Below are 139641 nucleotides of genomic sequence, written 5' to 3'. Positions count from 1 at the left end.
TAAACGTCACACAGACATAAGTGTGCAATGAAACGATGGAGCCCCTAAGAAAGATGGCCTCTACTCTCCTTACTACCTAGTAACAACCCGATGTACCTGGACCTGATTGTGAACGAATAACTTAGATGAAGTAGTCAACCTAATGCAGACAAAAATAGCATTAACGCGTTTAGCAGGAAGCAACTATGTCAAGACTGGCACTACATTTATCATCGGGCTAGCGATGGAACAACGACCAATTCTATTAAAACTATAGTTGGCAGTACATTTATGTGGTTTTACTGTATTTATAAAGCATACAAGAACGTGACAATATAGTTGCTGGCAGACGAGTCCGCTTGTTATTATGATATTAAATCATGTGTAAATGTTGTGAGGTTTACATGTTTACCCCTACTCTCTGTCTACTAGCTAGGTGGCTCGAGCAATGATCTTTGACGATAAACTTTTTATGACAAAGTCGAGGAAGGACATCATAGAATCATCTGACAAGTGAACCCTGTGAATAATTTTAAAAAGAAATAATGCTAAAGAGTGTGCTAATATGATTATGTACTACTAGTATCTTATTAACTTACCAGGAAATTACATGCACAAACCCTTAACCAAACAAAGATTATCATGCCTTTTCACCCTTTTTATAACTCACACAAAAAGATAAGTGACTGAATGACATGAGGAAAATGTCTCGAACACAAAAGGTTACTAAGTGACATGATAAAAATGGCTCAAACACAAGGTGGGAGAAAAAAGACAATTTACTATACAATCCAAATTCCAAAAATCACAAAAAAAAACATTCTTTACTAGTACTCCTTTTCATAGCGAGGGGCAAAGTGGGAACAAGTCAAAACACCCACAGATTCCTCCCCCGCTCGCCTCTCCCCCCCGCGTTTCCCTCCTCCCCCCGTATTTCTCCCCTGCTTCCGCTCTCTCCTTCTCCTCACCTCGCCGCTCGCTGCTAAACCCCCCAGCGCGAGCGAGCCAGCCAAGAATTCCTCCTTCCACGCGGACCGATCCACCCATCCATCCATCCAGTCTCTCCCCCCACAAACCCTAGTCCGACCAGGGGGGGGCAGGAGAGCGCGGTGTGTGCTTGTGCGAACATGGCGGTGGCGAAGTGGGAGCGCGCCAAGCGCGCGCTTGCCACCAGGCTCTGCGTCCGCGCGCCGAGGGTGCGGGCGGCGGCGGCGGAGGCGGAGGGGGAGGGGGAGGAGGGGGAAGGGAGGGGGAGGTCGGTGGCCGCCTCGCCGCCCGCGCATGTGGCCTCCTCGCGGCGGCTGTCGAGGTCCGGGAGCAGGAGCTCCACGGTGAGATCGATCGCCTTGCCCAGTTTATCCAGCTCTCCCCACTCTCGTGTGATCCTCTCGATGATTTTGATAGGTATTTATCGGTTTTTATTTTTTTAAAAAAAATCTCGTGAGAAGTAAAACTGCTCTTGTTTAAAACCGAGATGAGTAATGTTGAAATCTGATAGTGGTTCTAGGACACACATGAAGAAAGTTGATACGATATTTTATTCGAATGATTCATGATATGATTTTGATAGGGATTTATCGGTTTTTATTTTTTTAATCTCGTGAGAAGTAAAACTGCTCTTGTTTAAAACCAAGATGAGTTATGTTTGAAATCTGATAGTAGTTCTAGGACACGCCTGAAGAAAGTTGATACGATATTTTTGTTCGAATGATTCATGATCAAGAGGGCTGCATCCGTTTAGATTAGCATAACTTTGTAGGGTTTAGGTAAGGTAAACACGGCACTTTAATCAGTGTTCGCTAGTTTTTTTTGTTCCCCGCACGTAAGCGGGGATTTTAATCATATCTGCAATTTGGAATCATTGTGAAACTTAGTCAGATTTCTTTTTGTAAAGGGATATCCATCTTATGCTGATATATGCCTTTTGTCACAAAAAGAAAAACTGCAGTGACCCTGAAAGCCAAACTTTTGCCTGATCTTTTTTTAAAAAAGAATAGTGCTACGTCCTATCTGGTTTTTCGGGTTAATCTTCGCGTGAAAACAATGGTTTTTGGGTGGGGAGATTTTTTTTAGAGAGTTGGTTTATTTACATGAGGAACTATGATGGTGAATTGTAGTGGTGAAGGAGAAGGATGACTTCCAAAGTAGTAGAGATGATGCCGAATACAATTGTTGTTCTGCATTATTTTGCTCCCTTTGCCATCTTTCACCGAAATCAACAGATCCTTTGTTTCATTATGATACCCAAGCTTGTGCTACTTGTGTTTCATCTGAGACAGGGTTTTTGTTGGGGTACCTGATTTCGTTGATCGTCTTGTAGATCGACACCATATCATGCCAACGATGTTAAACTGTGCCAAAAACCTGGAGAAAACGTCGTTGCTACTTAACATCGTACTACCATGCAATACCTTTCTGCTTTGATTGGTACATTGCCATCTAAAAGAATTAGTTGTTTTTACTTCTAGGGAATTCTGCTTGCCCGGTTGCTTGCATGGACCTTTTCTCTGTATTTTTTTGGTCTTTGGGTTGATTCTTGCATTTGAATTTCTTGCGCGTGTTTAATACTTTTATGTTTGTTTTTTTTTATTTTTTTATCCATTGAAATTATCATGAATGTAGCGCGTTGTGTGCTAGTAAGCAACCGGAGAAGTATGCAATAGTTTCTTAATTATTTAGGACTAGAAAAGGACGAAAATTTTGATTGCTTGTTCTGTTGTATAATTATGTGTGCAATTCCGAGGAAGGGCAGGACACCTCTCTTGTTCACCAACTCTCTCCTCATCTTTTGAAGCCTACTGTTTTCTTTCCCTTTCCAGCCCATGTTTGTCCTTTGATCAGTTGGGTGATGCCATGTAGGAGATAAGGCTTACAGAAACCTTTTTTTTTTTAGGAAATTCAGCTCTTGACATCACTCTGATGAGCAAAACACTGGATCGTTTTAACAAAAAAATATTCCCAAGTAGTAGTATGTGATGAGGTAGCCTGTTATATTTATCATATAACATGTTGTCCTAATATTCCAATGGAGCTTCTAAAATATACTTGAAATAAAATGACATTTGGTCAACATAGTTTACTGGATAAGATTTACCTCAGCAATTGGCAATTAAATCAATCCACTTCATGATTTCACATGCACGAATGTCATCTCTAATTATGTGCCTTATCATGCTATAGTTAAAATTGATCTGCAAAGCATCTTCGTTGGTTTGACTTAGATATCAACATTGATCTCAAGACAGGGAGAGGATCAGAGGGGGAGACCAGCATCCTTTTCTGGTTATCAATAATTTGTCAAGTGATCCTCTGCTGCAAACAGCATGTATTTGAGAATATGTGGATGCTTCTTGAAAGATTGGCCCATATGGTATAATTCAGAGTATATGTGCTCTGCCCCATATACTGTGTGCTTCATACTTTTCCAGAAAGGGGTGAGCTGAATAATGAAAGGATAGACACACAGATAGCTGACATCAATGTCATCGATTGATGTGCTTTTGTAATGTTTTACTAGCTGCATCTAATTCGATTTCGTGTCTTCTATCAGCATCTGGATAATATCAGGGTCCGGCTGCATGAGTTGACTATTTTGCTTGATGTTTAATTAATAATAATAGTAGTTTACGACTTACAGTCTGCCTTGTATACTTGGATTGCATGACTTGGACTGGACATTAGCCTCTTGTGCTGATGCTGATGACAGTTGACATTGTTGATACTACTATAGTTTTCTCTAAGACTCACTAGGAGCATACAATTTGGCTATTATTTAGGCTCCCTTCCCTCTTTTCAGTCATTGCTAATATCTGATGCTCTTGAAAACAACTCATTCTTTCATTTTGTAATGTGAAATAAGTACAGTTCATTCTAGGGAACAAAGCTTTACATGTTAGCATGAATCTGGATCATATTTTTTATTTAACTTCAATTGGTGTTTTTTTTTCAAAGAAACTCCACTCTGCCGATTGCTATATCGATCTGCAGTTACTAACTATCTTCTGTTGCTTTTCTTGGTTACTTTTTCAGAAGATATGTGCCATTTGCCTCGGAGGAATGTGTTCAGGCAATGGCCAAGCCTTGTTCACCGCGGAATGCTCCCACAAGTTCCACTTCCACTGCATCTCCTCCAGCGTTCGCCACGGCAACACCGTCTGCCCGATTTGCCGCGCCGTGTGGAAGGAGCTGCCGTTCCAGGGCCCTCTCCCTGCAGCAGCAGCAGCAGCAGCAGATGCTAGTCTTCTTGGAACAGCTCGAGTGAACCCTCACCCACTGGATGACAGGCATCAGCATCAGCGAATGGCCGTTGTCCGCAGGCTGTCTCGCGGAGACAGCGTGACCCGGCAATGGCAGCTCCCGATCTTTCGTACGCTGGATGGCGGCATTTTCGATGACGATGAACAGTTGGATCTTCATCCTGCTGAAGATGTGGTTGGAACTCAGGATGTTGATTCGATCGTCGCTGATGAAATGGCGCCTGCTTCTGTTGGGATCACGACGTACGCTGCGTTCCCGGCGATGGAGGAGTCTGTGATGGTTGAGGAGTTTGCGGTGTTGATCCACCTGAAGGCTCCGTCTTCTCCGGCGACGGTGACCTCCCGCGCGCCCATCGACCTCGTCACCGTGCTCGACGTGAGCTGGAGCATGGCCGGGACGAAGCTGGCGCTGCTGAAGCGCGCCATGAGCTTCGTGATCCAGGCGCTCGGCCCCGGCGACCGGCTGTCCGTCGTCACGTTCTCGTCGTCGGCGAGGAGGCTGTTCCCGCTGAGGAAGATGACGGAGTCCGGGCGGCAGCGCGCGTTGCAGAGGGTGAGCTCGCTCGTCGCCGACGGCGGCACCAACATCGCCGACGCGCTGAGGAAGGCGGCGAGGGTGATGGAGGACAGGAGGGAGAGGAACCCCGTGTGCAGCATCGTCCTCCTCTCCGACGGCCGGGACACCTACACCGTCCCGGTGCCGCGCGGCGGCGGCCGCGGCGGCGACCAGCCGGACTACGCCGTGCTCGTCCCGAGCTCGCTCCTTCCCGGTGGCGGGTCGGCGCGCCACGTGCAGGTCCACGCCTTCGGCTTCGGCGCCGACCACGACTCGCCGGCGATGCACTCCATCGCTGAGATGTCCGGCGGCACGTTCTCGTTCATCGACGCGGCGGGCTCGATCCAGGACGCGTTCGCCCAGTGCATCGGCGGCCTGCTCAGCGTGGTGGCGCAGGAGCTGCGGCTGAGCGTCGAGTGCGGCGACGACGGCGTGCTGCTGACCTCCGTCAGGTCGGGCGGCTACGCGAGCCACGTGGACGGCGACGGCCGCGGCGGCTTCGTCGACGTCGGCGACCTCTACGCCGACGAGGAGAAGGACTTCCTCGTCACCGTGCGCGTCCCGGCGGCGCGCGGGGTGTCCGCCTTGATCACGCCGAGCTGCACCTACCGGAGCACGGCCACCATGGAGACCGTCCGCGTCGGGGGCGACACGGTGACCGTCCCTCGCACGTTGGACGCCCCCGTGGGCTACGACGGCATGTCGCCGGAGGTCGAGCGGGAGCTGCACCGCGTCCAGGCCACGGAGGACATGGCCGCCGCGCGCGCCGCCGCGGAGCGGGGCGACTTCGAGCTGGCCGCCGCCATCCTCGACGAGCGCCGCGGCGTGCTCGAGTCTCGGGCGGACGACGACCCGCAGTCCGTGGCGCTGGCGGCGGAGCTGAGGGAGATGCAGGACAGGGTGGAGACGCGGCAGCGGTACGAGGAGTCCGGCCGCGCCTACATGCTCGCCGGCCTGAGCTCCCACTCGTGGCAGCGCGCCACGGCGCGCGGCGACTCGACGGAGCTCACCAGCGTCATCCATACCTACCAGACGCCCTTCATGGTCGACATGCTGCAGCGCTCGCAGACGCTCCAGCCGGAGGTCGTCGTGGCGATGAGCCGCTCGGCGCCGCTACCGGCGCCGTCCCTGTCGCCGCCGCCGCCGCCGCCGTCGCAGCTGCGGCGCCGCTCGGTGAGGCCGGCCATGTCGTTCCCCGGGCGGCGTTCGTGATGTTCGCGCGCGCCATGGCAACGCCGAATGCAGTAGCTAATAATAACTTGTGAAGCAGAAGCTAGCTTAGCTAGTACTAGGTGGGAGAGAACCATATGGAAGCCATTGTTTCGTTCGTTTCATGTATCTTTCTCCTTCGTTGCAGTGAGGTTTTTTTCAGTTTACCGACCGTTGGGTCAGTCTTATACCGAGGGTCACATGACATCAGGACATGGTTTGGTTGGTGCAGAGGATGGTTGTCAAATGGTGATCAAACTTTTGTTAGGAAGTTTTTCTTAGGGCTATGATATCCTTCTAACATTGGCATGGACGCGTGGTTATTGCTTACCACATGATCATTAAGGTGCTGTACGTTCTAAAATAAAAGAACGTGATAGCATATGATCAGAAAAATATATCGATTATAAGGAAAAAAAAGATACAATCATATATCTAATCTAATGGAAGTAAGTTATAGTGTAAATAAAGAAATAATCTAGCTAGACAAATCAAAGCGAGATGAGCTCGGAGAGAGATTCTAATCACTTTTGAGTGTATGTCCACGCTAATTTATAAAAAAATACATTTTTTAAAAGAATTATAAGATAAATCCTAACCCTAAATTAATATGTATTTTTTGAGGAAAATATATATTAATATGTATTTTTTTAGTATTTCTATAGTCGTAGTGATGGTTCTGCCACCACCGCCACCACTTTCATGTGGGTCCATGATGTCAATGTTCACTCTATGAATCAAATACAATAATATAGATACACTAAAATACAATATGGATAATTTATATCAATTGTTACTCTCTACGATCAATTGAGTAGCTCAACGTACAGGAGGAATCTACCCATCGGACGTCCAATGCCCCAAAAAATATCGGACGGTCAAATGTTGCAGTTAACCAACAAGTGAAACATTAAGTTATATATGGTGAAACAAAAAATTAGCAACTGAAACATTTAAATATTTTATGAAACATGGTGAAGATACACGTTAAAACATGTCGCTGTCACATATGAAACAACAAGTATTAACGGATTGAAACATACGTTATTCTTTTATCAAAATATAATCAAGCCATATCTTGTTAAAATGAATACAACGATGGGATCGGATTGTAGATTGGATAATTAGTTTAGGAGAAAAAGTATTTTGAAACTTGTTAAAATGCATGCATGCATGTATGGATGAGGTGGAGAGAGAGTAGTGCAGTTAGTTTTGGAAATTTTGTGAAACATGTTGAATACACACATTGAAACATATCGCTATTACATATGAAACAAAGAATGTTAACAGATTGAAACATATAATTATTTTTTATTATAATATAATCATGTGACATTTTGTTGTGAAGATTTCATTACAACGAATACAATGGTGTGATCGAATTGTAGATTGGATAAGTAATTTAGGAGAAAAATCGTTTTGAATATTATGAAATGTATGCATGCAAGCATGGAGTGGAGAGAGAAGAGAGAGAGTAGCAACAGGTATGCAGTAGCAAGTCACTGGCAAAGGTGGCATGCATCGCATGTGCTGATGTGCGGTCACAAGTGTCAGAGCAAGGCAGTCAAGAGCTGTCCGATTTTTATGTTTGGATCGGACGACCGATTAGAAGCATACCAAATATGAATATATGATATGATGATTAGAGGTTGGGATTTTTTTTTATTTTTGGGCTTTATTGTAAATCCCATTGGAATGCATGGGTATTTAGGGCCTGTTCACTTTGATGCCATTTTTAACCTTACCAAATTTTGGTAAAGTTGCCAAAAAATGGCTACATTTAATTTGTTGCCAAATTTTGATAACTATATAAGAAATCCTACCAAAATTTTGGCAATGCCAAAATTTGGTAAGGTTTTTTTTGGCATCAAAGTGAACAGGCCCTTAGCTAGTCACTTAAGAATGATACAATGTAATTTTGAGTAAAAAACTTTCAAATGTAAGTATAGAATAACTAAAGTGTAATTATATTGTAACTATACTATGGGCCTATTTGGGGAGCTTAAAATTTTAAGAAGCAGCTAGTTGATAACCAATTTTTGAGAATTTGGAAAAATTGAGTTTCCCAGCTTTTGGCTTCTAGTTCATTTTCTAGCTACAACTACAGCTTCTCAGAATCTGGACCAAAAGCTAAACTGTTAGGGGAGCTTCTGATTCTAGGAGAAGCTGCAACGGCTAGAAGCTCCCCCAAACATGCCCAATAGTTGCACTATAACTACGATATAACTTATATTCGACTATGGTTTGATTGGCTAGCACCGGGATCTTACGCTTATATGTGTAAAAATTTCTTTGTAGCAATTTTTTTCTTCATGCATAAATCTTGAGATGATTCGATGGCCACAAATCTGGAAGTTTTGGGAGAAAAAAACTTGCAAAAGTTTCTAGCAATTCCATTCTTTAACCAAAAAAACAACCATTTGAATTCATAGTCAAATTTATTTTGTATAATTTGTTGAATTCGAATTTAAAATTAGATTATGGAGTGATATATAATACTAACCCATCTTATTAATTATTTTAAATTTATTAGAACTATTTAATTGACTCTGCATGCCAGGTGTTGGGCCTCATCGTCAGCCGCTTAGTATCACACGGCCAGGCCCGCCTCCGCGCATCGCGTGAGGCCCACTTCTCGAGCTGCTCGATCACGATTTTTTTCATTTTTAATTTTTTTAATATTTACAGAAATAGACCATGCCGCCCAAGTGAAGAGCAACAAGGTGACGTGGCAGTGCGGCACACGGCGCCGTGTGCGTATTTTGCATTGAGGTCCCTTGTCGAAATGCAATTTTCATCGCATGCAAAATTCGTATGCCCGCTCAGCGGCCGTTAGTGGCTGCAGGGTTTACTTATGTAAATATTTTTATCGGAATAATATTTTTATAAATATTAAAAAAATAAAAAATTTTAAAAAAATCCCCGATCGCCGCCTCTGCGGGTCGGATTCGAGCCCGTCTCTCTCCGGGTCGCTCCCCATCCCCACTCCCACGTCTCCCACCCACTCACCGTTTCCACCCGAATCATTCCGTCCCAAGTTCCACCGTCCCCTCGGCTTATCCCCCCTCCTCCCCGGCCTCCCTCCGCCAAGGCCGCCGGAGGCAGCTGCAGGGAAGGACGCCGTCGCCGGACACATGCGGGGTAAGCCGCAGCCCTCCTGAACCTCACCTCCACCGTGGTCGCTTCGCTCGTCCGGTCCTCCTCTCCGCCAGGCGCGCCCGGGGGGTGGGGCGTACATCGCCGTTGATGCCTTCCCCGAGCAGCGGGGTTGGTTCGCGTGCGTTGGCGGGTGCGTGCTCGGTAGCTACGGGAACGAGAGAGGCGGGTGGGGGGGATTGGATTAGATTGCGGGATCGCCCTTGTTGCTCAGACGTATAGAGTCGCCTCACCTCTGCGCGGTAGCTGTTCGGTGAAATGCCCTAGAGTGGTGGGGTTGAGCCGGGCGCCCCAAGCGGGCGAATTTGGCTTCATGCCAAGTCTGAGGCTGTCTCGCAGCAATCTGTTGCTGCTGGTTGCGGACGGTTCAGCTCACCTTGGTAGCATGGGCTGGAGGGTTATTGTGCGTCATGCCAGTATTTTGCCTTTGCCATCTTGTAGAATTCAGTCTAGTGCTGATGACATGGCCTCATCATTTAGTTCGTAACCTTAATTAGTATAAACCGAGTGAACTTATGTGACCAGTTGAGGACAGCCAAAGGAGCAATTTTAAACACAATCTCAGCTTGAAACAAAGTTCCAATTTTACAACAAAATAGCAAGCCCGCGTATATGGAAATATGAAGCATTTAATTGTTCCAATTGTTTCATGATCACCCTAAACATTGCTTAATATGTATGTATACTGATTGCCTGTGAACAGTACTCATTTTCCATCAAAGCTTGAAAACCTTGCTTTTAATTCTGATTTCTTACTAATTTAGTTATAAGAACATGTTATAAAATCTGTTTAAACCTATAAATAATTGGAAATATGATAATCCATTCTTAAACACATTACTGGACTCACCTTTTATGTTAAAGCAGCATAATTACTTACATGGCTACCATATGAGCTACTTAACATCAATTTTCTTCTATGGGTACATCTCATTATCAATGTCATGTTGGCCTGAATATTTTGGCATTTTGTCAGGTTGGGCTTCCCAGATAGCTTGTCTCTTGCTGCACTAAGCTCTTCCAATTTTTAAAAATGGCAGCTCCCAAGCCCATTGCTCGGCTTATTTCCCATGTCATTCTTGATTTAGATGGTACCCTCTTAAACACAGGTGATTAAAATGTTGTAAATTTGCTTGCATTTGTCATTAACCTTTGCTTGGTTCAGTTATCTCAAATTCATATTTTCTTATCTTGTTTTAACCATTTGGCAGACTGTGTTGTAAGTCAAGTGCTGAAACCATTTCTAGTCAAAAATGGGAAAAAGTGGGACAGCAAGAAAGCTCATAAATTAGTTGGAAAGACACCTTATGAGGCAGCAGCTGTTGTTTTAGAAGATTATGGACTCCCTTACTCAACAGAAGAATTTCTCTCAATGCTTACTCCAATGTTCAATGAGCAGTACTGTTGCTGAAACTTCTTAACACTCATATAACTTGCATTTTGTAAATTGCATACTGCCGTGCTACCTCAATGGAGAATCTTTGTACATTTCTCTTTGGATATTTTAAATTACTGACATGTGTCCTTTATAGACCACTTCTCAACAGTATCCCCCAAAATGTTGCCTCGAGAAATCTTAAATCATCTCTTCCTTTGGTGCACCTAAATCACCTATGTTTGCATCTGCACATAATATGCATCGACACGCCATGCTCTGATGAATTTGGTGCCAAATGATTCATGGAAATAATAGTAATATAAAATGTCACCAGTAGGTTGGCCTTACACATTCCTCTATAGTTTATTAGCATGGATTCCAATTTTTCTACCTTACTCTATGAACAAGCATCTAGTTGTTATGGAACCATGTCAAAATGTCAATGCCAAGTAGGAAGTATGTCTGTTTTTTTGTATAGCATTTGTTTGAAATAATGAAATGCAAGTTTCACTTTGTAAGTCACTGTGTAAGAAACTACGTATGCTGTCACTAAATAGCCGGATTTCTTATAATATCTGGTTTGTTAAGCTCCTTCGATTCAAGTTGAACATGAAACTGAACTTCCGTATGGTGCAGAGAAGTACTTTATATAAATGGAGAAGAATTGTTCAATGTGTAACATAGTAAAGCCCTTTATGCAGATTTTATTTTAAACTGAAGTTTTGGAAAGATTGTATTGTTCAAAAGATAAAATTTTCATGTTGTAATGTGCAAAGAAGATTGTATAGAAAAAGGGAAAAAATATCGTGTTCTCATAATGAATTTCATATTGCAGATGGTGCAACATAAAAGCTCTTCCTGGAGCTAATCGGTTGATAAAACATTTGAAGAGTAATGGAGTACCAGCTGCTTTGGCTTCCAACTCACCAAGATCAAACATTGACGCAAAAATTTCCTGCCATCAAGGTAACCTTCTCATACTTTAGGGTAAAATTTTTTCCTGAATTTGCATGCTATTTTCTTTGATTTTGTGGACAGATATATCATATATTAATTACTGTATTCTCACCATGTTTAGGATGGAAAGAGTCGTTCTCCGCAATTGTTGGTGGGGATGAAGTAGAGAAGGGGAAGCCATCCCCAGATATGTAAGGCTGTGTGCTATGTAGCATTTTCGTTACTGGTACTTTATGGATCTTTTGAACTCATCTCATATCATTTCCTTTGCTTTGATCTGCTTTTGTTCCGACATTCCTTAAAACTGCTGGGGTGTTGATATTCAAGATTTTTGGAAGCTGCAAAACGAATGAATACAAATCCTCCAAATTGCTTAGTAATCGAGGACTCCTTGTAAGTTTTTTTCCTGTTATGTATGGTTCTCCTGTGTGCAAATTTGCACTGCATGATTAGCTGTGTACATTTTATCTTGATCTACACTTAAACATAACTGTGCATATTCTACTTTTCTCTTCACAACTTTACCTTTAATACTGTAAGTTATTGATTGTGCTAGACCAGGTGTTGCAGCTGGAAAAGCTGCAGGAATGCATGTCATAGCTGTACCTTCAGTCCCCAAAAGGACTGCTGAATTCAGTTCTGCTGACGAGGTGATCAATTCCCTCCTTGACGTAAAGCCTGAAAAATGGGGATTGCCACCATTTAGTGATTGTATGCTCTAACTCTTGGGACTACTTCTGTTAGAAAATTCTGGGCATCTTTAACTTATCTACTGACATATTTCTTATGCAGGGATCGATGATACCTTACCAATAGAACCATGGTTTATTGGTGGACCTGTGATTAAAGGATTTGGCCGTGGTTCTAAAGTACTAGGAATTCCAACAGGTATGGTGGAGCATATAACTAGAGAGTAATTTATGAGCTCTACGGCTTTTGTGGTTTTACATTCTATGAATTGCAAGAATGATTTTTCTCATATGGTGTGTTACTCTCTTTATTTGCTGGACCATGTCAAAGTACTCAGCCGATTCATTTTTTCAATGCTAGCATGCCGAATTTCCATTGTGAGCACTGATAGCTATATATTTTCCTTGCAGCCAACTTACCTGCAGAAAACTTCTCCGACGTACTATCAGAGCATACATCAGGGGTATACTTTGGCTGGGCTGGACTTTCAACGCGAGGTATATTTAAGATGGTCATGAGCATTGGCTGGAACCCTTATTTTGATAACACGGAGAAGACTATTGTGAGTGTTTCTCAATACATCCCCTTTCATGTTTAGTACTTAAGTATATTAGTTTATTCTAAAAGACATTGGTCACAGGAACCATGGTTGCTTCATGATTTTGGTGAAGACTTTTACGGAGAGGAGCTGCGCCTTGTTATTGTTGGTTACATACGACCCGAGGTAATTTAGGACCAGACTATTTATACTGCAGAAGCCATCCCACTATATGTTGATGCATGTTCCTGACTTGTCACGTTGTTATGAAAATGCCTAGGCCAACTTTCCTTCACTTGAGAGCTTGATAGAGAGGATTCACGAGGATGCAAGGATATCAGATAAGGCCCTGAATTTACCATTATACGCCAAGTATAAAGACTCGCCGTACCTAAGAAATTCCTTGAAGGAGGACAATTCTGCTAACGGGAACCAGTCAGTGATAGATTCCAAGTGATTCAACGTTGTGAAGTGAAAGACATGAAGAATTCTCTTTCGCAGCGTTGTTGATGCAGAAAGAGCACTACTGTTCTTGTGCTTGTACTGCTGCATTATGTTCCATGAATACTTGGAACATGCTCTTGACTACAATGAGAATACCAGTAAGGGTCTATGTTCGTCAGAAAGTTGAGTTAGAAGCAGCCAACTACTATCTTCTCAAATGGTCACCTACTCCTAGAATGGAATGCACAAGATGTCTGAAAATTTGCACGTGTGTTGTGGCTCTGACCATGTGAAGCTTAGGCTGTCTATCTAACGTTCTGAATTAACTTTTCTAATATGCATTGAGATTGGTATTTCATTACAGTGTGTATAAAGATATACTATAAAGTACTACTCTATTCCAGAAAAATGCAAATCCTAGCTACGAACCTGGACACGCATATGTTTAGGCTCATAGCTAGAATTGGATTCTTTTTGGGATGGATGGATTCTTTTTGGGATGGAGGGGTAGAAATTTGTTCTTTTTGGGATGGAGGGGTAGAAAGCAAATAAAGCTCGGTTATTGTTGGTTACCAGCTACGAGAACAATTTCACAACCTTCACAAGGAACTCGAGGAAACACGATATTGCTCATTGTCAGTTGCGAGGGCACACGGCAAACGGCAAAGCTTCTCCCACGGCAACACACAAATCAGGCCAAAGCCTCTTTGTCGGTAGTAGTCGCGTTTTGCCACCCGGAAGCAGCAACTTGGCGATCGAGAGCTTCGATCGCTTGCTCCTCGATCCGTTGCCTTTTGTGCTTTTTGTGGCCTCTTCTCATCTTTTGCTCGCCGTGAACGCCGAGACGAAGCTAAAGCCGCCCCGGTGATGACGCCGACGCCCGTCGTGACGCGCGCGCTGCCGTCTCCGCCATGGGAAGAGCCCGCGTGCGGCGACGAGCGATCGACCGCGAGCGAAGCGCGCACACGCACACGAAACCCTCTTCAAGTACACGCGACACCGCTCGTCTTCGTCAATCGAACAGTTCGATCAAGCTGTGTTAATTAGCAGCCATGGCGTTGGAGCATCTCGGGAGGAGGAACGTGGCGGGGCCGCTGCTGCTGCTGAACCTCCTCATGTACGTCTTCTTGCTGGGGTTCGCCGGGTGGGCGCTCAACAGCTCCATCAAGAACGCCGGCGCCGACGTCGGCGTCGGCTGGGGGGAGCAGCCGTGGTCGCCGTACTACCGCCAGAGCGCGTGGCTCGCCTCGAGGTTCCACCTCGCGACGTTCGCGGCGCTGGCGGGGGCGCTGGGCGTCGCGGCGAAGGCGTCCGCGGCGTACCACGGCGGCCGCTCGGGCGCGTCGTGGCGGCCGCAGGGGCTCGCCGCCGCGGCGTCGCTCGGCACCGCCGCGTGGGCGGCCACCGCGCTGGCGTTCGGGGTGGCGTGCAGGGAGATCCACGACGCCGCCGCGGCGGGGCCCGCCGGCGCCGCGCGCGGGTGGCGGATGCGCGCGCTGGAGGGGCTCACCGTGACGCTGGCGTTCACGCAGCTCCTCTACGTGCTGCTGCTGCACGCCGCCGTCGCCGGCGAGCGCTGCGGCCTCGCCTGCGCCGCCGACGCATGATCATCTCGATCGAGCTCTCTGGATCAATTTCATTAATTTCCAAATAATAATAACCGGGCGTGTTTGTGTTATGTCACCGGGAAATGTGTTTTGCTGATGTGTACGCGTTGGGGTTCTCGCGACGTCGATTGTAGTATTGCAAATTTGCTGCTTTTTAATAATGGAATAAATATCCCCACCGCTGCACTTTAAGGATGCACAAATAATCCTGATTACTATACTCCCTTAATTACGAAACTTTGTTTGCAGTTTCAATTAGGTAAGTTTTAATTGGCATCTACATGTAACAAAACATGCATAATAATAATATATTACGAAAACCAACCCCATTTCCAATCAAAACTAATAAAAGAAATAGATGCTATTTGTTTGGTTTTAAAAGTTAGGAAAAAATAACCAATTTTATATTTAGGATTGAAAATATACTTGGGGGACCCTAGCCCGCGTGGAACCGTATCCTCTAACATTACACACTAAGAGCATCTCCAACAGCCTCTCCATCCCACTCTCCAAGCTAAATTTTAGCTATTCAGCCAAAAAACGTGCTCAACAGCCTCTCCAACCGGATGGCTAAGCCGGATTGGCTGGCCAAAACCCTCTCTCTACTAGCTAAATTTGGCCATTCTATTTGGCTGGCCAATGGTGGGTCCTACACAGCCAAACTCCTCCATGGCTCCATCCCCACACGAGGCAACCAGGGAGAGGCACGGGAGGAGCATGGAAACGAGGACGAGCATGGCGACCGCCGGCCTTCGCTCGCCGCCGCACCAAGCCAGTCGCCGGCGCCGGCCACCGCGTGGCGCCGCCAGCCGCCTCCGCTTGCCGGCCTCCGCGCGGCGGCGCCGCCCGCCTCCTCCGCTCGATGCGGCCGCCGGCCTGCGCGCGGCGCCGCCGCCTGCTGCCTCCGCTCGTCGCGGTCCTCGGCCTCCGCGCGGCACCGCCGCCCGCCGCCCCGCGCGGCGCCGCTCGCCGCCTCGGCTCGCCACGGCCGCCGGCCTCTGCGTGGCGCCGCCGCTCGCCGCCTCCGCTCGCTACGGCTGCCGGTCTCCGCACGGTGCCGCCGCGGCTCGCTGTTCTCCGCCGAAGAGAATGCAGTAGTCCAGCTAGAGGGAGGAAGAAGTAGTACTAGAGAATGGGTTGGAACAGGAGAAAAAATAGTAATAGAGATTGACATATGGGTCTCATTTGTAATACAGTTGTAATAGAGAGGGTAGATGGAGAGGCTGTTGAAGTGAACAACTAGTTTGACTAGCCAAATCAGATGGAGAGTTGGCTATGTGGGTGTTTGGAGAGTTCGATTTGGAGAGACTGTTGGAGATGCTCTAATGTCACGGTGTGACATTCCTTTGATCCACACTATCCATTCTAAATACGGTCATAGATTATTTGGCATGCAATTAATCAAACTAATTAGTAGATTATGTAGTTAAACAAATTCCAGTAGACCAAATATATTATCAAGGAGGCAAATATCGCTAAATGCTACAGGAATCGTCAAGTGACTAGCACATGACGATAATTAGGTTTAACTTACCTATTAGACGCAATGATTAGCATATGAACCTGTTAAGGAATGAATCTCGTGCATCAATTTTCTTTGTGTTGCCACATCTTCCATAAGAAAAAGACAATTCTCTTAATCTACAAGTTGGTGGGCTCATGTTAATGAACATGAAGGGACTACTTTAGTGCTAAAAAAATTCCCTACTCATTAAGTATGGTAATATTTAACTACATAATCTTAATTAATTTGATTACTTGTATGCCAATTAATCTATAGCCATTGATTTAGTTTGGATGGTCTGGATTCAAGAATGTCACACCGTGACATTAGTGTGTAATGTCAGAGGATACGGTTCCAGCACGCACATACGCGCTAGCAATTTAACTGGCGCGCGCGTCAGCTGGGCCCCCTCCTGGCGCCCTTTTTTTCACGCGTTTCATTTTTTTCGTCCGATTTTGGCGTGGTGTTTTTCTTCAAAAACTTTCTCCTTTTTTTATACATAGGTCATTGATTCGACATTGGATAAAAAAGGGCAGGTGCCGCTTCTTTCCGATTTTTTTTCAATCTTTCACACAACTCTTTACAAATATACAATTGAAAGTTTTTAATTTTGACTTAAAAGATTTCAAATCTTGACTTGAAAGGATTCAAATTTTATGTTAGAAAGTTTCAAATTTGAGTTAAAAGTTTTCAAATTTTGAGTTAAAAGTTTTTGAATTTGAGTTGAAAGTTTTCAAATTTGACTTGAAAGTTTTCCAATCTGGGTTGAAAGTTTTCAAATCTGAACTAAAAGTTTTAAATTTGAGTTGAAAGTTTTTCAAATTTGAGATGAAAAGTATATGTTGAAAAAAAAATAAAAATTAAATTGAATGTTTTCAAATATGAGTTGAAAGTTTTAAATTTAGGATATGATATCTTAAATTTTGGGTAGAGTTTTTCAAAATTTTATTTGAAAGATCTAACTTATATTTGAAAAGTTAAAAAGAAGCAACGCTGAATACGGTATAATTATTCGAAAAGAAACAAAAAGATCTGAACTAATCACAATAATCCCCTAATCGCCGTACTAATCGTTCTAATCACCGTTGTCAGGGTTATGGATACCACATACCTAATAATAGTTGACTAAATCTCGGCAGGACCCACCACATACCATGTCTTATACAGAAACTGACCTCGGATATGGAGGGAGTTTTGGATAAGGAAAGACAACCAGAGTTATACATGGAAACGACAAGGACTACTCAGATTGTATCCATATTAGTTTCCCCTAGTTCTACTTGGACAAGGGGACACCTATGGGTATAAATACAAGACACCCTAAGAGGAGAGGGGACACAGAATAATAGATCAAGACACAAGATCAACATACAAGCCAACATACGCCAAGTCGACAACAATTAGATAGGCTACCCCAAATATTATACTAGCGTGATTATGGTGAATAAGAGTAATGAACGGCTTCGGCCAACAGGAGTAGGGTTATTACCTGACAATTCAGGGGCCCGAACCTGTATAAAAATCCTCGTCCCTATCTCTTTTACTACAATCTCGCATATATCGGAATCACGACATCAAACGTCGATAACCGTACTAATCGTTTTTTGTTTCTGATTTTATCCTATAGCACCGTGCGCTCCTACGCTTCACGAGTGACAAGTGTCCGTGCGCTGGTAAGATATCATGCGCGTACGCGCGAATTAGTACTTCTCGAATATACTTTGAGCAAAATCCAATAGCCATAAAGGAACCTATACTTACAATCTTGTACATTTACTATTTAGCCGTAATAGTTAGGTGAGTTCATTATCTTATTTAATATAATTATTATCTACTTTTACAAACTACGATACAACAACTACTATAAACTAAATTTATATTGGGATAAATTGATAGAGATAGAATGAAGACGGAGGACATTTTGGTTTGATGTCAAAATGTGCCCTACCAGATGTCAGGGTTATAGATACTACATACCTAATAGTAGTTGACTAAATCTCGGCAGGACCCACCACATACCATGTCTTATATGGAAACTGACCTCGGATATAGAGGGAGTTTTGGATAAGGAAAGACAACCAGAGTTATACATGGAAACAATAAAGACTACTCAGATTGTATCCATATTGGTTTCCCCTAGTTCTATTTGGACAAGGGGACACCTATGAGTATAAATACAAGACACCCTAGGAGGAGAGGGGACACAGAATAATAGATCAAGACACAAGATCAACATACAAGCCAACATACGCCAAGACAAGCCGCCGGATATCGACATCAGAGATATGCCTGGATCGACCCTATCCGGTACCTACAGAGGCCGGCCGTAGGGATCTAGCGATATCTCTGATCTCGCCGGGCACGAACTCGAGGAGGAAGACTATCCTGTTGTCGACTACGAGTCAGAACTTCAGACCGCCATGTCAACAACAGTTAGAGAGGCTACCCCAAATATTGTACTGGTGTGATTATGGTGAATAAGAGCAATATCGGCTTTGGCCAACAGGATATAGGGTTAATACTTGATAATTCAGGGGCCCGAACCTGTATAAAAATCCATGTCTCCGTCTCTTTTATCTCAATCTCGTGTATATCCTAGTACCCACGATCTCCATACTATGCAAATACCGGAATCGCGACATCAAACGTCGACACCTGATTGTTGAAATTTTGAATAATAATTTGGCTAGTGTTTGATTTACTACCAAAATGTGCCAATGCCCAATATAATATAATAAGTTGCTAAGGGCCTATTCAGATTGTATAAAAAATAAACGTTACCAAATTATTTTGGTAATACCAAAATTTTGGCAAGTTAGCAATATTGCCAAAATTAATATTACCAAAATTTTGGCAAGATTTCTTATGTATCTACCAAATTTGACAACAAATTAAACATAGACATTTTTTGGCAATTTTACCAAAAAATGGTATGGTTGAAAATGGCATCAATCTGAACAACCCCTAAAATATTTGGCGCTATTAAAATTTGGGTTTAGTATTGTTAATATTTTGGCATTGTAACAAACCAAAACCGAGATGAAGTAGTAATAATGGGCCTCTTTGATTTAAAGGAATGCCAAAGGATTTTCGGAGGAATGGGATTCCAAAGGATTTTTTCCTTCAAGCCTCTTTGATTTATAGGAAAGGCAAGTATAAATTCCATAGGATTGCATTTTTATGAGTGGATTTCAAAGGAAACTAAAAAGAGGTCAGACCTCTTGGAAATGAAGTGGTGTAAATTTCTTTGTTTTCCCTATGCCTCTGTTAAAGGATCTTCTTACATTTTGCTCTATTTTCTCTTCCATAGAATTTGAAAATCCTACCACTTAAAATCCTATGTTTTTCCTATTTATGCGTTTTTCCAATCATGTGAATAACCAATCTTATAATACGAATTCCATGCAAAAAATCCAAAGAAGAATTGTGCCACGTGGCAACACCGGTTTCGCGGAACGGCTCGTTCCTGCTTGCGCGCGTGCAGCGTGAAACGCTCGTGTGCGTGCGTGCAACAGTTGTCAAGAAGGTTGTCTAGAAGTTTCTATCGATGGAGCAATTAGAGCAAGTTTAATAGTATACCCCACTACTGGCTTCAATTCATCTATAACCAATCTAATAGCTCATTCATACAATAGTTACATACTACACTATTAATATCTGGTCCCACCCGTCATACACACACCGTGTCTTGGAGTCCGTGCTGCAGCTGGCTACAAATCTGTAGCCCGCTGCCCTTCTCTCTCCTCATTTATCTTCTTAAAATATGTTTGCAGCTGGCTTATAGCCTGCTATTTTACCTGCTCTTAGGTCCATGGGGGCACTGTAGGCTATGTGATTTCCCGTGTAGTCGCGTTGCCGCCGTACGGCTGGCAAAGCTCAGGCAGCTATTGCTTCCTCCTACCACCGGATATTGAGGATTAAAGAAGTAATAATACATACTTTGGTTAGGGACTAAAAGAGGATTAACAGGATGTAATCAAATCACCCACTAAAATTCCTAAGTTGCAAACATCCATCCTTTTATTTTGTATCCGTATTCATGTGATTTATATTATTTCTTTCATGTGTTTTCCTCTACCGAAATCATAGGACGTTTTCTCTTTGGGGCAATTTCATTCTTTCTTCTACTTTGATGTTTAATATTGATGTTTCCCAGTATTTTAGGGTTTTGTTTTTGCCCATGGTTTTTTAAATAAAGATAAATTTTGCCCCTACTTTTGATGGATAGATTAACGATGTTAAATCTTCAGCGAGAAGGCATTCAATACTCTTACTCATGTTGCAAACTTCCCCTGTTTTTATTCATGATTGAGAATTTGCACCACATTTAGCACATGAACCTTGCAATTTTGATATACTTTTACCAATATAATAATTTTGATAGAAATATCAACAAAAAAATTGCTTAAAAATTTGACATCTTGAAAAAAAAAACAAATAGACAAGTCAAGCAAATCTATTGCCTACATGTGCCAAGCTGTCATTGTTGCCTCCTCCTCTCACGAACCGCCGCCGTTGTCGCCTCCTCCTCACGTCGAGCTGCTACCATCACCTCCCCGCGCTAAGCCACTGTTGTCGCCTCCTCCTCTCATCGAGCCACCGCCACCGCCGTTGACCCGTTGTCCTCCTCCCTGTCGCCTCCTCGACACATCGAGCAGCTGCGCCTTCTCCCTGCGCTGAACTACAGCAGCCGCCATTGTCCTCCTCCCTACCACGTCCTCTTGCGCAATGCCTAGCCCCCTCCTGCACGCTGCAACTGGGTTGGGTGGCCTGCATCTGGCCGAGTCATCCCGTTGCCTGGCCGGCCCACGAACACTGCTGCCACTGTTTCACAACGGAGATTCGGGTTCGGGAAGGGAATAGTCGATGCCAAGTGCCCAAGCCTGAAGGTACACCAAGCATTACTCGGATATTTTCTAGGGGTAAAAGGGTCAATCAATAATTTAAAATATCGTTATCTCTTTCTTTCTCTAATTCTTTACTGCATTAAGTCCGATCCCACTCATTTCCGTAAAAAAAAAGGTAAACGCCTCATCCGTTTTAAAAAAAATTGGGCAAAAAACAACAACCCTAAAATATAGGGTAAAATCAGTATTGGATATTAAAGTAGGGGTACAAACAAAATTGCCCCTTTCTCTTTTCTCCCTCAGTCAAATACAACCTATATATGTCTTGTAAGGGCTACTTTGGAAGGAAGATCGAGGGATGAATAGGAAAAACATACAATTCTAACAAAAAATCAAGCGCAAAACAAAGAATTATAAAACACATAAAAAATATATGAAATCATCATTTGATTGGACCGTACGAAAAATGCAAGAATTGGATGATAGAGATAAACTCATAAAAGACTTTGCATGATATTGGACCTCATGTAAAAATACTCCAAAACTTATATGAATTTGGGCATTCCTTATAAATTTGATAAGATTCAATAGTTTTCAATAATCCTTTGGTTCAAATAATCATATAAAAAATATTATTCTATACAGAATAAAAGTTTATATATTCTTCTTTTAAGTAAAGGGGCCCTAGTTAGTTACTCCACTAAACTTGAATGAGCTGGGTTCACTTTACCATACGTGGCTGCCACGCAGTTTTTCTAGTGGGCCCTAAGTTAACGCGACGAACCGACTCGACCAGTTTCTCCGAAAGGCACCACGCCTCTCCCCGCCCGTGCTGGAACACGCACCGACCCGCTCGGAAAAAAAGAAAAGAAAAGAAAAACAGAGCGCGCGTCTCGCGCACAGCACACAGGACGTCGGCGCGGCGGCGGCGAGCGGCGAGCGGCCGATGGCGGACGGCGGGGAGATGGACGAGGAGGCCATGCGGGCCTTCTTCCCGATGTCCTTCGGCAAGGCGCCCACGCGCGCCGGCGCCGGCGCCTCCGCGCACGCCTCCACCCTCCGCAAGCCGCCCCAAAACCCTAGCGCCAAGCCCTCCACCTCCTCCGCTGCCGCCGCCGCCGCCGCGGGCGACGACGACGACGACGACGACGGGCCCATGGTCGGGCCCCCTCGGCCCCCGCCCCAGCCCGCTGGCGGCGGCGAGGGGGAGGACGACGAGGAGGGCGGCGGGGTGATGATTGGGCCACCTCGGCCGCCGCCGCGGTCGTCCTCTCGCGGTGAGGGGGAGGACGCGGATGGCGGCATGATTGGGCCGCCTCGGCCGCCACGGCCGCCACCGGTGAAGGATGATGACGAGGAGGACGAGGATGACGACGACGACGACGACGACGATGGGGATGACAGCGACGACGAGATGGAGGATGACGGCGAGCGTTACAATCGGATTCCTCTCAGCAACGAAGTTGTTCTGCGGGGGCACACCAAGGTAGCCATAAGCAACTCGCCGATATTATCTGTTTGTCCTTGCTAAAGTTTGTGTGCTCAAATTTCTGGATATTTATTGTGCCATTTACATTTGTATCATTTTGTGAATAATTTAGCTCAGCTAAGTTGGTTTCATTAGCAGTTATTTAGCTGAATTAGACAAACCAGAATTCCTACACATTTTGTTGTCTGTAGTATTGTTGTAGGCTAGGTTCCAGAGAAGATATATTTATGATTGAGTATTACTGGTGACTTATTTGGCCTAATTGAGCGACTTGGCAAGTCCAAAGAAAGAGAATTGTTGGTGATCTTAGCTAGATGAAGGGCATGGTAAATTTTAGTTTTGAAAAGGAATAAATCAAATGGTGCTTTCTTGTGATGGCCCTCAAAGGTTTGGTCTCCTGGTGGTGCCATCAAGGGATTTCTGCAACTTTGCGTGCTTAGTTGTTTACTTGGTTTTGTTGATTGCTTAATCTAGTTGAGGTACACAAGTGAGGGATAGGTTAATTCCAGAACCATTTTTTTTGTCTTTGTTATGAGATTACTAGATACACATATTGTATTTACTGGTTAACAATTAAATGATTTTCTTTGCAGGTTGTCTCAGCCCTCGCTGTTGACCATACAGGATCCCGAGTGCTCTCTGGAAGCTATGACTACACTGTACGTATGTATGACTTCCAAGGTATGAACTCAAAGCTGCAATCATTCAGGCAGTTAGAACCCTTTGAGGGGCACCAAGTTCGCAGCTTAAGTTGGAGCCCAACATCGGATCGGTTCTTATGTGTTACTGGTTCAGCTCAGGCCAAGGTAATCTGCCTTTATAGTCTTCTGTAAGTTCCCAAAAGTGCACTCCCTATGACTTGAAAATTGTATTGATGTTTGGAATTATGCTTGTAATCAGATATATGATCGGGACGGGCTCACACTAGGTGAGTTTATTAAGGGTGACATGTATATCCGAGATCTGAAGAATACAAAAGGGCACATTTCTGGGCTTACCGGTGGTGAATGGAATCCCAAGTCAAAAGAAACCATACTGACGTCATCAGAAGATGGATCTATTCGTCTGTGGGATGTATCAGACTTTAAAAGTCAAAAGCAGGTACAGAAAATTTTGAGTATATCAGAATCCTTAAATGCACTGTTATCTGTTCTCTTTGGAACTAATAGTTGCTTGAAGTTCAATCATTTACTGTTTTGCATGATTTAATCTTTCATTGTTTGCTAAAGTGGAATACTCAAATTCATCCTTTTTTTTCAATAGGTCATAAAACCTAAGCTTGCAAGACCAATGCGAATTCCAGTTACCTCATGTGCCTGGGATCATGAAGGCAAGCGAATTGTTGGTGGGATAGGCGATGGTTCAATTCAGGTATATTTTTTTTGCATAATAATATCAAACTTACCCTATCACTTTTTATGCCCCTATCAGATGCTTTCATTAAAATGCTTTATGATATGAATGATATCTCTTTTGCAGCTCTGGACTGTCAAGACTGGATGGGGAAGCAGGCCAGATATACATGTTGAGAAAACACATACGGAGGATATTACAGGGGTCAAGTTCTCCACAGATGGACAAATACTCCTGTCAAGAAGTATGGATAGTACTCTGAAGGTAATTTTTCTGGCCTGTTGGGTGTTATGTTTTGACAGTATTTTGCATATTACCTGCTTGAACATGATCGTTAGTCATGATTAATGCTGAAGCTGCGATGTGTTCAATTTTCTGTTTTTTGCTAGTACTCTTTTCTTTATTTATAATTTTTGAATGAGCTGTATAATTCAATGCAGATATGGGATTTGAGGAAAATGAAAACTCCTTTGAAAGTTTTTGAAGATTTACCAAATCACTATGCTGAGACAAATGTGGCTTTCAGCCCCGATGAGCAACTTATTTTCACAGGAACTTCTATTGAGAAAGACGGTGAAAATGGAGGCCTACTTTGCTTCTTTGATAGAAGGAAACTTGAGCTTGTATCAAGGGTGGGGATTTCACCACATTATAGTGTGATAAGGTGTCTATGGCATCCAAGGATTAATCAAGTAATTTCTAAATACTGAATGGATCACAACTCCTGAATAACATTTTTAGGACATTATATTAAACTCCTATGTTTTTTTATTCAGGTATTCGCAACAGTTGGGGATAAGAAGGAAGGTGGTACTCATATCTTATATGATCCTTCTATTAGTCAGAGAGGAGCACTTGTATGTGTTGGACGAGCACCTAGGAAAAAATCTGTTGACGATTTTGAGGTGCAACCTGTAATACATAATCCACATGCACTGCCACTATTTAGAGATCAACCAAGTCGGAAACGCCAAAGAGAGAAGATACTGAAAGACCCGCTCAAATCACATAAACCTGAAGCTCCAGTCAATGGTCCTGGCTTTGGTGGAAGAGTCGGTACTACAAAAGGCAGCTTGTTGACACAGTACCTCTTGAAGGTAATATACAGATTAATTGCTCCTTAATCTATTATGAATAATGTGTGACAAACTTTTGGTTAGTTCCATACTTAGAAACAAAGTACACCTGTTTCTGATTGACGCTGCATTGATGCGTATTTTTTTGCCTTCTTTATTACAGGAGGGTGGTTTGATTAAGGAGACATGGATGGACGAGGATCCAAGAGAGGCAATTTTGAAGTATGCAGATGCTGCAGAGAAAGATCCAAAGTTCATTGCACCAGCATATTCCCAAACTCAGCCGAAACCTGTATTTGCAGAGTCGGATTCTGAAGGCGAAGAGAAAAAATAATGTATGCATCTAATCTACTTATTTCGTAAACTAATCTATCATGACTGGTATTTTGTTTTTCTGACGAGAGTCACTCTAGTGCAGTGACAATATTTAGTTACATGCATGATGAGCCTGGTAACACAATTTGTTGACAAAGGTACTCCATTGTTTCATTTCATTGTTGGATGTTATATTCTCTTATGTTTAGTCTGAATAGTTCGGCTTGTTTGGGAGAGACCTGCTTATCATTTTTCTGGGGTCATTTTTCATGTCTCGTTTCATTTTCTTCAGATAACATTGGAGACAATCTGTTTAGAAAACTATTGTGAAAGAGTTGTGGCCCATGTAGCAGTCCGGCACGATGTGGCTTTGATGTATACCATTTCCACCAACACGTTCTCCATCCATCAGGCTTCCAGTCCTGTTTGTGCGCAGCAGCTCACAATAATACGACCGGTGTACAATTATGTCGTTGGCTGGCTACTGATGTGGACATTATTTGTACCTACTGACAGTAGTAACTCCAGCTTATTTTGTATCTTGATCAGTATACAATCTCGCGTTCTTCCATCATATATTTTCCATGGTGAAGCTGTAGCCTGTTTGCAGACATAAATGCATTTACCGTAGGGCAAAGTTGTCATACTGATTTGGATGTTATTCGCAGAATCTACGCAGATTATTCTTCGATCAATTTGATAGGGCCCGGCCAATTCAGGTCATAGGCAAAACGCTTATTAATATGACCCAAAGATTTGACTCAAGCCCCTTACAATAATCTTACAATAACCACCCTATCAGTTATTATCCATATCCATAACTACAATCGTCTTGCTTTCAACCGAATTTAGAGTTGTCTACTAAATTTTAACACCTTCAGCGAATTTCTGTGCACGGCTCTGACGCGAGCGGCCAAAACAGACAGATACTCTAAACAAACTGCCTTTGCTTCCATCGCCAACTAACTTAACCATTTGACTAAATGACAAACTACCTTTGCTTCCATCGCCAACTAACAAATGGACAAAACCGAATTTCCGATGCCTTGAGGAGAAATCACTTGGCAAATGCAGATGGTAGAAACAAGGGTCAAAGTACCTGATTTTATCCTTTCTTTGCCTCAGTAGCCAATTCTCCTGCCAATCAAATCAAGGTGTGAGCCAAAGATAAATTGCTGAATCACAAATCAAGGTCTAAATCTATAAAAAATAGCTAGTTTGATAAAAATATATTCAAGTTGACCTTTGAAGTTTGAACTAGTAGTCATTATTAATCAAGGCGCTAGGCGCTACTGGGGGCAGCGGATAGCTAGAATGTCTGAAAAATACAATTACATTGAAAAGAATAATGAGATGGATGCTTGGCCAAGAAGCTGAGAACACGCCACCCATGGTATTGGATGCTGGTTTCTTGTATATATGATAAACACCAAAACCTTCTCTGATGGAGCCTTTGACCTTGGATACATAGAATTCAAGTATAAAAGCACTGGTCCTGGATAGCTCAAGAGGGTGGATAGCTCAAGAGGGAGCTCAGTTCTTCACAAGTAAGCTGAAATCGTCAGCAGAGCAATTGCTAAATAATCGAAGACCGAATGTAAGTCGACTGTTTCTGATTCCCTTGAACTCTATATGATGTTTCGATGAAATAAGACTGTCCTCTCCTAGGGAAAGGGTTATGTTCCTTTCTTCTCAAATTTGAGTGCATTTTTTTCTGCAAATATTACATATATAGTGTAGATTCTTCAATTAATGAAAGGATAAATCATACAGTCAGAATAAAACATTCCATTAGCAATAGGAGTAAAGTCTTTTAGGTTTTGACATTGAAGATGGTTTTTCCTTTGTTGAACAAAGCGTGGCTATCTTTCATTATATTGATGTAAACAAAACTTTCTGCACATCATGAAGAACTGAGGACCAAATTTAGAACAGAAGGAAAACAGAGATAGCGAGTAACTCATCAATTAGTAGCATACACTTAGGCATATCTTGAATGTGTTTGATTGTTTCAGATGTCATAATTTGATGTAATATGGATTACTAATGTAGTTCAGTCCTTGTGGGGTAAGTATGGGATATTCAGAATAGTTCTGGCTCCCAGATTCTCCTCTGGAGCAGCCATAACCACCAAACACGCCAGCTCTGTTAAAACAAAAATACAGAACCTGATACTGTTTGTTCTGAATACTTGTACACATAATTTAACTGAAAAAAAAAATCAGTGGCTGACAATACTAAATTCTATCAGAAAGTGACTGTCAAGATTTTTTCAAGGCGTACATCAAAATGGGAAAATTGGTGGCAGCAATAGGTAAATTGCTCTGCTGTGTACAAGTTGACCAGTCAACAGTAGGCATCAAGGAAAGATTTGGGAAATATGAGGAGGTGCTTGATCCTGGATGTCACTGCGTGCCATGGATTATTGGAAGCCGTGTTGCTGGTGAGCTTACACTAAGGCTTAGGCAGCTAGATGTACGTTGTGAGACAAAGACAAAGGTATAACATATCACTTCTCACAAGTTAAAAATTATCCATTTATCCTCTCCATGCACCACATTTCTTTTAGATTCATGTTGTCTTTTACTACTGCTTCTGGACTTAATTTTACTTATGCATCCTCTCATAGGACAATGTTTTTGTTACGGTTGTTGCATCCATTCAATATCGAGCAATGGAGGACAAAGCAAGCGATGCATACTACAAGCTGAGCAACCCAAAATCCCAAATCCAATCTTATGTCTTTGATGGTAAGGACAACTCCTTACAATATAGTCATTTCTGGATATCTCAGATGACAATATCAAGGACCCATACCAAACTTGAATTTGTCAATGCTAAAGACCCTCTCTATTAGGTTATTGATAACTATAAATATATACATATATATTATATTTACTTCCATTCTGAAGTAATAGCGTGAATACAGATTATATTGAATTTTACTTGTTTTCCTTTTTCTTCAGTTATCAGGGCAAGTATTCCCAAACTAGAATTGGACGATGCTTTTCTGCAAAAGAATGAAATAGCAAGAGCTGTGGAGGAGGAGCTTGAGAAGGCAATGCTTGCTTATGGTTATGAGATTGTGCAAACACTGATTGTTGACATAGAACCAGATGAGAAAGTTAAGAGGGCGATGAACGAAATTAATGCTGGTAGGTAGTGTTCACCTACACCTTGAAATTTGTTTTGACCTAGAAACTGACACAATCAAGAATGAAGACAAGAAAAGTTCATACCTAGTATAGCATAATACAATCAAGTGCAATGAATATCACTATAGCAGTTGGTCATCCATTTCCAATTGCAACTGTGGTATTAAAAGGAGTAATAATCAATCACTATAGCAGTTTGATTTATAGTGTTAACCATTTCCTTCTTTTATTTTGTTCAGCTGCAAGGCTACGTGTTGCAGCAAATGAGAAGGCAGAGGCAGAGAAGATCATTCAGATCAAGAGGGCCGAGGGAGAGGCTGAAGCCAAGTATCTGTCTGGGCTTGGTATTGCAAGGCAGCGGCAGGCTATAGTTGATGGGCTAAGAGACAGTGTACTTGGCTTCTCTGGCAATGTTCCTGGGACTTCAGCTAAGGATGTGATGGATTTAGTCCTGCTGACGCAGTACTTTGACACTATGAAAGAGATCGGTTCAACATCCAAATCTTCAGCAATTTTCCTCCCTCATGGCCCTGGTGCTGTTGCAGATATTGCCAGTCAGATCCGTGATGGATGTCTTCAGGCTCATCAAACAAAGTGAAAAATCCAAGGAAGCAGTAACTTGGATTGGTGAGGGCCTTTCCACTGGTTTGTATGTGCTTGAGGATATTGTGTGAGGTTGTAAAAATAGTATCAAGCTTGTAGAATAGTTTGTGCTTAATGTAGATCAGGTATTCTCTGGGATAGGTTCCAATCCATACGGAATGAAGAATGTGTGCTTTACATGAATCTAGTTGATGGTTGTGGTGTGCTTACATACAGTATGCTGCATGTGTGCTGTGAGAAAAATAATGTTGTCAGCCTGTATATCCTCAATATATAGCCTTGATTGCGGAATTTGGTCATCACTGTCAGATATAACATGTTTCGGATTTTATCAGGTAGGAAAACATGCACTACTAAGCAAACTGGGAAACAGAAATGAAGTAAAAAAACCAATTACGAGACTAAACATAAACAATAGAGCTGAATAATCATATCAAAGGGAATAACACGAGACTAGCATTTCTAGAAAAAAAAAGAATATATATTGGTTAAGCAATGGAGATTAGCTATTCAATTTGGCCAGTCCAATACTCTTCAACTGCGCCAGATACAAAGACTGATAGAACCAACGGCAAACCATGACACCTCATGTTTTTGCCATCTCACAACAAAATTTCATGAACTTACTCACTGTTTGCATTGCAGGAACGAAATCACAATTCCAGTGGTAAGCTTCATCCCAATTTTCAACTACATTGCAGCACAAACTATCTACCACTGCATAGTTAGGTCAGTGAACACTAGATCGTCTTCCTGAACTGGACCAACGACCATGATTAAAACTACTATAAATTAGCAATGCGGATTAAAATCTGGTGATGAGTGTACCTATTATTGTAGCTGCGAAGAGGGGATGCATCAGTAGGGGTGTTCCTCCTTGGGGTACCCTTCCTCCGGCCAGTAGCTCAGCCACGAGAACATGGGCCCCTTCGCCATGGCTAGCTCCAGGATGTCGGCGCCGGCGACCCCGGGGTCCACGTCCCTCCCGATCAACCTCACCGCATCGGCGAGCCTGTCCACCCCGCTCCCTCCTCCTCCTCCTCCCGCCCCGGCCGCCGGAATCGGCGCCCCTCCCTTCCTCCTCCCCCTCCCGCCTCGCCCCCCCGCCGCCGCCCTGCTCGCGCGTCGGCTGCTCAACGGAGAAGGCGCGTGGAGCATCGTGGGAGGGAGCACCCGGGCTTCCGCCGCCGCCGACGAGGAGGCCGGCGGCCGCGGTGGCGGTGGCGCTTCCGCCATGGCTTGCAACGGAAGGAGGCTTGCAGTTTCGCGCTTTATTTTTTTCTAAGTAAACTTCAGAGAAAACTGTAACTATAGGCTGTGTTTGGATAATGGGAAATGGAGGGTGGGATTGGAATTGGAAAATGAATGAAGGGTTAGGATTAAATGAAAGAGGGAGAATGAATGGTTAGGATTTAAAGATGTCTTTTTGTGGGTGGGAAATCATTTCTATTTCCCATTAGCCAAACATTGCCATAATGACGCTGCAACATTAGTGATCGTGTGTTTGCAACCCCTTTTTCCCAACCCAATCTTCCTCGTTTTCCACGCGCACGCTTTTCAAACTGCTAAAGGGTGTGTTTTTTTAAAAAGTTTCTATACGAAAGTTGCTTAAAAAAATCAAATTAATCCATTTTTTTAAAAAACAAATACTTAATTAATCACGTGCTAATGGACCGCTCCGTTTTCCGTGTTTACTGTGCAAGTTGGGAAACTAGAGTAGCGAACACACCCCTACTCCCCCATCCTATAATATAAAAGATTTTAGGTGGATATAATACATCCTAATACAATGAATTTGAACAGATGATAGATCTACTCAAAATCCTTTATATTATGGGACAGATGGAGTATTTCAGTTTGCTACAACAATAGCATGAAAATTATCATAAAAATGTAATTTTTATGTGATATACTACTACATATCACGTAAAAGTTGTAGTTTTATGATAATTTCAGCAAAATGAAATGGATTAATGTTGGTTTTCTTAAATTTATTTTTTCCTTTTTTTTCTTTTAGAGAAATTGGCAGGCAGCCTGAACATGGGCCGAAATCCAGGCCCACAATATCTATGGACCGGCCCACCTAGCAATACTTGGGCCCGCCCCCGAGCCGTCCACGTGTACAAACCTCGGAAGCGCCAAATGGGCACAACTACACCGGTGGGGCCCATGCTGGCTTGGACAAGTCCAACCCGCAACTCCTTCGCCTTTTCCCCTTTCCACGTCAGCGACGCGCATCCATCCTCTTCCGAGAATGCAGTTCCTTCTCGTCTCGTCTACGGCGACTTGTCCACTCCACTCTCTCCTCCCCTTCAGCGGATCAGCTCGCCACGTCACCGTCACCGCCTCGCCTCGCTTGCTTGTCGTGGTGCAGCATCCAACCTAGTAGTAGTGGTAGTAGGCTAGGCTATATCCGCCTCGGCCACCGCCGGGTTCGCCTCCAGTGCTCGCCGCCTCCGCCGCCGCCGGTGTCCATGGCCGTGGCCCTTGCCGGCGCGAGATCCCCAGGAGCGGGCGCGATCCTCAGCCTCCGCCGCCTCGACCCCGCCGCCGCGGCGCCCGTACGTCTGGGCGGAAGCGGAACCCCAGGCAGCCGGCGCCGCCGCGGCATCGCCATGGCGGCAGCTGCCTCCGCCCCGCCCGCGCCCGCCGATGCCCTCCCCAAGGTAACGCACGCACCGCCGCGCGCCCCACGCCGCCACCGGCAGGCCGTGTATATCTGTGATCGAGTTAGTAGTACGATCGAGGTTGGTGCATTTCTAGCGATTGCTTTTGCTCGATCTCTCCCCGTAGAGCGTGTGGCGGTGGTGCGGTTTGCCTAGAACTGCAAGGGGTTTCTGTTTGGAGGTTGGATTGGATGCATTCTCTGCTGCTGTATGGGGACGCTGGTGTGGGGGCGCCGCTGTGTAGGTTGACATGTTTTGGCTGGTGCTCTGAAGTCTCAGACTCTGAATTAGCGCAACCTCGCATGCATTGTTGCTACTGATTTGTTACTAATATATTTACTATAATATTATTGTTATGTCTTGTACCTTAATCCTTAAGTCAACATCATGGGAAAGTGTTGATTAGAGGCCCTCGGTCCTGGAGTTATTGAAAGAAAGAGATTTTTGAGCCACTATTCTAGAATTTAGGACAGACCATTATACAGCTTTTTTTTTCTTTAATAAGGTTTGTTTAATTAGAATGTGCTTGTTCTTTTGATGTTGTTACAGATGGAGGATCCTTGTAGTGTGCTAAAAATCTGAACTGTCCTTGTCAGCTACATTGTTAGTATTGTTCTGCAGGCATGGTTTGTTCATATTAATGTTTTACATGATGTTTAAAATGGATATTAGGCCTGGCATGCAAAATTTTGATGGTAATTATGTTAAATCGAATGCCAATGATCAACCATTTCTTTTTCCCATATGTAGTAGTATTAGATATTATATGCTTGGATTATACTTTGCCGTGTTCTTCTTTCTTTTCTGTATGATTACTGAATGTTCACAGTTCCAATTTCCAAGGGAATGAGGTGGGCTAATGTCTTAAATTTTATTCCGTTTCAGGGTGCTGATTCATTTTTCCGGACAGTTATCTCAAACATGGAGAAAGTATATCTGAGCAGAAATCCAACTGCCAAAACCATCCTGGAACTTGTTCGTTCTTATGATGGGGACCACATTTGCTATGATCATTTTGCTTTCAGAACATTTGGAGTGAGTATTAGATTTACATTCAGCTTAAATTGTTGATGCATCATGTGTTATTACTTAAGATGAAACTGTGCAGTGTTGATCTGCAAAAACATGTGATATTTTATCTTTGATAAATGCAGGTTGATGGTTATGGTATAAAATCACTTGCTGAATTTTTTACTGACTTTGGTTATGTCCCTCGTGAAGAACTAAGGTTTCCAGCAAAAAAGTTAAGAGCACTATGGTTTTCTCCTCCCACCAATGATGGATACACTGGAACTGGTGTTTATGGGCCTTTGCCAAGGATATTCATTTCAGAACTACTTGTGGATGAGTTGAGTCCTCAGAGCCAGGTACCACTATAAACTATTGTGCATGAGTGCATCTGGGATTGTCATTGAACTTTATGTTGTTTCTGTCAGACTATAAGTCTTGTGGCTTCAATACAGATTTCTATAGTGCAAATACTATAGCCACATAATCTAGTTTGGAAACCAGGTCTTAAATTTGAACAGTCCATGCATCAGATAGAGTATATGGATGCTGGATTTCTGGTCTCTGATATTGGTTGCCACTAGAGTCGCTTATTTCCACCTTTGCTCATTCGAAGATATCTTCTGTTCTCAAACCCATTTATGTGGTTGTTTTTCTGCGCAGGACATCATTCAAAAATACATTAGAACTTCTGGTAAAGGAAATAAACATGCAACTCTTGCAAGTACATCAGGGGAGCTGACATGGGAGAAGCCCATTTATTCTGATTTCCAAGTTTTATCTAGGTACTTGTTATAGTACCTTGAGTTTTTTTTACTGAACTTTACACCGTTTAACAAATAACCTTTTATCAATCCAGTAATACTTTAAATTGCCTTCTTGTGCTCATCCTGAGTGGCATCCCTGAGTATGCTATTTGCAGTTCTGTACTCCTGTTTCTTTGTTCAAATAACATTTGCTTTTTCTTTTCTTTTGGACACCAGGGAAAGTGAATATGCTGCATGGACTCTTGTTAATGGCTATGCACTAAATCATACCACAATTTCCACTCATCGCTTGATATCAGATATTAGAAGTATCAATAAGTTCAACAAATTTGTGGAGGACAATGGGTTCAAGTTAAATTCAGAAGGAGGGATTTTGAAAGGTCTGTTCCTAAGTTCTGATCACTCAGATTGTATTCAATAAGTAGTGGCTCCCTCTATATGCATAGTATAACGCTCTCAATGAATTACCTCCTCTTATACCCAGCTGGTTCTACTGGAAAAATCCAATTACATTTTATTAGGAGAACTACACCTAATTGCACATTTTACAGACTTTGCTTTTAGAAACTATGTAGCTTGTTGATAGTAATCAGGATGATTAATTGTTACCTTTGGTTCAAAATTTCCTTTTATGTACATAATATCAAGCATTTTTGTTTTCCTTGCTGTTATTCCACATTTGCAGAGAAGTTATTTTGCATACTTGTTTTTCTCATTTCTTCTACCTTTTAACAGTGAGTCCTGATGGTCTCCTCCAGCAAAGCTCAACTGTAGCTGATTCAGCGTTGTTTACTTTTGCTGATGGAATCACTGAATCCATTCCACGTTCCTATATTGAATTTGCTGAACGCCTGGTACTCCCACAGTTCAAAGATTTGCCAAATGATGAGGTGTGCATATTTTATTCTTACTGTATTTATTTTGCTTAGCATGAGTGTGGTTTCGATAAACTTATCAGTTTATCTTCCTGAACCCTAAATTCCTGATCGACTAACCAAGCAACCATACTTGTTTAATAACTACTGAAGGTCAATGAACACCACAGGCGCGATGGTTTTGAGGTAGGGAATGCGGACAAAATATTTGAGAGCACATCAAATGATCAGCTTACACGGAGATCTGCATAAACGTTGAAGGCTCAACTATTCTGGAAGCGAGTCATGCCTCTTGGAAGCGTATTGAAGGAGTGTTCTCTGTGATAACTGTATCTACCTGGGTAAATTAAAACATTAGAATGAATAAACTGTTCGATGTATATCGCTCTCTTGAATAAAGAAATTACTAGTTATCTCTACAGTTCTGTTCTGTGTTGTCATCATGTCATGGGTATCTTTTGGAGCATCAGCCTTGGTTTCATGTCCTAGAATAAACATATCATGCTAGCCAATTCCAGTTCTAATGACGACATCCTACCACAAAATTGTTTACTTCCGTGGACATCCTGAACAGCAGCAGTTCAAGGCAGCCTTTTGCTACTTGGAAGTTCAGGACAGATGCGTAAGATGGTGATGGGATTCAACTTGTTCTCATTTAAGGTTAGAAGAAATGTCAAATTTACATGTGAAACTTTTAAGACTCAACTTTTAAATACCTTTTCTAGCTTAGAACTTAATTAAGATCATGATATATTGCTATGCAATTTACAGGTGTTTTCCTCAAATGCTTGTCTTTGACAGAAGGATAATTATCTGGCAGCATCAGATTTGTGACCTACTGGGAAGTATCAACGTCGCGGAGCTTCAGCCAAGGTATGATAACCTACTTCAGAATTCTAAAGAATCTCTGCATGATATTAATTAAAAGAGGTTGGTTTCCACTGAAAATAATTTCCGACCTGTTGCGCATATGCGTGCTATAAATATATTTATATGATTAGCTACATATAGGAATACAATCAGCATCTAACATTAAATTAACTATCTGTGCCGACTCTCTTGATGCAACTACAATTGTACCAGAAGGAGAAAAAAAGGATAAATAAACAGATAGAGGCACCAAAAGACTCATATCTTGACCCTTGATGCAAATGAAAGGGTCTGAGAGAACCAAAACCAAAAGTAGCTGCCTCAACACCTCCCGTTGCATTTATCCATATGTCCTTGAAAACATTAAAAGCCCCATATATCCTTGAAAACACTTCTTTGTTCCAATTCAACAAAGTTGTGTCCGCGTGCAGAGATGTACCACGATTCCAGCACTGTCTGAACCTGAATGTGAAGAAAAGAACAATATACATAAAGAAAATCCGGAAGAGACCCTACTTAAGCCTAAATGAGACAACTTTGGCTAGGATTATATCGTACCATTTGCTGTTTCGCCACTATAATAAACTTTAGTTCCTCTAATTCAGATCGGTGTCGTTGAAGTTTTCTAGCTTACCGGGTCAGGGCTTTTGCCCCAATCTGTTTTCGACAGCATACTGTCGTTGTAAGCTCTTTAATTGTAATGTACCCTTCCTTTCTTAATGAAATTGGTCGATCGAACCTTTCGGCCGACCCGGCAAAAAAAAAAAAAATTCAGATCGGTGGTCCATCAGCTTTTCTAATCTTCACACGGGTGATCTGTCAGGTTGAGGACTCTGCGTTAGAAATATAACCGTCATTGTACTGAATTGATATTCTTTCTAGGGTTGCAGAATATTTTGCATCGATGGTCGGTTAGGTTACTGGGTAATACTATATTTTTAAGAGGAGAATTCGCTGTTACGATAGACTAACAACATGTCTTACGTACTAACCCATCTACTGGAAAAGGCTGGTCGGCTGAAGTTTATCTGCTCTACATTTTAGGAGTAAATTTCAGAAAAAGCACAACTATTATGTTAAAATTGTCACTTTGCTTTAACTTTAGCTGGGAATTTCATAGAACTACAACAATAGCAAATGATTTTATTAGAAAACTACAGATAGGCCGGGTCCACCCTTCAGACACTGTTGCAAATTGGTTCGACATGTCAAACACACGCATAGGATAAAAGTTGTAGTTCTCTGGTAAACTAATTCTTTGTGAAATTTCTTTAGAGAAACTCTTGCATTATTTCGTATGAGCATCCTGTATTCCTGTCACAATCCATTCATGAACTTTTACCGCAACTTACACATCGGCAGTTCGGCACTCATGACTAGTTCGGTAGTTCCCAATACATATAATGGCCACAGCCCACAGGTATGAGGCAGCCAGCCACTGTCCAAATCCAACAGTGGTCTCATATCCACTATTGATTTATGAGATCTAAACGTGACATGTACATCTGCAAACCAAGCTTTTCATCATGCATGTATAGGTGTCAAGCAAACGATTTTGCTGACCTCTGTGCGCATAACACGGTTGCAAGCTGAGGTTTGTCGCATCTACCTAACCAACTATACATAACAATTTGATCATTGTCTCCCTTACGCTTTAGCGAGACTTCCACGTTACTGCTCTAATGTACGGTTCATGGTTTCGTAGAAAGTGTTAGCTTTGCTAGGTAGTACCACGGTTGATCAGTCGATGAACTTGGCAATCTAGATTCTATTCTTTCTTAGCTCAGTCGATGGACCACCGATTTTGAAGCAAATTATTGAGCAGATTGTTACCATCGGATTATGTACTTGATTATTAGGATAAATTAAATATTTTGATAAATGAAATTAAAAAATAACTTAAAACAAGTGGTTCAAGCAATGATGTAAAAGAATTTTTTTTTTTGAGAGAATGTATCGGAGAGTGGAACAAATAATAATCTGAAAGAACTCACTCTTATCAGCTTATAAATTTATACTCACTCCGCCCTAAAAATAGAGCAACCTTGTACTGCATTAGATATCTGTCCAAATTCATACTACTATATAGTGTAATTCAGTATTGGTTGCTATATTTTAGGACAGAGGGTCTCTGGTGGGGATTGGCTAGTATCATAGTTGATTGGTAGTATTATGGGTATTATTCACACTGAATTTTTATAGTATTTAGAAACAAATGAAAGTCTTGAAACCATTGTTTCCGAGATAGAAAAAACACACGAACTCAAGACATAAGAAGAAGAAGAAGAAAACAATATGGTGCCATAAATATAGCTACTCCCAAACATAATGTAAGACCTCATAACACAAATTCCTCAAGAATAGCTAATTTCATGATAATTTCAAAGGAATTTATAGGGATCAATTATTTTCTTCCAAAAAGTTTCATAGGAATTTTTTTTTCCCATATGATTCAAATCCTTTAGAATTCTTGTACTCTTTCCCACAGATGGCCAAAGTTCAAAATTTTCTTTTTGTTAATACCGCGTGTGGTGGGAATAAGTGTTATCCACCCATGCCCGCTGTAGGCGACTCTAGCTTTTTGGACCTTTTGGTTTTGTATAGAAATACAGAATCGTGTTGGCCCACTGATTCCACAATGCCATCACTATCTGCACGCAGTAGGCTAAAAAGGAATTAAAAGGCAGGAGAGAAGAGAGGGTCCCTGCTTTTGCTGTGTGTTATCTATTGCTCTGGTGAACACGTATGAAACGCCTAGATTCTCATCTCCCTCTTTAACCTCCTCTACTACTACTACTAGTGTAGTCCCACGGTTTGTCTAACGAAAAAGATCAGCGTGTTGGATAAGAGAAGATTATGCCATTGCTTTAGAATCGCAGCGTGTTGTTCCTAAGTGGCTACTATCTTTACGGTAAAAATTCATACTCCTCTCTGTTTCATACTGTAAGATGTTTTAGTTTCGTTCTAAGTCAAACTTCTCTAGCTTTGATTAAATTTATAGAAAAATATACCTAATATTAAATTAATTGATCTGCGTTTTGAAGACACCCTCTACCCGAAGATGGCGAGAGAGCGAGAGCCTGGGAAGCTCGTCAACCTGAGCGCCAGCGGGGCAACCGTCACCGGCGCCCACAGCCCTGCGCCTCTGGTCACTCTGACCAGGGCGGCCACCGCACAACCGCGCTCACCTCCCCCAGTCACGCCTTCGCCCCAAGCAAGTCAGGCCTCGCCACTGCTATCCGAGCCCCTTGACTGGGGAACGGATGCCAAGGAGGAGGACGACGACGACGCCATTGCTCCGGAGCTACACAACGGTCAGCGGAGACATTCAATCCGCAGACCGCCAAAGCACGCAAAGCAGCTTCTCCATCTCCGGCGTCCAAGGCTTTCCATCAGGAAATCAATGCTCGAAGCCAGGAAGAGGAGCTCGACATTACTGCAGAGAGAGGAGAGGGACTGTCACACCGTGAAGTTCTCCTCCTAAGCCTAAAATTGAATTTATAAATCACCCTAAGAAAATGCCGGTGCAAATCAAGAGAAAACCTTAATAAATTAATGCAAATAATAATCGGAATTGGCATGTGGAATTTTTCTTGAGTTCTACATGTCGAAATACGCTAACAAGATTTTTAGTGGAATTTTCAGAGCTCTCGAAATAATTTTAACCAATTAAAATTGAGCACATGCAATTTTAAATCCCAGGGAAAATCTTTTCCTCCTTTTCTTTTTCTTTTCCCTCCTTTTCCTCTTCTTGGGCCGTCGGCCCAGTCCACCCCGCTGCCGCGCGCGCCCTCCTCCTTGTGGGCCAGCCCAAGCCGCCCCTCCCTCTCTCCCCGGGACGTCGACAGGTGGGCCCCACCTGTCGGGGTCGTCCCCTTCCTCCGGCCGCCCGCCCCACGTCGCCACCACCGCCGAAACCGCCGCCGCGCCAACATCCCCGCCTCCTCCGGGCCACGTCGGCCACACCCGCGCATGCGCCGCGCCTCCCGCACCCACTCCTCCTCTCTCCCGCTCGCGCCTACGCCCGAGATGGCCGGGATTCGAATTCCGAATCCTGCCTCTCTCTCCACCTCCACCTCCCCGCGTTGGCCGGCGGAATCCCGCCCCTACCGGCCACGTCCGGGATTCCCCTCCCCTATTTAAGCTCCACCGCCACTCCCTCTCTCTTTTTCCCCATCTCGCCGAACTCCCTCGTGCTCCCCATCGCTCCCGCGCCGTGCTTCCACCCGCCGCCGCTGCTTCCGCTACTCCGGCCGCCGCTAGCCGCCGCTAGGCTCGCCGCCGCACCACGCCGTCGCCGCCGCTGGGTTCGCGTGGCCAAGGGTTTTATGATATTTGTAAGACGTGGATCTGAATGTCAATATTGTCGTTTGTGTACCCCGGCCAGTCCTGGACGGGGATTTTAATGCACATTCTGCTTGGAACTCTATTCGGAAATTTCTGGGCGTGACAAGTTGGTATCAGAGCCAGGTTGACCGTAGGACAAGCCAAATGGAAAAACCTAAGAGCCCTCTGAATCCTTTTCATTGCATATGTTTTTTGCAATTGGATTTGTTCCGGGAAAATTGGGATCTGTTCTTGTGGTTCAAGGGAAAAATCTTGGTCGCTCGTTTAAGTGAGATTTGTCAAAACAAGTCAGTCTAGGGTTTTAGTAAAATTATTTGAGATTTATTCGTCAGTCAGTTTGATGGGTGAAATGCATTAGGTCCTAGCTCAGGAATATGGGTTGCAAGGCATTTATGCTTTTATTGTTATTATTAGTATGTATCTAATTTCCTCATTTATTTTATCGTTATGTAAGTCTGTCTTATTTATTCGCTCTCATGCAAAATGATCTATGCATAAAATTCCGCTCTTATTCGTTCCTCTTATTTGAGTCCTTTATTGCTTTATTTAAATTTGGGTTTGAGCATGCATTGATCCAACTCCTTTGTCTTCTCAAGATGGCCGACCACCCACCCAACCACCGCGGAGAAGGCATGGATGACTTTGTGGCAGAATTGGCACGCATGACGCTGGTGGTGGGCTACCCCAACGCGCCAGAGTACACGACTGTTCCACTGCTCAGTGGCGAGCTTCCTCACCGTGTCTGCCTGGAGGTCCATGGCTACGTGGGTACCTGCCTAGCTAATATGGTGGTTGAGGCATCCGGAGGCACAGCAGATCACGCCTGTCAGGAGGCAGCATACCTGATGATGGCTAGACTACGGGAGCGCCACAACTACATCTTCCACGACACGGCGTACCGATTTCACCCTCGTCGAGCCAGCGGTGATGATGTCAGTACTTTCCGTCCGACAGCCGGTGAGAACGACACCACCTTTGGTCACATGTGTGCTGTGATGAGGGGAATGGACAGGATGCACTCGGATCTGCACAAGGCGTCCAAGGCCTTGAACGATGGGAAGCTAGTGAGGATCATAGCTTTGAAGGATGAGATAGCATGCCTGAAGAAGGAGAATGCTCAGTTGAAGGGTCTCCCAGCGCCAGGACGAGTCCGGATCCGTACCACGCCCCGCAAGACGACGACTGCACCCGTGCGCATTCAGCTTGCACCCAGGAACCCACCTCCGCACGCAATTCCCGCAGCTCCAGCTCTAGCCCCAGCTCCAGTTCCAATGCCAGCTCCCGCGTCCGCTCTCTCCTTCGCTCCAGCGTCAGCCGCCAGGGGTCTAGCCAGTGGCAACGAAGGTCGGTTGTCTGCTACTCCCAGTGGCAGCCGCGACCACAGCAGCAGCAGTTCCAGTGGCACAGAGCCGGGCAGTGGCGAGACGTATCTGCCAGACTCCAGGAGTCACTCAGAGGGACCTGGAGACGAGCAGGAGGACGTCTTCGACTCCACCGACTGCAGGAGCCGTTCCGAGCATTAGGCTCGCTTTCCATTAGTTTATCGACTGTCTAGCATTTGCATGTTAGTTTGTGTGTTTAGGTCTGCTCGCTTGTGGGTCAGTTGACGGTCGATATCATGTGCCTATGATATGGCTGTCTTAATAAGGATTTTTGCTTGCTTTTTAAGTGTTTTAATTCAGATCAGAACAATTGCAGTTTAAATTCCTATATAATAAAGCTTAGTTCCTAAGCATCTGTTTTTCTTCTTTTTCCCCGTCTGCTCTTCCTCAAGATGGTCTACGCCAGGAATGGTAGCCGCACAACCGGCGAGGGCAGCAACGGCGAAGAACGCACTGACGGGGTGCATCCCAACCGCGATTCCGGCAATGGTCCGCCACCACTCCCCGAGAATCCGACCCTTGCCCAAGTAATGGCTCATCAGACGCAGATGATGACAGCCATGATGCAGCAGATGCAGCAGCAGCACCAGCAGATGTACCAGAGGATGCAGCAGCAGGCCGAGCAGCAGCAGCAGCAGTTTGGTCCCCCTCCCCCTCAGTCCAAACTGCTGGAGTTTCTACGTGTCAGACCACCCACCTTCTCCAGCACCACCAACCCTATGGAGGCAAATGACTGGCTCCATGCCATAGAGAAGAAGCTAAATCTCCTGCAGTGCAATGATCAGGAGAAGGTCGCCTTCGCCACACACCAGCTCCAAGGCCTCGCATCAGCTTGGTGGGACAATCACATGGCCACACGCCCGCCAGGCACTGAAGTCACTTGGGCAGAGTTCTACCGCAGCTTCAGGGAGGCGCAGGTGCCAGATGGGGTCGTGGCACAAAAGAAGAGGGAATTCCGAGCACTCCACCAGGGCAACAGGACAGTGACGGAGTATCTCCATGAGTTCAATCGCCTCGCACGATATGCACCGGAGGATGTCCGTACTGACGCCGAGAAGCAGGAGAAATTCCTAGCAGGTCTGGATGATGAGCTAACCAACCAGTTGATATCTGGAGATTACGCCGACTTTGAGAGGTTGGTTGACAAGGCAATCCGTCAGGAGGATCAGCGCAACAAAATGGAAAGGAAGAGGAAGGCGGCGCAGTTCCGGTCCAACCAAGGGAGCCACCAGCGACCGCACTTCACTCCCGGACAGCAGGGTGGACCTACCACCCTAATCGTCCGCCAGCACCGCCCTTTCAGTGCCAGCAACTTCCATCAGGGCGCCAGTGGCAGCCAGAACCACCATGGCGGTCAGCCCAACCGCAGTGCAGCTCCACGCCCACCAATGGCACCAGCACAGTCAGCTCCGTCGGTGCAAGCCAAGAAGGAGACTGGGACAAAGCCAGGGTCCGGCTTCAACTGTGGCGAGCTTGGCCACTTCGCTGACAAATGCCCGAAGCCTAGGCGTGCCGGGCCAAGGTTTGTCCAGGCCCGTGTCAACCACGCGTCCGCAGAGGAGGCGCAAGCAGCACCAGAGGTCGTACTGGGTACGTTCCCTGTCAACTCAGTTCCTGCTACAGTACTTTTTGATTCTGGTGCAACGCATTCTTTCATTTCAAAGAAATTTGTGGGGATGTATGGGTTAAGAAAAAAAGAGCTTAGTACACCAATGAAGGTTCATACCCCGGGAAATAGTTCAACCTCGGTCAGTTATAGCCCTTCAGTGCTAATAGAAATTCAAAGATCACCATTTCCAGCCAACCTCATCCTTCTCGAATCCAGGGATCTAGACATCATTCTTGGGATGGATTGGCTGACCAAGTTTAAGGGCGTCATTGATTGTGCGAATCACACAGTCACCTTGACCAATGAGAAGGGAGAAACCGTGGTGTACAAGTCACCAGTCTCACCGAAGCAAGGAATCTCCTTAAATCAGATTAAGGTGGAAAACCCTGTGACCACCGGGGAGAAGAGTTCGCGGAAATTGGAAGATATCCCCATAGTCTGCGAGTACCCAGAAGTGTTCCTCGAAGACCTCACTACCATGCCACCCAAGAGAGAAATTGAATTCCGGATTGATTTGGCACCAGGAACTGCCCCTATTTACAAGAGTCCGTACAGAATGGCGGCCAACGAGCTAGCAGAGGTCAAGAAACAAGTTGATGAGCAGCTGCAGAAAGGGTACATTCGACCAAGTACTTCACCTTGGGGTGCTCCGGTCATTTTTGTGGAGAAGAAGGACAAGACGAAGAGAATGTGTGTCGACTATCACGCACTCAATGAGGTCACAATCAAGAACAAATATCCTTTACCGCGGATCGATGATTTGTTTGATTAGCTGAAAGGAGCTAAAGTGTTTTCTAAGATAGACCTGCAATCAGGCTACCACCAGTTGAGAATTCGGGAAGAGGATATTCCAAAGATGGCCTTCACCACTCGGTACGGGCTATATGAGTGCACGGTTATGTCTTTCGGACTTACCAACGCACCCGCGTTCTTCATGAATCTGATGAACAAAGTGTTCATGGAATTTCTCGACAAGTTTATTGTGGTGTTCATCGACGACATACTTATCTATTCAAAGTCCGAAGAAGAACATGAGCAACATCTCCGTCTGGTACTCGAGAAGTTGAAGGAGCACCAGTTATACGCCAAGTTCAGCAAGTGTGATTTCTGGTTGTCGGAAGTTAAATTTCTGGGTCACGTTATTACATCTCAGGGCGTGGCAGTTGATCCATTGAACGTGGAGTCAGTTACCAAATGGACCCCACCTAAGACCGTGTCGCAAATTCGGAGTTTTCTTGGACTTGCGGGTTATTACCGCCAATTCATTGAAAACTTCTCCAGGATTTTGATTCTGCCTAACCAGATGAAAGACTTCCAAGTCTATTGCGATGCATCCCACCACGGACTTGGATGTGTCCTAATGCAAGAGGGCAGAGTGGTTGCGTATGCCTCGCGGCAGTTGCGTCCACACGAAGGGAATTATCCAACTCATGACCTGGAACTGGCAGCAGTGGTTCATGCTTTGAAGATCTGGAGGCACTATCTGATTGGCAACTGCTGCGAAGTATATACGGACCACAAGAGTCTGAAATACATCTTCACCCAACCGGACCTAAATCTCCGGCAACGAAGATGGTTGGAACTAATCAAAGACTATGACATGAGTATTCATTACCACCCAGGTAAAGCCAATGTGGTAGCCGATGCGCTAAGCAGGAAAAGCTACTGCAATGCCCTATGCATCGAGGGCATGTGTGGAGAATTGCAGCAGGAGCTTGAGCGTCTCAACGTGGGAATTGTTGAACACGGATTCGTAGCCGCTCTAGAAGCACGCCCCACGCTCGTGGATCAAGTCAGAACCGCTCAAGTAAATGATCCTGAAATAGCAGAGCTGAAAAAGAACATGAGAGTCGGAAAAGCCCGGGATTTCCACGAAGATGAACACGGCACAATCTGGTTGGGAGAAAGATTGTGTGTACCTGACGACAAGGAACTAAAGGATCTGATACTCACCGAGGCTCATCAGACTCAGTACTCCATTCATCCAGGCAGCACCAAAATGTATCAAGACCTCAAAGAAAAGTTTTGGTGGGTCAGCATGAGAAGGGAAATAGCTGAATTCGTCGCACTCTGCGACGTTTGCCAACGAGTGAAGGCAGAGCACCAAAGGCCAGCAGGTTTACTCCATCCTCTTCAAATCCCGGAATGGAAATGGGAGGAGATTGGAATGGACTTTATAACAGGACTGCCCCGGACATCATCGGGTCACGATTCAATCTGGGTAGTCGTGGATCGACTCATTAAGGTTGCTCACTTCATACCAGTACATATCACGTATACGGGCAAAAGGTTGGCAGAGCTCTACCTCTCGAGAATCATGTGTCTACATGGAGTACCCAAAAAGATAGTATCTGATCGAGGGAGCCAATTCACTTCAAAGTTCTAGCAGAAATTGCAAGAGGAATTGGGAACCCGGTTGAATTTCAGCACAGCCTACCATCCGCAGACCGATGGTCAGACCGAGCGAGTCAATCAAATATTGGAGGATATGTTAAGGGCCTGCGCACTTGATTTTGGTGGAGCTTGGGACAAAAGCTTGCCGTATGCGGAGTTCTCTTACAACAACAGTTACCAGGCTAGTCTTCAAATGGCACCGTTCGAAGCATTATACGGCCGGAAGTGTCGCACCCCTCTCTTCTGGGATCAGACAGGCGAGCGTCAACTGTTTGGAACAGAGGTGCTAAGGGAAGCAGAAGAGAAAGTCAGAACCATCAGGGAAAGGTTGAGAATTGCCCAGTCTCGACAGAAGAGCTACGCGGATAACCGCCGAAGGGAGCTCACTTTTGAGGCAGGGGATTACGTGTATCTTCGTGTTACTCCGCTCCGGGGAGTGCACCGTTTTCAAACCAAAGGCAAGTTGGCACCACGTTTCGTGGGACCCTACAAAATCTTGGAACGAAGGGGAGAAGTTGCTTATCAGCTAGAACTTCCATCCAATATGATCGGCATCCATGACGTGTTCCACGTGTCCCAACTAAAGAAGTGCTTAAGAGTACCCGAAGAACAAGCCAATTCGGAGCACATCGATATCCAAGAAGATCTGACGTATGTGGAGAGGCCAGTCCGTATCCTTGAGACCAGCGAAAGGAGGACTAGAAACAAGGTCACCAGGTTTTGCCGGGTTCAGTGGAGCCACCATTCTGAGGAGGAAGCAACCTGAGAAAGGGAAGATGAGTTGAAAGCCGCCTATCCGCACCTCTTCGCCAGCTCCTCCGAATCTCGGGGCCGAGATTCCGTTTAAGGGGGGTAGGTTTGTCACACCCTGAAGTTCTCCTCCTAAGCCTAAAATTGAATTTATAAATCACCCTAAGAAAATGCCGGTGCAAATCAAGAGAAAACCTTAATAAATTAATGCAAATAATAATCGGAATTGGCATGTGGAATTTTTCTTGAGTTCTACATGTCGAGCTAACATGATTTTTAGTGGAATTTTCAGAGCTCTCGAAATAATTTTAACCAATTAAAATTGAGCACATGCAATTTTAAATCCCAGGGAAAATCTTTTCCTCCTTTTCTTTTTCTTTTCCCTCCTTTTCCTCTTCTTCGGCCGTCGGCCCAGTCCATCCCGCCGCCACGCGCGCCCTCCTCCTTGTGGGCCGGCCCAAGCCGCCCCTCCCTCTCTCCCCGGGACGCCGACAGGTGGGCCCCACCTGTCGGGGTCGTTCCCTTCCTCTGGCCGCCCGCCCCACGTCGCCACCACCGCCGAAACCGCCGCCGCGCCAACGTCCCCGCCTTCTCCCGGCCACGTCGGCCACACCCGCGCATGCGCCGTGCCTCCCGCACCCACTCCTCCTCTCTCCCACTCACGCCCGCGCCCGAGATGGCCGGGATTCGAATTCCGAATCCCGCCTCTCTCTCCACCTCCACCTCCCCGCGTTGGCCGGCGGAATTCCGCCCCTACCGGCCACATCCGGGATTCCCCTCCCCTATTTAAGCTCCACCGCCACTCCCTCTCTCTTTTTCCCCATCTCGCCGAACTCCCTCGTGCTCCCCATCGCTCCCGCGCCGTGCTTCCACCCGCCGCCGCCGCTTCCGCTACTCCGGCCGCCGCTAGCTGCCGCTAGGCTCGCCGCCGCACCACGCCGTCGCCGCCGCCGGGTTCGCGTGGCCAAGGGTTACCCAGTCCGCCCCTCCTCCATCGAGGTCCGTTGCCGGAACCCGCATCCTCTCGCACTCTGGTGAGCACCACTTCTACCGCCGCCTTCGGCCATGGTTTCTGCTCGCCGTGGTCCACCCCTCTCCCTCTAATCTCTCTCTTTGCTTCTCTTAGGGCATCTCGGAGCTCGTCCGCCCGCCGCCGTTGTCCTCCCGTGGCTCGCCGTCGCCGTTCGCCGTCGTCCTCCTCCACGCCGGCCACTCTCGGTGAGGCATTCCCCCTCCTCTATTCCCCTCCCTCTCCCTCCTAGCCGCGCCGGGTCGAGCCGCCGCCCCGGTCGTGCGCCGCCGCCTCCGCCGCTGGTTGCCGTCGCCGGCAACATGTGCAAGCGCGCGCCGTCGCCATCGCCGTGGCCGGTCGGCCGGCCTTGAGCCGAGCCGAGCCGGGTCGCCGCCGCCCGTCCGATCGGCCCCGGGGGGGATCTGGGCCGTCGGTCTGGTGGACCGGCAGCCTTAAGCCGCTGACCCGGGGGCCCCACTTGCCGGCGCCCCTCTCTCCCCTTGAGCCGCTGACATGCGGGCCCCGCCTGTCGGCGCCACCCCCCCTTTTGATGACGTCAGCCCTGAGACATATTGCGCAATAAATGATTTAAAGACTTTTTGTTATAGTAATAAACACAGTGAATCTTCTAAAATTTATAACTAATTCATCCGTGCTCCGTTTAAGCCCATTCAAGTCTCAGTAAATCAAGAAAAATGTGTAGAATCCATTAAAAATGGTTTTGTTCTCTATTTCAGTAGTCTTATAGCCTGTTTGCATTGTTTGCTTTGTATGTCGCTTAGATTCCGGTTCTTCCGACGCTCCGGTGTACTTCGGGATAGTCGCCGAGGTTCCTCCAGCTGCAGAGCAAGGCAAGTCATGCCTGTCACTTGAACATGTTGATCCTATATTGCAAATGCTCTATTGTTTTTCTTCAAATACTGCATTGTTTTATAATGTTATTATGAGATGTTTACCTATTGTTACAGCCATGCTATTTTGATACCATGCTCTTTTATTAGCTTGGGTTATAACATGAATAGACTTTGGACTAGGAATTGCTTAGCCATGCTTAGTTCAACTAGCACACATTGGGGAAAAATCCTATTAATGTTTAGACTGTAGGTTCTAATGGTAATGTTGGATTAGTGACACCGCTTCGGTGTTGGTTAATTAAAATAAATCACATGGTGGGCTGTGGGTGCATGGTTTTGTTGGTCTCACCTATGGCAGTTAAGGACCGGTTCGCGGGATGCCCTGGAAGAACTTATCGTACTTACCACAAGCTAGCGTGGGCAACGGCTGGGCTTGTAGTGTAGCTTTTCTCTAGCCGACGCATCCAGGCAAGGGTGGGCGTGATGGAGTTTGGATGGGCCCTGCGACGGCCTATGCGGCTTCCGGATTCACCTAGGCACGAGAGGGGACTGCCCGCTGCCTTGCGAGGAGTGGGGGTGAAACCTGAGGTGTGGTGTGCTTGGTTAGAGGGGGTTATGCGAAGGGTCCTATCACGGCCTCTTTCCGGTATGTCGTGGTGGCATGTCGGCGTACGGAAACGTGTCGTGGGGCTGTGTCTTGTGGGTACAGTTGTACACCTCTGATCAGAGTAAAACTATTCGAATAGCCGTGCCCGCGGTTATGGGCGGTCAACCAGATTCACCGTGATTAGTCTCACCCTAGTTTAGTCTAATTAAATTGGATAGTATAGGTGGATGGTTGGGCCTGTCGCAACGTGGTATAGCGTTGGACAGTGGATGAATAATATGATTAATTATTACAACTATTTAATTCTTTCAACTTCTGTTTATAAATGCTCGCTTTATGCAAATGAACCACTCTAGCTCTCCTTTGATAATTCCTTGCATCATACCCCTATTCCGGTATGACTTGCTGAGTACAGTGGGTAGCACTCAGTCTTGCTCTATTTTCCCCAACCCCAGAGTACGAGTATGTGTCAGATGGTGGTTTCTTCGAGGAGTAGGCTTCGTCCGTGCTGTCGAGGATGCCTGTGGAGTGGTGTTCCCGCTGCAGATCAAGTCAAGGCTTAGCTCCTGTTATCTTTCGTTTTTCCGCTGCATTTATGTAAGACTTTTATGATATTTGTAAGACGTGGATCTGAATGTCAACATTATCGTTTATGTACCCCGGCCGGTCCTGGACGGGGATTTTAATGCACATTCTACTTGGAATTCTATTCGGGAATTTCTGGGCGTGACAGGGACGGAGCGCCATTACGCCCCCTCCCGAAAAGGCACAAGAGGAAGATGCAGAGAAGAAAGCTAGAGGAAAAGCAACATTAAAGTCGATAATCGTAGCCCCGGCGAGAGCTACAAGCAAGTTTCAAATCGAGGCAGAAGAACAAGATCTTTCATCAAAATGGCAAGTGGTAAAACCAAAGTTTTGGTGGCGGAAGCGCCAAAATCCTTCTTCGTCAACCTCTCAGGCCGTCTTCAATCGCCCAGCTACCTCCTTCAATCCACTAAATCTCAGAGAAAAATTCAAGGAGATCTTGCACGGCAAGTGCTTCCGCTGCCTCGCTTCAGATCACTAGGCAGCAGCTTGCAGGGATCCCATCCGCTGCTATACTTGTAGACGCAGTGGACACATCTCCTTCCGCTGCCCAAACAAATCAAAGCAACCCATTCACTCCCGCCTCACCTTCCCCAAGCAAGCCCCCTCCATTCAATCCCGACTCATCTTCCCACCGCTTCCCAGCAAGAACCAACAGCAACCAACAACGACCCGCCCTGGTTCGGTTTTCCATCGTTTGCACAAGCCAACGGTGACCATGGATCACATACCTGGTCTGCCGAATCAACGGCCGGTGGTCGGCTATGCAACGGTGCCGATGACGGAGCTCATGCAGCACGAGCTGGAGCGCCTTCGCTTTCATGGCGCACTCATCTCGGCCGAGGTCGAGGGATAGGAGACGTCCCCTAGGGAGGTGGCGCGTGCACTGACCCAGCAGGTTGGGATCCCCATCTCGGACCTGCGAGTCACGCGCCATCACCCGGAAGATTTCTTCGTCTTCTTCGATTTCCCAGAGGGGCAGGCCGCGTTAGCGCGGAGAGGCTTCATCACTCTGGATGGAGGAAGGTTCACCATCATGCCATGGAGCGCCGACAGGCATGTGCACCACCCGAACTGGTGGTTTCGCGTGCGGCTCTGCCTGGAGGGATTGCCGCAGTACGCATGGAACAGGGCGGGATTGGAGGGCGTCATGGGTCCCATCTGCCTCTTCGATCGCATCGAGCATGAGTCAGTTCAGCGGCAGAACACGGCCATCTTCTCATGCTGGATGTGGATGCGGAATCTTGACCTCCTGCCACGAACAGTGCTCTCCACCTTCTTCCCGCCGGAAGCTGGGCGTGTCACCTCCGGCATCACACCGCCGCTTCCGGACGAGATCGCGCCGCCGCCGAGGGGGAGGCTGCCGCATGTCATAGTCCATCTGGACGAGATGGAGGACTGGACTCCAGGACCGCACCGTCCGCCCCGCTCGCCTTCTTCCGGCGTGAGCGGACTTCCCTCCTCGGACTTGTCTGATTCGGGAGGCCCGATACCCACGGTGCGCACCTTCCAGTGGTACCTGGGCTGCGCCGACGGAACCCAGCCTCCTCGGCTACGGGCGGCAGCGAGGCGGGGATGCAGGGCACCACCGCAGAGAAGAGAAGACCCGGAGGATGAGGATGACGACGGGCGGCGGCGCCAAGCTGAGGATATTCCACCACGCCGCCGATCGCTGCGCGATGTCATCATTGGAAGGGGCCGGTCGGTTGAGTCGCGGGTGGCGGAAGGGGCGCGGCACCGGAGCCGCACGCCGCATCCTTCCGGCCGCCAGCGAGCGCACGGCGATGGGCGCCAAGGCCGTTCACGGACCAGGAACAGCTCCCGATGCTCCTGCCGCTGCAGATCCCGTCGCACGCGCTCCCCAAGCTCCTAGACTCCTCGCGGTCAGGACGGCACAGGCGATGCAGGCGGCGCGACGACCAAGGTGGTCGCTGTTAGTGGCCAGGCTGATGGCGACCAACAGCCAGTCGACGCTCTCGTGAGTCTTCCTGACCCTCTGATCCAGATCCTATGCTCCTCACCCCTGCTCCCCTTCTCAGACGACCAAGGGGACCACTACCCGATGCTGCTGCTCCTGGCAGAGATCGCTCCCAAGTCTTCACGGGAGGCGGAGAACGAGACGAAGAGGACGGGTGGGGAAGAACCGATACTGGGAGAGGATAAGGTGGCGTCGGCAGCTGAGTTGGGCCAGGAGAAGATGGGCCATCTCGTCCCAGATGCGCAGCAGGCCCCCAAGATGGACCTCCTCGCTCAGTCCACTGGAGATGACGAGGCCCAAGCTTCCATGGGAGACCAGCCCACCCTGGTGCAGCAGGCCGACTGCGAGGAGCAACACCAGGCCACAGTCCAGACTCAGCCCATCCACAGAGGAGAAGGTGAACGTGAAAAGGTCGTCTTAGCTCCTCTGTTCTCGCAGCTGCAGCCGCCGATCATCCTGCAGGCGCCGCTCGAGCTGGCGCCGCCCGGTGCGGCCAAGACGAAGGGATGTGGACACAAGGTGGTGCAGATGCCGTCGCGGCGGAGCGGCCGTAAGGCGCGCTTCTCGTCGGTGCCGGTGTCCAAGCACGTAGAAGTGCGCCTCATGGAGGAGACGGGGCTGCTCACCCCGGGTGAACCGGTCGGGGATGCGGCGGTGGAGGCTTATGCAAAGTCCTTCGACACACCGCTTCCGTCGCATGTCATCGCCGGTCTGCGGGCGCTCACACGCCTGGATGGAGTGCACGACATGCCGGTGCCAGGAGAGGAAGGAACCACCGCAACGGCGGTGGTCTGAGGCGCGCGCTGCCGCGCCCTGAGAGAAGTCATCAGCAATCATGATTGTCCGCATCAGTATTAGAGCTGCAGAAATGGTCTTCCATCATCATCTGCATGTATCTTTTACATTTCTCTGCGGCCTTAAGCCGCTGCTCGCTGTATGGTCGATGCGACTAGCGCTCCCATGCAGCAACGGCCGTAAGCCGGAGCTCCTTAGTCGGTTGATGCGAATAGCGCTCCCAGTAGACACGTGAAAAGGTCGTCTTATCTCCTCTGTTCTCGCAGCTGCAGCCGCCGATCATCCTGCAGGCGCCGCTCGAGCTGGCGCCGCCTGGTGCGACCAAGACGAAGGGGTGCGGACGCAAGGTGGTGCAGATGCCGTCGCGGCGGAGCGGCCGCAAGGCGCGCTTCTCGTCGGTGCCGGTGTCCAAGCACGTAGAAGTGCGCCTCATGGAGGAGATGGGGCTGCTCACCCCGGGTGAACCGGTCGGGGATGCGGCGGTGGAGGCTTATGCAAAGTCCTTCGACACACCGCTTCCGTCGCATGTCATCGCCGGTCTGCGGGCGCTCACACGCCTGGATGGAGTGCACGACATGTCGGTGCTAGGAGAGGAAGGAACCACCGCAACGGCGGTGGTCTGAGGCGCGCGCTGCCGCGCCCTGAGAGAAGTCGTCAGCAGTCATGATTGTCCGCATCAGTATTAGAGCTTCTACATGGTTAGTAGCAGAGTAGACAGGCTAGAAGATAGTGAAATTGCTTCTACATGGTCATGTTTGGTTTGTAGTTGTAGGTCATGGAAGAAAATAAGTAGCCCTCTATCTGCTTATGAACTAATTCATTTGGAAAACACTATGGGATCGATCCTTTTGGAAAAAATTGTGTGTTATACTTCGCTCAAATGTTACAACATATGAGAATTCTCAATTGGAATGTTCGCGGACTAAATAACCCAGCACGAAGAGAGGCAGTCCTCGAAGCAGCCGAGCTGGCCAAAGCAGGCATCCTGTGCTTGCAAGAAACAAAATTAAGTAGTATAAACCAATGGATCGGCAAAGAGATTGGGGGAAACAGGTTGTCGAACTTCAATTTCCTTCCTGCCAATGGAACTCGTGGAGGAATTGCCATCTTCTGGGATGACACAATTGTTAACATGGCGAATTTCTCCCAAGGAACACACCATCTTTCGGCGATGGCAACGACCATAACTGATAACCTCAGCTTCATCATCACAGTAGTTTATGGACCCTCAGAAGACTGTGACAAGGAAAATTTCCTCGCCGAATTAGTCGCAGCCAAGCCACCAACAGACACGCCATGGTTGGTCATGGGGGACTTCAACATCATATACGAGGCTAGGGATAAGAATAACCAGAATTTGAACAGGCGTCTAATGGGGCGCTTCAGGTCAACCTTAAATACTTTGGAGCTAAAAGACATTAGATTGCAAAACAGGCAGTTCACTTGGAGTAATGAGCAGGGAAACCCGATTCTAAGCAAATTAGATAGCATTCTGAGCAATAGTGAGGGAGATATTCTTTTCTCTGGGCATTCCTTGCTAGCACTATCCACATCCTGCTCAGACCACTGCCAGTTGCTGCTAGCACCAATGCAAGAACCAAAGAGGAAACCGAGGTTCCGATTTGAAAATTTCTGGATTAGAGTGGAAGGTTTCCTAGGCGTCGTAACCCAGGCTTGGAACGAGCCTATCCAGGAAGGTCACCCCACTTGGCGGCTAAGTCAAAAGCTCAGGAACACCGAAGCAGCCTTGAGGAAATGGAGCAAGCAAAAGTTTGGGCAATCAAAATTACAATTCGCTATGGTACAAGAACTGATATATAGGCTGGATGTAGCCCTGGAAACAAGAACTCTGATAGCAGAGGAACACCAATTCAGGAAAGACCTCAAGATAAGAATTCTAGGGCTAGCAGCGGTGGAAAAGGCGAGGAAGAAGCAAGCATCTAGGGTAAAATGGATGGCTAAAAGAAGGTGATGCTAACACAAGGTTCTTCCACATAAAGATGAATGCTCGAAGGAGAAAAAATTTCATTCATTGCTTGCAGCAAGATGGAAATACCCTGCACACACATGAGGACAAAGCAGCTCACCTTCATGCCCACTTCAACTCAATCTTAGGGACAAGACGAGAGCGTGGCTGCACATTAAATTGGGAAGCATTAAGACTGAGTACAATACAAGATGATAGCATGGATGAGCCATTCACAGAGGATGAAATCTGGGAAGCAATTAAAAACTCTCCAAAGGAAAAAGCGCCGGGCCCAGATGATTTCACTGGAGCTTTCTACAAGAGCTGCTGGCACATAATAAAAAAGGAAATTGTGGACGTTTTTGCAAGCTTTCACAACCTCACAGGGGGGAACTTTGGAAGCATCAACAGGGCCATGATAACACTGCTGCCGAAGAAAGACTCACCACGCTCGATGAATGACTTCAGACCCATTAGTCTGATCCACTCCGTGGCGAAGCTTATATCCAAAACTTTGGCAATGAGACTGGCAGCACAGCTTGGTGATTTGGTCTCACATGCCCAAAGTGCTTTCATCAAGAAGAGATGCATACAAGATAACTTCCTCTATGTGCGCAACATGGTCCGGTCCTTGCACATGCAACGGAAACCATCCCTCTTCTTCAAGTTGGACATAACAAAGGCATTTGATTCGGTATCTTGGGAATACCTTGTCGAAATGCTGCAGTGCAGAGGCTTTAGTCAGCGCTGGAGAAATTAGATTGTGCTTCTCCTATCGACTGCATCATCCAGAATTTTACTCAATGGGATAGCGGGAGAACCAACTACACACAGGCGAGGCCTCCGGCAGGGTGATCCCCTCTCGCCCTACCTCTTCATCCTAGCAATTGACCCGATTCAACGACTACTCAATAAGGCCACGCAAGAGGGGCTTCTATCTCCGTTATCAAACCAAGCAGCGCGGTTCAGAATATCCTTATATGCTGATGATGCAGCGATCTTTATAAACTCAATCAGGAATGATGTCAACAACTTGATTAGCGTTCTTCGGCGAGGCCACAGGCCTTCAAGTGAATCTGCACAAGAGCTCGGTCGTGCCCATCAAATGCGCAGAGCAGAACCTGTTCGAGGTGTTGGAAAATTTCAATGGACAGCGGGGCAATTTTCCCATAACATATTTGGGATTGCCGCTCACCCCAGGCCGCATCAAGAGAATACACTTGCAACCGGTGATGGACAAGTTGCAATCAAGGTTAGCGGGATGGAAAGGGAAGTTAATCCAGCAATCAGGGCGGAAGACACTAGTCACGTCTGTTCTCAGCTCCATACCAACCTACTTCCTTACCGCCTTAAAGCCGCCTAAACAGTTCCTCACAGACATGGACAAGATTAGGAAGAAATTCCTCTGGGCCGGCGATCAAGAGATTAGCGGGGGGAAGTGCAAAGTGAATTGGAAAAAAGTATGCTCCCCAATAAAGATGGGAGGACTAGGCATGTTGGACCTTGATAAATTCGCGAGAGCTTTGAGACTCCGTTGGCTATGGTTTGAGTGGGAGTGCCCTAACAAACCTTGGGTTGGGACAACACCCCCCTGCGATGAGTTAGATGAGCAAATCTTCGCGGCCGCAACAAAGGTAACAATCGGTAATGGGCGGAAGGCAAAATTTTGGACATCCAACTGGATTGGCCACCAGCCACTGAAATACCTAGCGCCAGCGCTGTTCAACCACTCTAAAGGAAAGCAACGCTTGGTTCAGGATGCGTTAACCAATGACAAATGGATTGAGGATATTAGGCATGAGCTGTCCATGCCACTGATCCGAGAATTCTTCGCAGTGTTCCGCCTTATCTGGGATAATGAGACAAACCTAGAGGAAGAAGTTGAAGACACCATCATCTGGAGATGGACAAATACCGGTAAATACACAGCAAAATCGGCTTATTTAGCCCAATTCGCCGGTAGAGAAGACTCAAGGGCCGCCACCTTGATTTGGAAGACATGGGCGCCATCCAAATGCAAAAACTTTGCATGGCTTGTCCTGCAAAATAGGATATGGACATCCGACCACTTGCAACTCCGACAATGGCCCAATAACTACTTTTGCCAACTCTGCTACAGGAACTTGGAGACGGCGCAACATTTATTCAAGGATTGTCCATTCACGCGAGAAATTTGGGACAAAATAATGGCTAGGATGAACCACAACCAACCCTTCCCGGTGCACAATCCGGACGAGAGCCTAGTTGACTGGTGGGAATCAAGAACAAAGCAACAAAGCAAATGTCAAAGTAAGGGGATGCAGTCACTACACATGCTCTTGAGTTGGGAAATCTGGTGCGAGAGGAACAGGCGAGTTTTCAAAGATAAAGAATTTCAAATCCCTCAACTAACGGCAAGAATAATGGACGAAATACATACATGGTCAGCATGTGGGGCAAAAAATCTTGCGAGAATAGCGCCTTAACCTCTCATCCTTTGTTGTAATTTTCCTTTTTTATGCTCTCCTCCCCCCGTCTTTCCCCTTGTCACCATTGGTGGCATTTGTACAGTGCTTATCTTCTGAAATATAAAACCAGCTAAGCTGGCTAAGGTTTCAAAAAATATTAAATTAATTTCATTAAGGTTCATCATAAAATATGTCTTGATAGTGTAATTATTTGTTATTGTAGATGTTAATTATTTTTCTATAAATCTAGTGAAAGTTAGAACATTTTAATTTAGGACAAAATTAAAACGTGTCACAATATGGAACGGAAGGAGTATCAGACTTTGTTAATTTGGCTTACAAATCTGCTTCTTAGTTCATGTTTTTTCAAAAAAAAGGAAAATCCCACATGATATATCCAGTTATATGAGGAATTTAATTATTTTCTTTGGAATTCTTGGATCCAAATTTCCATGAGAAATTATACTGTGGTACCACATGGCAATATAGTATTTTAGTCAAATTATTTTCAAATTTTCTCATGTGCCCCAGTCTTGTACTATATCAGGAACGTACATGTATCGCGGAGGAAACTGGCACCGACAAAGACTGGTAGACTTGTTGTTCCTCCACAAGATTTCATTAAATGATGCAACTGTTCCTTGACAATAATAACAATCTCCGTACGCTACCTACAGTTGGTGAACGGTCTGGTTAATTAATTAATTAGCACCTAACTAGGGTGTGATAAGACGTCCATTTTTAATAATCCCATTAACTACTATTCTCAAATCTCAATTTCAAATATGAGTTGTTTTCAACTTGTCCAAAGTAATTAAGAAAATAATTTAAATAGCTTTGTTGCCCTTCATTTATATGACAATAGAAAAATACTATATTTATTTATAAGAGAGAGTAGCATTTACTTGGACAAGGTTAAACACAAGAGACAAGACAAAAGAAGTGACTGAAGTTTTAAAACAACTTGTGTTCAGAAAAGATTTAAGAAGGTTCAAATGACTTACTTTTGGAATAGGCGAGATCAACAATTTAGGATTATTCTATGCTATTAAAGACTAAACCCTCTAACATAGAGCCGAAAAACTGAATCCTTTTATAACAAATTTTAGCGTTCTAAACAGACGCACGTAATGGTAGCTTGTTTATCCAACATGGCTAGCCCACGACTGCCTATATGGTACACCTTTGTTGACGAAAGCCCATTGGTGAATTTTTGATTCCGTGACAGTGGATGGTGATACAAAAGTGAGGATTTCTCAAGATCCCAACTCATGTAGTTTAGTCCACTGATGCAGATTCCAAGAGAGCTTTTCTCTCCCTCACCACGCCCCTAATCATTGCCATTAGTTTAATTCCCAAACCTGAGGTGTACCCCTCATTCGCTGCCCTTATTCCCCTCCACCCCCCGATTGCTTTTCTGCCAATGAGAAGTGGCAAGTGCCTGTCACTTGTCAAGTAGAGAGACTAGAGACTAGGCTGGACTGCCCTCATCTTCTCTTCCATTTCTCCTCTGTCCCTGCCTAGCTATCATCTCCCAAATCATCCCTAGCTGTGGCAGCTCAGAGACTTCCCCTTGATGGCGGCGCGGCGCGGCGATCGCCGAGGTGCGGGAGGCGAGGTGGAAGAAGGATTGCTCCGGTGGAGGTGGAGGTGGAGGTAGGCTCAAGAGGAGCGAGGTGATCACTTGATGGATTTTGCTTGTGTGCCTAGTGGTAGGCAAGTCTGATTCTTGGCTGTGGTTGAAGTTAATTGAAAGGGGGTATATAATCTTTTTTGTTCTCTTCCTCTCTCCTCTCTACCTTAATTTGTGTGTCTGAATGTGTGTTTGCTATTCTGAACTTCTGATGATGAGTTTTCCTTTCAGTTGGTCGGTTTGATTGTGTGTCATGTCATTTGTCTGGAGTTGTGTTGTGTGGCATGGCCATGTGTCGTGTGTGTGATATGTTATAAAGAAAGAAAGAAGTGAAGTATTAATTGGGAGAAGGAAGAAAATGAATGCAGAGATTTATGATTATTTTCCACATTCTGAATTTTGTCTGTGAGGTGCCCACGATGCAACCATTTTTCATGCTCTTGTCAAATTCATCGACGTTGAACCTGTTGTTCTCTGAATATGAGAGAGATATCTGCTCTTTGTTGCAGCGTGTACAACCTATTACAGTTGGACTGTGCTGGGGTGATTAATTATCAAGGTCAAGGCATGTAAATTTTGAAGTGACACTTTCAATTCCTTTTTTTTTTTTTGCTCTTTCAAGTTTCAATATTGATTCTCGTCAATCTCCGTAACATTTGATCAGCGTAATCCTTCGGTTCACACGGTAAAAAAAAGTTTGAATATTGAAGATGTGTAAAGTTGGTCCGGTAAAAATACAAAATCGCAAATAGCCCCTCAGTAGTCATATATGCAAAACGCATTCTACTATGTTATTAACGGGGTTATTCAGAACGAAGGTTTCTAAAATATTGATATAGGAAAACACATGATTAAAGAATTAGAAACACACGGTAAAAAATGTTTGTATGGCATATACAGAACAAACTCATCAAGAAAAGAAGAATAAGAGGTAAGGTTTGTTCCAAGAAAATTTCGGAGACTTTTCAAAGGATTTTTTTTCAGTTTTTCTCTTGGATTTGAACATGTATGAAACATCACGCACCCGCAACTCCACTGCCATACTATTGGTGCTTCCCTTTAATTTATTAATATATTAGCCAAATATCATTCACTGCATATGTGAAACAATTTTGCTATATATTTGTCGACAAATTTTCCCTCAAAAATTTGACAGATGTAATTACAGTACAACCGTAGTGTAATTACACTGTAACTTGCATGTAATTACACTGTAACTATAATATAACTTGTATGTAATTTTCAAAAATCTCTCCATAACATGTTATTTCGGTAAAATGAAGGTTGTGGGAATAATTTTTTTCACATATGTGTGTACTGTGATTTTTTTTCTTCCTCACCAAAACAAATCTTTATAATAGATCTAATGATTTAAAATTACGTGAAACTTACATACAAGTTACACTGTAGTTATATGCAAGTTACAGTGTAATTACGTGCAAGTTACAGTGTAATTACATTACGATTGTACTGTAATTACATCTGTCAAATTTTTGGGGGAAAATTTGTCGACAAATGTATAGGTGGTCCCATGTTGGCCTTGATAAATAGCAATATAATCCGGCCAGGCCCAATTAGGTCCAAAAGCTATTTTGGGCTGGGTTTAGGTAGGGAAATTAGGCCTGCAAAAAACCAGGACTTGGCCCAAGCCTGCCGTTAATCAAAACCTATGTTATGTGCGGATGCCACTACGCGTCGGGCGTTCGATGAAAAATGCAAAAATCGGACACTTCACCCCATGCATGTTGCCGATGAAAAATGCAAAAATCGGATGCTTCACCCCATGCGTATGCTGCTCTCTAGTACAATAGGTGTTCACCTTTCTGCATCCTGTGTGCTTCTGTTCTTAGGGCATTAGCACTGCGTCTGGCTTATTTCGTGTGGCCATATGCTCCACCAAGACAAAAAAAAAAAGTGAATGAAGCCACACATCACAAATTTTAATCTACCACAGTGCGCCGGCCTCCCTCTCCTCCCTAGGTCGTGCCCTTCACTTCCCTAGGCTGGCACTTCTCCTCACCTTCCCCACCACCACCGGCACAGCTCCACTTCCCTTGACCGCCGGCGTAGCTCTCTCTCCTCCTCTCCGCCGCTCCCCCTCCCCGTTGGCGCCTCTCAAGCCCGGACGCCGCTCGAGCCCAGCTCGACGGCTCGCAGCGGCGGTGGCCTCTGACCTCTCCCTCCGCCATCTCCTCCTTGCCTCCAACCTCTCCCTTCGTCATCCCCTCCCCGCCTCCGTCCTCTCCCTCCACCGAGCTCTCCAGATCTGGCCCGTAGCTCGCCAGATCTAGACTCGGGCGGTGGCAATAGGGAAGATGGCGGCAGCTCGACGGCGATGCTGACGGCGGCTCCATGGTAGGCCCGTGGCGGCCTCTCCCTTCTCCCCTCCGGCACTGTCGCGACGTCCCTCTCCGTCACAGATCGGAGAGACGAGCTCGACGCTGCGAGGAGGAGAACGACGAGCAGGGGCGGCAACAAGGTTCCCTCTCTGGCGTCGCACGCGCGGGGCCACCAAGCGCGAGGTCACGACCCCCACAGCGCAGTCGCGTCGTTCTTCCCCGCGTCACTCGACAGCTTTTCTAACGAAGAACGCGTGCCCAATTTTGGCTACATGAACCTTGTTCGGTCACACTCCAAGCCGAGCTGGTGTAGAATCTCGGGTTGGCCGAACGCCACGCACGCGCATTGTGAATGGCATTAGAAGTCAAGCCCTGTGTGTTAGTACTGGATCCTCCCCTTCTTTTTCTCACAATTTTTTAGTGAAACTTCAAACTAATTTTTATTATGGATGATTTATCCGATTTGTAATTTGATTACACTGTTGTTTTCATCGCAATTAAATATTTAAAATAAAATCTCACATGGCTATATTTTAGTGAAAATGCATTATATTACTACTTGAAACATTTTCTACAACATGTATGAAACATCAAACTGTATTTATTGAAACATAAAAAATAATTATTAAAACATTAAAAAAATTACTACGTGCAACAATTACAGATAAATAAGTGAAACATCATAAAATATTTACTGAAACATCTTACTAACACTATGTATAACATTTACAAATAATCTAGTAAAAATTTAAAAAAAAACTCAGTTAAACGTCAAAAAAAAATATGTGCAGCATAAAAAAATTTGCAACACAGTGTAACATAGTTGAATCTCAAATGGAACATCCGTTTCTCACGAATGAAACACAAAATTTTAACGATTGAAACACACGCACATGCACACGCGCACACACACACGCTCGCGTGCCCACACACGCACATAACTAAAATATAATTGTGCGTGATCTTGTTGTAAAGATTTAGTTATAATAAATATAATAATATGATCAGATTATAGATTGGACAAATATTTTAGAAGAAAATAATATTTAAAGTTTGCTAATTTATTGGCTAAGATGGAGGGACGATAGAGCACAGTATGGAGAAATAAAAAAGCAATCTATGGATGCAATATGCATACTATAGTGAGAGGAGTATTGGGCGACTGATCTATTGTATTGTCCGTTCTGTATGAGTTTTACTTTATGAATAGTGTAGGAGTATTAAATTGGTTCCAGCTTATCCAAATTTACACATATACTACTCTCTTCGTTCCAAAATCGTTCCAAAATATAAGGCACAACCACCCTTAACCCAAAGACTAAAAAACAATTATTATCATCTCATAGTTTAGGTCACTCTAATAAATATAATGCATGCATCCAATAGAATTAGAGATCTTGAGGGTGGAGGATTTAAAAAAGTAATAATTTAATGGAGAAAGTGGTCCTAATTAATTGTATACATGCATGCATACCTTATATTATGGAACATCTAGAAAAAATAGTTGTGCCTTATATTAGAGTAGGTACAATAGCAGGCTATAAGCCAGCTATAAACATATTTTAAAGAGATAAAAGAAGAAAGAGAAGAGCAGCGGGCTACAGATCTGTAGCCAGCTGTAGCACGGGCTCCAAGACGTAATGCGTGTATGACAGGTGGGACCAGATATTAATAGTATAGTAAGTAACTATTGTATGAATTGGCTATTACATTGGTTATAGATGATTTGTTGTTAGTAGTTAGCTATACTATTAAACTTGCTCTTAGAGCAGATACAATAGCAGACTATAAGTCAGATGCAAACATATTTTAAGAAGATAAATAAGGAGAGAGAAGGGCAGCGGGCTACAGATTCGTAGCCAGCTGTAGCACGGACTTTAAGACATAGTGTGTATGACAGGTGGGACCAGATATTAATAGTGTAGTATGTAACTATTGTATGAATGTGCTATTAGATTAGCTATAGATAAATTGGAGCTAGTAGTTGGATGTACTATTAACTTGCTGTTATGGAACGGATGGAGTAGTATTTATACTAGCTATACATGGGCTCGGGCTCACTTAAAGTCAATAAAATACAATGTTTAAAAGCAAGGAGCTTGTTAGACAATGGTGAAACCAGCGAATATATACATAACTAGAATCAACAGAGTTACTTTTTTTTGTACTGTTGATGCCGCAGGTCGTTGTAGGTGTCACGTGAAATATGCCACTTTGTTCACATGGGCGATAGAAAGGGTGCCAACCGTTTTGCATGGCTCGCATATGTACATTGCTGATGATGATGTGCCATAAAAGAAAACCTACTCCCTCCATTTTATAATGTAAGACTTTCTAGCATAATATCTAAATTCTTTAACATCTATATAAATATAAATAATGCTAGAAAGTCTTACATTATAAAATGGAGGAAGTACTAGATATTGACATATCCTACTAATATAAAATTTACTTAGATTCGTAATATTAAGATGTATCGATATCTAGTACTAGTTTGGTTTTTATGGGACGGAAGGAGTACATCATAGGTCTATCTATCGCCTGCTTGGATGAGAACGGATATATTTGTACATGCAGGATGCTGCATATTGACAGCTAAAAGTAAAAGCTGCGTGTAAAAACAGGTTAAAGCAAAAAGACCTAGCAATAACACTTCCTCTAGTAAAAAAAAATGTTTGATGTTGAAGGGTACTAAACTACTAACATCAATTTATTTTATTAGTGGGTACATACATACATCACTGCTGTTTGTTAATTTATTTTGGCTGAGCTGAGGGAAATTAAAAATTAAAAATTATGGCTGAGCTAAGGGAAATTAAGGTGTCGGTTGGAGCCAGGCCGACGAGAAAAGATGTTCTCTTTCATGGTGCCTTTAAAAATGTAGGAGATTTTATATGGTTTTCATATGAATCGGTTCAATTCTCATGAAATTTCATTTTTTAAAAGAAAAATCCCTTCATTCCGATGAGGCCCACGATTCTTGTCTCTTCTAATATCATCTGATCGAGTCTATTTTTGCTGCTCTCTTTTTCAAAAGGAAAGATACTCCTCAATGCATTGCCAGCCAGCCTATCCAAACAAGGCTAGATAATTTGGCTTTTATATCTTCATGTTTAATTTATTTTTGGCATTGCGATGGATTTTGATATCTCATTTACCGCAATAGCTTTGAGACATTTTGGCGGTTGGCAAGCTATATTTCTTTCAATCTATATATATTGCAAACGTCAATATCGTTGTAATGTGAGAATATAAATAATTGGGAGAAACATTAAAGTTGGATAATATAATAATTTATCTAACTGTGTAATTCAATCTGTAAAACAAACTATAATGACTATAAGTTTAATTTAATCTCCACATTAACTTAAAAGATAAGCACAACACGCAACATATCACCATAACATACAAACTGGGTCTTAGCTATTATTTCACATTAAGATCCTTTTCAAAACACTGCTACTATAAAAATTCTGAAGATATAATTAAAGTGTGGTTACCAAGAACAAGGACACACTAGCATCTCGATCAAACGGCTACTACCTCCGTCCTAAAATGTAAGCATTTTTAGCTATGAATCTGGACAGTCCTGTCCAGATTCATAGCTAAAAATGCTTACATTTTAGAACATGTGTATAGATTTATAGCTAAAAATGTTTACATTTTGGAACGGAGGGAGTATAAATTAAGGGTCGATGATATCTCTCATTATATCATAGATGATGCACGGAATATTTGATTAGTCAACATGCATGCCTTACTCATAATATAAACCATCTTAAAAATGGATAATTATTGTGGGGGATAATATATGCATGATATATATCTCTCATTATATCAGAACGTATATATAACATCGATTGTTTTGCACACGCTCAAAATTGTCATATTTTTTTTTCTAAAAAGGAAATATACAACATAGTTGATTGTCCTATACGTCCCTCTACAAATTAACACACATTGCTAGGGGTGAAAACGGGGCGGGTATTTCCCACTCGCCCGCCCACCTGGCCACATTATTTCGGGACAAATTTGGGTACTCTGGACTTTTCACGGATATCAGGTCCGAATACGGGTCTTTTTTGCGGATATGAGATCGGGTTCGGGAACGTAGTATCTGACTGATACGGATTATATGGATATTACCCATATTATGTTTTTGTGAGGCACTTTTGATACTATGTATTGGTTCTACTATGATGTATTGTACCCTATTTATTTCCTAAGGTCTTAATAGTCTAATATAATCGTATTATGGATATATGAAATTGTTAAATAATTATTGTCTATCTGATATATAAGATTGTTGCTTCGACTTGATATCCAAATAAATATCTGTAACCGATAGTGTACGTACCATTTTGGTACCTATTTGTTTCATATTTTTGCTCGACATTATCTGAGTTTGTATCCATATTTAGCACTATCCGTGTTTGATCCGATTCCGATTATAAAATATAGGTTAGGATATGGGAAGGGTAAGATCCGACCGAACCCGACCCGTTTTCACCCCTACACGTCGCTAATCTACACTTCGAGGCAAAAAAAAAAGAGAGCAACAAATCAAACTACAAAAGCGCGCAATCGCATACACAATAATTAAATTTGTATCTATCGTCACATATACAAATAAAATTTGATCTTGCATATTTGCACCACAATAAGGTAATACCTATGTTTTCTACTTTTTAGAAAATTTATTAATAACTTTTTTTAGATAATTTATGAATAACTATTTGGACCACAGGAAATAAACAACGTAGTACGACACATTCTTTCCTAGGTCTTATGTACGCATGATTGTGTGTATATTCTCGCCGACGCCGACGACGGTGACCGGTGCATATGTTCCCAGCCGTCCTCCGCCGCGCGTTGCGGTTGTGGAGGAAGGGAGCTCCACGTCTCGCCATGGCCGTCCACAACCTCAGTTAGATCTCTAGCTACCTGATCCCCAAACCCTCTCAAAAAGATGTATATTCTTCCTAGCACTCTGGCCCCTGGATTAGCTCAAAAATTCCTCATATATATGCTGGCTAGCTAGCTGATAGTATATACTACTCATAACCCATTCTTCTTCCTTACCTAGCTAGCTAGCAAACACTGAAGCTGGGAGCTCTGGCTATATCTCCATATATATACTACATCATTGCTATAGCTAGCTAGCTGGAGGAGGAACATTCATACTTAATTCTAGTTACTTGGAGTGAGTTTAAAACACTGAATTTGGTGAAATTGACTGGTGGCCGCTGACTGCTGGCAGGCTAGCTTTGGTGATTAATTAATTATCTCTCGGAGTAAGTCTTCTATTTGATATCACATGCATGGAAGAAGGTATATATATATGTCTACGCCAACATTCATGTACTTAGTCCTCTACTAATTCTACATAGTTAATTACAACCCACCATTAACTGTATTAATTACTTAGAACTCTCACATTTAACCACGTCATGATCATATCAACGGTGTTATCCATCAATTGAGGTGTGTCGTCTATGAGATATCAGCAATTAATTAAGATCAACATTTCTCAGCAAAGGAGCTCTAAAACCCTGCTGCAAATATGCAGGGGTACGTATCCAAATATATCATATACCCCTGTCGTATATAGTATTTACATGTAGTTATTGATGATGATAGATTGCTCATGCATGGAGGTTATTATTTCTTGTGTGTTTGGTTTGTTTTGCCTGGAAATAGCTATAGCTTTGCACATATAGCTGCTTAAATATTCTTGAATGCAGACATACGAGTTTTCGATATATACTCAGATATATTAGTACAGTATTATTATTTGTATGCATATCATCAGTGACTCGATTGATATTTGAAGATATATACTTATATAAAAATGCAAGGATATATGCATGAAGAACATGTCCATATATGTGTATATATATATATATATATATCTAGAGATCTCTGTGTCTAGCTTGCACTACACCATATATATATATATATAAAACCTACCTTAGCCAAAGGAGTCAGTTACTAACTGTAGTTAGCATTATTGTTGAATTAATTCTATACCTCATTAACTATATATGGTGCACGCGCATTCCATGCATCATGCATGTTTATTACTCGTCATATATTATATATGATGTAAACACAAAGTACAATTGATTATATTATTATTAATTATTTTTTAAAAAACGGAGAAGCAGATACAGTCGTTAATTTTTGTTTTCTCCTAATTAGGTTATAATGGATCACCGAGAGCTGTGGCCTTATGGACTAAGAGTTCTGGTCATCGATGACGACTGTTCATACTTGTCAGTCATGGAAGATTTACTTCTGAAGTGCAGCTACAAGGGTAAAATACCATCTATACAAAACACATAATTAATTAACAAAATCTAACTATCTAGCTTGGCATATATAGTGATCGAATATATTGATGCGAATTAAGATTATACATATAAAATATTGAGTTTTTCTGGATTAAATAGAAGATGCATACAGAAGTTACAAACACGCACCACTACACACGTGCCCATGCACACTAATGTCTCTCCTAATACATGCTCAGATACGCTCAGATAGACAGATCAGATCAATTAATGGCAAATCTTTAACCTCACTAAAATCCTATTGGAAGTATACTTGTATGTGCATAAAATTTGTAAATAAGATTTAAACCCTAGTGTATAAGATCATTAATTTTTCTACTATTTAAGTTCAGTCAGTTTCACATGCATAATACATGATAATCCTATATTATGTATATATATATATATATATATATATATATATATCATTCCATGCTTACTTTAACCAAATTTTCCCTCCACCTTGGTGTAGCCAATGCATCATATTATTATAATATGTTATGAATACATAAATATATAGCAGAATTTATGTTCATTGGCACATAAAATGTGTTTGCATGATTCCTATTATTAAAATAAATATTTGGTAATGTGTTTCAGCTAACAGGCACATGGAAATATAGTCAAAGATGATCAGCTCTGTGGTTGGACTGCCATTTGCTTTGAAGAAGCTACAAAACTTTAATTAATTTTGAAAATGAAATAAAACATGCGGGAGTTCTATATAGTGTATATACCTTAAAATAATTCTTTTCTTTCTTCCCATTTAGTTTGTCAAATTAGACTGCAAGTAGTAATTAAATCAAAGTCTTGGAGGGTAGTGCAGAACATATATTAAGAACAAAGGTACTCCCTCCATACTCATAAAGGAAGGCGTTTAGGACATCGACACGGTCTCTAAAACACAACTTTGACTTCTTGTTTCTATAAAAATATTCATTGAAAAATGATATATGTATACTTTTATGAAAGTAATTTTCAAGACAAATCTATTCATATAATTTTTACATTTTCAAACTCAACAACTTGAGAGTTATTCATGATTTATATTCCCAAGGTTTGACTCTAACATTGTCCTAAACGATTTCATTTATAAGTACGGAGGGAGTATACTTTAATTATATATCCTCACCTTGCAGTTGCGGTTTCTAGGGTTAGCATATATTTTGTGAGGTGTCAACTCAGATATTGTGATGACAAATTAACCTATAAATTTTCTCCATATGTTTTATTCAATGGGCGATCCATACTCCATAAAATGCATATTAATTAACTTGTAATGAAAACCGGGAAAAGATGTGTTCGTATATATACCAAGAATCTTGCAAGAAAGTGATTGTATGTAGTAACATTTCCATACACACATGAAGTTACAGATATATCTATATAGTCTAACGTCAAAAATGAAATTCTTCTAGATATATCTTACAAATATTCGATATTGGCCTCATTTTCTTTGTGATGTATGTACCTTATATTAGTATTTCTCTTGTAGTTACAACGTATAAGAACGTCAGAGAAGCTGTGCCTTTCATATTGGACAATCCACAAATAGTTGACCTAGTAATCAGTGATGCGTTCTTTCCTACCGAAGATGGTTTGCTCATTCTGCAAGAAGTAACCTCCAAGTTTGGCATACCTACAGTGAGTAAGTAATTTATTTATTATCTCCTTACACATTCTTACTAGTTTATATGGATTACACGCCTTAACTTACGCGTGCATGTGTGCTTGAGGAACTAGGTCAAATATGCACTGATATATAATACGCTACTCACTCCGTCTCAAAATATAACTACTTTCGCTACGTGCGGGTCAGGTCATCTGTGATGGGCCCAAACCGTACCTCTGACAGGTTCGGCCCTCATTAGAGATTAGTTGTCAGCCTACTCACCTCTGACGGGCCGTTAGAAATGGGTCGTCACAGGTGACTCACTTGTGACGTGTGGCTCTTTCCAACATGTCAGAGGTGACTGTCACCTTTGACGGGTTGTATTTTATCACTTATCACAGGTGTGAAAAAACAACCCAAAAGAAAAAGCAAAAGCCCTCAGCCCCAAGCTCACGCCAAGAGCATAACACAACATCTTTGCATTTTATTGGCAGATCTGATAACATCCAAGAAAAAACTACATATGAAACAAAAGATGTATGATACATATCAAACTTGAGTAACAATATACATCACACAAGTAATGATCTCCATCCTAACAAACTACACATCCACACAAGTAACAAAGAATATGGCCCAATTTGAAATTTGGCAGTGAACATTTGCAAGATATGAAATCAAGAACAACCTACAGGAGTGTCAAGGTCAGGGAGGCCGCCGTGCTCCCCCTCCACCCCTGTCAGATCTACCCACCAACTCCACCACCAGATCTGCCAATCCTCCAGGGTCAGAGAGGCCAGATCCACGCTCGAGGAGAGCCTAGATCCGCACTTGTGATAGGGACGGCTACCATTGCTTTGGACCGGAGGAGACGAGGAAATGGCATCAATGATCGGGGAGGCTAGATCTGCACCCGAGAAGGCAGCTGGTGCTTGAGGGTAGAGGAGACAGCGGCCAACAGTCGGATCGATCCAAGTCCCCCGACCTTGTGGAGGCTAGATCCCATGGTCGCCGGATGCTGGCGGAGATGGGGGAGCCCGGGCTCGGGGGAGAGGCTGGCTCCGGTGGCCGGCGGTTGGGTGATAAAGGAGGAGGCGGCCAATAGACAAGGGAGAGGCCGCGGCGGCCGGTGATTGGGGGAAGGAGGACGCAACGGCTGGTGATCGGGGAAAGGAGGAGGCGGTAGCCGAATCCACGTCCTGGAGGCAAGATCCGGCGACCGGTGATCAGGAGGCGGTTAGGGGAAGAGAGTTTGAGATATGGGGATAAGGATGAGAGGGAGAAAGTGAGCAGATGTGAGGAGAAGAAGAGAGACCGGAGGATGGGAAGGGAGTTGGGCCGTACACATGGGGATTGGGGGATTTTCCTTTATTTTAAATTATCATTGACGAGCATAAGAATTTAATACGTTAGATATGAGGTATCACATCCTGTGATGAGGTGCAAACTCAACACCCGTCACAGATAGAAGGTCATATATGACAGGCCTATATGTGGGCCCGTCAAAGATGTTATGTGTCGAGTCCTCATAAATGTCTGTGAGATGAGTTTTTACTTGTGACGAGCCATCCCTTTGAACCCCATCTACAACTGGCTATAGTTCAACCCCATCAGAAATGATGTCATTCGTGACGAGACATTGGCCCGTCATAGATAGGCCGTCACAATGGGATGCTCTAGTGAAGTGTTCGAGAATTCAAATTCGTCTCAACCAATCACAATCATTTAATTTATTCACCTATTTTTTTTATCTCAACCAATCGCAATCATTTTTTTTTATAAATAGCAATATTTTGAGACAAAAGGATCGGAGTACACCCTAATAAGTTCACTCACAAGGAAACTTTATATATGTTTTTTTAACTAGTTATGGCTTCAAGTGGAGACACAAATACAGTGATGAAATATGTTGCAAATGGCGCTTCTGATTTCCTGCTAAAACCGGTGAGGATCGAAGAGCTGAGCAACATCTGGCAGCACATATTCCGAAAGCAAATGCAAGATCACAAGAACAATAACATGGTTGGAAATCTCGAAAAACCCGGTCATCCTCCATCAATATTAGCCATGGCTCGTGCTACTCCGGCTACCACCAGATCAACGGCCACCGAAGCTTTGCTAGCGCCTCTAGAAAATGAGGTGAGAGATGACATGGTCAACTACAATGGCGAGATCACGGACATACGAGACCTTAGAAAGTCCAGGCTGACCTGGACCACGCAGTTGCACCGTCAGTTCATTGCGGCAGTGAACCACCTCGGAGAAGACAGTGAGTGATCAAATTAAACTTCTTTGCAGTACCATTTCAATCACTTTTCATATGTATACATGCGTGTATACATTAATTTTAATTTACTAGTATATATGTATTTCCTAGCTTGTTTTAAGATGTGGTAATTATGTGTAATTTATTTGCAGAGGCAGTTCCAAAGAAGATACTAGGGATAATGAAGGTCAAACATTTGACAAGAGAGCAAGTTGCCAGTCATCTGCAGGTAATATTTCAGTGGCTTATTGCAAGATGAAAGCAAAACCTATCATGTTTTTCCTTTCAAGATTTCTTTACGATAAATTAGACCATATGCAAGATATATACAAGGGCAAATTCCCTCCAGAGTTTTTAGAAAACACTTTCCAATGTATAATATGTAAAAATGTGTTGTCCATGTTACAATGATTCTTAATTATGCTACTTTCACAATTGTACATATAAATTAGCCTAATACTACTCATACATATGTATCAGGTACACATTGTAAGTTTATATATTTGCATCACTCTAATGTACTCCCTAGCTCTGTCCATGAATACAATGGATTATACCCAATTAAGAAGAAACTAAGAAAGTGGGTAAAGTACGCACTGCTGCTCAAGATGGAGTATTACTAGTAGTACATTCTCTCTATTTTTTTGGGTAGGGATGATGGGGAGTAGTGCTAGTAGATTTTTTTTTCTCTTTTTTTTATAGAACCGATGGGGGTAAATAAATGGAAGCTGCTGGTATATGAATTACTGACTATTGTTCTCTTTGCTTTCCTAATACTTATATTCTTGATAAACTAGAGGCAGGGTTTGAAATTTCGAAATTGGATTTTATGCCGGGGGTGAACGAAATTACCGAAAATTTCTGGCCGGAATTATTTGAAAATTTGACTGAATTTGAATAAAATTTGACTAAATTCACAAAAAATTGCAAAAAAAACTGAAAATTTTAGGCGAGATTTGAGCATGCCGGTGGAGGGCAAAATTTCGGAAAATTCGAATCAAAATTTCAAACCCTGACTAGAGGATCATAATCATATTGATGGACAGAGGGAGCATGAATGAATATGACCGATGCTTCTAGGGTTTCCTTCTACAAGCATCCTAATTAGCTTATTCAAGTTAGAGTGCATCCACTGCACAACTTCTTTCGCTGCTTCTTCAGCTAATTCAGTTGAACATATATAACCATAAAACCTAACATTTGAACTGATGCAGAAATACAGGATGCAACTGAAGAAATCGATTCCAACAACAAGCAAACACGGAGCGACTTTGTCATCCACCGCTCTCGACAAAACACAAGACCACCCTTCAAGATCGCAGTATTTCAATCAAGACGGATGCATGGAAATCATGGACTACTCTTTACCGAGAGATGACCTCTCAAGTGGCTCAGAGTGCATGCTTGAAGAACAGAACGATTACTCATCCGAAGGTTTCCAAGATTTCCGATGGGATTCAGACAAACAGGAATATGGACCATGTTTTTGGAATTTCTAGGTAGAGAATATAATGATCCCATCATGTCTCATGATCCACATCCATATGTTGATACCTGCAATTGACTTTCTGAATAAGTGAACATTACCACATCCATATATACTCTTGATGTTCATTGCAGAACTAAACTGACAACATACTGTACATAGGTTGTCTACTCTATCTAGATGTGTCACATGCAAAGATTATGTTGATAACATTCATCCAAATCAATGTCCATCCTCTCAATTATGGGTGTGTTTGGGGAAGCTTTAGATTCTGAGAAGTTGCTGAAGATAATACATGCATCTAGGTGGCGACAATCTAGAGATGCCGAGGAAACCAACTTTTGGCTTATAGTTCATTTTCTGGATTTTACAATTACAATTTCCCAAAATCTAGACGAAAAGCTATACTACTGTTTGGTGAGCTTTTAATTATGGGATATATGGATATATTCCTACATATAAGATCCGTAATCGGAAAATAAACAATATATGGATCCATATACATTATATATAATGTAATTTTACCATACTTAAGAAGGAAGCTAGAAGTACATGTAAAATTTGGTACTTTTAAGTACTACTAAGTACCTCAAGTACCAAAAAATTTCATGTAAAATTTAGGTATCTCGAGATACCTCTTATATCACATAGCAGCATATATAGAGCGATAGTAATTAAGTAACAAAGTGATCAAAAATCAAAATGAATTGATATTAAGAAAACCATCCGTGAGCATGATCTCCATAAAACAAAACTCTTGCTACCTGCATATGCACACAGCAGACACGCGTGATGTTTATATACTTGACCCCTCGATCGATCCCAAATATACAAGATTGGGTGATCTCGATTAAAAAACAAAACAACACTTTATTTTGCTTTTCTCCATTCGTTGTTTCTGCATTAATGAAGAATTAACTCGATTGATCGATCGTGTCTGACACAAGCATTGCTGCGAGAAGAATCCAAAAAAAAAAAGTTTTTGGAGCTTTTGTTCGATCCATCAACATATATGAAGCTGCATGGATGTGTGGATCACTAGCTAAGCCATGATGATGATGATCATGCGAGGAGCCAAAAGTTCTTGTGCGTCTTGGTGTTGAGCAGGTAGCCGGCGTTCTGCCCCTTCTTCTGCACGCTCACGCACACGCACTTGCTGTGTTCGATCAAGAACTCCGCCGTGCTGTCGTGCGCTCGGCTCGACCCGCTCGGGCTCCTCAACCTACAGGATCACAACCACAACGATCGACGATGAGAGAATCGTCATCAATGGCGCGCACCGCGGCGTCGCGCGCACGTCGTGTTCCGTGTCGATGTGATGCGAGACGAGAAAACGATCGACGACGAGAGAATCAATCGTCATCAATGGCGGCGCGCGGCGCGGCGCGCGCACGTCGAGGATTTTTGTGAAGTGTGTGTGGGGGTACGTACCCGAGGAAGGAGGAGACGCGGCGGTGGCCGATGACGAGGAGCTCGACGCCGCGGCGCTGGGACTCGGCGAGGATGGTCTGGGCCTTGGCCTCGCGGCCCTCGGTGGCGGGCTCGACGCGCAGGGCGCGGACGCGGGCGCGCGGGTGCCGCGCCTTGCACGCGGCGCTCATCGTCTCCATGAAATCGGCGTCCCCCGCGGCGCCGGCGCCGAGGAGCGCCGTGAGCGGGGACCCGGCGCTCCCGCCGGAGCCGGTGCGCGACGGCCCGGCGCCGCCCGCGGAGTTGGGGGGCATGTTGATGTGGAGGAGCAGGATGGCGTCCCCCTCGGCGACGGCGTGCGAGAGCGCCCACTCCATCGCCGCCGTCGACTCGCGCCCCGGGTCGGCGATGATCATCACCAGCCTCGGCTTCCCCGGCGCCGCCGTCGGCCCGCCGCGGCCGAGGTCGATGAACGGCGCCATTGCTGCGGCCGGCCGACGTTGCCGCGCGCACGCAGCTTCGTCGCCGGCCTGCGCGCAGCTGGCGGACACACGACACGAGCCTAATGGGGGAGATCTACGCGCGTTTGTCAAGTTTGGGAGGGAGGAGGATGAAGAAGACGAGGAGAGGAGAGAGAGAGAGGGTGCATGGCGATTTGGCGGGAGACGCGGCCACGCGCGCTCGCTTGCAATATGGAGGGGATTCCTGATATGGTCATTGATATATGGGACTCATCATAGTTGGACTTATATGTTAGCCATCGCATCCCTCTAACTTTTAAATAAGAGGATCTCAATGTACGCACGTACTTGTGAATATATCTTTAACATATATACTCGCTTCGACTGCAACGGTTTGGACGCCTTGTCTGCAGGCACATCACACTGACCCTGATCAGGCCACTGCCTTCGTTATTGTAGTATCATGATCTCGACGAGGATGTCGAGCTCAGATCTACAGCCTAGATCTAAGACCGCTGCCGTGAAAAATTGGCGAAGCATTGATACGTTGTGATTCGTGGGCATCACTGTAGATTCGTGGGCATCACTGTTTGCTACAGATGATATCGTGACTACCCTTAGTCTCTTACATTAACTTCGTGCTTCTAGGTGAAAATTAGTTCTGAATATTGAGAATGGCCATAGCGACATTCTAGATATCACGACTTTTTTGGAGGTATTATATTGAATATCCATGTTAGCTTAACATTTTTGTTATCGGTGTTCTTATCAGATTGATTTCGATGGCTATGACGATGGATAACATCTAATTTATACCTTAATAATCACTTTATGGTTCGACGTGAGCCACCGACCTACCAAATGAGCCGTCATCCATATATCGTGTCGATCTTGTAAAACCAATATTGCTACCAAATGAGTTACTCTATATATTGCTCGATGTAAAACCAATAGTGAATTGTTTCTGTCTTTTGTTGAATTTTTTTATGGCTTGATAGAGAATTTTGATAAGCCATGATTTTTTCCCATCTTTCATAATATGGTTAACCACCATTTTAATACTAATCGATTACGGAAAATTGGATCGGATCTTTCAGTTTGGCCCAATATATTTACACGGCCCAAGATAAACAAGTATACGATCCAACATATCCTTTAATTAGGCCCAACTGTAACTAACCCCATCGGTTTCCCTCCCCCGCCCGCGGCCACGGATTGGCACCGCCACTGCGCGCGGCTCGCCGCGCTAGCTATCCCGCCCCCGCTATCTCGCGTACGCCGCCACGGCGAGCCACACGGACATGCACGCGTACACCTCCCCTTTTCTCTTTGTGCAAAATCGATCAGTTTGCTAACGTGAAGATTAAAAGTTTTTTTTAACTGAAGGAGCAGATCTCCCTCCATTTCGATTAAGAGAAATGAGAAAACTCAATTCATCCCTAAGGGAATATTCCATCATTTTTACATGTCACTTAAAAAGTCATTAAAAAATTTAAAAAACTTTAGTAGGATATATCAATATGTGATATGTTACTTCGCAAAATGCAAACTCAAATTCAACTTATACAAGTAGAAACAGAAATAACAAATTTAACTATGAATAGAACGCGTTATTCACGGTCAAATTTATTTTTTCATTTTGAATTGTATAAATCGAATTTTAACACAAATTTCTGCGAAAAGATGCATCATTTATTGATCTATCTTGACAATTTTTTAAAAAGATTTTGATAATTTTTTGAACAACATGCACAAAACGAAAGGAGGGAAAAAAATCCACTTCCACATAATTGTAAAAAGTGATGATTACTACTAGAAAGTAAATCAGAAATCTGAAATTTTCTGAAATTAGTTAGGAAAATCGGAATTATTATCAGCTTCCAATTAATTTCCTCGTGCGAGAGTACTCAGCACCCACCCCAACAGCCACACATGCATGGCATGGACACGTCTCTCTCCTTGCCATAACACGGTTAACACCAGCACATCACACAAGCTAGCTACGCGTGCGGCTTGTCGCCGACGAGCCTCGCCACCGCGCGCTGCCGCCGGCGCCTCGCCGCCGCCGCCGCCGCCTCCTCCGCGGCGTCGATCTCCAGCGCGGCGCTGAGGTTGAGCGGCGAGACGTAGTCGAGCGACCCCCTGACGAACTGGCTGACGATGATCCGGTTGGCCTTCTCCGTGGGGTGGTAGGCGTCCCAGAACACGTAGGCGTCGCGGTCGGCGCAGAGGTTGGACATGGCGGTGCAGAGGCCGAGGCCGTTGTTGGGGCCCTGGCCGCAGCACGCGTCCCTCGCCGTGGCGAACCCGAACGCCGCCGGGTTGCTGATGAAGTCGAAGTGGACGCGGAACGAGTTGGCCGCCATGAACGCGCCCGGGCGGCCGACGCGCGCGTTCATCTCCCCCAGCGCGCGCGACAGCTGCGGGTTGAACAGCTCCGCCGCGCGCATCACCTGCGGCGCGCACCCGCCGCCGCGCCCCCGCAGCGCGCGCTCCGCCGGCGCGCACCCCAGCGGCCCCGTCCCCGTCACCAGCACCCGCCTCGCCCCCATGTCGTACAGCCTCTGCCAATGCCATGCCATGTCACCGGACGAACACCTCAGAGACGAACCGATCGAGAGGAAGAAGACGAACCTGGAGGATTTTCTTGTACTCGGAGATGAGGAAGCGGACGTAGTCGGGGAGGGCGAACTGCTGGGAGCGGAGGGAGAAGGGGACGAGGTAGTAGTTGTTGACGAAGTCGTTGCCGCCGAGGGTGATGAGCACGAGCGCGCCGTTCACGATCCGCCGCGCCCTCGCCGCGCCGACCAGCGCGCGCAGCCTCTCCTGGTACTCCGCGAAGTACTGCAGCTGCCTGCTCATCCTCACGATGTTCACCTGCACCCCAAGAACGCCGCCATGAACACCATGAACGCCATGAACGCATCTCACCGACCGCGATGGCTCGATCAGTGATCAGTCAGTGGCACTCACGAATTGGATGCCGGTGTCGTTGAGGATGCCGACGCCGGCGGAGGCGAAGTTGGCGCCGACGAGGAGCTTGGCGCCGCGGAGGTCCGGGCTGAGGTAAGGGAGGGTGGGCTCGGCGCCGAGGTGCTCGCTGATGATGTCCGGGATGTTGAGGCCATTGGAGAACCTCCCCGTGGGGCGGTGGCTCGGGTGGTCGATGCCGTACGGCGGCATGTCGGCGCGCGCGCTCGTCAGGAGGTAGTTGTTGTTGCCGTTGTCCACCAGCGAGTCGCCGAACACGAAGAACGCCCTCGCGCCCTCCGCCGGCGACGCCGCCGCCGCCGCCATCACCGCCATTACCACCGCCATCGCCGCCATCGAACACCTCATTCTAGCTAGAACAATTTCTTGATTGATCAAGATCAACGTGTTCGATCGATGAACCCGGGGAGGTTGTGTATATATATATAGGCTGATTCATGCTGTGCATGAGATCGGGAGAAGTACAGATGGATGGGCATGGGCCAGCGACTGACATGAATGAGGGGAATGAATAATAGTATGAGTTAATCAGGCCACAATCTTAGATGAGAGCTATGGCCACATGAATGAGGTTAACATTACATGTGTGTGATTAAGATTCGGACTAACTCGACTGTCCAACTCCCGGACTACTCCGCATCAGAAGCTGCCGGTTTCTGTCTTCATGTCTTTCTCTGTCAGGCAATTGTCATCATTATGGTTAGCATCAAGGCTTTGTTTTTCATGATTCACTACTACTTAAGTAGCATTGCAACAGTGTTACTGACTTACTGTTACTGTATCTTAATTTGGTCTCTTACTTGGTTTATGTAAAAGTTTTGTTGTGACTGGTGAGTAAGCTTTGGCAGTTTGGCTCAACTGATCCATTATAGCTTTTATTAAGAAAAAACTACAAAGTATCAGACTATCAGTCCATAGAGAATTAAGTTTTATATATATATCTTTATAGTCGAAGGCCGCGTTTGAGACAGCCATAGAGAAGTCCATTGTTTTTCGTGCGCACGTTTTCCGAACTATGAGATTAAACGGTGAATTTTTTATAAAATTTTCTATAGAAAAGTTGCTTTAAAAATCATATTAATCTATTTTTTTAAGTTTGAAATGATTAATACTTAATTAATCATACATTAATGACTCACATCGTTTTGCATATCTTCTCTATCTTCTCATGCATATTTTGTTATGTTATTTTCAAGTGTTCTTTGGTTATTGGACTGCATAAAATCTTCAGACTGTAATTATGGGTTATAAGAGTATGAATACTGTTTAGACGGCTGGTAATGGTGTATATAATCTTTTCACATCATAAATAGACGATGTAAATATAACTCGTACATTTATTGTCTGTTTATTTATCTATAATAGATTTACACTAGTAATTAATGATTTAACTCTATAAATGGTATATATGATGATTGTATTGTATTAAGTTTTCTATAAGACTGTCTGTTAATCAATAAACGGCACGTTTCTCTCTCCGTTTTTTCTTTCTTCTACATCATAGAAAAATAAACCACGTGACATCTTCTTTGAGACGATGACGTCACACCATTATTTATGCTCTAAGAGCTGAAATCAAGTTTGTAAAACAACTGGAAATCCTGGAATGCATGTTGGTGTAAAACAAGTACTACTAGATCAGAACAGAAGAACATACCAATATTTTTAAAACAAGTACAAATGAGGTACAGTACCCACCTAAAAGTTTAGAACTTACTACTGAAGACGAAGTACAGAACCCTGCCTGAAAGTTAGTTCTGAACTTGATCAGTACCTAAAACTGAAAGTTAGCTGAACTGATGACAAGGTAAAGAAATCTCTACCCAATTGCAACTCACATTCTCACAAGATCACAAAGAGCACAGCACAGCTACCTCAGGAGCTTCATTGATGAATGTCCTTGCTGTGGACAGTATCCGGCATGTATGCAGTACTCCAATGTACCATCCGATTGGGATTTGCAAAATGCCAACCGATTAACACGGTGCTGATGCAGCATTAATCAGGGAAGGCAATACGGTCGATAGATCGATATGATCGATCTACAGGACGCTGCTCACCAACCATGAATGGGACACCATCTAGATTTGATTAGCGTTGGTCAGTGGTCACTCCCGGGTTCGAGCTAGATTTAGATTTGCTTCTTCTGATTGCAGAGTAAATGCAGTGGATGAGCTCTAATTAACCCTGTATAATCTGGGTGTTTGGTTGTCTGTAGATTCTGACATCTAAACTATCAGTTGAGCCTTGCGAGTAGCTTACTTTTTGTTTTTTTTTCCGTTGACAGTGACACACCCAATTGAAACAGCAGAAAGTTGCAAGAATGTTTAATTTACAAATGGGGTGAAGTTCCAACTGGAAACAATCACCAAAATTGTGCATACACACCACACTGCTGAGTCAGTGACACAAAGACACTGTCAGTGCCCTGACCAAACTAATTAGTACTAAGTACTCCACTGACAGTCTATCTCCACTGAGAAGAGAAGGGTCGTCGCATCAATGTGCCCATCTCCCTTTTCATGCCATTCAATGGCGCAAATCACTGGATCTCTCTCTGCCAGCATTCTTCAGGCGCTTTGCCGTTCGCGTCGCCGGGGCGTCGTGACAGCGACGCGACGGACGACGGTGCGGGAGTCGCGGTCAGAGAGGCAGGCGGGTGCAGTAATACGATGTGTCTGATCAGATTAGCGCCTCTGATTCGAATTCGGTTTGATTAATTGCGAGGGCGGCGGCGGCGTCAAGCCGGATTTAGGAGGAGCGTGTGTGTGGGATTTATATTGATTAGCAGCTGCTCTCTTTGGTGGTGGAGACGCGGAGTATTTGGGGGCGAGGTTGATGTGGTCCTTGCGGTGGATTATTATGGTTCTAGAAACTGATATTGGGAACAAAAGTTGTTCTAAAACACTGACCTCTGGTGACCAAATATAATGTACTACTCCGTCCTAGAAAAAAACGAATTCCTAACTACGAACCTAGACATAACCTGGACGTATATATGTTCAGGTTCGTAGGTAGGATTGATCTATTTTTGGGACAGAGAGGGTATGTTCCTAACTTTGTTGTTCTTTTATCCTAGAGAAAATCCGTTTTATTTCTCTGAAATTGTAGCTAATCCCTACTATTCCTCTAAGTTGTGCTTACTTCCTTGTATACCTCTAAAATTTAATTTTGAACTCTTCCATGTCTCTTCCAGTCTTCCGTTAGTTGATTGTTGATTGACCATCTAATTTCATCATTTTACCCAACCACATGGATGAACATAAAAATGTGTGAATTACATTATCGAAAATATGTTTATCGTATGAGACTATTATAGTTACGAATTTGTTGTGCGACACATTATTAATGACAAATTATTTTTAGATAATAAAAAAATATGTATTTATTTATTTATTAAAAAGTCATAAACAATGAGAGCATTCATACAAAGATGGGGCTACTAATGTTTATGATAATTTTTTTAATGGATGCCCCTCATTTTTCTATGGTGCTCACAATAAAAAAAAAATCCATTGTCCAATTAAAATTTCAATTTACTACATTTGTTTTTTTTCAAAATTTATGTTAAAATTTAATGCACTAATTATCTAGTCTTGTTAGTTTCATAAAATGCACGTACCGTGCTCTTAATCAAAATTTCCAATCGTTTTTCAAGCTTAGATTCAAACATATATCGTCAAGGACATAAAAGACATTTGCATCCAAAATTAGTAGTAAAATGAAGGAAAATGAAATGGCAGAGGCATGAAAAGGAAATTAAAATTTTAAGGGTATAGAAATGATTTGGTAGATTTCAAGGGTATGGGAGGGATTGAGTGAGTTTTCAAGGTATACAGGGAATTTACTCAGCATGCATCGTTCTATCCACCCACCCATCCTACCGTGTGTCGTTCTATCCTTAATCTATCCATCCAGCCAATCCTTAAATATATGTGTCTCACTCACCCAATCCTTCTAACCCGTTGCAAAGCACGGGCATATTACTATTAATAAAAGTCATTACTTGTCCCTGAATTTTTATTTCAACTATGACACAAGGCATTATAGACAAATTAAACTTAGTAACTCTTTAAACAGCAGAAATTAAAACAAGGAATATTGTTTGATTTAAAGAGTTGAGAGGTAAATCAAACCGGGAAAATAGTTAAAGGGATAAAATAGACCTTTTTCCCCTTAAAATTAAGGCTTTCTTTAGAATGCAGGAAGTTTATAGAATTATGCACAGGAGACAGTCTATGATGAAAATATGAAATGAAGTTATAGTTGGTCTGTGTACGACGAGCACCTTGGACAAATATTCATGTTGTGAGGTACGCAAAACAACTAAAATGCATTCTTCCTTTTTCTTTACATTCACGTGCAGACACAGGAGGCGATATCTAGATATATTTTTACGATCCTTCAGCTAGTTCTGGTTCAGATGGCCTCCATAATGTCCCAGTAGGCTCATCCATCAAAGCTATCCCGAGAGCAGAGAGCTCTGTTCTGATCCGGTCAGACTCGGCGAAGTCCTTGTTCTTCCTGGCAAGCGTTCTTTGTTCGATCATTTGTTGCAATTGCTCTGCAGTCATGCCAGCTCGCTTCAATGCCTTGTCCTTCAGTTGCTTCAGTGCCTGTTGAATTGAAGATTAATTCAGCATGTTCACAAACTTAAGCAGTGGTTGGAAACAGTACAGTATGCATGTTGTGAAAACTAACAAAGTTACCTCAGCCAAAGATGACATTGGCATTAAGCCAAGGATGGAAAGTTTATCGGTGACTTCATTCTGCAAGGCAACCAGAGCTTGGATATAATCTTCTGGTTTTTTCTGTTGCTGCTGCTGTTGCTTCTGTGACTGTTTCTTTTTCTGGTATTCTAGCTTTTGTTGCAACTTCTGCAGATAGAACAAGTAATCAGATAACATTGTGTGCAACAGCAATGATAAAAAGTATCAGTGTTCAAAGCCCGGAAAACTCAAAGCTACTAGTTACATGCCTTCAGATCGCTTAGGTTGTTGTTTATTGCTCTTAGTGGCACCATCAGGTGATCAAGAGCAGCCGTTGTATGCAGATCATCTGACATTTTCTCAAGAAAATTTGAATGGTTCTCTTCGATCAACTTTTGATCATCAGCCGGTATTGAGTTTTCCAACTTGTGTTCACCATATAACGACACAGTTTCTTCACCGTCATGTAGAGTCTGGGAAAGATTTATAATAAAACAGTTACAAAGAATTTTACAAATACAACATAACTCAGATAAAGTTTAGCCTAAATTGAAAATTGACAGACATGAGATACCTGATAAATATAATATAGACGGCCAGATGCAAACTGAAGAGCTGTATCAGAGTGGTTTACATCTGATCTATAATGTGTACGCATCAGAAATAATCTTAAAGCCATGGGATGGTACAGAGAAATAATCTACAAGAAAAAAGACATTGTCAAGTTCAAAGGCACAGGTTAGAAATCTGAATGGGGCAAATATATTCGCAGCTAAACAGAGATAGATTAACTCTTACATCTCTGATGGTGAAGAAATTCTTATCTGCCTTAGCCATTTTCTGGCCATCTTTGTTGACAAACCCGTTATGCATCCAGCATTTTACCTCACTCTCAGGATAAGCTGCTTGGCTTTGTGCGAGCTCATTCTCATGATGAGGAAAGATCAAATCTTTTCCTCCACCATGAATATCAAAAATATTACCCAAATAATGAGCGCTCATCGCACTGCACTCAATATGCCATCCTGGCCTTCCACGACCCCAAGGGCTCTCCCAAGATGGCTCACCCTCCTTAGCAGACTGCACAGACAATACAAGTCTATCAAGAATACAGAGAAGAGGCTCAAATGGGTAAGTTTGGTTAAAGTGAAAGCAGTATGTCACCTTCCATAATGCAAAGTCTGCAGGATTTCGCTTTCTTGCATCAACAGCGACTCGTGTTCCAGGACGGTTTTGGTCTACCTTCCTTCCAGATAAACTCAGATAATCAGGGAAGTTATCAACAGAGAAATACACATCTCCTTCAATTGTATAGGCTTTCCCATTGTCCATTATCTGTCCAAATGCATATAAGAACATAAGACAAAGGTGTTTAACATCAAGCAAAACGAGCCAAATATCAGAGCCATGCCATCACCACTACACAGTAGAGATTAGACAAGAGATTAGACAAGTAGTTCTTATGAAAATCAGAAAATGTAAGCGCATTAACAGTGAACATAATCGATCAGTTACCCTTGTTTGTAATAGCTGAACAGGAATAATCATTACTCCCTCCATCTATTTTTAATAGTCATATTTCCGAATCTGAAAATTTTATTTTTGATAGGCATATTTTACTTCAACAACCTATCATCTTAATGACTTTCTCGGATTTAATGCATGACTCTCCATTCTTCCACACAAGATTGGCTACATGGGCATCGAGAAACGTAAATATCAATAAATCGCTTGTTTACGAGGAATGACTAGTAGCATGTTTAAATAGATGATAAGTAGAATTACTTATCCTTGGTCTGTGTGCCAAGATGAAATATGACTATCAAAAGTAGATGGAGGGAGTATAACAAGCAGCTAAGCAATACCTTGGTTATCAAATCTATTATCTACTCAATGTGCTTTGTTACACGTGGCTCATGAGTAGGGGGAAGGCACTGAAGTTCATACATATCACGATGGAACTCATCGATGAAGCGACTGCTCAAACTAAGTGCATCTTCACCAGCTTCATTTGCCCGTTTGATAATCTGCACAAACAACACAAGCTCTGGAGTCAATGTCAACTCTTTCTAGTTTTGAAGATAATTCATCCCCGGGAAAAAAAAATCAAGAACAATAATTCCAAGAAAATCTAGAAATAGCAAGATACAGATTAGGAAGATGGATATTACCAAATGAAAGAGAATTATATGTGAGACTCAGATCAATTCCATCCTCAATGTAGGGAAGGAAAAAAAAATGGAGCTCAAAGGAAGTCTTTTTTTTTTTTTTTTGAGAAGCTCAAAGGAAGTCTTTGTGCTATTACCTTATCATCAATATCGGTGAAGTTGCGCACGTAATTAACTTCATACCCCAAATACTTAAGATACCTACAATTAGACATCAATTTTCAACCTGGTAAGAGCAATACTTAATGTATTATAAAAAAAGAAGCATGCATCCACAGGAAATAAGTAGTAACACTATGCGAAAGTACATCATTCCCACTAGAAAAATTAAGCAAAATACATGGCAAAATAGGAGATGCGGTAGCCTAGTGAACAAAAAGCTTATAGAGCGTAAACGCAATCAGGGAAGGGTAGTTCACAACAGGAGGTTTTCTTTCTCTCTCTCTTTTTTTTTTTGGCGTCGCCATGTTTTCCAGCTCAGTTTGGGCCTCTGACGTCATCACCAAATGGCCCATCTGCAGCCCATGCTGACTACCGGCAAATTCCGGCCCATCTCCAGCCCATGCTGACTACCGGCGAACTCCGGCCACCTCGTCGTCGTCTCCGGCTCCGGCGAGAGTGCATCGACCGATCAATCTCCAAAACCGGCGGCTAAACCATCGCGCGAACCGTACTGGGATCAATCGGCGGCGGGGGGCGCGGGGGATCACCTGAAGAGGACGTCGAAGGCGACGTAGGCGCGGGCGTGGCCGACGTGGCTGTAGTCGTACGGGGTGACGCCGCAGACGTACATGGCGACCTTCCCCTCCACCCGCGGCCTGAATGGCACCGCCGCCTTCGTCCTCGTGTCGAACAGCCTCAGCTCCGCCGCCGGCCGCTTCCCCCGCGGCTCCTCCTCCCCCACCGATCTCCCCTCCTCCGCCATCTCGTGGGCGAGAGAGGAAGGCGAGAACAACCTAGCGCGCGACGTCGACGGAAGAGGCGGCGCGCGCGGGAGGCGAGGCGGAGACGACACGGCGGCGGCGGCGCAGGCGAGGATCCGTCGGTTCCGGCTCATGCACGCGCAGGCCTCCCTAACTAGGGCGTGGGCCAATGCGCGACGCGGTGGTGCGGGCGGCCGAGCGGCGGCGTGCGGGCGGCGGAGGCTGGCCGGACTCCGGAGGCAGCTAATGGGCCTTATAGGAAAAGCCCATGAAAGTTTGGTCCTCCGACTTTGAGTTCTGTCCTCTCCCAAATACAGTATAGGAACCTACAGTATATACTCAAGGAATTCCATAGCAATTTCCAAATTGAGAAGTGTAGAGATATTTTAAAGGGTTAATTGGTCATCTCTGTTTGATTTTCCTGGTCTCCGACCTCGAGGAGCAATCGTTTTTCGAACTTGATTGACTCAGATTATTTCAAAGATAGAGTTGACTAAATTCTTACAAAGATACTTAAACTTGGTTGACAAGCTTGACCATTCTTTCTGAGGATAACTTGATTGACAAGCTTGAATTGCTTATGAAATACTAGTACTAAAGCTTGAATTGCGTATGAAATAGTACTATTCAGATTGTTGCTTACATCAACCATACCACATGAATATATGGTAACGCCAAATATTAGCATACATATTTTGATACAGTAGGAATACATTTGGACGAAAACCTTACCAAATTGATGAAGTTTTCAGAATTACCATGGAAGGTAGTACTCTCTCCCTTCCATAATGTAAGGCACATGATCCATAATACTCCCTCCATCTACTTTTAATAGTCATATTTCATCTTGGCACACAGACCAATGATAAGTAATTCTACTTATCATCCATTTATTTATCGTAAACAAGCGATTCATTGATATTTACGTTTCTCGATGCTCATGTAGCCAATCTTGTGTGGAAGAATTCTACTTATCATCCATTTATTCATCGTAAACAAGCTATTCATTAATATTTACGTTTCTCGATGCTCATGTAGCCAATCTTGTGTGGAAGAATGGAGAGTCATGCTTTAAATCCGAGAAAGTCATTAAGATGATAGTTTGTTAAAGTGAAATATGCCTATCAAAAATAAAATTTTCAGATTTGGAAATATGACTATCAAAAATAGATGGAGGAAGTATAAAGCATGCATGCATACAATTAATTAAGACCTCAAAATCTCTAATTCTATTGGCTGCATGTACTATATTTATTAGGATGATTCAAACCAAGAGATGATAACTATTGGATGCATGCACTATATTTATTAAGGTGATTCAAACTAGTGATGATAATAATTGTTTCTTAATCTTTGGGTTAAGGTTGATTATGCCTTATATTATATATCTAATTCTATTGGATACGTGCACTATATTTATTAGGATGATGCACTATATTTATTAGGATGATTCAAACTAGGAGATTATAACTATTGGATGTATACACTATATTTATTAGAGTGATTTTATCTAATTCTATTGGATACGTGCACTATATTTATTAGGATGATGCACTATATTTATTAGGATGATTCAAACTAGGAGATTATAACTATTGGATGTATACACTATATTTATTAGAGTGATTTAAACTAGAGATGATAATAATTGTTTCTTGATTTTAGGTTAAAGAGATGATAATAATTGTTTCTTGATTTTAGGTTAAAGTTTCTTGATAATATGTTTAGTTTGTTGGATTAAAAGCGGCAACAATCTGAGCATGCCCCAACATCTTGAAAATGACTCGAGTACTCGACTTACTAAAGAGAATGAATAAAAACAACTGCACACCACCTCAGGCCAAAAGGCGTAATCTTTCAGATCAGCTCATAAAAATGTTCCGGCACAAGGTGTCAGATTCAATTTTGATCGAAGTGCAGTCCTCAGCTCTCAAGAACTCCTAGCTCTGAACTAAAATTTTATTCGTTCCAACCGAGAGGTCCTACCGCCAGTGGAATCAAAATTGTCTGACAACCACCTCATCAACAAGAACAAAAAATACATCGACGATGAACTTGCACCGCAAAAAAAATCCTAAATCCCAGGAGTATGTTTTTAGTTTACTTTAATGGGTGTTGATTAGTAATCCATTCCACCCATGCCTCCCATCGCTGGCGCTTCCTTCTCTTCCTTTGGGATCTCTACGATGATGGATTCCGTGGTTGTCATCAGAGATGATACGCTGCAGAAGGCAAACAACTTGTAAGAACCCGCAAGAGCCAAAAGTAACGTTAAATGGGTGAAAAATTTCAGATCAAAAACCGAAATAAGCACAAGGGATGAGGTGGGTGCTTCAGTGTATCACCCATGTTTGATCAACAATTTAATGTAAAGAACTAAAGCACAGAACCATGAACTTGAGAGCTTACCTTGCAGCATCCACCAAGGCAGTTCTGATCACTTTTAGTGGGTCAATGATACCAGCCTTCACCATGTCCACATATTCACCTACATAAGGTATATCGCACACGGATCAGCAACAAACTACAGACGACAATCATGGGATATTACGATATTCAATGAGGAAAGGTTCAATCATACCTTTAGCCGCATCATAGCCAAGGTCGGTGTTATCTTGTTCCAAAAGCTTACCGACAACAACAGCCCCTTCTACACCTGCGTTGGAAGCAATAGTGTGCACCGGTGTCTGCAAAATAAGTTGTCATCAGGTTTTGCTCCCAGAGAAGAAATCAGCAAAACAGGAAATGAGAAGTTATTATCCCTCCCAAACCTTCAAAGCATTCTGAATGATTTGTACACCAATCTTTTGATCAAAGTTAGCAGTCGGCAATTTATCCAGCTCCTTTGATGCATAAAGAAGTGCAACACCTCCACCTGTATTGTAATGCAAAGATGTCATGTCAGCATACTTGGGCATAATAATGCAAAGATGCAAACTGAACAAGTACATTACAAGGAAAACATATTGAAAGAAATCTACTGAAGTGGAGCAACTGCATACCTGGTACAATACCCTCTTCCACAGCAGCTTTAGTGGCATTCAATGCATCTGTCACTCTATCCTTCTTCTCACCAACTTCAGCTTCACTGGCTCCTCCGATCTGTAGGAAAGGTCATGATGCATATACAGGTCAAAATATAACTTCAGGGCACCACTCCTAGCAGTGCAATTCAACTTCCATTCTCAACATCATTGTGTGTTACAAGTGTGAGGTCTCTAATGAGACTTCACAAGCTTTTACCATCAATATAATAGAATCAACACTAGGTGGCTACACAGTAACATATCTGGTATTCTGTCTAACATTGGCTCTTTGAGATGGTTTATCTAACCATGGAATGTTCGGAAAGTTTGTTATTTCATTCAATTTATATTCCTCAATATAAACATAATATTGTGAACCTCACCTTTAGAACAGCAACACCTCCGGAGAGCTTTGCCAACCGCTCCTGTAGCTTTTCCTTGTCGTAATCAGAAGTGCTTAGCTCAATTGCAGATCTAATCTGCAACACAGCATTTATATAATCTATCAACAACCACGATTTTCAAAATAATGCACTAGTAATGCAATGAATTAATGTTGTACGAACCTGCTCAGCCCTCTCTTCAATGGATTTCTTGTCTCCAGCTCCATCAAGAATAACAGTGTCGTCCTTAGATACAGTTACCTGTAATGGACATGGAATATCACTCAAACCATCAGAACAGACTGGTATCATCTTAAATGTTAGCGGACAAAAGATACACTTCAAACAAATTTCTTTCCAAAGATAGCCAAAGCTTATCTACCAGCCTTCTAGGAATCATTCATACCTTCTTGCATGTACCCAACATCTGAGGCTCGAACTTCTCAAGATTCATTCCTAGCTCTTCAGTTATGACCTGAATCATTAAAATAAACAGGTTATAATGCATTCAATTGGTTAAATTTATATGCACCAACTTGGAGAGGTGATTGTTAAACTTACTTCTCCTCCAGTAAGGATCGCAAGGTCCTGTAAGTTTGCTTTCCTGTTCTCCCCAAACCCAGGAGCTTTAACAGCACAGACCTGAACAACACATCCTTCATTTAGGACAACTACACAGATTCAAATCACAAATGCCCAGTATTTACTGACCTTGATGCCTGCACGAAGCTTGTTAATAATCAGAGTACCCAATGCCTCGCTCTCTACATCTTCAGCAACAATCAGCAGAGACCTTTGCTTCTGTGCAAGGCAAGATGTTGACCAGTTATAGCAAGAAAATCAGTAGCACCACCACAATATACAACTATTTTATGAAAGCAAACACATACCTTCAGAGCCAACTCCAAGACTTTAACTACTGCATGCAGGTTCGAAACCTTCTTGTCATGTATCAGGATCAAGGGGTCATCCAGTTCCTGTTAAATATAACCTCATGACTGAGATAGTTCCAAAAGAAAAACTGAACATATCAACCAACAACAGAAGTTAAAAACTTACACATTTCTGGGTCTTTGGGTTGGTAACAAAGTAAGGAGAGATGTAGCCTCTGTCAAGTTTCATGCCTTCCACAACTTCAAGCTCATTGTAAAGGGTGTTACCATCCTACCAAATGTTTAAGCAAACAAATTAACGAAAAACCAGAGTGTTGGCACAAGTTCAGTTTTAACTAAAGGAAGTCTACCAACCAAATAGAGATAAGAGAGGCCAAGTTCAGTTTTAACTTGGATCAACTTACCGCAATGGTGATTACACCCTCCTTGCCAACCTTCTCCATAGCCTTTGCAATAAGCTCACCAATTTCCCTTTCCCCATTTGCTGATATTGTGCCCACCTTTATATATGAACATAAGAACTTAGTAACAGATTAAGATTAAGAAACAAGTCAAACACATAATGAGATCTGCAATGAATCACAAGTATTACCTGAGCTATTTCCTCTGATGTGCTGATCATTCTAGCCATGCCCTTTAGGTTAGTTACAACAGCATCAACAGCCATTGAAATTCCACGCCTTAAATCCATTGCATTCATGCCAGCAGCAACAGACTTGCACCCCTCAGTAAATATTGCTTTAGTCAATACAGTAGCACAAGTGGTACCTGAATTTTGGATCAGAATAACACAGTTAGAACAAACAAATTATGCGACTAAGCAAATCCTAAAGTACAATGCAATCCACATATTGAATTTGTGCAAATATGTGAAAATGTAAGTCATGCTTATACTACCTTTGATGATAAACCAAGTCACAACAAAATGAATAATAATTTTCGTTTTTTAACAAAACAAATTGTGTATAAAAAAGTCAACCGTGACATCTATCAAAAACCAGTGGTACTATATATAGCATTATAATTCAAGGTAGCATTGATAGATGATTGAAAATGCCCAAACAACAATAAATTACAATGCTAAAACTCACACCTATGAATACAATGAAGATAAGAACTGCATACACTCAAACCTTCGTCCAACAATAAATTAAATACAGTGAATTACTTTATGCAAAAATGCAAATAATGAACATTTTTGTAAATATAAGTTACAGGTTAAATATTACAGGAAGGCAAAACATGAGATGGTCTGGAATTGTTTATAATATAACCAAAGTTGTAGAATGCTAACAGAAGGACCAAGTATTCTCAACAGAATGGTACAAGTACAGCCATACCATCTCCAGCAGTATCATTGGTCGCATTAGCAACCTGCTTTACAAGGCTTGCACCAACATTCTTGACTCTATCCTTGAACTCAATGCTCTTGGCAACAGTCACACCGTCCTTTGTGACTTTCGGTGAACCATAGCTCTGCTCAATAACCACATTGCGTCCCTGCATAATAGACACGTTAAGTCCAATCTGCAAATAACACAACACAGCACTCTGACAAAATAAAAACATAAAAAGTTGTAGGCCCAACAAACACTGTGCTGCAACAATGAAAGCATGACATAAAGACTAATTTTGTCATCAGAGAAAAGGTGCACCATGTTTATGACAGTTATTTTCAGAATCATAAACCAATCATTTGGCTTTCTATCAAAGGAACTTCATTTATAATAGCTACAAAACAATTAACGTATTCAGAAAAGTACACAAGTGCACAATGACACATTTACATGAACACAATTATACCTTAGGACCCATCGTCACTTTGACTGCATCTGCCAACTCCTCAACACCCCTCAGCATCAAAGCACGGGCCTCAACTCCAAACTTGATATCCTTGGCAGCATAGTTCCTGCTCAAGGCAAGCCTGCTTCCAACCTACATATCATCATATATAAGGCAACAAAGCAAAAAAGAAAGTTCATTTGATTACAACCAACTCTGACCACCAGCAACTCACGACGATTACAGACCAGTGAGAAACTGAGGATCACAAGCAGACTTACTCAATTGGAGCAAAATTCAACTTCTGAGCTAAACTACATACACAAAAACAAGTCGCTAACTCTTCAACAGTCGTCACTGACATAACATCTAACAGAAACAAGCATATATCTTTTCGCCGCCACCTCGAAAGAAAAAAAAGCATAGATCTTTCTTGAGTGCCAGCAAGCATTGATCTTTACACTAGCAAACAACCAATTTCACAATATCGACAATTGAAATCAACGGTACTACTTGATCCCTGACCACCACAATGGACTAAATCAAACTTCAAGTGTAAATCCAGTGGATTCTAGCCATTCAAACAGATTTCACGAAGCCCAGCACAGAAACCCCAAACGAATCTCCCCCCCCCCCCCCCCACACACATCACCAAACCGGAACAAGACGCGCAACCTCCCACTCCCACTCCCACACCCACACTAACTCAAACTAATAAACCCAGCGAGACAAAACCCCACTCCATCACGAATCCGCTCACCTGGCGAGCGCTGCTCCCGGCTTGCCTGCACCAACAACGAAACAGTTCAGCAAACCGCTCAAACGTCGGAAAGAACAGCAGGCGCGTCGCGAGACTCAGATCGCAATGCGGGCGGAGGAGGGGAATCAAGCAAGCACACTCACCGAGCCTTGGAGGCGAGGCTGGCGGCCGCGCGGTACATGGCGGAGCCGAGCAGCGACCTGGGGCTAGGGAGGAGGAGGGATGGGAGGGGAGGGGAGGGGAGGGGAGCGGCGGCGGCGAGGAGGTTGAGCTATGAAGCCTTTTTTTTTCTTGGGGAGGAGGAAAGAGAGGAGGGCGAGGGGATTTGATGAGAGAGGAGAGGACGCGAGGAGGCTCTAGAAGCATCCATCCACTAGGGTTTAGGGTTTTAAGTCGCCCGCTCGATCGGCGGCGGCGGAAGCTGCGCGGTGCGGTGGTGCTGGGCTTCGGTCCAAATTTGCCAGAGATCCGGCCCAATATATGGGTAAGACTGTTAAGCCCAACAATTTTACGTGACACAAGGGCCCTGTTTAGGAGCTGAAATTCAAGTAGCTCGTGAGCCAACTAGTGAGAATTTTTTTAAAAAAGAAAAAGAAAATGGGTTTGTTAGCTTTTGATTTCTACTTTATTTTTTCTAGATTTTTATAACTATAAATTCTCAAAATTCATATATCTTTATAAGCATTTGGGATAGTTATAGATTTTTTTTAAAAAAAACTATAACTGCTAGAAACTCTCTTAAACAGGTCAAAGAACAGGAAGGCATAATCTAGAACGGACACCAATTTTTATCATCTATAGGAATTGAATTTGGTTCCTATAAAATCCTGCAAACGCTAGCACATGTCGTGTTCCAACTTCCAAGCAGTTTCAATTCCATTTCATCTAGGAGTATCAAAATTGGTTGTCTGTAAATACATCGAGTGTGGAGTGGAAGGCCAACAAGGGCAAAGCATAAGATCATCTTTCTCCACCTTGACAGATTATCATCAGAGCAGTGATCTCACATCACTGCCAAAGGTTGATCTGGCGAGCTCAAGACAAATGATCCATGGCATGGAGCTGATGATTCTATGTGGTGTGCTAGATCATGGCTACAAAGGGGCTTCTTGTTCCAATCAGATTACTCCTCTGCAGGTGGCGGTTGGAGCGCAGAGTTTCCACCAGATTGTTTGGCTGCGAGCACCTTGTCCAAGGTCTCGTCGGGTACCTTGATTCCATTTGTCTCCATTTCTGCTACCACCGCAATGGCCGCGTCGATCTCCTCCAGATCAAGGCACAGCAAGATCGCCTCGTCGTACAGAGGGCTAAGTCCAGGTGCATAAGAAAAAAAAACAAAAGAAGGGAAGGTTTGTTAGTACAGACTGTCAAGCGTGTAAATTTTGATTCAGAAACTACAGATAACTCTGTTGATGTGGGCTTTAAGCAGAGGTAAGAACATGTTGACAGTGTGTATAAGCAAAATATGAATCAAATCATAAAGAATAGCCCAAACTTTTTAATTCTATTTGAATAGACAAAAATGTAAGCTAAATATTGCAACAATGCGGCAGCCTACACATGTGTGGATCAAGAGCAGTGGTTAATCCAGTGCAACATGAGCTACAGATCAAAAATATGTCTTAGGAGTTAAAAATTGTAGTTTTGTTATGTTTTGTTATAAATTCAAAAAACACATCATTATATGGGCTTCAAACTCAAAACTTATATAGCAACAAAAACATCACTAGACAGTCGGACTGATTTACAAACGGAAATCTTTACATATATATGGAGAGCCCAAAGTTTTACCTTCCAAATTTGTAGCCAAGGCTATGCGTTGTTTGCAATATTGTCATAAATGCAGACGGGAGCGGCGCTCTCATTGCAGCCCGCAATATAATGGCACAATCTCCAATCGTTGGGGTACCACCAAGATCTATCACCTGAAAGTTAACATAACAGCCATATGACACAATCCATAATTCAAACATCAACAATTTTGGTGCAAGCTCAAAACCCTATCATGTCATAACAGGCTAACCTAAAACAATAACAAATGTGATGTAAACTGAATATAGTAATGGAACTAATCTCAGCATCCCATAGTCCACAAAATCCACAGCTCCATAAGAGAAGACGGTTAACCAAACAGAACCACAAAGTCCATGGAGCAATGCCAGACAAAGAGACCAGCTCTAAAACTTTAGCTATAAAGCTGAATACCTTATGCATTATCTTGATAGCCAACTCAACCTCCCATTCTTGTGACCACTTGCGTGGCATCTTATTCTTTATCTCTCTTTCCCATGTCCATCCCCAAGCATCTGCAGTAGTATACATATCTGACACATCGAACAACCTTGTCTCACGCATAACCTTAAAAGCTTCAATTGGGTCTTCAGGAAACCAATCTTCATCATCATCAATCTACAAAGGCAGGAAATGACTCAAAATTTGTAATGATACTGAGAGATTAGCTCTTAGTATCATATGTAGCTGATGTAACAAAATTAGAAGAAAGCAGAGACTTTTCGTGATTTATTGGTTACACTATACAGCTTGCAAGTCCTAGAGGATATGTTCCAAAACTTAAAATATTATATATATTATGTACAGGTATATTCCTTACATTATGTTCCTTTATGTTGAATTTAAGTTGTTAACACGACATGAACCATTCAATTGAGATGATTGCAAGCATCAGATCAATGGGAGAATTAATTTGCAATAGAAAGGTCAATCAAGAGCCATTGCATACAATGTTGACACATTACTTTCATACCTCAGGTACCCTTTTTGACTTCTTTGATGAAACAGATGTCTTTTCTAGATCCTTTAATAACTGGACTCCTATCATTTGAAGATGCTGCTTGGGTCCTTTCGATGGTTTGTCTTTAGTTTCATCTCCGGCTTGATTTTCCGTTTGTTCAACAACATCCTCCTCATCGATGTCATCTTCTTCTCCTTTTGTGGTATCATCGTCGTCGTCATCTTCGTCGTCGTCATCATCCAACTCATCGTCATCTAAATCTGCATCTTCTTCATCATTAACTTCTTCACAAAGATAATTCCGAGTTTCTCCCAGGAAACGCCGCTTCCAAAACTCTGTATTCCCATCTTCTAGCTTGATTCGTGAAATCAATTCATCTAACTCTTCATCAACCTATCAAGAGTGTTGTACTTTAAAACTTCAGCAAAAAATAGCAGGTAACATTTCTCACATGATAACACCACCAAATAGGACTAATGCAGTAAATATTGTCAACTTACCTCTTCCTCATCTTCCACAGGAGGAACCCAAAGTGGTATACCACGTGAACGATTGATTCTCCTAGCCTTTTGAACTCTCTGGTAAAGTACCTGCCTAGTTCCATCTGTAGGCAACCCTTGTGCCTCTAGCTCAGTCTTCAACTCAGATACTACCATTTTGCTAGCTGCCTTGGGCTTAACAACATTTTTCTTTGGCCCTACAACTAACTTTTTTAGTCTTTCAATAACTCTTCGTACATCATCTTCAGATACATCACCTAAAATACCAGGGCCTTCATTTCTCAATGTTATTAGAAGTTTGCGATGATATAACTTCAATTCCTCAAAGCAGCGCTGTTTAAATGATGTCTCTATTGGATTTGAATAGGCAAACCCAAACTCATCTGGATCTAAGGGAGTTTTGCCTCTTCGAGGCACCCAGCGTTTGCGCTCACCAGTAAGACCTCCTTCTTCAATATATCTACAAAGACAATATGAATGAAAAAACTAATGCACATTACATAATTATGGAGTGTTGTTGGCAAATATGAATATGTGATTGACAAAAACTGACTTGTCATCTTTAACAGTAAAGTAAGAACCTAAACCTCTCAATCATACCTGGCAACATAATCAATTTCAAAACCAACATCAGCTTCTTCTTGTAATGGTTCTATCCAGGTGCTCACCAACGTGCGATATTTTCTGTTTAAGATCATTGCTCTAGGTGCAATAGTCTGACCATCATTAGACATTGCCTCTAATGCCTCAAGCAACTCATCAGCTCTTCCTGGTTATAAAAATAAGTTACCTGCTCAGGAAAGTTTTAAAGTTCATAATAGTGCAAAGTCTCCTAAAACTAAAAGTATGGAAGACAAATGATTTATATATTGAGTACAGAATACAGAAATGGAAGTATGGAACTACTGTTGTAATAAATATAACTATGTAATTTTCACGGGTGTGTTTTGATGTTATGGGTTCCTAGTGCCAAGAGCTGTCAAAATAAGAGATTATAACCAGGAAAGTAAGAATTTATAATTAGTTAATAATGAGGTTAAAAGGAATCACTCCACAAGGTATTACAAACTATGCATATGCACACAAAGAAAGGGATGAAATTATAATTAAAATAACCACTTCCATATACCATCGTCTGCCACAGGACTTATGATAAGAATAAGTCAACCATTTCAGACAGTACTCAAGAATAATTATAAGAATATGCCACAGGACTCCACATTTCCATCTTAAGTACTGCACAGAAGGGACAGTGCTCACCATCAAGGCATAGAGATCGCAGATAGAGAGAAAGCGGATCACCACAATTTCCTTCATTATATAAAACTTTTGTTCCTCCGGGGATTCTCCGTAAGGCACAGAAATGCCTTATTGCTTCATTAACCATAGAGTACTTTGTGAAGCATTCCACTAACAACCTGGCAATAGTTGCTGATCATCAGAACATTGTTTTCCAAGAGAAAAAAATTGACAAGGATAAGAGTAAGCAAACAAGAATGGCTATTGACATTCAGAAGTCAGACTTGACAGTGTGCTTGCCTCCTCGTTATAGAGTAGACTATCAACTATTCTATGGTGGCTTTGGTATAATTTTGTAAGATTGTAGCTCTGTACTTACGCATATGTTCTTGCATTAGGCTGAATACGTTTGTGGTCTTCCACCATCATCCCTAGTAATTCGGCCACATCTCCTGCCCTGAAGACAAAAACACATTATTTTTTTTAAAAAAAAAAAAACAACATATAGCATTCTCCTGAAAAAAATTCAAATATGTAGCAGGGATATAGCAGGGATATAGCATTCTCCTCAAGCAGTTGACTTTGATGCTAAAATGAATTCAGCATGAATCCATGATTGTATAACTGTGTTGACAACAGACTAAATTCAAAAGGAACCAACAGAACATAGCAAACAAATATTGCAGAGAACATCTCTATTAAGTGTACCTGTCATAGGATGTAGCCCTAGTAAATGCCTGTATGACCCAATTGTAGGACTCGGTATCTGGTTTCATATAACCTAGAATGATAAAGTGAAATCAGTATAGACTTTAGTCAAAATCCCAGGATATGAAGTCATAAAACATCAAGATTGCACATGTCAATTCTTCAACAAGTTATTTATAGCGTGAAATCACGCTGTTGATAAACTAAAAAGTAAACAAAATAAATAATGACACCATAAAAGAAGACCAGTGTAAATGATGGCTATACCTTCACCTCCATATTCCATGTTTTCGAATGTTGCAAAAGCAATCTCAGGAATTCCACAAGTAGCCTGAATGAAATACAAACTTTTATGTAAAGGAAAAAAGTGACTATATTTGTAAATATGAACCGCAATAAGTATGTTCTTAAAATAAACCAAACCTAGTTTTTCTTTAGCTACGCGGACTGCAGGCGTGTGTGTGAGAGAGAGAACTAGTATAGCACTTATATATTCATATCACCAAGTGCAACAGATGCACGATGTGCAGTCCGTGTGGAGCTCATATTCTATTTGGAAATTAATTGACAGGTATTTATTTCTTTTTCTTTACGAAATGCTGATAGGTTAGCTAAGCAAATTAAGGCAGAAAAGAAACAATCATAAGTATGGCTATTTTGCTATATGCAAATCAAGCTCATAGTATCACCTGCACACTTAGGAGGCAATTGAAATGGAATGTGGTTGCCATTCTTCCAGAAGCTTCCATTTTGTATGCAACTGTTAGAGCATTGGAGTGATCTCCAGCTTTACAATCTTCTTCAATCAAAAGATCATAAATTTCATCAGTCCCTTGCAAACCACCTTCTGTTCCTTTCAGAAATACTGTATTGGCGTCCTCCAGATAGTTATTATTGACTAGTTCCTCTGTTCCATAGAAAGAAGACTACTATGTCATTAAAATTAATAAAAATAAAATATGAGATGCAGAGCGATTTACATACCTACAAGAATTAGCCAAGCCTTGCGAATATCATACTTATATCTTTCCATAGCAGCCAGAATCTCCATGCCCCTGGTAGCAAGACCCTTCTTGGCAAAAACACGGACTAAAGCCACAAATGTTTCATGTAAAGGGCGCACCCCAGAACTTAGCTCCCTTCTAAGAGATTGCATCTGTATCAAAAAAAGTATAGCATTATCATTTTCCTAAACCTGTGCATGTATCTCATAGAAGAAATCATTATCTAAAAAAAAATCTCATGGAAGAAATATAGTTATGTTTACTTCAAGTACACTTATTATTCATGAGATTCAAGAAAGTTCTGCGGGAACAATTAAGCACCTACTATAAACTTAGGACATGTAGGCCTACAATAAGTTTAGATCTATCACCAAAATAAATCACACAATCAAAGATTAAACTTATTACAGGAGTGAATCCAAAACAAACAGTGCTCAGCCACATGATTGGTGGCTTAATACCTGTACACATTTTATTGTTCTTTTAAATATGCCTATCTAGCATTTGACATTAAATCAGATATCAAAACAAAACATGTGTTATATACAATCTATTCTAGAAGATGATTATAAGGAAGAAGTTATTCATGTATTGCATTTGCGGGAGATGGGATCACGCAAAGTAGGGGGCAATGTTTGCCCCTTGTGGTTCTAACACCATTTAGTACTTGACTTGAAAAACTGTTTTCTTTTACCTTGTAAAAACTCGACCAACCTAGGAGGAACTAGGTGGTATTTTTAATTAAGAAGAAATACACACCCAGATTTCTTTTACCCTGAAAGCTAGCTGAAGTTTACTATTTCTGTTTCTGGAACAAAAATAGGTTCCAAATGCTCGAGTAAGATACACCAGATACAAGCTTTACAAATCCGTGCAACATCCAATCAGCTAATTAACAGCAGCCAAAAGACATACTGAATCCTTGTATAAGTTGACTATACTGCATTAACTCCAATATATTATGCATCAATCCCAATATCAGATTAAAAAAAAAACTAGCATAACACTAGATTCATTCTGAAGCTTTGCAAGGCTACAAGGACAAGGCTAGCAACTTTTTTAAATAAAAAAAAATGGGGGTAGGGACATTTACTAAACGTGATACAAACCTAAGTCAATCCTACAATAACGACGTGAATGGAGAGTTTAAACTTAGCCTATCCTCAGTTCCTCACCACCCGATAGTTTGAGGGCTTGCAGAATGCGGCTCCACGTTGCACAAACCCATCACGGAACATTCAAGCAACTTCTCACAATGAACAACATTTCCACTGAAGTAGACCACCATGGGATCACAACTCTGCGACATAAAACTCGACCAACAATTGCCAACCGCGGAAACGCTCAATTCCACAACTCAGCACAGACACCGAGAAACACATCGAGTGGACCGCTCGCATTTCATCAAACACGCGTGAATTCTCTAAATCCCACACAATTACAGTAACAGTTTCGCTCGCATTTCATCAAACACGCGGGAATTCTCTAAATCCCACACGATTACAGTAACGGTTTTAAGATGGTTGGGTGCACTTACGGCGCCTTCCGCGTCGCCGGCGAGAACGTGGGCGGCGACGAGGCCGTGGAAGGAGCGCGGGCCCGGGGAGAGGCCCGCGGCGACCATGTCGTAGATGGCGTCCGCGACCCCCGCGGCGTCCGCGGCGCGCGCGCGCTCCGCGAGCTGCTCCAGGAAGGCGAGGCGCAGGCCCTTCTCCACCGCCCCCGCGGTCGCCGAGCGGTCGCCGCCGCCGCCGCTCCCCTCGGGCGGCCGGCGCCGCCGCGTGCGGCGCCGCTCGACGAGCGCGGACGCGCGCGTGCTGGAGGTGGACGCGGCGCGGGTGCGGGGGAAGCGCGCGGCGGCGGTGAGGGGGAAGGCGGAGGAGGGCGGCGCGGCGGGGGCGGAGGTGGAGGTGGAGGGGGTAGGGGTGGCCATGGTGGCCGCGGGGTTTAGTGGAAATGGGAGTTGCGGGGGTTTTGGATAAGGGTAGTTATTGGTTCAGAGTTTTGGAGGGAGAGGGAAGAAGTGGAAGCTGGAAAGGCCGTTCATGTACGTGCGTTACACAAATTGTAATCGTGCTGCAAATACAAAATTTAAAGAAACACATTGTTTAAAATCAATTTATGTTTTCTTAAACATAATCTATACTACCTTCATCTCAAAATATAACATTTTTTACGTGAATAAAACGTATCATAGTATTATGAATCTGAACAATCATTTGTTTACATTTATAGTACTATGATAGTATTATTTTGGGACACATGGAGTACTCTCTTTGGCAGCTAGGGATTGAGAGAATATTTTTCTCCGCACGTAAGCTATTTTTCTCGTTCTCCGCACGTAAACTTCCCGAACTAACAATGTGTTTTTGCAAAAAAAAAAAAATAACAATGTGTTTTTGCAAAAAAAAATCTATAGGAAAGTTGTTTTAAAAAATCATATTAATATATTTTTTAAGTTTAAAATAGTTAATACTCGATTAATAATGTGTTAATGGCTCAACTCGTTTAGTGTATCTTCTCAATGTTCTCTTTTCATCTCCTCTCAAATGCAAGTCTATAGTGGTGGCAGTGAGGGTGTGTTTGGATCCCAGCCAAACATTGCCATGACAGGTGTGGCGGCCGCCGCAGGTGAGGCGAATAAAATGGCAGCCACAGTTGCGGCGAGAGTTACTGAGTGCATGCAGTTGGAATCTTATGGCTTGCCTTAATTTACTCCCAAACCAAACAGCAACCTAGCGTTTGTGGCGGCCACATGCATGGCGTGGCGAGGTGTGGCGTGGAACCAAACACTCCCGAATGCCACCCCACTATTGCTTTTGCAGTTTTACAATTTGCCCCGTGTATTTTCTAACACTGTGGAATAGCCTGACATCTAGTTCAGAAAAGTAAATATTTACTCTTTAAACATTTCTCGTGGTACCACCACCGACACCAACATTTGAATCCACATAGCTAGTAACAAATAATCAAATAAGCAACTAAGTCATACTAAAATATTTGATAAAAATATATTTTGCGGTGACATATTATGATTTTTTTTCTCTTCCGCCAATAGCAAAAGCATTGGCATTTTGCTAATAAGTAGAGAATAACATTGGCATATGTAGGAAAGATAATACTTTTACCATATCATAAAATTTCTTTTAATATTTAGAATAAGATTTGGTCAGACCATTGATAATTTGATTTCTTAAGTGCTTAGTTTTAAAAAATTGGGTATTATAGACCTATTCTAACTTGTTTGTTCAATCTACTATTCATAGTTGGCCTCATTATCTGTAATTACGTACAGCCACGCCAACAAGAATGTCATAGCCGTTGGATCGTTCTTCGTCTCAAATATTAAGCACTGCCTCATTAATACTAAAACACAAATTATTTATTTTGTGTTAATTGATTTATTCATCTTTATTCATGTGATGTGTAGATTGCCTTTACAAGTAGTACGTATCTTCCAAATCCATCATATCATCTCACTATTTTGTTCGTTACTTAAAATTTCAGTTGCTTCTATAAATTCTCGCGACAATCCGCAAGGTATCATCTAGTTTACAAGATGAATGACCAACTTACATGCACCGTGATAAGTTGTGGTACCAACGGTGTAATTTCATCTTTATTGTTCTATATCAAGTCTGTTCAATTTTGTATGAGCAAAATAATGATTTCCATAAAAACAAGGGGAAATTAACATTTAAACAAAAAAAGAATGTTCTTTCCGGTTACGACTGCCGTTCCCTCTTCAACTGCTGCAGTGTGCCGATGGCCTTGTTGCTACCTCCATCCCAAAATATAACAACTTCTGGCTATAAATATATCTGGACATACAATTGTCCAGATTTATAGCTAAAAATGCTTATATTTTAGGACAGAGGGAGTATGTAATTTTTCCTTTACTTCCATTAAGGAGCATGAATAATCCCATCGAATGAAGAACTCCAGGAGAGAATTTACATCTGGCACTGGCAGGCCAAAAATTCTACAAGTATAGCATACAGGTTGAAGGGATCATCTCCACATGCTTTCTACAGATGCTACCGTTCAAAATCGAGATAAGGATTTTACACAAATTTGAGACCTGGTCTACCGTTTTTCTAAAATTTTCGCCCCAATTACATAGTGCGCACACCATTATGCACACATGCACACCACACTAACGCACCTGCGAGCGAGCGCACCCCCCTTACCACATGCTCACAGGACCTATCGTTTTTCTGACTTCACTGGGACTCCCTTGTACATGCCCACACGCTGCTTCAGGTCATCTCGGCGTGGCCTGGCGACTGTGTTGTTCGGATCAAAGAGGAGCACCTCCTCGAACGCCTTGAGCGCGGACTTCAGATCTTTCTTTTGCTCGTACGCGTCCCCGAGGTTGTTCCAAGCTGTCACATAGCCTGGCTGGAGCTCAACAGCCTTCTCAAATTGCTGGATCGCCTTGTCGAGTTTGTTATCCCGTTTGTAGCTGACTCCCAGGGCATTGTACACCTGACAGACAAGGTGAAACAGTTAAGAGGAAGAATGAGGGGATTCTACTTTATGCCTCATCTGGATGGTCTAGTGCATGGCCAGGATATTGGCCCACCAAATGACACCTTACGGAACATCCTCCAGATAATGTTTTGACACCTTACGGAACATCCTCTAATGTTTTGACCTTTGAGTCGAAAAGCACAATTGAAGAGAGCATGTAAGATAATGATAATCTGCAATTTGCATGCGAAATTCTCATCCCAGGTGAAGGACAGTTCAACTTTGGTCAGAAATTTCTACGTGACTGAGACCAGCACACATCATCTTTTTGCAACACTGTCAGTTTGTAGATATGTAACGTGATAGGGAAGTATGTTTTCCATTGATTAGATTTCATGATATTGTACCTAGCAGTTGAGGATATCTGACCTGTGCAAGATCTTGCTCATCTCTATCCCATTTTTGGATTGCTTGCTGTAGATATTTGATAGCGGCAGGGTAAAATTTTCTCCGTAGCATGACTGCTCCCAGCTCAAAATACTCAGTAGCACTTGCATCACCACTTCTCACTTGTTCCTAGTAAAGTTTTATGGTAAATTCCAGTCCAACCCACAGAGCACAGATGAAGATCAACATTTTTAAATGAGGCCACCATAGATGACATGGCAGTAACGTTCATTATGAAGCAAGCAGCATCAGGTATAAATTCATTTATACAAAGAAAAACTGATTTTCAGCAACTCTTATGAACAAGTAGCATCAGTTATAGGAGGATTTTCCCTCTTAATACCCATGTCAACTCTAAAACTCTTTATATTTTGGGATGAAGGTAGTAGCTTTCTTCCATTGTTCATTGTCTATAACAAACTGAACTTCTAAACTCAAAACTTTACGGTGATTCTGAAAGGTTTTGAATATAAATTTGACCTGTGGCAGTACAGTTCGAAATAGTGTTGGCAGAATATTTACCTGCAAATCTTTGGCAGAAAGATCAAGCTCTCGGCGGACAAGAACCTGACGGATGACGAAAAATGTACCAGCTCCAAGCAGACCAAGTAGTATGAGAAGATAAGACAACTGAATTCCAAGCTCGAATAGTTCCCCAACCTCATAAACCATGTTTAAATTTGTTCCTTCACTAGCCTGTGCTGTTTGTGCAAAACTTAACCATGCCATAGTGCAACATGGAAGTGCACCAAGTTGCAGCAGCAATTTGCTGCATCTCTTCGTGCCAAACGCTTCTGGTGAAAAAAGGCACATTGTACAGACATATATCAGAACAACTTTGTTCGCAACTGGATGGTGAAGTTTGTCTTTCAAAAAACAAGAGGGAGAAGAAGCCCCAAGTTTCATTTATCATAACTGAAAAACATGCTTACAGAGTAATTTTATGAGAGAATCCCTTATATACCACTAAAAATTTGTACGATCCCTTATATACCACTGAAAAGTGGACAGTATATGGAAGCTAGTAATTTTCATACACACCTCATAACATTTTATTTACCTAATAATTTTCATAACAACTCATAACATTTTATTTTAAGCAGATAATTTAACACCAAGAAGACTATACATAAGAGAGATTCATATATTTTTAGTTGACTAAACAAACATCATTCTCCAACTTCTACCTTTTCTCTTTCTCGCACATAATTTAGCAAGTACACATTATCCATGAAAATTTTTATATTAAAGTATCACGCAAGAGAAAGATGAAGTCATTAATAGAATCAGCTCCATAGCAAGCACTGAACTATGGTGCAACTGCAACAATAACATAACCTAAAGAAAAGAACCTAAGCTAATGCAAAAAAGCCACAAACTACAACCAAGTAGTACGATAAATAACAGCCATTATCCATGTGTTGATAATTATCCAACCTTAAGAATGAGACCTGCTTATATGTGCAGTGCCTAACTTCCACACTTTTAACTATGAAATCACATTATCAATGAAATAGGAAAGTTACATTATTTAATGGCCATCACAATCCAAACAATAAGGATGTTATACTGGCTCAATTACATGAGAACATGAACAACTTACAGAAGGAACTTACCTTCTTTTTTTGCTGGATGAAAAATATCTGCTTCTCTCTTGATACTCTGCCTTCCTTAGCAATAAGGAAACAAATCCCAAATAAGATTGATTTTGAAATTGAAACATGGTGAAAAAGTTACAATTGGATTTGAAAAGATAGATGAGTGAAATAATCAACTTTATGTTAGTGAAAGCACCCATACAAGTTCAAGAACATGCCTAGACATGAGTATACATCTTTAATGAATTCACTCCTGGCAGTGAAACACTAATCAAATTTAACAGAAGAGTGATAGCATAAGGATGATGGCTGGCAAAAGGTTTGTCAGGTTTAGGTGCTGCTCTAACACAAGTACAGGAAAACTCCAGACAAGCATTCTAGGCTTCTTGCCACTCCAGAATACTACTATGGTCCTATTAATAGATAAAACATGATATACAGACCAATTTAAATACCTACAAAAACTAGCCAAGACTTGCGAATATCATACTTATACCTCTCTAGAGCAGTAAGAATATCCATGCCCTTGGTAGCGAGACCCTTCTTGGCAAAAACATGGGCTGAAGCCACAAACTTTTCGTGTGAACGATGCACCCTAGAACTTAGCTCCCATCTAAGAGATTGCATCTGTATTAAAGAAAATATCATTACCATTTTATAACCGAGTGCATCTATACTGATTATCCATGACCCACAACAAAATTCTGCAGAAATAGTAATTAAGCACTTGCTACAGAGTTAAAATACATCAAGCCTACCACAATGGCATAATCTTAGATCCATCACCAAAATAAAGGACAGGACCAAATCTCTTAACTGACTACAGTTGTGATTCCAAAACTAACACACAACCACATGTCAACTGTCAAGTTGCTTAATATCTGCACACATTATGTCATTCCGTATTAAAACGTTAATTTATCAAATTGTCTTCAAAAAAAAAAAAAAAAGGCCAGGGCCATTCACTAGAGGAGATGCACGGCCAAGGCGATTCTAGGATTTTGAACATTTCCACCGAGGAAAACCAACCAAAGTACACTGTCATGGGATCACAGCTCGCTAAGATAAATTTGATCACACGCCAACAAGTGGACACTCACATTCACATTTCATCGAACACGCCGACTACTTTAATACCCGCACAAGCGCAGTATCCATGGAAAATTCAAGAGAAGAAGAGTGCACATACGAATCCTCCTGCATCATCATCGCCGGCGGAGAGAACGTGGGTGGGAACGAGGCCGTGGAAGGAGCGGCGGCCAGCGGCTACCGAGCGGTCGCCGCCTCCCACCTCGGACAGCCGGCGCCGCTCGGCGAGGGCGAGAGCGCGCGTGCTGGAGGAGACGGAGGCGGAGGAGACGCGGGGGAAGCGGGCGGCGGCGGCGAGGGGGAAGGCGGAGGAGGCCGGCGCGGCGGCGGAGGCGGAGGTGGAGGGGGCGGCCATCGTGGCCGGGGTTCACCGGAAATGGGAGCGAGAGGGGTTTTGGATAAGGATATCTCGGCTTTTGAGTTTCGACGAGAAAATCGATAAAATGTTAAAGGAAATGCCCAATTCTCAAAGTGTGTGTTTGGAATTTCAGATGGATTTCATTGGAATTAAACTAATTCCGTAAGATTTTTTTCCTTCATTTGATAAAATGCCAATGCTCAAATCTCGAAGTGTGCGTTACTATAGAAAAACGATTTTGTTATATATTAATCGACAAATTTAAAAATTTGACATATATAAATATAGTACTATCACAGTGTAATTATTTTTTAATTATATTGTAATTTGCATATAACTTATATAACTTATATGTAACTGCAATGGAATTTTGAAATGTTCGATTTGCTTTAAAATTCTTGCAAGGGAAATAGGAAATATTCACAATTCACGCACATGTGAGGGGATTCGGTACCACCGTTTTCACGAAAATAGCATGTCACATAGAGAATTTTGAAAGTTACATATAATTAACACTATAGTTACATGCAACTTACAATATAATTACATCATGATTCTACTATATTTACATCTGTCAAATTTTTTAGTTAAAATTTGACGACAAATATATAGCTAGTCCCATAGAAAAATGCTATATATTACTTAAATACTCCCAAATTCTATAAGAAATATTTCCTTCGTTTCATATTATAAATCGCTTTGACTAATTTTCTAGTCAAAATTATTTAAGTTTGATCAAGTTTATACTACATCCGTCCTATTTTAAATGCATTTGTGAATTTCCATGTCCAACATTTGACCATCCGTCTTATTTGATAAAAAACAAATAATAATTAGACACACATAAAGTACTACTCATGTTTTATTATCTAATAACAACAAAAATACTAATCATAAAAAATTTCAAATAAGATGGACACTCAAAGGTTGTATATAAACAGTGCAAAACTGCTATCTTTTTAGTATGGAAGTAATTGAAAATTATAGTAATATTTTCAGCATAAAATAAACATATTATTAAAATATATTCAATGGTAGATTTAAAGAAACTAATTTGATGTTCTATATTAATTCTTTTACAAACTTAGACAAACATAAAAAAATTGACTAGTGGGTTCAGATTACTGCCTAAATAAATCTTTCTAAAATTTAGCAACTGGCATTGCTAAAATTTTGACAAGTTGACAGTATTTCCAAGTTTTGGTAAGATATGTAAATGATATGGTTTAAAATGACATTACCTGAACAGTCTTAGGAAAAAAATTCAAAGCGACTTATAATATAAAACAAAGTCTTACTTAAGAATTTATTATGAGTAATTTCTTTAAACTGGTTTATCCATAGTGACATAATTTACAAGAATATGATGAATAATTCTTGCTTGTGTTGTTTTAATGGTGGTCCTTACATTTGCTCTTTTTGTTAGTATTGTGATAAATGCATATCCTCTGCTGTAACAGTGTCTGTCTTGAGTCTGTAGCTATATTAGTCTGCAGCTAGTCAGTAGATTACTGTATAAACAGTAATCTTATGTATGACACTTCAGATGGTGTAGTGTATTACTGTAGAAACTGATCTTGACCGTTGGACTTTCATCTAATGGTGTAGAGTTTGGCAGGGGCTAATGGGTTCTCCTTATTAATGGACCCTTACCAGGTCTTGTTTCTGGTTCCACCGCTGTGTGTGGGTTGTTGTGTGATGGCGCAAGTTCGTGTACTACTCCCTCTATTCATAATATAAGGAGTGGTTAAAGTTGTCATAGCCTCTAAAACTAATTTTTAGCTTATATTTTATCATATACTATAAGGTTTGTAGTAACAAAATTATAACCATATGAAAGCAAATTTAAATCTCGATATAATGATATAATTTTTAACAAATAAAATTCATTTCAAATTATACTAAGTGTTGGTTAAATGTTTTAAATGTTGAATCTTGAAATGCGTGCGCGGCCTTATATTATGGGATGGAGGGAGTACTTGCTATTCTTTGGCGTGTTTGACGTCTTTTTTCTTCTTCTATTAATGCAATGATAAGCTTCATCCTACGTATCCGAGAAAAAAACTAGGATTCATAAGTATTTTTTCATAAAAAAAGCTTTTTGATACAGTTTTATTTTTATTTTTTAAAAAGTATGTAGCATAAAAAACACATTCAGTTGTGTTAACGACCAAATTTGGTAATATCAGCATCGGAGATGAAGATGGGGTCGAAGCGGGGTCGAAGATAAGGGTTGTTGCGGAAACAGAGTAAGAATCGGCTAGAGTCCGGATCGGCTACGATTGGGATCGGCTAGGTCTGAGTCAGATTGGGTTAAGTGATACAGCCGATTCCGATAATACGACTTGTGTACGACATCAAGTTCGAATTGATGTGCTTCAAGATGATTGCCACGCATGGATAGAGTCCTGGGAAGGCAATTGTATCTATTAATTAGGATATTTATGTAAATTCCTTAGAGATAAATGTGGGCAAAAGTCTGCCGTAAAGACTTATGGTATATTAGAGTTTGTTAGGGATAAGAGTCGTGTCCAATATGGACATATCTTATAATTCTCGGGTATAAATAGACCCCGAGCCCTATGTAATGGATAATTGACACGTTCAATACAATTTCGGCGCATCGCCACCCTTTTTGCTTTAGTTTTATTTCGACGAGTTCTTGCTTTCGGGTTGAGCTGCATCGGTTTCGATCTTCAACAAGAGGTAAAACTTGCTATGGCGGTTTGTGTTCTCGAGATTAGTGCTTCCATCTTTACGATACTCTAATCTTATGCATGTAATCCGTCAAGTTATCATATATCTTGCATAATCCTTGACAATATCGTTATCTAACCTACAATCGTCTAATATCTGCTGCCAGAAAGCGGCCGATTAGGTTAAATAACGATGTTGGCTTAGATTTTATGAGATATCCACCACTCTATGAAACATCCAGCGGCTTGATTGTCTAGATATTGTTCTTCTTTTCATACTTAATGCTGTATCAGTTGAGTTTGATCTATTAAGTCGTGCTTAGAATTTCAATCTCTAGCCTGCCTACTGGTTGCCGATTAGGGTAGTATCGGAGTTTCAGCCGATCTTATCTGATCTAACTGCTTTTATCCTATATGATCGATTGACATGTTAGATCTGCCCTTTATGTTAAGATCTTGTTACATTTAAGTATATTAGGCTTCTGTTTGGTATATTCTATTTGCTTTAATATCTTAACACGAAGTGGTATCGGAGTATTAGCCGATACATGCTAGATCTACCTGATCGACTATGCTATGAATATATATATAATCTCATTATTAATATATATTTCGATCTAAATGATTTATACTGTCTTGGCAAGGTGACCGATCTATCCCAATCACTTGATTCAAGTATATATCGATATAAGGATTATATATTATTGATATCTACAGCCGATCGAATAGATTTAGTTCTGATTTGTTTACTTAACACTTGCCGATCGATTTACATATGACATCGACTCAAAGATAAATGATATGTCATCGGCATTTAGCCGATCGGCTATCATTTATGGATTTGATCACGGTTTCTTTGTCTTTGTTTCTTGTTGATTGCAGGATCAAATCAACTGGCACGCTCATACATTCGAAGGCGAGTTTTAGACCTGCACTGGAGTTAAGCAGATCTCCCAGGCCTCGTGTTTTCTATCAACACACTTTTGGCACGCCCGGTGGGACCGATTAGAAGTCAGAAGGTAGCTTCCCTCATGGTTGAGAAACCACCACTGTCCCCGTCGTCGGCCAGCCCGAGTAATGTTAAAGAAACGATCCAGAAACTCGGTTTGACTGACGTCCATGAAGGAAACGTTGTGCCCATTGATCCAGAGAAGCTCACTTCCGAACAGAAGAAAGACTTCGATGCAATGATGCAACAAGCACGAGATCAATTTTTAAGTTCATTCATGCAGACTCGCAAGGGCACATTTGTTCAGAAGTACAAGGTGAAGGTGGTTCCTGATAATCCTGGGATCAGTTCCTTTAGAGAGGGAGAAAAGAAACAAGTTCCAGATGGATCAGCCTAGCCGAGTAACAAAGGTGCTACTAATGGCTCTCTAGGAAATCAAGGCGACGACCCTCAAGGGGTCCATGGGGTGCAAGGTGACGGAGTCCACGGAGTTCAAGGTGACGGCACTCAGGGACCGCAATGGGGAAATCTTAATCAGAATGACAATGCATTCCAAGATTTTTTCAATAACTTTCAAGATCGGGTTGACTATGCCGTGTATAATGCTTTGATCAATCAATCTGGAGTATTAACTAATACCTTGTCAAATATGATGAAATCGGTAGCCGATGGTTCAATAGCTGAACATCAGGCTGCAGGCCCAGTTTATTTGCAAGGGGTTACTTTTCCAAATTATCAGACTTTGATTACCGATGTTCATCCACTTACTCAGGGAGTTCCTCCTATTGCATCATCAGCTCAACCGACGGTACCAGCATCGGCTCCGGCACCTGCAGCGCCGTCGTCAGATTCAGGTCAATTAATCAATCCTCAATTATTGGTAAGAGAGCAATCACAACATCCTAGACCGAATGTGACTCAGTTAACACAGGACCAGGTTGCATCTATGTTTCTACCTCCTCAGAATGCTATTAATTCGGCTCAACAGCAGCCGAATCAGCAAACACCGCCCAGGCAACAGGTTGTGCAGCCTATTCAACAAACATCCCCGATCCAGCAGGTCGTGCAACCAGTTCAGCAGACGCCACCAAGACGACCGGCTTTACAGCCGATTCAGCAGACACCGTTGAGACAGCAGGTCGTTCAGCCGATTCAGCAGCAAGCCTCAATGACCTAAGCCAGAAAATGAACTATAAGCCAGAAGCTGAGAAACCAGAAAATGAACTAGAAGCCAGAAGCTGAGAAACCCAGCTTTTCCAAATTCTCAGAAGCTGGCTACTAACCAGCTGCTTCTTTTTTTTTATTGGAAAACCTGCCAGGGCTTTGCCCAGCAGTTTAAATTTTATAAAGAATGAAAAATATCTACAAGGTTACAGAGTTACAAGAAGGCCACACATGAAGACTATAAGGTTTGTAACCAATTAAAAACAATTTGCTTTAAAGGATCCTTCATTCTGCACATATGCAGAAGAACTTCTTTGATAAAAAAGATCTCCATGCTTGGAAGGAGGGTTGAACATTCTAAAATATTAAGCCATTCCTTTGCTTCCATATGTGCCAAGTTACCAAAAAGAAAATTTCCAGGAAACCCCTCTGAGCAAACTTGAGTCTTGCTAGGGTGATCATTTGGAAAAACTCCAAATTATAGTTCCACTCAATTCCCAGGTGCTGCCAACACCTGATACTGAATGGACATGAGAAGAAAAGATGTAGCTTTGTTTCTCTGCAATTCGCATTGCACAAAACACATGTGAGATCATCATCTTCTTTGGCACAATGTCTTCTATCCAGCATATCTCTTGTATTGAGCCTATCACAGAACATGAGCCAGGCAAAGACTTTGATCTTCATGACACATTTTGTTTTCCATGATCAGATCATGGCCCTGGGGGGTTGCAATGCTGAGTAGTTGAGCTTATAGAATTTCTTAGCTGTGTACTTGTCTGAACCCCAGATAAAATAACCAGCTGCTTCTTAGAATCTTAAACTCCCCAAACAGGCCCTATATCTCAATCTCTACTATTAAAGCACGCCCGCTCCTCTCCATGACAGCCACCGTCTCCCCCGACCTCCCTCGAAAAAGCCATAGAAAACCAAATGGTTGTTAACGAAAGAACTAGTTAGGCCCAATTTTGAGCTATAAAAAACCAAATGGTGGTTAACGAAAAACTTTTATGCTCGATTCACACTACTAGCCGATTAAATCCAATGCTTTTATGTTTATACTCCCTCCTTCCAAAAATCTGAGACCTATTTCATTTTGGTTTCTCCAAAAATCCGAGTCATATTTGTAGTTACCATGTGCTAAATTAAATTGTTGATCGGAAACCAAAAAGCCATCCTAGTACTTATTGGTTGCATGTTCATTGGTTTTTCTACATGGTGAGTGAGTTAATTGCTTCTTGGTTTTGATGAAAAAGAAATAGGTATTAGATTTTTGGAAGAAAGGGAGTATTTAATAAATTGTATATGTAATTATTATGTGGGTTTATATGGGATGTTTGCATGTCAGGATTTAAGATATATTAATAATTGCTATGCTTGCATATGAATTTTAGGTGTTTAGTGGGCTGTAAGTATATGAAAGTTTGATAAATGTAATTAACTTAAGTGCTCTAACCAATAATTAATAACCTTTTTCATAAAAAAATTAATAGCCTCCCCAAAATGAACTCAAGTGTTGTACTAATAAACTTGACTTCAAAGAGACTTCATTCTAAGATAAAAGTATTTTTTTGGGAAGTTTGATTTAGTATTCAATTAGTATAAACTTAATTTGGTATCCGTTCCTACTTAAAAGAGAGGATTGGTTTATCAGCTCGAGAAGACATAAATGCATCATATTACTGTATACTAGTAACTCAAATATTTGAGCCAACAAAAGCCAGATATTTGGCTCATGGTAAAAGAAAAGTATACCCAGTATAGATCTTACTCACACAGATGGCCTTATAATCAACATTGCTTATTTGAAGGATCATTTACATATTTTCTTAAACTCACCAGTACATACAAATAGAAAGATCAGGATCGACATTGGGAAGATATACATGCGTACAAACAGAATTTGTGTCACACATTTCAAAATAAAACAGATCAGTAAAATCCATGTTCCCGACATTTACCATTGAACCTCACCTCCTGAAACGAAGAAAACCAACAAGAAAAATCAGCACAATATATGTTGCAACTCCTTCATATTCTTGCCTCGATTTTGAAGGAATCAACGACTGTATGTAGCCTATCCTTGATTTTCTCCCATCTCCTTTCGTTTGCTCCAGTTGTCAGCGTGTAAAATTTGCCTGCAAAATCCAAATCCACAGTGAAAATACAATAGATAACAGTGACTAGCACAGCATTAAGCAATCCTTGTGGATGCAAGAGTAGAAACAATATAAGCCGATGGAAATATGTCAACAGCAGACAATACTTTTAGCAGAACATCTTGCTGAGAGAAAAAGATGTCTGGTAGGAGTCAATACCATTTGCAATGGCAATTGCACCAAGCGCATGTCTCGTGAAATTTGGAGCTTGAGCTGTGAACTCAAAAGTGTAGTAAGTTCGTCCATCAACATCATTCTGCGCAATGACACAGATCTTATGAGTTTAATAATAAAAGAGTAATAAGATATTTCCCTTTGCAAAAGGGAACATGGAGAATAGTCAACAAGTTATCGTTTGATTCTTATAACCCAAAGAAAAGTACTAGATAGTCTGCGATCTATTATGAAGGTTTGACACTACAGTTGTGTTTATTTTTCTCTAGGTGATATGTACACAAGGTTTGTAGTGAAGAGTTGCAACATTTTATAATATAGAATAAAAAGATCACTCCAGGAACAACAAAAAAGGCAACACACTGCAGCAAATGCATATCATTTAGGAATAAGACCTAACCAGTTCGATCTTAGATTAAATCTGATATATATACAAACAAATAAAATAACCTGCAATTCTATGGGATGATAAAAATGGATTGATGCCAAAAGAAGTAGGCAGAAGCAGTTTTGTATCAACTGGAAATAACATAATATATATACAATGATATCCAACAAAAATACATTTCTGGCATCCCCATATTCTGTGTATTTGCATTTTATGATAAATGAAGATATGATCACTTATACTCTACATTAGTACTACTTCACATGGCAATTTCAATAAATGGCTGATAGCCTGTTGGCTCTACTTACCAGAAATACGTAAGTTTTACAATGCAACATGAATGAGGTGGATTAGAAATTCTGAATTGCATGAATAAATGGATAAAAAAGGCACCTCTTTTGCTTCAATTAACTTTGTCTTTTGCGTAGGTGCGGCCAAAACCTTCCGTATAAGAGCTTCAGCAACCTAAATACACATCATAGTGGATAAGATTTGGTACCTTCTCATCATACAACTGCAGAGACATGATGAAATGTTTGACAAAAATGAGATTAAAAAAAAACCTGATCTGGAGGACCAAGCTCACGGATGTCTTGCTTGTTGGTTGGAATTGTGTTGACGCTCACACTTTCCAAAGGCTCTATGACATCTTTGTACACCTTATCTTGCCCTTGAACAACCACTTCCTGGATAATTACAAACTCACAATGAAATGAACGAATCAAAATGCAACCTTGCATCATTGTGACCCTTTAGCAATGACGGTTTATTACCTGCCATCCAAATGGGTAGAGGAAGGAGTATCCATCCTTCTTGTCGGTGACAGGCAAGAACCCTTTCTTAGCCTCTGCTGCGTCTATACCACATCAGAATGGCACTCAGGCACATGGTTTCCGACCAAACAAACCATTCACAAGTCTGAGTGTAGTAGCTACTACACAGTCAAGCATTATCATACCTGTACCATTCTACACTGATATTAATATGGAAGAACAACTCACATGCTGCCGGATTAGGCCAAGAGAGAAACACGGCAGCGCCTACAGCGAGCAACATCCTCCGCCTAGAACTCTCCTCCACTTCTCTGTTGATGCTCTGCCTTAGCAATAAGGAAACAAATCTCAAATAAGATTGAGTTCGAAATTGAAACACGGTGAAAAAAGTTACAATTGGATTTGAAAAGATAGGTGAATGAAATGATCAACTTTATGTTTGCGAAAACGCACATACAAGTCAAAAAACATGCCTACATGTGAAAGTGCTCGGCGAGGGCGAACGTGCGCGTGTTGGATGAAGTCGAGGCGCAGGGGAAGCGCGTGGCGGCGACGAGAGGGAAGGCGGAGGAGGCTGGCACCGCCGGGGCAGAGGTGGAGGGGGTGGCCAGCGTGGACAGCGTTCACCGGAAATGGGAGCGAGAAGGATTTTAGAGGGATTTTTTTTTGTCGGAATTAAACTCAGCTACTGGTGTTTTATCGGAATACAGAAATGGGTGGCCATCGTGGCGGCGCACGTTTTGGAGATTCAGATTTTGGATAAGGATCAGCTTTTGAGTTTTGATGAGAAAATCAACAAAAACGAACAAATTCTGAAAGTGTTGGTTTGGAATTGTAGAGGGATTTTATCGGAATTAGACTAAATTTTTTAAAGCTTCAAAGCAAACCTACTATTGCGCACTTTAGGGCGACACTATTTTTTTCTTTTTCGATATGAGGGTTTTAAACCCATTTTATATAATTTCCATACAAGGATGCCGAAAGACCAAATCCAAAATGCGCCGCGAAACTCACGCTGCAGTTATTATAGTCCTGTCCACCAAATATCACCAAACTATCACCAAAATACATTATCAGTCTTTTAACTTAGGAAAATTTTATACGCATGATTAGCCTGTTTGACTCTTATTAGACAACCTTCATGTACTACTGTAATGTAATCCCGCACAAGTGCAGTATCAATGAAAAATTCAAGAGAAGAAGAGTGCACATACGGCTCCTTCTGCATCATCGCCGGCGGAGAGAACGTGGGCGGGAACGAGGCCGTGGAAGGATCGGCGGCCAGCGGCTACAGAGCGGCCGCCGCCTCCCGCCTCGGACAGCCGGCGCCGCTCGGCGAGGGCGAGAGCGCGGGTGCTGGAGGAGGCGCGGGGGAAGCGCGCGGCGGCGGCGAGGGGGAAGGCGGAGGATGCCGGTGCGGGGGTGGAGGTGGTGGCGGAGGTGGAGAGGGCGGCCATCATGGCTGGGGTTCACCGGAAACGGGAGCGAGAGGAGGGGTTTTGGATAAGGATATCTGTCGGCTTTCGAGTTTCGACGAGAAAATCGATAAAAAAAAACGCTCAATTCTCAAAGTGGGTGTTTAGAATTTTAGAGGGATTTCATCAGAATTAAACTAGTTCTGTGAGAATTTTTCCATCACAAGACGAAAGGCATACTCTCAATTCTCAAAGTGTGCGACACTCTAGAAGGCTGTATCGCTATATACTCCCAAATTTTATAAAAAATAGTTAAGAGTAAATTATTTAAACTAATTCATTATAATAGCGATAATTTACATGTGGATATAATAAGTTTAGGTTGTGCTCCTTTAATGGTGGTCTTTACTATATACTCCCTCCATCTATTTTGATAGGTATATTTCCAAATTTGAAAAATTTATTTTTGATAAGCATATTTCAATCCAACCACATATTCTCTCAATGACTTTCTCGGATTTAATGCATGACTCACTATTCTTCTACACAATCTCTACATGGACATCGAGAAATATAAATATTAATGAATCGCTTGTTTACGAGAAATAACCAGTAGCATAAATGGATAATAAGTATAATTACTTATCCTTAATTATTGTGTCAAGATAAAATATCACTGTCAAAAGTAGATGTATGGAGTATTATTAGTGGACAAAGGTTAGGTGGACTATAAGATATAAGATATAGTAGTCAAATTGTTGTATGTACTGTTTTCTTTTATTTAAAATACCTGCAACAGTGCAGCATGTTGGGCGAGTCTTCAATCTCTGAATATGTAGCCTCTCCAAGCACCGGAGGTATTATAGAAAGCGGTTCCACTCGAGCAGCATCATCCACATATGACCTGTTTCATGATAGAAAAATATTTAGGGCTAGATTGGTTTGTAGCCTAAATTGGCTTTAACAATTTTTGTCAATGTTAAATTTTAGTAAGTTTTAGCATGGCTAATCTTGACAAGATAAAGTTGTGTTTGATTGAAACTATAAAATAGCCCATGTTAACTATTGAAATGACCATTTTATTAAATTAGAAATACCAACTATTTAGTTTGAAACCAAATAGTTGGTATTTCTAATTTAAAAAACCAAATAGACACTAAACACTGTTGAAATTGTTAAATATTGGCAAGGCTAATTTAGGCCACAAACCAAACTAGCCCTAACTGCACAACACTGAAAATATCAATCACTCGGTTAAACAAAAATCAGTCACAATATATAATAACGACATGTTTAATTTACTGAATCCCTATCAATTGAACAAGTAATTCCCTACTGCAGGTAATTAAAAGAAACACACATGGAATATAATTAGGCAGGTTAATTACTCACAGTAAGAAACAGAAGTCATTTCAGCGGGATATCGTTTCACGACCCTCGTCGACGACCAGACTGCGCTTATAGAAAGCATTCAGGGGCTCATTTAAATCATAGGAATGAAAAAAACGGAGGAATAAGAAAAACATATAATTCTGACAGGAATACAAATGTAAAGCAGAATATTGTAAAACATAGGAAAAATATAGGAATAACCGTTTGATTGAGCCGCAGGAAAAACACAGGAATTTGAAGAGAGTCTACTAGATCTACTCAAAGGATTCTTAACATGAGGTAGAATCTCATGCTAAATTTCCTCCAAAACTTGCATGGGAAGAGACATTCTATAGGAATTTCATGGGATTACATACTATTCATTCCTTTGATTCAAAGGGCTATATAGAAAAAATTCCTATAGAAATGAAATCCTTTAAAATTCTTATGAATTTCCTTTATCAAAGGGGCCCTCAGTATATTAGGAATATTGACAAATTCACAAATTCATCATATGAGTATACGCTTTTCTTATCCATGTTCCTCTCTAATCTATATGGACAAATTATTCCCAAAGTTATGTATATAGACAAATTATCCTGATTTTGTTTCTTTGCTTATAGAAAACATTCAGTATAGAAGGAATATTGTTCCAGGATGGTGTTTTTGGAATGCGATCTTTAATTCAGAATGATTAAGCAACTAATTTCTTTGTTGCATGCAGTTGGTTGTGGCCGTCCGCCCGGCAGACGGCAGTAGAATATGTCGACTTAACACACAACACAACGGCACCAGAGCAGAGAGTACGCGCAAGGGTGAAGATCCTTGTTTAGAAGCTGTGATTTGGATTGTACATTCTTTTTCTATCAGCATATACTTTCAATTTTTGTTCTTCATGTACTCATGTCAGTGAGGCTAGTTCTCCTTTCGGAAATACGCATTGCTCTTCCGTATATTTGAGATTATATACTGATACCTTTTCAATCATACGAGGGTTTATTTGTAAAATAGTTTTTACGATAGATAAAAATCATAAATTATATGCATAACCTTATACCTTCTTATGTTCCTCCTTCCTTTAATTCTTTCTTTCGTCTTCCAGTAGTTTCATCTCCAGAAACCTCTTGAATTATTATTTTCATCATCTATTTAATCTAATGGCTAATATTTATCGAATGATGTTGCCCATCCTCATTTCATTTTGAGTTTTACTTTTTAATAGTTAAGGTGTCATGCAGCCGGAGCACTGAGTATACTACTATAGTGTAAAAACAAGTAATAAAAATAGTATATATATACCTTTTAAAATGGCATATACTGCTAGTAACTTAAAAAACAGCATATACTAGTACTACTGACTAAAAATTGTATATACTGCAACTATCTTAATTATAATACTTACTAAGTAAAAAAAGTATACTTCTACCGCCTAACAAACTATTCTATACTACTGCCAACTGAATTATAATACTTAGTAAAGAAAGAAGTATATATACTATCATTTTAAGAAAAGGTATATACTATCATAGAAAAACGTATGGTACATACTGGAAAAATTGAACGTCCTGCTAACGATACACCACGAAATTGGTCACGATCTGACAGATACCTGATATTAAAAAAATAGTATTTACTCGATTTAGTACATACTAGATTAAAAAAGCAGTATATACTTACAGAAATGGCTGATACACGAGTTAATATGTACAGGTAGTCCAACGAGCGTTCAGTATCCTGGATCTAAAATTAAGTAGAAGTAGTATATACTTCTTAAACCAGCTTTTAGTATATACCGGATCCTCAAATAAAAAGTATATACTCTTCCAAAGAAGGATATAGTATATACCGGTTCCTAAAAAATAAGTATATACCTTATCTATAATAAAACAATATATACGTCACAAATTTCCATGCTACAGCCTACATGTGCGCGCGCACAGAACACCCATATGGGGCACCATGATGCCCGGGCAGCCTAAACACCATCTTATCACAACACCTTTTAAAGTAATTAATTTCCATACAGAACGGCCTAAAACCGTAAAAATCCCCTACCATCCTCCATATATATATAACATATTATTCATGGCAAAATACACCAAAAGAGTTAAGCCCCCAACAACTAGGAGTGCTACTACTTCCTTCAAACACCAACAGACTCAACTGCTCATGCAGCAGAAACATTCTGAGTGTGTATGCATCCATCCCTGATCAACAATGATCACATCCAAACTGTTCATACAGCAAAAACATAGCAAGCATCCAATCCTCGTAGCACAAAAGAGTTAGTGCACACATCCACATACCGAGGCGGCTTCACAGGTTCTCTAGTTCCTCTCACTGTTTCACAAGTCGTGACTTGCATCATGGTGATCTTCACATGATGCAGATTCTTAATCTTAGGCATAGAGGATGGGCCATAGTAGGGGTATCCATGAGCAAGACAGAACATAATGTTGCGAGAACTATTGTCCTCGCCAACTGAAGCAAAGCAAATCGTGTTCTTGTCCCTGATAAGCTTACTCCATGTCCTCAAGAAAATAGGAACATCAAGGTAGTATGAACCATAATTATTGATCAATTCAAAAGCAAGAATACCTCCTGTAAATAGCGTGTATATGAAGCCACCAATGAATATAGACCTTCCCAATAACGTGCCACGACGATACGATTGGAATGACTTCACAATAGTCCATTCCAAACTATCCAAGTTAAGCAAGAAGCAGCCAAAAGTCATAGCGTCTGATATCATAAAACTATATCTATTAAGCACAACAAACCCAGAGATATTAATTTTCTCAGTCAGATCTGCATCTCTTGAAGTTGTCTTGCAATGAGTCCATACTGAACTGCCGCGTTTTAGTAAATACAGACTGCAGGGTATCAGCTAAACCAACCAACTGATTGCCAACTGGAAAAACTGCTGAAAAACACACCTTAGGCCGATCTGTCTTAAAGGGATGATTTAACTTCCTCCGCAGATTAATCACTTGCATCTCACTCTCTGGTAACGATGGAATGCAATATAGTAGCTTTCTTCCCACATATATATAGCACCATGTAGGAGAAGAAGAACCATATAGAGCATCCTCAGATACAAATGTTTCTGCACAGCATGTTGGCTCCAGCATTTTATCACGGCATACAGTGGCGCAGGTAGGGGGGTGCCAAAGGGTGTCAACACCCCCCTATCCAAACACTACCACCACTACACCCCCATATTTTTACTCTATATTAAGTTAGCTAAGATAAGTATTTATCTAGTTTAGTTTATTTTGTGTAGCTTGAAAGTATTATCAGTTTAGCTAGTTAGTAAGTCTAAAAATATTAGCAATAAACATGATTTACAAAATTAGTTTGTGATTTCTCCTCTTTTTCAAAGTAAAATAGATGATACTTATTTGTGAGATTATTTAATAGTTTACATTAAAAGAATTTAGCAATAAAGACTAGTTTCAAACTTACAATGATATTACTAAAGAGCTGAAATTCAAGTTTTTCTTAAAAGGACTAGTTTACGCATTGCTTATTATTGACGGTAACTATTTGACCTCCTTTACTATCAATATTAGTTATTTAGTCTCATGGTTTATCTTCACCCTACACCCCCCTAATCTCAAATCCTAGCTTCGCCCCTGACGGCATACCAACTTCCCATTTGAAATACTGATTTGATATGTTAGCGAATGACAACCGGACTGAGATATGAAGTATAGATCCATCTTGGTTTGCATTGTACAATTCTCAAGTACAACATCATCTTCGTTCCATTGATCTTCCAAGAACATCCTGTATAGATTATAGAACCAAAAACAGTACTTGTTACTTCCAACATAACTTAACTAAAAAGCATTTATCAGATCAGTAATACCATAACGTACACAAATTGTCATTTAGCATAAAAAAAGTTACATGATGGATGACGGTCTATATAATTACATAAAGCATAGCTATAATTCTATAGGAAAGAAATAACCATATTAAAAGAAGAGTAATATTACACACTTGAAAGATAAACCACAAGAGTTGGTGGTAACATGTAGTAACATCAAAATGGGAGGAAACCAGTGAAGGTAGCTTCTGTTTGGACAAACTATTTGCAGTGCAAATTCAAATAAGAGAAAATTACTTATATGCCATTGAAAGTTCACCAGTTTCCTTATATGCCATCGTAAATTAGCAATTCCCTATATGCCATCAAATGGAATTTTTTTCACCTATATGCCATCCACGTCACCCAAGAGTAGAAATAGTGTTAGCTTTTTTGAAAAATGACAAAATTACCCTTGGATTCCCTTTCCTTCTATGTAAAGCACAAATCAGGATGAATTATAGTTGAAACTATGACTACAAATTTAGTAATCATTACTGATTCAACACACAACCAATGACTGGATGCAAAGTTTATTTCTCTTCCATTTTTGTAGTTAATTTATATAATACGGAAAGAAATAGTTCATAATCTTTTTAAATGGCACTAAGAACAATAATTTAATTAGTTATAATCTAATGTATATAACTGGATGTAAGCATTCAGTTTAGCAAAAGAAAAAAACAAAGCAAACTCTCAGATTAGCAAACTGATTATGTGCTTAATTTAATTGCAAAAATAGGTATGCTTAACTTAACAAGTTGCATGCTTAATTTAATCTCGCCATGGAAGTAGGTAACTTCAGGATACCGACATTAGTGATTAACACCAAAAAGATGCTGTCAGCCTTGTTTACTCGTAGTAAGAATACTAAGACAAAATTAAGGAATTTCTAAACTATTGACCAGCTTTCCCCTGAGCCATGTCTAGAGAGTAGTAGACGAACACGGGAAGATAAAATAGGGTGGCAGTGCATAAGAAAGAAGGGAAAAGAAATCTAAGGGTAATTTTGTACTTTCCATGCCAACTAAAATGGTCAGATGACGTCAGGGTTTTAAATCTCCCGCTAAACTGCCGCTATCTCCTGCTATAGCTATTTGCTCTCATGTAAAATTCAGCCGCTATAGCTATCTGAGAAACAAACCGTTAAATGCTTTAGCCCTCTATTTAAAACATTGGATGACGTGGATAAATGTTGAACCAGCAGCAAACCCAGGAAGGCTCCACTACAGCTCTGTTCCTAGACATGTTTGCCTGGTCAATCCAAATAACAAACAGAATTCGAAGCGCAGGAGAATACCTGCAGCACTCCAGCATGTTGGGCGAGTCTTCAATCTCTGAATATGTAGCCTCTCCTAGCACCGGAGGTATTGAAAATGGTTCAACTCGATCAACATCCTCCACATACGACCTGTTTCATAATGGAATATTTAGAGAGCAATACTGCAAATCAAACACAGTAACAACTACTACTCCCTCCGTTTCACAATGTAAGTCATTCTAGCATTTCCCATACTCATATTGATTTTAATTAATCTAGACATATATATCTACTATCTAGATTCATTAACGTCAACATAAATATAGAAAATGCTAAAATGATTTATATTGTGAAACGGAGGAAGTACCGTTTACCGAATCCCATCAATTGAACAAGTAATTCTTAATGCAGGTAATTAAAGAAACACATGGTATAGTAGGTTACTCACAGTGAGAAACAAAAAATATTGCAGCGGGATATTGTCTCACGGCCATCGCCAACAACTAGACTGCGGCAGGTAGAATGCAAGACGCCCACATCTTTTGGAACGAAGCCACCACCATCAACGCAGTCACCATTGATGATAAGCGTTGTGATCATCACGTGCTGTGTGGTGCAGGTGCATATGGAGCGCGTGCCGATCCAGACAGCGCACATCACCCTGCCAGCCAGGTGCACAAGAGAGCCGTACCCATTGGTGCCGAAGGGGCACATAACGTCTAGCCTGATTGGAGGCTCGATGGTGTTCTTCCCCGGCGAGAATTTGTACGCGAAGAGAGTATCAAAACGAAGGAAGTATACTGCGTTGTGATCCTCCACGTATACTGATCTATTAAAGGGATAATTTTTATCATCGTTAAGAAGATGACGAGGCACTATATATTTTCTCGTGTAAAATTTGATGCACTTAGATGCTAAGTATATATCTCAAGATAGTAAAATCGAATTTGTATGCGAAGTGAGTATCATAACGAAGGAAGTAACGGACACGGATTTTCTACACCTAGGTATCATGGCACATATCATTTGCATGCGACTAAATAGTTATAGAAAAAAAATAAAAAAAAATTAGTAACATCAATTATGATGATATAAGTGTATACACAAACATACATTACTAAATTTGATCTACAACTAGAGAAACAAAAATAATAAAATCAGACAGTGAATAGTACCCGTACAGTGCAGATAAAATTTATTATTTTTGTTTCTTCATATGTCGATCAAATTTAGACTTGCATGTTTGTATATTGTCTTATATTAACATAGTCTCTCTTATCAAATTTTATAAAATTTTTATATAACTGTTTAAATTAAATGCATACAACTAGATGTAGAAAATACTTTCCTGGAAGTATACTGCGTTGTGATCCTCCACGTATACATACTATACATACTGACCTGTTAGACAGGGGAATGTAATTGAGCTTCTTATGCGTGAGGGAGAGTCGCGTCCAGACGCAACGGGTGCAGTCGAAGACGAAGAAGGCTGCGTCCGCCAAGGAGACGAGGATCTTGTCGTCGCCGATGACGGCACGGCCTTGGAATATGCTGCCATAGAGGCTCTCGCTGCGCTCGAAGCCGGTGTGCAGGAACTCGTGGGGCTCACCGGCGACGACCCATCGCCGCCCTTCCCGCCGCCGCATCAGGAGGCGGGTCGTGCTCCTCTCGTCGAGCCAGGGATACGGCCGCTCGACGGAGAGCACCCAGTTCTCGCCGCCGGCCTGGATGGCGAAGTGGCCCCCGGGCACCAGCACGGTGGGGAGATCGCCGAGCGGGGTCACCGCGCCGCCGCCGCCGCCGCCGCCGCCCAGATCCATGGAGAACGATCTGTAACACTTGGTCAAGTTTGTCTTGTTGCAGATCCAGCGGGCGTCGGCGTTGAGGGGGACGGCTCGGCAGATGAGGTGCATCCGGTGGCCGCCGCCGTTGCCGTTGCCGTTGCTCAGGTCGGCGGAGGCGGTGCTGAAGGCCTCGGCGTCGGCGTCGTCGGGCGCGACGCGGCGGAAGGCCTCGAGGGCGTCGTCGCTGCCGCCGAGGACGCGGCCGGACGCGGCCACGCGGAACCTGTGCAGGCGCAGGTTGTGGCGCGGCACGCCGACGGCGGTGAGCCCGACGACCACGGACCACCGGGGCCGGTCGTCGTCGGCGCCGGTGGCGGGGATGGCGAGGTAGTCCGTGCCGGGGGCGATGCGCCGAAACCCCGCATCCTCTTTACTCCAGCAGCAGAAGCACTTGAACAGAATGCACAGACGATCCTCCTCCTCCTCTGCCATCGTCGACGGCAGCTCGCGCTCGCCGGCCGCGGCCGCCGCCATCGTTGCCTAGTACGTACCTAGCTAGGGTTTCTCTCGATCGGGGGACGCGGGTTTTCTGCACCTAAGGTGCAGCGGCACCTAGCGCGTCCGACGTCCGATCGGTTCCGCGATTCGTGTGCTGTATTTACAGGCTTTTCATCATATTCGATTTGTATCGTACGTGACTCTCTGTATGTATGTAGTACGTGTGGTTCGAGGCGAATGAGGTTTGCTTTGCTCCGGTCCAGCGTTTTGTACCGGGAGGTACATGTACCGCAAGGTACTGATCGTAATCCGGCCGTTGATTCTTCGGGAGTACATGGGCAGTGAATGAAGGAAGCTCGCCATGCGCCAAGCGCCGGATAAACAAGAGGCACGGTAAAAAATACTCCAGGAAACGGAAGGCCCCTCGCAAGCGAGAATCCTAACGAGATCGCTCCGGGCGATCAGCCCCCCTCAAGTTTTTTTTTTTTTTTTTTTTGCACCGTATTACTTTCTTGTTTTAGTAAATTTATACACCTAAAGTTTATACACCTCAAGTTTACACATCTAAAGTTTATACACCTAAAGATTAGAGACTCAAAGTTTATAAGTCAAAAGTTTATATATCTGATTCAAATTTGAATTTGAATTCAAATATTTTTTTATATATAGTATTTCTATACATCTAAAGTTTATACACCTAAATTTTATAGACCCAAAGTTTATATAAGTCAAAAGTTTATATACCTGACTCAAATTTGAATTTAAATTCAAATATTAATTTGAATTTAAATTCTATTTTTTATATATAGTATTTCTATACACCTAAAGTTTATAGACCCAAAGTTTATATACCCGATTCAAATTTGAATTTGAATTCAAATATTTTTTATATATAGTATTTCTATACATAAAATTTCTAACTTTGTTTTTTTATTTTTTTTTAAATTTATGGTGTAGTAGGAAGAGAAGAAGGGGAGGATTGGCGATGGTACAAAAATTAAGATCTGGAGGGACCAGTGGATCCCTAGAGGATCCTCTTTAAAAATTGCTGCTCAGAGTGGAAGATGTAGGCTCAGATGGGTTTCTCAGTTGATGAAACCAAATGAGAGTTGTTGGGATGAGCGCCTTGTTAGTCAAGTCTGTCCCCAGTATGATGCGGAGGAAATTTTCAAGATCACGCTCCCACAGTACCCGGCAGAGGACTTCCTTGCCTGGCATTATGAGAAGACTGGAATATACTCGGTGCGTAGCGTGTACCGCCTAGCAACCTCACTTCAGGATAAGCCCTCGTCAGGTTCATCCAGTGGCTCCCCCAACGGTGAACGTTCCCTGTGGCAGAATATCTGGAAAACACTTGTACCGATGAAGATCAGGATTTTTGCTTGGCGACTGGCCTGGAACAGTCTCACTACCCAGAACAATTGGCTGAAAAGGAAACTGGTACAATCCGCACGCTGTAGCATTTGTGGTAAGGAGGATGAAGATCGTCACAGGTTGTTCCTGACCCCACCCATGCTTTTTCCGGTGATCTCCACTCGTTCCAAAGCCACCGCAGTCGTAAAGCTCTTGCAAATTCCTCCAGGTTTAGGATACCCAATCCTCCTGAGGCTGTAGGAAGGCAGGTCCGTGTCCAATTTATTTTGCACTTGCCCCCCGTCAGAGCTTCACCGCCTGCCCATAAGAATTTCCTTCTCTGCTTGTCGATGACTTCTAGGGACTCATTTGAAGCTTTCAGGCCCGTCAGAAGAAAAACAGGTTGTGAAGTGAGCACCGATTTAACCAGCGTTGATCGCCCTGCCAGGCCAATATGTCTTCCTCGCCAGCTTGCTACTCTACTCATCGATTTGTCGTAGAGAGGTTGAAGGTCTACTTTGCGCAGACGGCCAGTGGACAGAGGCAACCCCAGATACTTTATCGGGAAGCTTGCCCTAGTTGCAGGCGTGTCATGCAGGATGTCATCGAGGTCCAGATTATCGCATCTGACCGGCGCCACTTGCGATTTTTGCAGGTTCGTGCATAATCCTGATACCTTCCCAAAACGATTTAGCAGATCGGCGAAGGCGCTCACGTCCTCTTTGGTCGGATTAATGAAGACGGCCGCATCATCCGCGTACATAGATGTGCGGAAGCGCACAGCTCTGCCTCGCAGCTTACTTAGAACTTCTATGTCGGTAGCCTTGTCTAACAGGCGCGGGAGGGTCTATAGCCAAGATGAAGAGGAGGGGGGATAGGGGGTCACCCTGCCGCAAACCCTTCCCGTGTCTGATTGTTTTGCCCGGGATTCCATTCAGGGTGATCTTTGAGGTGGAAGTGGACAGCAGCGCGGATATCCAGTCGCGCCATTTTGCGGGAAACCCCTATTTTGGAGGAGCGCAAGTAGGTAGTCCCATCTGACCGAGTCAAAAGCCTTGGAGATGTCCAACTTGAAGAGGAGGATCGGGCACCGAGTCCTGTGATATCTTCTCACCATATTCCTCACATACATGAAGTTGTCGTGTATACTTCGCCCGCGAATGAAGGCACTTTGATTTGGCGAGATCAGTGACTGCATTAGTGGCCTTAGTCTAATGGCGAGCACTTTGGAAAAGAGCTTGGCGAAGCCATGAATTAAGCTTATTGGCCTAAAATCATTGATTCCTTCGGCGCCATCCTTTTTGGGGATGAGAACCACGTTGGCGGAATTTACAAGGTTAAGGTGCACACTTCTCATGTTATGAAGAGCATTGAACGCCGCAATTACATCAACTTTGATGATGTCCCAGCATGACTTGAAGAATTTGCCGGTGAAGCCATCGGGGCCTGGAGCCTTGTCCCCTGGCATTTCATTCACCGCCTTGCGTATCTCTGCCTCGGAGAAAGGCTCCTCTAGCCGTGTCAAGTCTGTCGGGGCAAGGTCTAAGGAGGGCCAGTTCAGGTCACCGGTTCTAGGTTCTGGTCGCCCCATCACTTGTCAGAAATGGTTGGCAATGACCCCTTCCTTTTCTGCGTGTGTAACGGCCCATCCATTTTGCCTCCTTAAACGGAAAATGTGGTTTCTTCTTTTCCTTGCATTTACTTTGCGATGGAAGTACTTCGTGTTGGCGTCCCCCTCTTTAATGTTGGTTATGCGCGATGCCTGCTTCTTCCTTGCCCTTTCAATGACCGCATACCCGAGCAGCCTTCTTTTTAGGCCCAACCGTAGCTTAAACTTTGCTTGTGTGAGATCTCTATTTTCCTGAGCCATGTCTAGGTGTTGAATCACATTCAATGCCAAGTGGAACTTGAGTTTAACTTCTGAGCAGATTCCTCGCGCCCATTTCTTTAGGGCCAGGGCAGTGTGACTCAGTTTGTCCGCCAGACGGTGGAGAGGCTCATGATGCGTCGATGTTCGTTCCCAAGCCAATTGAACCTCAGTCCTGAATCCCGGAAGCTTTGTCCAGAAGTTTTCAAATTTGAAGGTCCTTGGGCGTCGCGGCCCTTGGGGGTTTGAGAGAAGCAGTGGGTAGTGATCCGATGTTCCCGAAGAGAGAGCATGAAGGATGTGGTGACCAAAGGCGAGGTCCCAATTCTCGTTACAGAAGAATCTGTCTAGTCTGACCATGGTTAGATGGCGTCTCTCATTGGTCCAGGTGAATTTTCTATTTTGGAGATGGATTTCCTTCAACTCACAATGATTAATGGCTGCGCGGAACCGCCTCATACGCCTTAAGTTAATATTGCTGTTGCTCTTGTCACATGCCCTGTAGATCATGTTGAAGTCACCAATTAGGAGCCAAGGTTCGTTGTTATCCGGCTTTAAGCGTCTGATTTGCCGAAGGAAAATCTCTTTTTCTCTATGTCTCGTTGGCCCGTAGACCGCGGAAATGGTGAAGGTGTCCGCCGTATGAAGGAGGCTGACTTTTGCCGTCATCGAGTAGCGACGCAGTCTCACTTCTGTGATGTTGATCGAGTTGGAGTTCCAAAGTAGGAGGATCCCCCCTCGAGTTCCCCTCGCCGGCTTGATGGCGTAACTATCCAATTTATATCCTCCCAGGTATCTCGCCAAAACATCGTCTATTGCTCTCAGTTTAGTTTCTTGAAAACAAGCGATACTACAGGCCGTGTCCACCATTAGTTCGTGCAGCGCCGTGCATTTGGCAGGGGAATTTAGGCCGCGGACGTTCCAGCTGAGGAGTTCGATATTTTGATTAAACATGAAGGGGTGGCTTACTCTCAGATGTTGCCCGGCTTGCAACACAATGCAACATAAATCCCAGAGGCAGTGGCGCTGAAGTAGTTGCACGAAGTCTCAAGTAAAGCAAGCAGAAAAGAAGTAAAACAATGCAGTCAATGGGGCTATAGCCTGACGCATGCATATTGCCATGTAGAGGAAGCGAAGTAGTAGTCTTAGAAGTTCCCATTCCACAGTACAGACCAAACATCAGAAGATAGTCGACTTCCATCGAAGCTTGCCAACGGTTCTGGTTCATCCAGTGCATCACACGGCACCGCAAAAGAAGAGCAACAACGCAGTTCAACATACATGAAAACATAAGCAGCAGGCGACGACGACCATTGACGCAGTTCAACTTAAAAGACGACATAAGCAGAAGACGACGACGACGACGATACATGCAAGCAATGCTTGCTCAGACCCTGGCCAGCAGTTAGGCCGCAGCTTCCTCGACCTCATCGGCGAGGTCTGCAACGCCTTCTCCTACCACCGTGAGCAGGGCTTCCTCCGGTGGCTGCTCTTGATCTCCATCATCATCAATGTCGAGGTCGAAAATGGAGGTGAGAGCCGCAATGGTCTGTGGCGGCAATGGACCATCAAACATTGCAACGTACTCCGCGAGCACCTCGTCCAGGGAGGTGTCCGTGCGCAATAGTCCGAGCCGCTTCATCAACACACGGCTGCACTTCTGCATCGTTGGCATGGCCGGTTTCCCTGCAAGTCTGGAGCTGCGATGAGGATTAGTGAGACTAAACTCACTCTCCTTGGTTTTGCGAGTCTTGCGGCCGAACCTGGATAGCGAGAGACGACGCCTCACTTGCAGCGGGGACGTTGGGCGCGTCGGGGGCGTCGGCGAAGCCGGACGGGTCAGGAGCGGCGGCGTGACCTCCGTGAAGAGTGCATCCAGCTTGTTCGGTGTCGGCCGCGGTGGCAGCGGCGGCGGCGTTGGCGGCGACCGAGCCGCGACCTGCAGTAGTGATGGCGAATGCTCTGGCGCCGGCGATGAAGGCGGCAGCTCCAGCGCCGGCAACGAGGGCGACGTAGACAGGAGCGTCCTGCCTGATGGCGATGACACGGCTGGCAGTGTTGGCGACGTACCGCCGTCCTGGGCCACGAGAATCGAGGCCCCCGACAGGCCGCCCGGGGTGGCTTTGCTTGCCAGGCCGGACACGAGCTCGCCAGGTCCTGGCTGGATCGCCACGGCCTGCGATCCAACCTGAAGCGGGTTCTTGTGGCCCGTCATGAAGTCCAGCTGGAGCTCGGATGGCGTGGTGTTGGCCAGCGGGGAGAGCGGAGATGGCAGCTCTGGCCAATGCTCGAGGGAGGTCGTCGCGGCCACGAGCTCCAGCTTCTTGAACGCCTTGTCGATCTCGTCGACGACACTTACCGGCGCGGTGACTTGTGTCTCTTGACGGATGCGGTCGAACACCTGGTGGATTGGGACGACCTCGCCGCGCCTTGACGCGTCGACGAGCCGTTCCTTGCCACGGCGCCTCATCTCCTCCACGGACCAGGCTTCCATCCCTGTGCCGGCAGCGCTTGCTGCGAGGAGCACCGAAGGATGGTTGATCTGCAACACGTTGTCGAGGACATGCGCCTTGGACAGGAAGGTGGCGTCCAGCACCGGCAGCAGCTTGTCTTGAACAATCGGTGTCGACTGTAGCCCATACATGTACTGGAGATTTTGGGCATCTGCCTGCACGTTCAAGCCATTTAAATCAACAAGCAACTTTAAGTTAGCTACCTGTGGTGATGGTGATGTGAACGGCCGAGAGGGTGCAGACTCGAGGCCGGCGCCGCCGGGTCCTCGCGCCGGTCGTCGTTGAACGCGCCATGGCGCCGCCTAGTGCGGCTGCCTCCTTCTCCCCAGTCGCGCCGCCTTGGGGAGCGGTCGCGTTCTCGCTGGCCATTTAGGCCAGTTCTTTTGGCCGCGCGGCTCTGTCGTCACGCTCGTCGTCGTTGTCGTCTCGGCGACGCCAGCCGAGTCCCCGATCGAAGTCGGGGTGGTCGTCATTGTAATGACGCCGGCTATCCTTGTCACGGCCGTCCCTCTCGCGGCCGAACCTGTCGCGTGTGTCGTCATCACGACCACGACGGTCGACGTCGCGCCGGTCGACGTTACGCCGGTCTCCCCTGTTGCGGCTGCCACGGTCCTCCTCCATCTTGCCACCCTCATCGCGACCAGCTCCGGGGCGGAAGAGGCCTTGCGGCGGTGGCGGGTGATGAGGGAACTGCGGGAACACACGCTCCGGCGCCGGTTCACCATCGGCCACCCCAAGGTGCCACGGTGGAAGACGACGCTTCGCCGGGGTGACAGCCGCGTTCTCATCAAGAGTCACCGTGGCCGAAGTGTAGTCGTGGATTTCTTCGAGGTGGACATACACACAGTACTTGACACCGTGTTGCCACCACTCCGGCGGCTTGTCAGAGACCGACACCAAGTCGGGCTTTTTGCCACGAGTGCTGTTGGTGAAGATCAGCCAGATGCGCTTGGGTATGGAGCTTGGGTTGCCCGTCCACGCCCACACGCTGATCCAGCGCGTGTCCGGCGGGTGGATGAGGCTGGTCTCGATGCTCTCCAACGCGCACGTCTTTGCCACAGTACGCTCAACAATATCGGCCTCCCAAGCGTGCCGCGGTATGCCGTCGAGGTAGAGACGGACCCGGAACATCAAGGCAACACCGAGGGCGCTCTTGAGGCTACGCCATTTGACGTAGTGGAGCTCAACGCCGTGGCGCTTGACGAAGCCCTTCCGCAGCGCTTCCACACAATGGCGCTGGTGCTCGAACTTGATCAGGAAGGCCTCGGGGTGGTGTCGTGAGACGAAGACGTCGCCCTCACAAAGATGGAATTCCTCCTTGAAGATGGCCTCGACGTCCCTTGGAGTGATGGACGCAGACGCTTTTGCCGCCCAGGTGATGACTGCCGTGGACTCCCAGTCCTTGAGCTCAACCTCCGTGGCGTGTGGAGTGGGGATGAAGCACTCCTCCTCCTCAGGCCGAGTGGACGGATCACCGAATTTAGCCATGGCCGAAGACGGCCGTGTCGGTGGCAGCGGAAGCGGCGTGTGGTGGTGTTTCTGGCCGTGCGGTGGGGGTTCTCTGTGGTGGCGGTGTGGAACGTCTTGGCGGTTGCACGGAACACGGGGTAGTTGGACGGGCGGAGGCTGCAACGGAGGTGGCGGCGTGGAGCTGCGGTGACCGTGGAGTTGGCGACGTTCTAGGCGGAGCAGAGCCGGACGAGTGCGAGCTCGGCATGATCTGGCCCTGTGTCCCGACCTCCGGCAGAGGAAGCACCTGACCGGGTCATGGCAGTGGGAGGCGCGGTGATCTCTCGAGAGGCAAACGAAGCATCTTCCACTTGTTGCTTGCTGAAAGAGGCGGAGGGAGGCTGATGCTTCAGCAGGAGCGCGGTGGCGAGGAGGAGAGCGGATTGAAGGCTCGTCCCATCTCCTTGAAGCTGGTGGTTGGGGAGCAGTTGAATGCGCTGCACGTCGCCACCAATGGCGGACTTTCACTTGCTGCCAGCCCGGCTCTAGAGTAGTGAAGTCCTCCGGCGCGGCCATACCATGGATGGGACGTCGGGTCATCTCCGTCTTCGGCCTAGGCCTGTAGGCAGAGAAGTAGCCTCGGCGCCGGGGTGGCTCACGCCTGGGAGGCGGAGTAATTGCCGCCTTCAAAGTGCGACGCGGTGGTTGGAGGCGCGGACCGAATTTGAAATTCGGCGGCCAAGCGGTCGCGACCAAATCCTTGAAGGAGTGCACAGAGGGTGGCGAGCGGGATCCTGGCGGATCCGGTGTGGCGGAGACATGGGAGACGCCTCCCGGAGAGACCCAAGCTGCGGATCTGGGCGGCGGTGGCGGGGGGGATTCACACCACAAGGCGCTTTGGAGCAGCTTGGACGACGGCGGGGATGCAGAGGGCAGCGGCCCGGATGGCCCCGTGGACGGCGTGGCGACTTGGGGTCGACGAAGCAGCGAGGGCGGCGGGCGTAGGGCCGGCAGCGCCGGCGGCGGGGAACTGGGCGACGAGCGTCGCATGCTTACCTTTTTTCGTGGACTGAAATTAAAGCTTAATGGTGTGACCAAAAGACGCCTACCACCGAGCTAGCTTATCGTTTATAAAGTAACAATATATGTGTAGAAGGGAGAGGTGGTGGGAATCGAACCGTGGTGGTCAAGTTGAAGATTTCCTCCACTAACCAAGTAGGCAAGCTGCTAGTTGTACGATACGGATAGGTTACTTTTTGCAGCAGCAACAACCATAACTATAGGGGATGGAGCGAAAACAAGCTTTTGGGATTCAGCTTGGCTGGAAGGGAGAAGGCTAAAGGATGTAGCTCCCCTGATCTACGTGGCCTCCAAGAAAAAGAACAGCACGCTACAATAGGCCTCAGCCACAGACCAGTGGCTGCTCGATCTGGACCTTCCTCCAGCCTCAGGCTGGACAACAGAGCTGGTCAGCCAGCTAATCAATGTCTGGAGTGCGGTGCACAACGTACATTTCACAGAGAATGAGGAGGACAAGATAGTGTGGAAGCTCACTAGCCACGGTGAATATACGGCGACGTCGGCCTACAAAGCGCAGCTCCTAGGTACTACTGCCACCAACTTCAACATCCTAATATGGAAGCCGTGGGCACCGTGCAAGTGCAAGACCTTTGCCTGGTTGATCATCCAAAATAGAGTTTGGACCTCCGACAGACTGGCAACCAGGGGTTGGCAGAACAACTCTTTCTGCCCCTTATGCAGACACACCCAAGAAACTGCTCTCCACCTCCTCGCAGAATGCAGATACACCAGGAAAATTTGGGCGGCGTTATCTGATTGGACTGGGTGTGGTCAACTGAACCCCGGGCAATGGCAACCAGCTCAATCGGTGTCAGAGTGGTGGGAGGCCACCGCCAACTTGAAGGAAGTCCCAAAGAAAGCACTCCGCACGTTAACACTTCTGGTCAACTGGGAAATCTGGAACGAGAGAAATCGTAGAATTTTCCAGCACAAAGAGCTTTCTACAGGAAGTCTGTTGGCCAAAATTAAAGAGGAGGCCAAAACATGGTCTCGGGCGGGGGCGAGGCATCTTGGTAGCTGGCTTGCTTTTTATTTTTAGCTCAGTAGGACCGAAGGTCCTGGGCCTGGTTTTTCTTACTTGTAAAGTTTACTCCTTCTCTATTCAATGAAATTGGCAGCTTGCCGATTTGTTAAAAAAAAAAATTCCATGCCGTTATTTCATGCACAAAGGCTAAGGCACTGCGGGAACCTTCCGGATGAATCTAGTTTGGTGCGTTCTGGCCCTGATTGTTTGCTCCTCCTGGATAGGCTGAATAGAGTGGAGAAGGCTCATCTTCTTCTCTTGTTTTGGCTGGCCTGGCATTTGCGGAACGACAGTGTTTTTGGAGTCGGGAGAGCCAATGTTTCAGCCTCGTCGATTTTTCTTCAGAGTTTTTGGGAATCTTTCTCTCAACCAGGGCAGACAACCCCCGAGGATGAGAAGGGCAAGAGGATCTTTGGGGAATCATGCTGGAGGTGTGCTGCTCTCTTCTTGGCGCCTGATTAATAATTGTGCTTCGGCTGAAGAAGCGGAAGCCCTCGCCTGCAGAGATGGCATCCGCCTAGCTGCGGAGTGGGTTAGGTCGCCGGTCATCATGGAGACGGACTGTGTGAATGTCGAGCTCGCTTTGTCTTCGACGACTGAGTCCAGGTCGCCTATCTGGCATATCATCAGGGAAGCTCAAGCCGCGGCGACTACTCTTCCTAAGTTTAGTTTGGGGCGGATTAGTAGGAGTGCTAATAGAGTGGCTCATAGTCTTGCTCATTTAGCTCTTAAGTTTAAGCAATCGGTAGTTTGGCGCCTGCGAGTCCCAGATGATGTTATTGAGCTGATTGCTCAGGATTGTAATCCCCTCGTTGAGTAATCTATAAAGTTCTTTTCCCCGCAAAAAAAAAGAAGAAGGGGAGGAGGAAGGGGGAGAGGAGTATATAGGGGGATGGGGGGCAGCGATCACCCGCCCATTAGCACCACCCGAATGACGGCGGAGAGAACAACAATCGTCAGTTAATATAGGTGTTTATCTGTGTAAGAGATATTAACCAGTAACATATACATTTATATGGGTAAAGAGATTGATTTTTTTGGATTGACGTTAATTTTGATAAAATAATTTTACACACATGCATGGAGGTCTACCAAATCACACAATTACACCAGTCTGGAATTTATTAAAAATATATATCACAAAAATGCTGATCACTGTAAACACACACGCACATATATATCATCACATTTTCAGTCTGGAGAACTTTAAAGAAAGAACCTACAACAAATAGCTTCACAATTTCACGTCACATCACACATTCACACCTTACATATACCCATGGCTAGGCAGCAGCCTCCGAACACACAGCTTGGCTTAAATCCTGCCAAAGGCAGCTTCAGCGTTCCCACTATGAGGCCCCATTTTGACAGATTTTGATCCAGACAAGGCTTAAATCGTTGACAGATTTCAGTTAGCGTCGATTTCATGATCCTCAGTGGCTGCAGCGCCTGCATTACAGAAGAATGACAAAAGCAATAAAGTGTGCGCAAAGGAATATTTTCCTGTCAAACAAACTAAAATTAACATGCATGTAACTGCAAAGACTGTCGAGGAACAAAGTTTGCTTGCACATGTCAAAAATAAAAATTCACATGCCCGAATAAAACTGACAAATTCTTGGGCACTAGTGAGCGTGCACATGCAAGGCACGTTTTCGTAACATATATTATTGCAAATAGAAACATATCAAATTATCAGTTTATTTCCATTCTCCATTGAATGATAGTTACAAAATAACTCTCTTCTTAAAAAAATGCTATTATATAACAATGCCCTCGCCTTAGCAATCTGCAACCAGCAAATTAATATCTCCATGACTATTCTTAACATGTGAGACCCTTAGCTATATCTGTGAGCTAAAAGCACCTAATTACTGTAACAACAGGAATGTATAAAGCACCTCATTACTGTAACAACAGGGATGTATCTCTCATGGCAACATAAATCTCTAATACTAATAAATAGAACATACAAAGATTAAATCTTTTAACCATTTGATCATACCGGGTCATGTAGGATTTCTTTCATAAACAACAAAAGAAAAAGAAAATCAGATTTGATCATTATAGGCTTTCACCTTGTCAAAATCAGTGTCCTGTAAAAGTATCTCATCCGTCATACAGGAAGCAAAACACATTCTGTAAAACACTTGATCATGGACTGAATATACAGGAAGCAAAACACATTCTGTAAGACCCAAAAATTATCATAAATGAAAAGGTTAACCGATGCAAAGACAAAGCAGTAACTCTTTTTGAAAGTTGGGTTGACAAATCTGTATACAGAATGTCTAAGTGAAGGCCTTTATTGTTTTACATTGCCTAGGTGAAGCAGACTCTGAATTTTAACTGAGTTGCTAGCTTCTCTGCAAATGGAGCATCTGTCAATACTGATGTTGTTGCCTTCTTGTTCTATAGTAAGTCTAGCAGAGAAGCAAGAAGCATATATTTTAGCTGCATTAGCTGCCCAAAGGCTGCATATATTTTCGACTGCTATATCCATCTATCAACTTGTACAGTTCTAAGCATTCAAAATTGTAAAAGGGCACTGCATTATTAGCATTAGTACTACTCATTAGCATGATTAATCTACATCCTTTTTTCCAGAAACACATATATATTAGTATGGATTTAACAACTAAAATTTAGGGGTCACACCTCACTGGCTATCAACGATAACAGAAGGAGCCTCCGCTTGTTTATTAATCTTGGGTCTGCATAAAGCATACAATGCACATATGCATCAGAACACATTGTTACAGGATATTTTAACAAAATAGTTCAATCTGTCAACAATATTAATTCAATTGCAGCATTTTGCTAATCTGTTGAACAACATATCATGATTATTGCTGCTTCAAAGTAATTCAACAACTGGTCTTCATGTGGCAACAGTAATGTTTAGAACACAAGCATTTGGTTGAAGGGAGTGTGTGAGCTGCTCCCAGGTAATCAAGTAACTTAATAAGTTAAATGATAGAGAGTTTTCTGGAAGCGAGATAAAATGACTGCTTGGCCTTACAGCTTACACATAATTTTAGTTGAGCTGTCAAGCACTAATAAAATCTGTATGATTTCACCCATAGGGTTTGTGGATGATAACTGAAACTTAGCAGTGAACATAACATAGAGAAGGCCCAGTAATTAGCAACAGGAGATTAGCTAGAAACATGCAAATACACATTTTGAAATGGATTTTATATTATAATTGTGCTTCCCAAACAACGTATTTAAATTAACTGAGACGATGTATTTTGATGCTTACCTACCGCTGACAACAAAGGTACATGGTGTATAAGACAAACATTAAGCATTGAGAATTCAACCTGACAATTCCATCCTTGAAGGTGAGAAATAATCTCCAGTGACTTCAGCCAAGGAATTACTAACACTGTATCAAATACTCAACCTTCTAAGCTAATTATTTTCTATCAAATAGAACCTGCACCACAGCATCAGTGATTTCAAAGACATATGACCATATATGTTATTGATATCAGCATAAATCATGCTAGGGGGTATTTAAGTATCTGAAAAGCTTACTGCAGTAAGGTTATTATAAAATTTTGAATAAGCTGAAGTAAAAGGTATAGGGTTCTATGCTGACCTGATTGAGTTATTCCCTGGAAGTTCAGCACAATGTTTACAATATTGTTTATGTGAAGCGTCCTAACTATCACCACACAACTGAAGAGAGCCATGATTCTGAAAATCTGAAAAAAAAAAAAACATTGCATGGTAAAAAAAAATTTGGAATAAGCTGGAGTAATACGTATAGGGTTTTATGCTGACCTGATATATTGAGATATTCCCTGGAAGTTCAGCACAATGTGAATATTGTTTATGTAAGCCTCCTAGCTATCACCACAACTCAAGAGAGCCCGACAATGATTATAATAATCTGAAAAAAAAAGAATGGTGATGCTTTCATAAGAGAAAATAAGATTAGGGCAGATGCAAATTTACGAAATGTATCAAGGTACGACATTTAAAAATGTCTACAACATTTTATCAAACACACGATCCACATGCTCAAAATTCTCCATTCAAGAATTTTAACAGAGGGATGAGAGGGGATCTAGAGAAAAGTGCTAGTGAAGATATAGAATGCCAAAAAATTTGGGAGCAGTAGGACCAATGAATGCAGAAGCCATGATTAATTAGACCGACTCACTACCACGGTACTAGGGCATGGAACCTATTCATGCTCTCGAACTTAGAACAACCGATTTTACCATCAAATAGAAAATAGAAGTATTTTAGCTATGCTAGAAAATAGTATAAACGTTATTCCTTTTAGTCACCCACATCCAGTTAGGCAAATACGCATGGCATGTCAAATAGCAAGTATCACCACTAATGACGGGTTCAGGAATGGAATGTGTGAGCTTTTGGAGTATAATGGTCCATAAATCACATTTTTTGTAGAATCTAAAAAAAGCATCGATAGTATTGTACCTGAAAACAATATTGCTTTCAACCTTGGGGGAGAGGCAGGCAAGAAGTAGGCATAACAAAACATGACTGAAGGAAAATCAGCTACAGGAGAGCACATTATGCAAGAAGCTGCCTCCACCACTTGTTATCTAAATGCATTATGTTATATATCAGCAAGAACCTATTGATCCTGCAATGCACGCGTTAGAAAAAAAATACTACTCAAATATATCTGACAATAACAAATCAGCTAGTTGCATATGATATTTTTCTAGCTCTTCGGCTTCCTGACCATTATGCATAAACCATGGTCACGTAGAATAAAGGTTTGCATTTTTTGCATAGCAAAGGCATGATTATTTTCCTCAATTCATTTTTCACACCATGATTATAGTGGGAAGCACGATTAAACAGTAAAGCAAGATCTTCACATGGTTAGCACCAGTGACACATACACATAATCAAGTTTGTGAGAAATAGGAATACATCACCTACAGAAAATTCATATAGATTACATAAGCAACCTATAGCACTAAATGAAAACATCCACATCCAGTAACACTCAGAGAAAAACGGTGGTTATAAACAGTAGTGTTAAAATGAGATCGTTCCATTATTTCTGAATGATATTCAGATGAAAATCACCTGTTAGTCCATACATGGCAGCAAGCAACTTGACCGCCGCTTCTCCACATCTTTCATCATGCTTTTGCTGATTCCACACACCACAGTGGAATCAGGAGCCACTGTGGCATATTTCCAACAATAGAATATTTCTCTTACTGCAGTTCTTTTAAAAAATATTTATAATTATGGAGGAAATTGAAAAGGCGCAAACGAAAAACTGAAAATTTCCTCGATAACTGTTACATCAATGACAACATAAGTGCAATAGGGTGGGTGAAGCTTCCTGCGTTGTCAATTGAATTACGCTGCGGAGAGGAGATGATTGACCTGAATTGCAATCGATTGAGATGATCACCAGCAAGAAAATAGAAGTGGGCAATAAGTAGTATGGAGCTTGGGAGTACTAACCTGGTTGAGGGATTAACCGTGATCTCATCATCGTTCCATCCCCATCGCGCCCATATTGAAGGATGATGGGTACTACCGTGGAACTCGGCCGGAGGCACCGCGGCGACCACCACTTCTACGATGCGGCGAAAGGGGACGACTACGGCTCCGGCGGCAGCGGCGGAAGGGGAAGAACTCGGCTCCGGCGAGGGCAGCGGTGGCGCGAGGCGGCGGCAACAGCAACGCGAGGAGGAGGACTGAGGAGGAACGGCGCGTGGTGGCGGAGGAAGAGGAAGAGGAGCGAGGAGGAGCATCGCATGGTGTCGGAGGAGGAGGAGCGGCACGTGATGGCGGAGGAGGAGAGAGGAGGAGCGCGTGTTGCGGCGGCGCGTAGTCATTGCGCGTGGTCCTCGCCTGCGTCCGCGTGGACTGTTTGAAGAGGATACTCGGATGGACGGTACGGATCAGAAGATATGCGGATGGATGGTGGATATTAAGTAAGTTGGATTTTACCTCTAGCATTGCAAGGAGGCAACACCTTCTTTTTATATTAGTATAGAAGTATAGATGATCTTGCCAACCCTTTTTCCAATCGCTGTAATTAAGTTAAGTAAAAGATGCACATAAACAATATAAGATGAGTTCTTGCGGAATAAACTAAGCTTCAGCTGTTTCTAATTTTAATATATCCGTCTATAATAGTAAAGTTCTAATTAGATGAACTTGCATTATAGGATTATTTACAGATGAAGCTAATAAGCCAAAACATACATTAATGGTTCATAATCTAGACTAAGATAATATATCAACCACATTTTTGTGATGGGTTGAGACGATGCTAGAGCCGTAGCTGCTGGGCTGCTGACCTCAGCTTCATTCCTGATGGGTTGAGAGCGGATCGAGGAGGAGGGAGGAGGCTATAAGAAGTAGTCGAGCGGGCATCGCAGCATCAGCCCGCGTCCCCCGAGATCAGGGCCGCGTTTGGCACTGAGCACGTACGTAATCGTGTCTGACTCTTCGTCCTCGCGTTGAGGT

General features: G+C 43.3%; 16 protein-coding genes, 1 long non-coding RNA gene and 1 pseudogene across 21 annotated transcripts; 8 read left to right on the top strand and 10 right to left on the bottom strand.

The window, feature by feature from the left end:
• The first annotated feature begins 918 nt into the window (after positions 1 to 918).
• Positions 919 to 6165, top strand: LOC127752773 (E3 ubiquitin-protein ligase WAV3-like). The gene is made up of 2 exons (XM_052278180.1): positions 919 to 1310; positions 4009 to 6165. Exons 1-2 carry the CDS (start codon positions 1107 to 1109, stop codon positions 6001 to 6003), a joined length of 2199 nt encoding a protein of 732 aa, XP_052134140.1. The 5' UTR covers positions 919 to 1106; the 3' UTR covers positions 6004 to 6165.
• A 2822-nt stretch (positions 6166 to 8987) lies between these two features.
• LOC127752774 (bifunctional riboflavin kinase/FMN phosphatase-like) lies at positions 8988 to 13787 on the top strand. 2 transcript variants are annotated; one of them, XM_052278181.1, is made up of 11 exons: positions 8988 to 9141; positions 10133 to 10265; positions 10368 to 10554; positions 11370 to 11500; positions 11613 to 11682; positions 11819 to 11884; positions 12048 to 12202; positions 12284 to 12379; positions 12592 to 12743; positions 12822 to 12905; positions 13000 to 13787. In XM_052278181.1, the coding sequence occupies exons 2-11, from the start codon at positions 10190 to 10192 to the stop codon at positions 13174 to 13176; spliced, it is 1194 nt and encodes a 397-aa protein (XP_052134141.1). In that variant the 5' UTR covers positions 8988 to 9141; positions 10133 to 10189; the 3' UTR covers positions 13177 to 13787. The 2 variants fall into 2 exon arrangements, with proteins under 2 accessions (XP_052134141.1, XP_052134142.1); XM_052278182.1 differs by having other exon boundaries at positions 9006 to 9141; positions 10197 to 10265.
• A 384-nt stretch (positions 13788 to 14171) lies between these two features.
• Positions 14172 to 14940, top strand: LOC127752775 (membrane protein PM19L-like). The gene has a single exon (XM_052278183.1). The coding sequence runs from the start codon at positions 14216 to 14218 to the stop codon at positions 14768 to 14770; it is 555 nt and encodes a 184-aa protein (XP_052134143.1). The 5' UTR covers positions 14172 to 14215; the 3' UTR covers positions 14771 to 14940.
• Positions 14941 to 21946: 7006 nt separating this feature from the next.
• LOC127786390 (uncharacterized) lies at positions 21947 to 25971 on the top strand. 2 transcript variants are annotated; one of them, XM_052313791.1, is made up of 10 exons: positions 21947 to 22607; positions 23204 to 23416; positions 23511 to 23711; positions 23874 to 23981; positions 24090 to 24227; positions 24404 to 24655; positions 24740 to 25060; positions 25203 to 25374; positions 25458 to 25512; positions 25647 to 25971. In XM_052313791.1, the coding sequence occupies exons 1-8, from the start codon at positions 22068 to 22070 to the stop codon at positions 25371 to 25373; spliced, it is 1944 nt and encodes a 647-aa protein (XP_052169751.1). In that variant the 5' UTR covers positions 21947 to 22067; the 3' UTR covers position 25374; positions 25458 to 25512; positions 25647 to 25971. The 2 variants fall into 2 exon arrangements, with proteins under 2 accessions (XP_052169751.1, XP_052169752.1); XM_052313792.1 differs by having other exon boundaries at positions 25453 to 25512.
• Positions 25972 to 26497: 526 nt separating this feature from the next.
• On the top strand, positions 26498 to 29414 carry LOC127786391 (hypersensitive-induced reaction 1 protein-like). Of its 2 annotated transcripts, XM_052313793.1 has the most exons (5): positions 26498 to 26951; positions 27606 to 27853; positions 27984 to 28104; positions 28321 to 28509; positions 28749 to 29414. In XM_052313793.1, exons 2-5 carry the CDS (start codon positions 27644 to 27646, stop codon positions 29105 to 29107), a joined length of 879 nt encoding a protein of 292 aa, XP_052169753.1. In that variant the 5' UTR covers positions 26498 to 26951; positions 27606 to 27643; the 3' UTR covers positions 29108 to 29414. The 2 variants fall into 2 exon arrangements, with proteins under 2 accessions (XP_052169753.1, XP_052169754.1); XM_052313794.1 differs by lacking the exon at positions 26498 to 26951 and having other exon boundaries at positions 27093 to 27853.
• Positions 29415 to 29940: 526 nt separating this feature from the next.
• Positions 29941 to 30620, bottom strand: LOC127786392 (uncharacterized). Its single transcript, XM_052313795.1, has one exon. The coding sequence runs from the start codon at positions 30346 to 30348 to the stop codon at positions 29971 to 29973; it is 378 nt and encodes a 125-aa protein (XP_052169755.1). The 5' UTR covers positions 30349 to 30620; the 3' UTR covers positions 29941 to 29970.
• Positions 30621 to 31431: 811 nt separating this feature from the next.
• Positions 31432 to 34849, top strand: LOC127753133 (uncharacterized). The gene is made up of 7 exons (XM_052278604.1): positions 31432 to 31778; positions 32664 to 32813; positions 32933 to 33145; positions 33450 to 33571; positions 33770 to 33933; positions 34289 to 34443; positions 34582 to 34849. The coding sequence occupies exons 1-7, from the start codon at positions 31587 to 31589 to the stop codon at positions 34678 to 34680; spliced, it is 1095 nt and encodes a 364-aa protein (XP_052134564.1). The 5' UTR covers positions 31432 to 31586; the 3' UTR covers positions 34681 to 34849.
• A 110-nt stretch (positions 34850 to 34959) lies between these two features.
• On the top strand, positions 34960 to 41464 carry LOC127753131 (uncharacterized). Its single transcript, XM_052278603.1, has 3 exons — positions 34960 to 35088; positions 35200 to 35301; positions 40242 to 41464. The coding sequence occupies exon 3, from the start codon at positions 40242 to 40244 to the stop codon at positions 41166 to 41168; it is 927 nt and encodes a 308-aa protein (XP_052134563.1). The 5' UTR covers positions 34960 to 35088; positions 35200 to 35301; the 3' UTR covers positions 41169 to 41464.
• A 24739-nt stretch (positions 41465 to 66203) lies between these two features.
• On the top strand, positions 66204 to 71705 carry LOC127786243 (two-component response regulator EHD1). The gene is made up of 5 exons (XM_052313576.1): positions 66204 to 66312; positions 67824 to 67976; positions 69808 to 70209; positions 70359 to 70435; positions 71421 to 71705. The coding sequence occupies exons 1-5, from the start codon at positions 66204 to 66206 to the stop codon at positions 71703 to 71705; spliced, it is 1026 nt and encodes a 341-aa protein (XP_052169536.1).
• Positions 71706 to 72342: 637 nt separating this feature from the next.
• On the bottom strand, positions 72343 to 73712 carry LOC127753187 (uncharacterized). The gene is made up of 2 exons (XM_052278652.1): positions 73124 to 73712; positions 72343 to 72914 (listed from the first exon to the last, which is right to left on the bottom strand). The coding sequence occupies exons 1-2, from the start codon at positions 73582 to 73584 to the stop codon at positions 72755 to 72757; spliced, it is 621 nt and encodes a 206-aa protein (XP_052134612.1). The 5' UTR covers positions 73585 to 73712; the 3' UTR covers positions 72343 to 72754.
• A 1752-nt stretch (positions 73713 to 75464) lies between these two features.
• LOC127752405 (GDSL esterase/lipase At5g33370-like) lies at positions 75465 to 77104 on the bottom strand. The gene is made up of 3 exons (XM_052277742.1): positions 76537 to 77104; positions 76198 to 76440; positions 75465 to 76127 (listed from the first exon to the last, which is right to left on the bottom strand). Exons 1-3 carry the CDS (start codon positions 76900 to 76902, stop codon positions 75564 to 75566), a joined length of 1173 nt encoding a protein of 390 aa, XP_052133702.1. The 5' UTR covers positions 76903 to 77104; the 3' UTR covers positions 75465 to 75563.
• Positions 77105 to 80844: 3740 nt separating this feature from the next.
• LOC127752406 (cysteine--tRNA ligase CPS1, chloroplastic/mitochondrial-like) lies at positions 80845 to 84239 on the bottom strand. The gene is given in 9 exon segments (XM_052277743.1): positions 80845 to 81170; positions 81264 to 81431; positions 81533 to 81736; positions 81838 to 81963; positions 82062 to 82343; positions 82428 to 82598; positions 83129 to 83290; positions 83569 to 83632; positions 84142 to 84239. Coding segments are annotated over 9 exon segments (1482 nt in total). The 5' UTR covers positions 84225 to 84239; the 3' UTR covers positions 80845 to 80948.
• Positions 84240 to 86192: 1953 nt separating this feature from the next.
• LOC127752404 (chaperonin CPN60-1, mitochondrial) lies at positions 86193 to 91540 on the bottom strand. The gene is made up of 18 exons (XM_052277741.1): positions 91342 to 91540; positions 91199 to 91223; positions 90460 to 90591; positions 89997 to 90156; positions 89249 to 89424; positions 89061 to 89156; positions 88823 to 88927; positions 88654 to 88740; positions 88475 to 88564; positions 88325 to 88405; positions 88170 to 88238; positions 87947 to 88024; positions 87764 to 87859; positions 87357 to 87456; positions 87126 to 87229; positions 86936 to 87041; positions 86764 to 86842; positions 86193 to 86576 (listed from the first exon to the last, which is right to left on the bottom strand). The coding sequence occupies exons 1-18, from the start codon at positions 91377 to 91379 to the stop codon at positions 86474 to 86476; spliced, it is 1725 nt and encodes a 574-aa protein (XP_052133701.1). The 5' UTR covers positions 91380 to 91540; the 3' UTR covers positions 86193 to 86473.
• Positions 91541 to 92044: 504 nt separating this feature from the next.
• On the bottom strand, positions 92045 to 99351 carry LOC127786368 (uncharacterized). Its single transcript, XM_052313753.1, has 13 exons — positions 98939 to 99351; positions 97382 to 97553; positions 97087 to 97304; positions 96665 to 96728; positions 96398 to 96470; positions 96069 to 96146; positions 95711 to 95868; positions 95051 to 95219; positions 94451 to 94910; positions 93963 to 94343; positions 93404 to 93607; positions 92990 to 93123; positions 92045 to 92505 (listed from the first exon to the last, which is right to left on the bottom strand). The coding sequence occupies exons 1-13, from the start codon at positions 99332 to 99334 to the stop codon at positions 92322 to 92324; spliced, it is 2691 nt and encodes an 896-aa protein (XP_052169713.1). The 5' UTR covers positions 99335 to 99351; the 3' UTR covers positions 92045 to 92321.
• A 1957-nt stretch (positions 99352 to 101308) lies between these two features.
• LOC127786369 (tetratricopeptide repeat domain-containing protein PYG7, chloroplastic) lies at positions 101309 to 105421 on the bottom strand. Its single transcript, XM_052313754.1, has 6 exons — positions 105109 to 105421; positions 104416 to 104546; positions 103938 to 103987; positions 102844 to 103115; positions 102304 to 102450; positions 101309 to 101889 (listed from the first exon to the last, which is right to left on the bottom strand). Exons 1-6 carry the CDS (start codon positions 105361 to 105363, stop codon positions 101608 to 101610), a joined length of 1137 nt encoding a protein of 378 aa, XP_052169714.1. The 5' UTR covers positions 105364 to 105421; the 3' UTR covers positions 101309 to 101607.
• A 6785-nt stretch (positions 105422 to 112206) lies between these two features.
• Positions 112207 to 115129, bottom strand: LOC127785912 (psbP-like protein 1, chloroplastic). The gene is made up of 7 exons (XM_052313253.1): positions 114884 to 115129; positions 113898 to 113991; positions 113670 to 113752; positions 113460 to 113582; positions 113290 to 113361; positions 112494 to 112590; positions 112207 to 112313 (listed from the first exon to the last, which is right to left on the bottom strand). The coding sequence occupies exons 1-7, from the start codon at positions 115127 to 115129 to the stop codon at positions 112207 to 112209; spliced, it is 822 nt and encodes a 273-aa protein (XP_052169213.1).
• A 3537-nt stretch (positions 115130 to 118666) lies between these two features.
• Positions 118667 to 123905, bottom strand: LOC127785910 (uncharacterized; annotated as a pseudogene).
• Positions 123906 to 134275: 10370 nt separating this feature from the next.
• Positions 134276 to 138987, bottom strand: LOC127753199 (uncharacterized). Of its 2 annotated transcripts, XR_008012509.1 has the most exons (9): positions 138628 to 138987; positions 138238 to 138546; positions 137614 to 137782; positions 136948 to 137056; positions 136763 to 136868; positions 136482 to 136597; positions 135814 to 135869; positions 135234 to 135316; positions 134276 to 134604 (listed from the first exon to the last, which is right to left on the bottom strand). It is a non-coding gene; the product is annotated as an uncharacterized LOC127753199 (long non-coding RNA). The 2 variants fall into 2 exon arrangements; XR_008012510.1 differs by lacking the exon at positions 135234 to 135316.
• Between the last annotated feature and the right edge of the window lie 654 nt (positions 138988 to 139641).

Source organism: Oryza glaberrima, chromosome 10, assembly GCF_000147395.1.
Source record: "Oryza glaberrima chromosome 10, OglaRS2, whole genome shotgun sequence".
NCBI lineage: Eukaryota > Viridiplantae > Streptophyta > Magnoliopsida > Poales > Poaceae > Oryza > Oryza glaberrima.
Note: the sequence above shows the minus strand (reverse complement) of the source record. Positions and strands in the feature narration are given on the sequence as shown.

Bases quoted from the DNA above. Each gene is read 5' to 3' on its own strand.
- LOC127752773 (XM_052278180.1), top strand. From the start codon at position 1,107: ATGGCGGTGGCGAAGTGGGAGCGCGCCAAGCGCGCGCTTGCCACCAGG. The intron at 1,311-4,008 runs GTGAGATCGATC...TTACTTTTTCAG, and splicing joins CCGGGAGCAGGAGCTCCACG to AAGATATGTGCCATTTGCCT.
- LOC127752774 (XM_052278181.1), top strand. From the start codon at position 10,190: ATGGCAGCTCCCAAGCCCATTGCTCGGCTTATTTCCCATGTCATTCTT. The intron at 11,501-11,612 runs GTAACCTTCTCA...CACCATGTTTAG, and splicing joins AAAAATTTCCTGCCATCAAG to GATGGAAAGAGTCGTTCTCC. The intron at 12,203-12,283 runs GTATGCTCTAAC...TTTCTTATGCAG, and splicing joins ATTGCCACCATTTAGTGATT to GGATCGATGATACCTTACCA.
- LOC127752775 (XM_052278183.1), top strand. From the start codon at position 14,216: ATGGCGTTGGAGCATCTCGGGAGGAGGAACGTGGCGGGGCCGCTGCTG.
- LOC127786390 (XM_052313791.1), top strand. From the start codon at position 22,068: ATGGCGGACGGCGGGGAGATGGACGAGGAGGCCATGCGGGCCTTCTTC. The intron at 23,712-23,873 runs GTACAGAAAATT...TTTTTTCAATAG, and splicing joins ACTTTAAAAGTCAAAAGCAG to GTCATAAAACCTAAGCTTGC. The intron at 24,656-24,739 runs GTAATTTCTAAA...TTTTTTATTCAG, and splicing joins GGCATCCAAGGATTAATCAA to GTATTCGCAACAGTTGGGGA.
- LOC127786391 (XM_052313793.1), top strand. From the start codon at position 27,644: ATGGGAAAATTGGTGGCAGCAATAGGTAAATTGCTCTGCTGTGTACAA. The intron at 27,854-27,983 runs GTATAACATATC...ATCCTCTCATAG, and splicing joins GTTGTGAGACAAAGACAAAG to GACAATGTTTTTGTTACGGT. The intron at 28,105-28,320 runs GTAAGGACAACT...CTTTTTCTTCAG, and splicing joins CCAATCTTATGTCTTTGATG to TTATCAGGGCAAGTATTCCC.
- LOC127786392 (XM_052313795.1), bottom strand. From the start codon at position 30,348: ATGGCGGAAGCGCCACCGCCACCGCGGCCGCCGGCCTCCTCGTCGGCG.
- LOC127753133 (XM_052278604.1), top strand. From the start codon at position 31,587: ATGGCCGTGGCCCTTGCCGGCGCGAGATCCCCAGGAGCGGGCGCGATC. The intron at 31,779-32,663 runs GTAACGCACGCA...ATTCCGTTTCAG, and splicing joins CCGCCGATGCCCTCCCCAAG to GGTGCTGATTCATTTTTCCG. The intron at 33,146-33,449 runs GTACCACTATAA...TTTTCTGCGCAG, and splicing joins AGTTGAGTCCTCAGAGCCAG to GACATCATTCAAAAATACAT.
- LOC127753131 (XM_052278603.1), top strand. From the start codon at position 40,242: ATGGCCGACCACCCACCCAACCACCGCGGAGAAGGCATGGATGACTTT.
- LOC127786243 (XM_052313576.1), top strand. From the start codon at position 66,204: ATGGATCACCGAGAGCTGTGGCCTTATGGACTAAGAGTTCTGGTCATC. The intron at 66,313-67,823 runs GTAAAATACCAT...TTTCTCTTGTAG, and splicing joins TCTGAAGTGCAGCTACAAGG to TTACAACGTATAAGAACGTC. The intron at 70,210-70,358 runs GTGAGTGATCAA...ATTTATTTGCAG, and splicing joins GAACCACCTCGGAGAAGACA to AGGCAGTTCCAAAGAAGATA.
- LOC127753187 (XM_052278652.1), bottom strand. From the start codon at position 73,584: ATGGCGCCGTTCATCGACCTCGGCCGCGGCGGGCCGACGGCGGCGCCG. The intron at 72,915-73,123 runs GTACGTACCCCC...GTGATCCTGTAG, and splicing joins CGCGTCTCCTCCTTCCTCGG to GTTGAGGAGCCCGAGCGGGT.
- LOC127752405 (XM_052277742.1), bottom strand. From the start codon at position 76,902: ATGAGGTGTTCGATGGCGGCGATGGCGGTGGTAATGGCGGTGATGGCG. The intron at 76,441-76,536 runs GTGAGTGCCACT...CTTGGGGTGCAG, and splicing joins ACGACACCGGCATCCAATTC to GTGAACATCGTGAGGATGAG. The intron at 76,128-76,197 runs GTTCGTCTTCTT...TGGCATTGGCAG, and splicing joins AGTACAAGAAAATCCTCCAG to AGGCTGTACGACATGGGGGC.
- LOC127752404 (XM_052277741.1), bottom strand. From the start codon at position 91,379: ATGTACCGCGCGGCCGCCAGCCTCGCCTCCAAGGCTCG. The intron at 88,406-88,474 runs GTCAGTAAATAC...TGTGTTGTTCAG, and splicing joins AGCTTCGTGCAGGCATCAAG to GTCTGTGCTGTTAAAGCTCC. The intron at 87,860-87,946 runs GTTCGTACAACA...GCTGTGTTGCAG, and splicing joins TTGAAGAGAGGGCTGAGCAG to ATTAGATCTGCAATTGAGCT.
- LOC127786368 (XM_052313753.1), bottom strand. From the start codon at position 99,334: ATGGCCACCCCTACCCCCTCCACCTCCACCTCCGCCCCCGCCGCGCCG. The intron at 96,147-96,397 runs GTACACTTAATA...TTTTGTCTTCAG, and splicing joins AGGGCTACATCCTATGACAG to GGCAGGAGATGTGGCCGAAT. The intron at 92,506-92,989 runs GTAAAACTTTGG...ACCTGGACTTAG, and splicing joins CTTGGCTACAAATTTGGAAG to CCCTCTGTACGACGAGGCGA.
- LOC127786369 (XM_052313754.1), bottom strand. From the start codon at position 105,363: ATGGCCGCCCCCTCCACCTCCGCCTCCGCCGCCGCGCCGGCCTCCTCC. The intron at 104,547-105,108 runs GTATGTGCACTC...TCTTTAATACAG, and splicing joins ATGATGATGCAGGAGGATTC to ATGCAATCTCTTAGATGGGA. The intron at 102,451-102,843 runs GTAAATATTCTG...AAACTTTACTAG, and splicing joins TTTCTGCCAAAGATTTGCAG to GAACAAGTGAGAAGTGGTGA.
- LOC127785912 (XM_052313253.1), bottom strand. From the start codon at position 115,129: ATGATGGCCGCCCTCTCCACCTCCGCCACCACCTCCACCCCCGCACCG. The intron at 112,591-113,289 runs GTGCCTTTTTTA...GTCATTGCGCAG, and splicing joins AGTTAATTGAAGCAAAAGAG to AATGATGTTGATGGACGAAC. The intron at 112,314-112,493 runs GTATTGACTCCT...TGGATTTTGCAG, and splicing joins TGCAATTGCCATTGCAAATG to GCAAATTTTACACGCTGACA.